The sequence below is a fragment of the Miniopterus natalensis genome, chromosome 15 (assembly GCF_054644295.1).
Source record: "Miniopterus natalensis isolate mMinNat1 chromosome 15, mMinNat1.hap1, whole genome shotgun sequence".
Taxonomy (NCBI): Eukaryota; Metazoa; Chordata; class Mammalia; order Chiroptera; family Miniopteridae; genus Miniopterus; species Miniopterus natalensis.
Genome location: NC_142095.1, coordinates 2,436,466 through 2,544,181, shown reverse-complemented (window position 1 = coordinate 2,544,181; position 107,716 = coordinate 2,436,466). Strand labels below are relative to the sequence as shown.

At 54.8% G+C, this 107,716-nt stretch overlaps 3 protein-coding genes across 4 annotated transcripts; all 3 read left to right on the top strand.

Annotated features, from left to right (window-relative positions):
* The first annotated feature begins 10,168 nt into the window (after positions 1-10,168).
* On the top strand, positions 10,169-60,134 carry RAD54L2 (RAD54 like 2). Its single transcript, XM_087824694.1, has 22 exons — positions 10,169-10,185; positions 30,260-30,449; positions 37,418-37,619; positions 38,541-38,674; positions 39,132-39,248; positions 39,541-39,761; positions 40,559-40,741; positions 40,878-41,011; positions 42,276-42,472; positions 43,482-43,824; positions 44,356-44,533; positions 45,704-45,955; positions 46,173-46,291; positions 47,446-47,564; positions 49,319-49,418; positions 50,063-50,268; positions 50,688-50,860; positions 51,380-51,576; positions 53,899-54,098; positions 55,169-55,258; positions 57,063-57,155; positions 58,703-60,134. Exons 2-22 carry the CDS (start codon positions 30,314-30,316, stop codon positions 59,689-59,691), a joined length of 4,383 nt encoding a protein of 1,460 aa, XP_087680820.1. The 5' UTR covers positions 10,169-10,185; positions 30,260-30,313; the 3' UTR covers positions 59,692-60,134.
* A 7,270-nt stretch (positions 60,135-67,404) lies between these two features.
* TEX264 (testis expressed 264, ER-phagy receptor) lies at positions 67,405-94,043 on the top strand. Of its 2 annotated transcripts, XM_016216895.2 has the most exons (5): positions 67,405-67,495; positions 69,683-69,974; positions 78,227-78,448; positions 90,016-90,184; positions 93,456-94,043. In XM_016216895.2, the coding sequence occupies exons 2-5, from the start codon at positions 69,717-69,719 to the stop codon at positions 93,746-93,748; spliced, it is 942 nt and encodes a 313-aa protein (XP_016072381.2). In that variant the 5' UTR covers positions 67,405-67,495; positions 69,683-69,716; the 3' UTR covers positions 93,749-94,043. The 2 variants fall into 2 exon arrangements, with proteins under 2 accessions (XP_016072381.2, XP_087680819.1); XM_087824693.1 differs by lacking the exon at positions 67,405-67,495 and having other exon boundaries at positions 69,642-69,974.
* A 4,345-nt stretch (positions 94,044-98,388) lies between these two features.
* Positions 98,389-105,314, top strand: GRM2 (glutamate metabotropic receptor 2). Its single transcript, XM_016216883.2, has 5 exons — positions 98,389-98,835; positions 99,947-100,784; positions 101,746-102,821; positions 104,860-105,040; positions 105,241-105,314. The coding sequence occupies exons 1-5, from the start codon at positions 98,389-98,391 to the stop codon at positions 105,312-105,314; spliced, it is 2,616 nt and encodes an 871-aa protein (XP_016072369.1).
* The last annotated feature ends 2,402 nt before the right edge of the window (positions 105,315-107,716 follow it).

Genomic DNA, 107,716 nt, shown 5'->3' with positions numbered 1-107,716 from the left:
GAGGCCCTCTCCCTGTCTTCACCCTTCCACCACCTTTTCCCTCCCATCATCTACTTCCAGGCTCACCTGAGCCAGGTACTCTCTCTAACCCATCCCCATCCTGGTGTCACCACAACCCCTGTGCCTCTTCCTGAAATTCCCTAGGGCTAGGAGGAGAGGTCAGCTGTCCCACATCTACTTCCAGTCTGCTATTGGCTGAACAGCTGCTGCAAGTGTCCAGGAGTCACAGGAGCCATCAAGGAGAAGCTTGGGATGGCCTGGCTCAGGGGACCCCAGCCTGGACAGAAAGGAAATTCCAATCATTCACTTAGTGCCCTCCCCCTGCCTGGGAGCCCCTACAGCGTCCTAGGAAAATAGAACACTAACCCCCATTGCCCAAGCAGCCACTCCCATATGACCACACCCTCCTCTACCACTCTTGTTTTGTTTTTGTGCTTTTGTTTTTTTTGCCACTCTTGTTTTACAGAGGGAGACATTGAGGCTCCACAAAGACAAGAGTTGAAGTGCACACCTGTCCAGGGACCATAGCAGCTGTAGACTCCAGAAGGCAGTTCCCTATCTCCTGCTCCCATAGGCACAATCCTAGATGGGCCTGAGGCTCAGGTGGGAAATGAAGCAGCCACTCCTGGCCCCATCGCAGCTCCCACCTACCAGGGCCCAAGTCAGAGTGAGGAGCCCCCAGAAGAGCCCCATGCAATATTTAAGGCATACTTATATTTTTTTAAATTATTATTTATGTGAAATTAAAATGGCACTGGTCGTCTTATATTTTGTCTGGCAACCCCACCTCAAAACTGCTGCTCAGCCACAGGCCCCAAGGACTCCCCCTCCTGCAGCCCCCAGGGCCTCGTTTAAATCATCTGAAAAAGAGTTAGAAGCGGATCAGAACAGCTGCCTCCCAATGGGTCTCATTAAAGATTAGACAGTCCGAACGCCCGGGGTTGCGGGCTCAATCCCCAGTAGGGGGTGTGCAGGAGGCAACCGATCAATGACTCTCTCTTATCATTGATGTTTCTCTCTCCCTCTCTCCCTTCCTCTCTCTGAAATCAATAAAAACATATCTTTTTTAAAAGATATAAAAAAAATATATTAGGCCAAGCAGTCAAGGCTTCCTTATCTAAAAGCTGATGATCTAGGAGCTATCAGGCTCAGCTCCTGCCCTCCTGCCCTTCTCTCTGTAACCCTATGCTGATGGTCAGGGACAAGAACATCGTTTTTTCTCTGTATTGGGAAGAGTTTGCAGGACACAGGTCAGCAGTGAGTCCAGCTTTGGAGGCAGATGGTTGTGCATCCTAATAGTGGCGCTTTCATTTATCAGCTGCGGGGCCTGGGCCTAACTCCTTCCTCTCTTGAGCTTCTGTTTCCCTGCCTGGAACATGGAAATAAGGACATGTCTTTTCTAGCACTATTACGGGGATTTGATGCATGTAGCGTGCTTAGCTGGAGGCCTGGTGCACAGCAGTGCCAGCTAAGGGATGGCTCTTCCCGTTTTGACCATTCTGGGCCCGTGGCTGTCCCCGCTGAAGTTCCCCGGGACTGCCTCTGCCTGGGCTGGTTTCTCCTGGCCCCAGTACTGCCTGCTGGAAGAGCTCAGGCCTCCCTCATTTAAGTAAGTGAGCTCCTTACAGCAAAATCCCAGGGCAGGTTTCAGAAGCTCTGGGAACTAGTGGAGTTACTATTCTTGGGGGTCACCTATCCACTCTCTGTCCCAGCCCAGAACTGAAAACTGAGTGGGGCAGAAGGTAGGCTAAGAGGATCTGTTCCTAGGTTTGTTCATGCCTACAAGGGCTACCGCCAATCAGGAGAGAAGGCAGTCAAGGCCACGGAGCCCCTTGTACCCAAACCAGCCATCGACCTTGCCTCCTGCAGAAGCGTCTGGAACTCTTGCCCAGAACACACTTCCTTCCCCGGGGTTCTCTGGCAGAATGGTGATGTCACAATCAAAGTAGAAGCCACAGGGAACGGCCGGTGGACCCTCACAGTGGACCTGCCCAGCGCAAAGAGGGGCTGGGCTGTAGCTCGAGGGCCAGACTGTGCCCTCCAGGTACCCCCAGCACCTGTCAGATCCCCCAGCCTGGCTGCCTGATATCATCACTGCTGACTCCTGGGGCCCTGCCAGTCCCAGAGGCTGCCCTCCAGGTAAGAGGTGGCCATGGGGATACAGATGCAGGGACAGGAAGGGGAAAGCACACCCAGCCTCTTTGGCCTCAGGTGTCTGGGATTGTAAATCATTCTGGGAAGAAACAACAGTGGAGTCGGCATTGGAGGGAGAAGTCCTTGGATTTGGAGCAATGCCTGTTTGTAGCCACAAGAACTTTTTACGGGGTTTGGGGACCTCTGGCCTGGCCCACTTTGGGGATGATTATTCTGGGTCTTTGGCTGTCTCCACTGAAGTTGTCCAGGACTGCCTGGGCCCGGGCTGGTACTCTGGGAACCAGGGACAGACCCTGATGGAGACTCAGGTCACATAAAGCTTCCTACTCAGTCAGTTCTTTTAGAAAAGCCTAGAGAAGAATGACCTTGTCCGATGGGAGGAAGCTGCTCTGACCCCCAATCCTGAGGTCAGAGACCCACCATCACCACCACCCCAAGTCACCACCTCCTGCCCCTGCCCAAACCTGGCAGCAATGGGCCTGGGCCCTCGAGAGCCAGTGGCAGATGTAGCCAGGGGTACCTAGGTAGGCCTGGGGGTCTGAGTCATTGAGGAGAGATGTGTCCTGGGCCCTTACCGTGAGGCAACTCCTTCCCCTTCATTCCCTCTGAGGTGTTGGTGTCTCTTCATGAAAAGTCACATGATGTTCCTGGGGGCTGCCCCTCTGCCCCGCTCCTACTTCACCAGGCCCAAACTTGTCACAAGATGGCCTTCTGTGAAGTCACAAAGCTGGCTGCCTCCCCACGTGACCAGGGATCAAGACAACTGGGGACTAGTGGGAATTCCTTGGAGGCTGGCTGGAGAAGTGGCCTTTGGACTCTGGAGAAGGGTGTGGGGTCTGGGGGGGGGGGGTGCTCAGGTTGTAGGACCAAGGGGGTCTGTTGGAGACCTGGGGATGGATAGTCTCCCAGGTCTTGGTCATTGCCAGGAGGTGAGAACAGCTGGGGCCTGGGGCTATGGTCTTTGTCATGGGCCTGTCCCTCAAGACTTGGGGGTGTGGGGAGGATCTCCCCCACCAGCTGCGTGTACCTAAAGGTCCCGATCGCTGCTGTTCTGGGTATTTCATGGCAGCGAGGTGAGGACCTCGGATCAGGGGCCAGATCTTCCCCTCAGTGCAATCCACCCACCAGGGACCATCCACTCGTTGACTGTCCCACCTACTTCCTTGGCAAGCACATGCTGCCAAATTCCACTGCATGGACAAGCAGCCCTGGTGGCCTGCTCGGAGGAAGGGGAATGCAGGGAGGGGTGGGTGTGCTCAGCTCCGGCTTCCTCCGGTGTGCAGGCACCTTCCCCGACAGAGGAGCCGGCTCAGGGGAGGAAAGAAGCTTCTGTCCGTAGCGTGCAGACTCAGCCGCTGTTGTGAAGGGTGGCCATTTGGGCGTGGGGCATGGGAGCCGGCCACTTGGCGGAAGCCTTGCATTAAAAACAAATGAACAGCCCTGGCCGGTGTGGCTCGGTGGTTAGAGCGTCAGCCTGTACATTGAAGGGTCTCGGGTTCGATTCCCGGTCAAGGGCACCTGGGTTGCAGGTTCAACCGCCGGCCACAGTTGGGGTGCGTGCAGGAGGCAACCAATCAATGTGTCTCTTCACATCGATGTTGTTTTTTTTCTCTCTCTCTCTCTCCTCCCCATTCCCATCCTCCTACTCTCTAAAAATTAATGGAAAAAATATCCTTGGGTAAGGATTTAAACAACAAACGAACAAAATCACTTTCAGTAAAGTCAAGGATTCCCCAGCTTTGGCTCTATGCCCGGCCCTGTACCGTGTCCCCGGCGGAGATGACAGTCCTGCCCTCAAGGGCCCAGAGTCTAGGGACAGAGCGATCATGCTCAGTGGCCTCCCTTCAAGAGAAGGCTGGCGTTCCAGGCAATGGTGGGCCAGCCTGGAAACCGGGAGCCCCACGCCCCAGGCCAGGACCCTACGTTTCTCTCAAGGGAAGAACAAACCAGGCCCAGCCGGCGTGGCTCAGCGGTTGAGCATCGACCTAGGATCCAGGAGGTCGCCGTCTGATTCCCAGTCAGGGCACGTGCCCGGGCTGCGGGCTCGATCGTGGGGCAGGCGACTGATCAATAACTCCTCATCATTGATGTTTTTCTCTCTCCTTCTCCTTGAAATCAATAAAGACATATATATATTTTTAAATCTTAAAAAAAATAAAAGCAAAAACCCCAGAATTTTGAGGGTTTTTGTTGGTGTTAACCCTCACATGGGGATATTTTTTTCCACTGATTTTTAATATATGTGCTGCCGAAGCGAGCACTCCACTGATTTTTAGAGAGAGAGGAAGGGAGGGAGGCGGAGAGGAGGGGGAGAGAGAGAAAAACATCCATGTGAGAGAGACACGTCGACTGGTTGCCTCCCGAATGCACCCAGACCGGGGCCAGGGATCGAACCTGCAACCCAGGTACGTGCCCTTGACTGGGAATCCAATCTGAGACCCTTTGGTCTGCAGGCCAACGCTCTAATAGCTGAGCCACACCACCAGGGCTGAAATACCTTTACAGTGTCTTACTTGAGATGCCTGATTGACCTGGGGGCAGAGCAGATAAATGTAAAACCTCTCCACGGCGTCTGAGGATTATATGAGCTAACAGACATCCAGGGCCTAGCCCGACCCAGGCAGTTGCTCAGTGTAAGCTGGCTTTTGTGTTTCATTCTAAAGCCACCTCTGCCGCACAGTTTCCTCGCAGCCGCCGCTGGTGGGAGGGAGAGAGAGTGACAGGCCCTCCCCACCCCTGCTCTCAGGCCTGAGGCACGAGGGGCTTTGCCAGTAGCTCAGTCACACAGCTGAACTGGCGATGCTGCAGCCAGGCCTCAAGTGACAGTAACCGACCTCCGTGGGGACTGGAGTTCTGCACTCAGTCGGGACTCCCGACAGGCACTGCGCACCTACTGTGTGCAGGTCCTGTGCTCAGCCTCCCAACAGTCCTACGAAGTAGGTAGCATGCTCCATTGTAACATGAGTGAGCTGAGGCCCCGGGAGGCTGACTCACGCGTGCGAGGCTGCTCGGCTCTAAGGACCAAGTCCAGCGCTCCTGCTCTCTCCTCCCTCACGAAAAGTGGGTAGGAGAGGGGAGCGTTCAGCCAGCACCCCCAGGGACTGCTTGGCCTGTGGCACTTACCCCCAACCCCCAGCAGCCTAATGAAGATGTCGCCTTGGAGGACATCTCCGCAGAGGGCCCCCCACCAGGCCCGTTGGGACACCTGCCCTGGGGAGGCGCAGAGCACTCAGACGATGCTCTAACCAACTGTACTAACCGCCCGGGCCCGTCCCTCCTTTCTCTGGGACTCTCAGCCCCAGTGCTCTCTGGTTGCTTCATAGTTCTCTGCGTCTTTAAAACTTGACTCCAAGTTTATATCTTTTTTTTTTTTTAATTGAACTTTATCGTTGAAAGTATTACAATTGTCCCTACGTTTATATCTTGAGATATGGAATCCAGTTGGCCCACCTGCAATAGGTTTTTCTCCCTGGGCCCATCAGCTGCTGAGGGGACTGAGACACATGGCACAAACATGCGCGCTAGGCCTCAGTCCTGAGCGGGTAGTCGGTTTTGGAAAGGGGGGTATGCGCTAGGTTGACCCCCAAAGGTGTCTCCTGCAGCTCTTCTTACCCTGTGCTCCCCTCTTGTAGGCTAGCTGCCTGTTACTGGTCTGCCTCCCCCAGTGGACACAAGCTCTTAGGGCGGGGGCCACGTTGTACAACTCTGTCTCCAGGGCTGAGACACCATGTGCCCAATAAATATTTGTGACATGAAGTGCAAAGAAAGCCCAGGGAAAGGATAGCTTTTAGGTTCATGGAGGCCTCACAGGTGACATGACACTTGGGCCAGAGATTAAAGCAGAGGGACTTGACTAACCCGGAGTAGAGATTTAGCAAGAGGGAACCTGGCCCTGTGGCCGGAATCGGTCCAACCCCTATTGAGCACCCAGCGCTTAACGACACGTTGGGTGACTGCTATGGGAGGAGGGCAAGACCTGGAAACGGGTGGAGAGTAACTGAAGGGGAGATGAGGCTCCTGGAGTGTCTGAACCCAAATATTTTCTTCTCTGGCCCTAGCCAGTGTGGCTCAGTGGTAGAGCATCAGCCCAGGCACCAAAGGGTCGAGGGCTCGATTCCCGGCCAAGGGCACATACCTGGGTTGCAGGCTCATTCCCCGAGTCCCTGGTCGTGTGTGGGAGGCAACCAATTGATTTTTTTTTTCTCTCTCTCTCTCTCCTCCTCCCTCCCTCCCTTCCACTGTCTCTAAAAATCAATGGAAAAAATATCCTCAGGTGAGCATTAACCAAAAAAATAATATATATTTTTTCTCCTCTGAACCCCTGCTGGTGGTTTGCTCACACAGGAGTGAAAGCTGTATTTTAATTGTCTGTGTGCCCCAGGAGCCTCAGGGCCTGTGTGCTTTTCATCTTTGGGTAACAAATCCCCCGGGCCATTTGCATGAGACTGGATCCCCTCGTGGAAAATGGGGGCTGTGGGCAGCCCTACTGTTGCACCCAACGCGGGCACATGGAGCTCGGCCCTGCCCCAGACTCTGAGGCACCCGGCTGGAGGGTCAGTCCCAGCTCTGATGAGCTTGAGGCAGGTGCTGGAACCAGGGTAACCGCAGCAGTGCCGCTGAGCCTGGGGGACCCCGGGCAACCTCGTGCCGAGGTGACTAATGCCCGAGGGTCTTCTCTAGAAGGAGATGGTGGAACTGACTTAAAATAGCAGAGGCGGTAGACAAGTTTTCTCTGACCCGAATGAACCCGCACGTATGTTTAGGGCTTCCAGAGAGTTTAGGGCCATTTCCCCATTTCTTTCTCACCACTATAAGCATCGTACGCCCATTTTGCAGAGGAAGAACCCTCCTCAGGGAGGCTAAGGGATTTGCCTAAGGTCACCCAGCACGTGAGAGGAGGTGGTCCCCCGTCCCCAACACACACACCATCGCTGAGGAAGGAGACCTCTCCTCTTGGAGGGACTGACAGCCCCTCCCAGACACTCGAAACTCTCCCCAGACCTCGGAGCCTGTAAGCGGAGACCATTCTTCCTCCCTTACTCAGAAAAACAGGTATTGACCTCCTACTACATGGAAGGCATCATCCCCCCTCCCTTGTTGAAACCCGCTCTCAGAAAGTCAGAACATCAAAATGAACCACTTGAACACCTCACAGCACAGTCACAATGTTATGCAAAACATTTTTATCATCCCCAAAATAAAACCATTAAGCCATTACTCCCTGTTACCTACCCCACCCCCACCTCCTTCAGCCTCTGGCAACCACCAGCCTGCTTTCTGTTTCTGTGGGTTTACCTATTCTGGACATTTCATATGAACGGAGTGTGTAAACAGCACAGTGACCCAATGTGTCTGGATTCTTCACATTGTCTTCAATATGTTGCTACATGTTGTCACATGTATCAGTACTTCATTCCTCTTCGTGGCTGTATAGTATTCCATTGCGCGGCCAGCAGCACATTTTGCAAATCCATTCATTTGCTGATGAACACTGGTGTTTCTCCACCTTTTGACTATGGTGACGAAAGCTACAATGAACATTGGTGTGCAAGTACCTGCTGAGGCCATGGTTTCGATTCTTTTGGTCATATACCCAGGGGTGAAATTGCTGGGTCACATCATAATTCTGTTTAACTTTTTGAGGAACCACCAGTTTATCACAGTGGCCGCACCATTTTCCATTCCCATCAGCAACATACGAGGGTCCCAACTTCTCCACATCCTCACTAACACTTGTCATTTTCTGTTTGTCTTTTTACATTATTATTTTATAATAGCCATCCTGATGGGTTTTGACTTGCATTTTTCTGATGATTAGTGATGTTGAGCATCTTTTTATGCGCTTTTTGGCCATTTGTAGATCTTTGGTGAATTGTCTATTCAAGTCCTTTGCCCGTTTTTGAATCAGACTGCTGAGTTTTTGTTGTTGTTGAATTGTAGGAGTTCTTTATATATTCTGGATACGAATCCCTTATCAGATGTATGATTTACAAATATTTCTTCCATCCCATGGGTTGCCATTTCACTTTGTTGATAGTGTCAATTAATGCACAAGTGTTTAATTTTCAAGAAATCCAATTTGTTTATTTCTTTTCTTTCGTTGCCTGTGCCTTTGGTGTCATATCAAAGAAGCCATTGCCAAATCCAATATCGTGACGTTTTGCCTTATGTTTTTAAGAGTTTTAGATAGTTTTGGGTTTTACATTTATGTCTTTCTACGTTTCGAGTTAATTTTGTAGATGGTGTAAGGTAAGGGTGTCCAATGTGTGGATGAGCAGAGCCTCAGTGCCCTGGAGCTGAGGGCCGGCCCCTCATATTTCCCACCCAGCCCTAACACAGGCTTGTTTAAATGGAACCTGGGCCATTAAAACTCTGGCTCTAAAGTGATCTAAGAGCGGTCACTGACTGAGCTTTCAGGAGCTACAGGGAGAGGCCGGAAATGACCCATCTCAGCCTGCCCAGCTAAACCCCGAAGTCCAGCCAGGCCTACCTCTTTCTTTGCTTTCCTATATCTGTGCCTTTCCTCACGCTGTTGAGCATTTCAAGGTCTCCGTATCCTTAAAAGCCTTTCTTTAGCAAGTCTTTTGCTGCATAAGATGAAGTCCCCTTGCTCGAGGGAGCAGCGAGCCTCCACAGGTTTTGAGCATGGCTCTCTTACCCACGAGCTTGCCATCTCTAGACCGTTACCAAAATGACTATGGAAGGGCAGAGCCCATTCCAGGGGGACAATCTAAACGGAGATCCACGCGGGTATGTGTGCGACGCAGTGACAGAACACAAGCGACTGATACAAGGGAGCCCTTCTGGAAAGTCTCTCCAGTCGAGGGAGAAAGGGAGTGAAGCGAAAGCTCCCGGAGTCTCAGAAGCCAGGGGACTAAGTGCGAACGGAAAAGCGGAGAACACCTGGCAGCCGGGATCCCTCCTGGGGCACCTTCTGCAGACCTAACCTCCCACTGATAGCTCGGGAACACACACACTTGTACCTGTATAACCTGATTTGCTCCGAAAAGTAACTAGGTATGTCTGACACGGACGGGAGTGAAGGCCCAGAAGAAGCGGGAGGTGGGGAGAAGGCAGGATTTGGGTGGTGGTGGTTGTCCACTGATTTCACGAGGAAGGCAAAACCTTATTACTAATTCGCTCTCGGAGTATTTTCATCGCACCAGCGTCCACAGGCCTGGGCTGCGGCGGGGAGGCGGGCGCAGGGAGCTCCGCTGCCCGGGGCGCACGGGGCCGTCACCACCTTGAGGCAGAAGGCCCCCCCCCCTTAATGTCCGCGATCGAGAGAGCTTTCCACGAGCAGGCTGCTTTCCCGGGGAATTCCGAGGACAGCTCCAGGGGGCAGGAAACGGGACGGGAGGTGGGAAAGCGGAGACCCGCGGGGAGCGCGTCCAGGCCCAGGTCGGGGTCCCGCCGGGCTGCGCGGGGCGCGACGGCAGGAGGAGCAACGAGTATCGGCCGTGGCCGTGGCCGTGGCCGTGGCCCAGCGCTTTTGCGCCGCGTTTCCGCGCGCCAGGCCCTTCCATCATGTCTTTCAGCCCCAAGCAGCCCTCGGGGTTACCCCGACGGGAGGCGGGACCGAGGCCCCGGGGAGCCCCGGGTGGCCTGCGCGCCTCCCCGGCGGCTGGGGGTGCGACCCCTTTCCGCCCCACCCAGCCCCGGAGCCATCCGGATCCCGGCGCCGCCCTCGCCGCCGACACGGTCGCCGGGGGCGTCGCCGGCGCTTTCAGGAAGGGACCGCGGTCTACCCGGCGCGCGGGGGGAGCGCGGCGCGCTCGGCGGAACGTTCGTGCGGGCGGCGCGTGTTCCCGCCCGGACGCCCGGATGCCGCGAGGGGAACGCTTTAGGGTGCGGACCGCGAGCCGAGGCTCAGGCGCCGCCGGAGGAGCCCGGAGCCTGAGCGCGGCGCCCGGGCCTGGCCGGCTGCTTCCCGCCGCCGCCGCCGCCCCCGCCCCCGCCCCGGCGGCGCCGCGGAACGCGAGGCGCGAGGCCCTGGCCGGCCCGGCGCGGCCCGGAGCCCCGGCGCGGGAGGTGAGTGCGTGCGGCGCCGGCCCCGCGCCCGCTCGGGCCGCCGGGACCCGCAACAATGGGGGCCCCGCGGGGCCGCGCCCGGGGCCGCCCGCCCGCCCGGGCCTCGGGGCGCGCCGCCCACCCGGGAGCGCCGGGGGCCGCGCGGGGCCTGCGCTCGGGGCCGGGCCTCGGGGCTGGTTCCGGGTTGTGCGCCGCGGAGGGCGGCGGGGCGCCCTGGAGAACGGCCGTCGTGGGGCGCAGGTGGGGGCGCGGCGGCCTGCACCCGAGGCGCCCGGCGCCGCCGTCTGTAAACTTGGCCGCCGGGGCCCGGCCGGCAGAGGCGGCCATGAGCCCGGGGAGGCCGCCGCCCGCCGTCCGGGGGCCCCGGGCCGGGCGCGGGGCGCGGGCGCGTCGCCCCCCGAGAGGAGCGTGGCCGCCGGGCCTCCCGACGGCGACCCCTCCGCCGGCGGGGCGGGGGCGACCCGGAGCTGCTGCCCCTCCCCCCCCACTCGCGAGTGGACGCGGCCGCTGTTCCGGGGGCCGGGCCGCGCGAGGGGCGTCTCGGGGCGTCGCGAGTCTGTCCCGGCCGGGCTGCGTGCGGCCCTCGGCTCGCGTCTCCCGCCGCGTCTGGACCGTGACTCGCGCTCTCTCCCCGGCGGCCGTGGGGCAGGTCCGCACCTTGGAGACCGCGGGGCGGGCGCTCCGGGGCCCCGGTCCAGCGCTGTCGGTCGGCGCGGCGGCGTCTGGGGCGCAGCCCCGGGGAGCCCGGGGACCCCCAGCATCCGGGTGGTCGGGACGGAGGAGGCCCGTGCGTGGCCGACACAGCGCGGCGGATGCGGAGATTTGTGCAGGGTTGCGGCTCCAAGCCGATGTCTTTTTTTTTTTTAATGGCCCCTGAGGATAATTTTCCCCATTGTTTTTTCACAGAGTGGAAGGTGGGGGGAGAGAGACACCAGAGTGAGAGACACCAAAGAGAGAGACACCAGAGAGAGGGAGACACCAGAGTGAGAGACACACCAGAGAGTGAGAGAGACACCAGTTGGTTGCCTCCTGCTCACTCCCGGACCAGGGCAAGCCTGCCACCCGGGTACGTGGCCTTGGCTGGAATTGAACCCGGGACACTCTGGTCTGCAGGCCGAGGCTCTAACCCCTGAGCCAAACCGGCCAGGGCAAAACCTGTATATTATTAACCAGTGCCGCCCAATTAATTTAATAAAGAGCTTGTAAAGCTCTTTATATCTCTAAATTCATGAAACCTTACTTGTTCCTGCTGCTGTGAAGTCATTACGTTGACTGCTGAACCTTGGTGACGGCCAGTGCCCAGGACACTCTTCGCTGGGAGCGTTGCGTGTCCTCAGCGAATTCAGTCTGTGAACTGGGTTTCTTCTTCATCACTGGGCGTGCGCACCAGTCCTCGGGCCTGCGGGTGTGCGCCAGAGCTCTCCGTGTGTACTGTCCGCGCAAAAGGTTGGTGTGGTGTCTGTGGATGGGATACGAAGCCCTATGTGGGAAAACACAAGATCGGAATCATTGCACCGTATCAGTTTGTTTAGAGAGAGAGGAGGTGCCGCCTGCCTGGAATCGGGTATACATTTTCAGGTGAGATGTGAGGTAGTTTTGACTATTTGTAGTTGTATTAATAGTTCTGGGGATTGTTTTCCCCTTATTCTTTAAAAAATTATGTATTTTCCTCAAATTGTATTCTTTCTCTTTGTCTCTCTTAAATTTTCTGTCTTAAGTAATTCATTCTTTCATGAACCAATATCTGTAGAGTTATGCCAGGCACTGGGTTGGGCACCTCCACAATGATGATTTTTTTTAATTTTTATTTTTAATTTCAGAGAGAGGAAGGGAGAGGGAGAGAGAGAGAAACATCAATGATGAGAGTCATTGATCGGTTGCCTCCTGCACGACCCCTGCTGGGGATCGAGCCCACAACCCGGGCATGTGCGCCGACCGGGAATTGAACCTTGATCTCCTGGATCCTAGGTCGATGCTCAACCTCTGAGCCACGCCGGCTGGGCACAATGGTGATATTTTTGACATTTTAATAGTAGTAGTTCTTAGTTCAGAAGTGGCTTTGTGGTGGTCAAGGCTTGCTGCTAGGAGTTAATGTAGTTAGTGGTAGTGATGGGGGCACTAGTCTCAGTGGTACTAGTAGTAGGAGTGTAGCGGGTGCTGTGCACGGATGAGGGGTAAGTGTCCTTGTCTGGTGAGGAAGGCAGCCCACTGTCTTCACCCATTGGTACCCTGGACAGGTGAGAGAATTTCCAAGGTACTACGGTAGGCAAGAGTCCACACTTGAAAGTCCTAGGTTATTCCTGGCAGTTATTTTTTTTTTTTCCCCTGGAAGTTTCTGTGGAAAAGCCAGGACATAACTGTGGCATGTCCGTGTTTGGGAAACAGTGGGCATTCCCATTGACAGGTGCTAGGGTATGCCAAGCAGCGTCATTCTGTGTGGCCCCTTTTTTGAATGTTTCTTTTGCTTCTGGTGCCGTCAGAGACTTCACTTTGGTCCTTTTGCCTGGAAGGCTCCAGATGTTGGAAAGTCTCCAGATGTCTTTCTAGAATTTGAGCTAGTTTGATGGAATCTAGCAGTCTGTTCGGAAACGGTTTGATGAACAGAAGGTTCACAGGTTTTGTTATAGACTTGCTCAGTTTTATTTTTTCCCGGGGGGGGGGGGGGCAAGAGGAAAGTAAGTATGGCCAGACAGAAGTGATTCAAAATAACTGGCTCTGAATCTCTTCTAGTCTTCCTTAGCCAAGTTCCCCTCTGTGCTAGGTGGTCTTGAACTCCAGTTGAAAGTAAATAATATTGCCCTGGCCAGTTTGGCTCAGTGATTAGAGCATCCGCCTGCGGACTGAAGGGTCTGGGTTTGATTCCGGCCAAGGGCACATGCTTCAGTTGCAGGCTCGATCCCCAGCCCTGGTCAGGGCGCTTGAGGGAGGCAACCTACGGATGCATCTCTCTCACATTGATGTTTCTTTCCCTCTCTCTCTCTCCCCCCCCTTCCTCCCTCCCACTCTCTCTGAAAATCAATGGAAAAAATTTTTTAAATTGCCCAGCTGGCATGGCTCAGCAGTTGAGCATCGACCTAGGATCTAGGAGATTGCGGTTTGATTCCTGGTCAGGGCACATGCTCAGGTTGTGGGTTCGATCTCCAGTATGGGGTGTGCAGGATGCAGCCAATCAATGACTCTCTCATCATTGATGTTTCTCTCTCTCCCTCTCTCTCTGAAATCAATAAAAATATATTTAAAAAAGAAATAAAAATGAAAAGTAAATAATATTCCTGTGGCCTCAGAATGCCATGAACATCTAGGTCCTGGTGTGTCTCTGTGTCGGCGTCTCATGAGGACCTTTATGACCTGGCCTCTGCAGTATCTTCTGTTCTAGTCCCTCCTCTGCCACAATTCCTCTGCCCTTACGGCTCTGTAGTGAGCTCCCGGAGGGTCCCTGCGTGCTCGGGCTCTTGCTAATTATCCTCGCCATTCTAGTGCCCGCCTGACTCTCCGGCTTGAACTGGCCAGGCATCCAGGCACTACCATCTCTTAGAAGCCTTCCTTGATTCTTTCCAGATTGGGCTGAATGCCTCTGCTTCGTATGGCCTCTGTGGTCTGCACCATCTTTTTTCATAATCACACTGTACTCTTAACTTTGGGCGTTCTTGTGTTTTCCATGCCTGGGCTGTGGCCTGCTTGAGGACAGGACCTAGTACTCTTATATCCCAGTACCTAACCATTTCTGCCGCAGAGTAGCTCAGTAAACATCTGTTGAGTGAGCGAATGAATGAATGAATGTGTATGAAGTGACGGGAAGTCATTCCTGTGGAGATGGTGGTGTGGCGAGAGTTCCCACTTCATGGCCACGGCTGATTTCTGTATTGCCAAAGACAGCGTCCCTCTGCCTCGGCATTTCTAGGTTACTAAAAGCAGTGCTTAAATTTGCTGTGAAAACGTGTTGCTCATTTCGTGCTCTCATGATTTTGAGGCCGAGGGACTATTACTAGCTCTCCCTGGGTCTTGCAAGAGTTTCCCTGGGAAGAGAACGTCACAGTTCTCCTTGGTACCAGCTAGATCTTCCATTGCGCACTTACCGATCTGAGCCCTCCGTCCTCGTGTGCGAAGAGGGACTACCTCATGTTGGGCTGTGAGGGCTCCAGCCTGGGGCTGGGGAATGGATTCAGCACTCACGTGTTGTGACTTTGGGAGACGGCTGAGTTCACTGTCACCATATTCAGGATGCTATAAGAGTATTTGCCCAAACTTTATTTAGGGATTTCAACTCATTACAAGTCCTTTGCTCAAGCGGCCTAGTGTTGTACTAATACTGAAACTGATGTTTGAATTCTTTGTTAGGAGGCTGCGTGCTCTGAGTTACTAACCTAGAAGTGATGGAACTGTGCCAATGCATTTAGTCACCCTCTCAGTTCTTCTTAGTGGTTCTTCTCAAATAACTTGAGAGAGTGTACTGTCTAAATTACTTGATTTAATTTTCATGGTTGATCAGACCACAGAGAAATTCACTGAGGCCAGGTGTGAGGACCCTTATCGAAGCTACATAGCGTAGTTACTTCATCACGCAGATGACAAACTTAACAGGCTGCAGAAAAGGAAAACGTGAAAGTGCTGTAGTTAGATTAAAGATAAACATTGATGAGATAAAAAGGGAAACTGAGACAAAGCACAGGGTACTCTAAATGTGGCAAGTGACTGTTAACTGAAGTATTTTTGCAAGCAGTTTAGCGATGTTGAGAAGGAAGTTGTGATATAGGTTAGAAGCAATAAAAACATGGACAATTTTAGTCAGCATGGGCACATTGGGGGTATTAGCACCCACTTAGAGTTTTATAGCACTGTTGATGAAAGTGATATATACGCAGAAATGAAAATGTTTGCTTTACTAGGATAAATGTACCTTGTATATGTGTGATATTGTAGTTTATGAAACACTTTTTATACATTTACTTTACTTTACCCTCCCAGCCACCCTGGGAGGCAAATATCCCCATTTCACAGATGAGAAAGCACATACGAAGAGGTGATGCGTGATGGGGCTCACTGTCAAGTGCACAAAGCCAGTGAGAAGGAAAGTTAGGACTTAATGCCAGGGTTTTTTATTCTAAGTTTAGGGCCTTTTTTTATGTCCTCATAGATATTGTTAGGGCTTCAGTTTGGGGTGACAGTCACCCCTCACTTGAGGCCTCTGGCTAATCGAGGATACATACACAGAAGATAGTGCCACACGGGGAGTAGAGCAGCTGCTCCATTAAGAGCAGCCCAGTAACTCTGGAAGACCTGGGCGGGGGAGGAACCCAGAGGGAGCCCCACCTTCCTCAGGCCACTTGGTGGTCCAGAGAACAATTCAGAATCAGGTGGAGATGTTTTTGCACTGAGGCCCAGTGACACTAGTAGGGGTCTTTCTAATGTGATGATGCATAGGAATTGGAAGAAAAATGCAGGTTTGGGGAAGAATGCTTTAGCTGTGATTCTGGCTTGAGCTCGGACTTTTTCCTCTCATTGTGCCTTCCGGTCCCACTGCTTCCCCCGCCCCATCTCTCCACCTTTCTCCTCCCTACTCTCTCACCCACCTCCCACCTTAGCTGGGATGCCTGTTTGCCATGATCCACAGTTTCAGTGCTGCCTTCCCCAGGTCTGAGGACCCTTTGCCCACCTGACTTCGTCGCTGTCTTTCTCTGCTAGTTGCCCTCCTGAGCTATCTCCCCTGGCTTCCTCTGCTGCCCCTAGACTGCCCAGTGTTCCTGGGGAGTCAGGACGAGGGGCTGTCTTGGTTGCCTGCAGTTTGCACTGCCCACTTGAGTGGCGCTGTCTCTGCCCCTCAGGGTCCCATTTCCTACAGCAGCTGCTTGCAGGGTTCCCAAGGCCTTTTCTCCCTCAGGCTCTAGACTTGTCCCTCATTCTTGACCTTTGACCTCACTTTAGGGTTTGTGTTCCCTAATTTTTCCCCCTTTCTATCATGATGCTTTCATCACTAGAATCTCTTGCTTTTAGGATATCCTTGACTTTTTTTTCTGGTTTTACTGGTAATATATGAGCACAGTAAAATTCATGCATTTTTAAATGAGGAAAAGAACCCATAATCCCGTGTCTCAGTGTTAACTACCATTAAGAATTTGGTCTGCATTTATCCACATTTTTCCCCCACTGTGTATGCTAACGTGTGAGAGAGATAAGTAATTCCTTTTTGCAGGAATGGAATCACAATGTATCTACTTTTATGTCATTTGCTCCCCCCCCCCCCCCATTTAATGCTTTTGTATTTTCCCGTGTTTAGGACCCATCTTGATCCTATCTTTTAATAGTTACACAGCATTATGTTGTATACTTGTATCAATTTTTTTAGTCCCTGGTGATAGACATTGGTTTTTATTTGAAGTTACAAGCATCCTTGAATATATGTATCTTTGTATACCTCTTTGTATACATTGTATACATATTTTTATACCTTGTGTACATACTTCTTAGAATAAAGCCCTACAAGTGGAGTTTCTGTGTGAAGGGTTATGCATGTTAAAAATGTTGCTAGATATTACCCAGTAAAGATTGTATCAACTTATATTTCTCCTCCAGCACTGAACATTATCACTATTTTTAATCTTTGCCAATTTGAAGCCTAGATTACTAACTATAATGTACATTTCCTCATTGGGAGGATGAGCATTTGTCATATGTTTACTTAATATATATTGATTGATCAATTAATTCATTAATCAGTTATCTCCTCCTAACTTCTTTCTATCCTTCTTCCCCTCACCTTTTTGTTTTTACCTACATACATGGTAGAACCATAGTGTCTTTGCTGGCTCTGGGCCTCTCATGCTACTCTAGCCCCCTCCTTCCTGTCCCTGCCTCTTTGATCTAAAATGAAAACTCCTGTGTCCGGCAACTATATGAAGACTTCCGCTTGCAGGCTTTCCCCATTCACCCTCCTCATCCTTTCCAACACATCTTTTGAGACAGTAAATTTCTGCGGCCCTTGATGATTGTTGCTGTTGTTATTATTATTATTATTATTATTTTGGTAGAATACTTATCAACCCCTCCCCACACCACCTAAACAGTTTCTCTTCTGTCAATCAAGAACTCTTTAGCCCTGCCGGGCGTGGCTCAGCGGTTGAGCATCGACCTAGGATCCAGGGGATCGGGGTTCGATTCCCGGTCAGGGCACACGCCCGAGTTGTGGGCTGGATCCCCAGTTGGGGGCGTGCAGGAGGCAGCCAATCAGTGACTGTCATCATTGATGTTTCTCTCTCTCTCTCTTTCTCTCTCTCTCTCCCTCTCCTTTCCTCTCTCTGAAATCAATAAAGATATATTTTTAAAAAACACACACACAAAAAAACTCTAAGTGTATAGGTCTTGTCAGTCATGTTAACTGTAATGACAGTGACTGCATCCACTGCCTATGGGACTCACTCACTGAGTAAAATGGCAAGTAGAAATCACCTCACCATTTAAGTCATCATTCCTGCTCTCTTTTTTTTCCTTTCGCAAAGTGTATCGTTGAATTTAAGAAAGGTAAGATGTTAGAGGAAATTCCACTGTATAATCAGAGCTCCTTTGTACTGGGAGTACATAAAGGGAGTCTTGGTGTTGGTGGGCTATTGTCAGTCTAGCTAAGAACACAGTTAAGACATTTATTAAGTGCGAAATGAATGACAGAGACCCCGAATGCACCAGAGTTTAGAGAAGGAAGCAACAGATTCTGGGGTTTGGATGCTATTAGAAGGCTTCTTGGAGGAGGCAGACCTTGAGACAAACCCTGAAGCAGAGCAGAATTAGACAAACTGAGGAGAGGAAGAGAGGACATTCTACACAAGAATCATGGCTTGGATCTGAGGAGCTTGGAAAAGGCAGGAAGTACCATGTTTTCTGGAAAGGGAGATAAGGTGATTCATTAATAAATACTGATTAAGCATCTACTGTTGACCAGCACTGGCGGGCACTAAAGATGTACAGATGAGAGAACCTGATCTCAGAGGGATGACTGGAACCCTCGAGGAATCACCCAGCCCACTGACAAAGATCCGTAAGCAACCTGGGAAATACAACAAACGATCAAGGTTCTTCCATCAGGCAATGAACAGATAAACAGAATGTAACATATCCATAGAAATATTTATTATTCAGCAATAAAAGGAACTAAAGTATTGATACACGCTACAACATGGACAATCCTTAAAAACATTATGTTAAGTGAAACAAGCCAGTCACAGAAGGCCACATATTATACGATTCTATTTATCTGAAATCCCCAGAACAGGGAAATCCATAGAAACAGAAAGATTAGTGGTTACCAAAGGGTAGGAAAGAGAATGGGGAGCGACTGCTTAGTGAGTGCAGGTTTCTTTTTGTAGCAGTGAAATGTTCTGGAAGTAGATAGTGGTGATGGTCATATAACCTTGTAAATATACTAAAACACTGACTTGAACACTTGAAATGGTGAAATGTATGGTATGTGAATTATATGTTTCATAAGGAAGGAAAAAGAGTCCATCACATTAAGGTTCTACAGGACAAAGAAAGTAATTTTGCCTGAAGAGGTTGGTGAAGGCTTCCCAGAGGAGGCACCAGACCTGCATGTTAAAGGACACGGAGCTTTCCTCTGGAAGAGAGGGATGACGTCATTCAGGGACACGGAGGGACGCATGCGGAAGCCCAGTTCTGTGGGACTAGTGGTTGTGGGGAGTAAATGGGGAGACAGGCTGCAGGAGATGGGCAGTAGACAGGCCGGATCTTGCTCCAGCCCGAGGACCTTGCTGAGGAGTCTGAACTTTGTTCTATACAGGGATTGGCAAATACATGGCACTTGACACCACTTTTCCTGTCTGCCTGGCAGACGTATCTATTATGCCACTGAGCCGTTCTCTGCTGAGCTCAGGAGTTGACTCAATATCTGTGTCCATGCAGTCCTCCCACAGTCCACGTGCCCCCAACAGGAGGAATCGCTGAAGGATCGCAAGCCGGGAAGTGGCATCATCTGAATTCCCAACTTGGACACTCTGGAGGGCGTCTGGAGGCAAGATTAGGTAAGAAGCCGCTGTAATAGTCTGAGCAAAAAACAGACCTGAAGTACAGTAGTGGCTGTGAGAAGGAAGACAAGGGGAAGCATTAAAGGCTACGGAGGCAAAACCAGTAAGACTTCAGTAGCCAGCGGAGCCCCATGAGGGCAGCCTCGTCACCAGCCTCCCCAGCACCCAACACAGCACTCGGTACATGGGAAGGGCTCCCTGAATATTAACCAAATCGGTGTTTTATCAATTTCTTGCCCTGGCTGGGTAGCTCAGTTGGTTAGAGCATCTTCTTGATATGCCAAGGTTGGGGTTTGATCCCTGGTCAGGGCACATATAAGAAGCAAGCAATTGAATGCACCAGTAAGTGGAACAGCAAACTGATGGTTCCCTCTCTCTCTCCCCCTCCTCCTCCCTTCCGCCCCTCCCTCCTCCTCTCTAAAAACCAATACATAAAAAAATTCTGACTATTATACCCTTTTGGAGTTATTCTTGGTGTACATGTCTATAGGAATACATATATAAAACTACTTGTACTGTATTTATGTGGGCAACTGAAGAGGCTTTTCAAGGGCGACTGTAACTGTCGGTCTTTCTTCACATGTGGACCTTGGGGCCCCGTGTGAGCCCAGCCGAGATGCCTGGGCCCTGTGGGAGACACCCAGTGAACTTTTGTTGGCAGTATCAGCACTTGCCCCGGTTGGTCCCTGGATGTGGACATGGATGGGGGGGGCAGCCACAGCCTGAAAAACACGATGCTGCTAAGGATGGGGGGAGGCCAGGCCGGACGGGCTCACTGACGGCTTGACTTCACAGCGCCGGCGAGTACCTGCGTCAGCGTGCAGTGCTGATGTTTCCATCATGAAGTCATATTTATTGCAAAACAAAGGAATAGAGAAGAAAATTATATCAGAACAATTCCATTTCGAGGGCATATTGGCAAATTTTTGTCCCTTGAAGATTCACTCCTCTCAGTGTTTCGTAAGAGAGGAGCCCTGTGAGGCGCTTAAGCGGTACCTGCCTCCTGAGAAATCAGATGGAAACAGCAGCATCGACAAAAAAGCGTGTTGAAGAAACTGTTACTTTTTCACATTCAGTGTGTTTAAATTTTGTCTCCACTGATATTCTTCCTTCCCCAGGTTATGTCTCCAGCTGCCTAATCTCTCATAAGGAGTCTTGAATCTTAATGTGTGGGTAGAACATTTGGTTCTTATTGCTCCCATGGGCCTTATCTCTGGCTTAGCAGAGAGAATATCTATGTCCCAGATATTTTTCATTTAGTAACTTCAGTGCCTTACACCCGGTTGACTTTCACCTCACCTGACTGCTTCAGATCCTAACCGATACATTCCGGAGCCCGACTTGGTTCCTTCTGGACTATGGGAGGGCCTTTCGGTGTGGGTGGTTCTGGCTGCCTCTGGGTTCTTCCCTTCTCTACTGTTCTATCCAGTCATTGTTTGTAGGCTTGGTTTATCCAGTTTTGTCTGGAAGGAATGCCTGTTTTCTGGGCTTGAGGCCAACTTTTTACTTAACTTTTGGGTAAAACTGTACAGCATCCCAGCTGCTGTCTCCAGAGATGAGCTCCCCAAAACCAGTTTTATTTGTTCAGAAACCAGATAGTGCATAATACAGTGAAAGATACTACACACATACTGGAAATAAAAACAGGCTCTCCCTAAACAGATCATCAGTCGTCTACGTGAGAACCAACATACTGGTGTGCACCAGGCCATCGCGGCTCCCGGGCTTCCAGATGGGCTGGAGCTGCGGTAAGGCTGCTGTGCTTTCGTGAGAGACCTTGTAAAATAAGCTTCACATCTGCGTGGGATTCTTTGTGTTGTGCTACGTTATCAAGTGCTTGTTACATTGCGAGTCACATGTTGTGTGAACCCTTGCAGCACCTGAGGTGTAGGTGTCATTCCCCAGGTGAGGGGGAGTTAAGTAATTTGCCCCAGTGAGGTGCTGGCGTTAACCTGGGTCCCTGACACCGAGAGCTCCCGGCCGTGAGGCACAGTGGCCATCTGAGCAGCGCTGGCAGTAAGCTGGGCCACCTGTGGCCTCTGGTCTCGAGCCTGGGCTGCTGTCTGAGGAGGAGGGCCAGCGGCACCCAGGCCCGGCAGGGAGGCTGGAAGAGGAGCCTCACGTGTCTGTTACCCTTTCACCCAGGCTGGGGAAGGACTTCACCAGCCCAGTGTTTCACCGTCCAGCAGTTCTCAGACCTGCCTCCCTCCGGCTTGTCAACTGGCTGCTGTGTCCTGTTTCCTCTCGTTCCATCTGCCTTGTTTCTTACAGCAAATTTTTCTTCCAGACCATGTTTTCAACAGCGTGCTCAGTGCTGAGCTCTGTCTCTTCATAGTACAGTTTACATAAGTGACTTGCCCATGTTACACTGAAAAATGAACTGGGGTTTGTTTTCATTTTGAAACCTGTGCTCTTAACCGGCAGTCGGGTGCAGAGTGATCTTTATAAAGATGGATCTGCCCGTTCATCCTGATCTTCCTCACAGGATAGAACCCAGTCTCCCAAGCGGGTACGTAGGGTGCTCCGTGGTCTTGGCCCCGTTTCTGCTCCGGACGCATTTACTACTCTGCCCTGTCCTCCTGCTTTATGCCCCAGGAGTGCAGCCTTGGGTTGCCTCGCACTCTGCTCTTCCTTGCCTGAGTCACTGTTCACAGAGCTCCCTGTCATTGGGCTCGTCCTGCCTCTCCCCCGTCTTCTCCCGTCCACACCTCTAGTCCCCTGTCGCCGGGCCCCCTGCCAGTTACCCCTGTTCAGCTCTCTCAAAAACTCGCTTTGGGCTGCGCTCCTCGTAACACTTGACCTGGCCTGACCCGTGGTTGCTCTTTGTCTTTGCGTCCCCAGTAGGCAGTAGTTGTTCAATACGTTTTTTTGAGCTGAACAGAATATTTGGAGGTGTGACTCTAGGTGGAGACATTCCAGAGACCACCGAGGCTTCCATGTGATGAGCCGTTTTTTCAGTAACTTGGAGTAGGTAAGAATCAGTTTCTGACATGAGGGGTGTAACTTGTTATTAAAAACAGAGCCGGGTGTTTTTGTGGTTTTGGCACCTGAGCGTGTCAGAGCTCTCTATGGAGAATCGTCGTTTCCCTCCTTTTCAAAATTGGACCTCCACTGCTCTTCGGTATTCTTTGTTGGCCAGCACCCTAGGAGGCTGTGTCTTTAAGGAATGGCTTTGGTTTCAGGTGATGTAAGAGCTTCCCAAGCATTGGTTCTCAGTCATCAGTCCTCTTCGGGAGAAGCCTCATCCGAGATCTCAGAGCCTGTTTACGTCAGGGCACACAGAGTGCGCATTTTAGTGAAGGAACCTCTTGGTTTGTTACAAGTCTTGTCCTCCACGTGTGTCTCCCCCTCACTCTTCCCGCGTGTGTGCATCAAAAATCACTAGCATGTGGTGATACCATAGCGTTTACTGTGCCGAGCAGGAGGGAGGGTCAGGCCCTCGCCCTGTTCTGTCACTCACTCCCCTGCTATCCTGGGGGCGTTTTTATTTCGGCGGCAGTGCTGTAGCAGTGCCCACTCGAGAAGAGCCACAAGATGTTTAATGACCTCTTGCTGACTGAAAGCCCAGGAGATTGGAACTTCACTCACCTTGCTGAGCAGCAGGCCTGGCGTCGCTGTCCTTGAGACATGCAGGGTCACGAGGTGCTCGCTTTTATTCTTCACGCTCAGCCAACTAGACGGTGCTGGGCGGTGGCTGCCAGTAGTGGTAAGCTGGCATAGTGCGTGTGACCAGGCAGAAGTTTGGGGTTTAATTCCAGGTTGCACCTCAGCCTGGTTAGAGGAACTGTCAGCCCTGGACTGCACCCTTCACTGCACTCGGGTGAGTGAGGATCCTTGAGCACCAGACAACTGTCAGACTCTTCTTCCCAGACACTTTTTTCTTTAAAATATGTCTTCAGGCCCCTACTTCATCTCAGCCTTTGCCTGTTGTGCCCTTTGCCGTGACGGTGTCTCGTGGCCACCAGGCCCCTGCGTGGATTACTGTGTTCTCTGTACCTCCCACGTGGTGTCGTGAGGTTTGGCCTTCCTCCCTGGGATAGCGCCTTTACCTCTCTGTGCCTCACACAGGCCATGCTCCAGTCTTTGACAGATGCCCTTCTGCCCAGGGGTTAACAGCCATCATTTTCTGTTCACAGAAGTAAGGTTTTCCTGCAGGTCCTCTTCCTACTGGCAGAATCCATAGCCTGAGTTTTGCCCAGGCCCCTTATGCTTTTCCCCAGAGAAGCGATAGGGGGTGTTAGTTTGAAAGAAGCAGCCCTTTTCTACGTCGCTGTATTGGCTCTAGGTCAGGTGCTCACTTCCTCTCCCACTTATCTTTGCTAATATTCTGTCACTGTTTTCTTCAGTATTTATGTCCAGTGGTAGATGACAGACTTATAGGGCAAATTTACTTAAGTAACTGTGGGTTCAGTGGCATGAGTCTTAAGCTACTTATTTCTACAGTATGTATGCTGACGTGTGTGAGAGCCTGAGAACTAGGCACAGGTTGAATAATCTTGGCCATAAAGCAACGGTGAAGCGTGTGATCTAGGATGGATTACATAAGTCTCCTTAGAAGACTGTCCAGAACTGGGCCACACCAACACATAGAAGGGAGGGCAAGCTGGTGAGTCTAATTTCTACCTGCCTGTGGGGTGCCGTTCGTTTATGACATTGATCGGACCTGGAGCCTTCCACAGGGAGCCCAGGCGAGACTTGCCTCGGAGATGGTTCCAGTTCCTGGGCCTAGGGTAAGAGTGAGAGAGGCCTGCCCCCTAGCAAGAGGACATCCTGCCCCACGCAGGGATGCTTGGGGGTTTAATTAGCCTTTTTAACCCTAAGTTATTGAGTTGTTGTTTTTAAATTTTCTTTATTATTGATTTTTTTAGGGGGAGGAGACCAAATATGTTTTTGATTGTACCAATAGGCACCTTAAGGAGTCTGCACCTGACCAGCATTACCGTGCATTTTAGAGCTCTGAGAAGTGGAGCCAGAGTTTATGTCCTTAAGGAGCTAAGTGCACAGAGTGCTCAAGTCACTGGCAGGGCCAAAGTGAGAAACTCCAGTAACCATATAAGTACAGTTACATTAGTGTATCATATTTACCCCATAAAATATCCTGACAGTATAACAGTGCAATCACAGAAATAGCAGAAATAGTGGTCATCCAGTTTAGGGAAGACCACATACACAGCCATGTAGGTGTAGCTGTTTTACAAGAAATGACTGAAATCTAAAGTGATCCGCATCAACTCAAAATGAGTGGTTACTAGTTGTATTATAAAAGGCTTCATGTGGGGCCCCTGCTAAAGGCTTACTTTTAAAACCTTTGATTTGTGGAAGTGCTATTTGCATAGAGCTTTTCAGGATTGAGTCTTGCGAGTAGGCTGACTAGATAGAGGTCTTTACCAACGTTCACGCCCACTGCAGGGCTATGAAGGGCAAGCCATCCCCTCTGTGCACAGCTTGCGTCTGTCTGGGTTTGAAAGCACCCACACTGAGCTCAGTGGCTCTGACCATAAGAATGCTTAGGAGAGGGAGGAGCCTCAGAGGGCTTGGGCTTTGGGAGGGGGGTGGGGGTGGGGGTGGGGGTGGGGGGACACTGGAGGGATGGGACCAGAGCACGACTGGGCTTTTCTCCAAGCCTTTCAGTCTTACCATCTAGTGGATGAACTGCAGCTTTTAGGTGGATCTGGACTCAGATCTGGCTTAGGCTCCGGGAAGCCTAGGAAGGCGGGCCAGCCATGCCCCTGCCATGTGAGCCCTTATCTCTGTAAACCCTGTTTTATGAAGGTGGAGCTGTGTAGAGAGGGATGCAGGGCTCGCATGCCTAATGGTAACGCATCATCTACCCAGAACACCCTCACTCAGATTACACCCCTCCCGTGTTTTAATGTGCAAGTGGGTGGTTTGTGTGTGCGTGTGTGCACGTGTGTGTGTGCGCGCAGTGAGAGAATTTTTCAGAGCTAGATTTCCCCAGGGAGCAGTGGCCATGCCACTGACTTCTCAGCACTTGTCCCCTTACCCTCTCCTGCCCCCACCCCCTTTCCCTCTGGTCATCACCACGCTGTTGTCTGCTGTTGTCTGCGTCTCTGAGTTGTTGTTTTCTTTTGTTTTTACTTGGTCCCTTCCCCTTTTCACCCAGCCTTCCAGCCTCCCTCCCCTCTGATAGCTCTCAGTCTGCTCTCTGTATCTATTACTCTCTTTCTATTTTGTTTGTTTATTTTGTTCATTTTTTTCACTTAGCATAATACCCTCCAGCTTCCGCCATGCTGTTGCAAAGGGTGACATCCCCCCCCTTTTTTTTTTTTTTACGGCCGAGTAGTAGTGCATGGTGTGAATGTCCCACAGCTTTTTTACCCACTGACCCACTGATGGGCACTTGGGCTGCTTCCAAATCTTGGCTATTGTAAATAATGCTGCAATGAACATAGGGGTGCATAGATTCTTTCCAGTTAGTGTTTTGGGGTTCTTCGGATAAATTCCCAGAAGTGGAATCGCTGGCTCACAAGGTGTTCCATTGACCTATATGCCTATTCTTATGCCAGTACCATGCTGTTTCAATTACTATGTCCTGGTAGTGTAGTTTGATATCAGGTAGTATGATTCCACCAACTGTGTTCTTCTTTCTTAAGATTGCTGTGGCTATTTGGGTTCTTTTGTGGTTCCCTATAAATTTTTGGAATATTCTAGTTCTGTGAAATATGCCATTGGTATCTTTATAGGAATTGCATTGAATCCATAGGTTGCTTTGGGTGGTACGGATATTTTAATGATGTTAATCTTCCTATCCATGAACATGGTATATGCTTCCACTTGTTTGTATCTTCTCCAGTTTCTTTCCTCATTTTTTGAATCAGGCTGCCTCCCTGTGTTCTGAAAGGCTGTGCCACGTGGAAGTGTCTGCGTGTGGGGCTGGGACCCCTCAGAGGCAGAATGTAATGAATTGTGCTGTGTCCCCAAAATCACCTTTCCCCTGCCATTTCCCCTTTGTTGCCTTTTTGAGGAGATCAGTAACAGCAAAACCTGCTTCTTAAGTAGTTGGTGTGGTTCTAAAGAGCTGAGAATTCATTGTGTCATCTCTGTAAAGAAATTTAGTGACTCATGGAAGGGAAGGAGAGAGAAAAGCCAGATTTGGTGGGACTTAAGAAATCTATCACTTTCCAGTTTCTTCTCAGTTTTGGGTATCCAATGGCCTGGGTGCTATTTTGAAGGTTCCTCTTGTGAGTAGGAGGCTGGACCAATGTCACTCCTATTCTTTTTTTCTTTTTTTCAAAATATATTTTTATTGATCTCAGAGAGAGGAAGGGAGAGAGAGAGAAACATCAATGATGAATCATTTATCAGTTGCCTCCTGCACACCCCCTGTTGGGGATTGAGCCCGCAACCCGGGCATGTGCCCTGACTGGGAATCGAACCCTGATCTCCTGGATAATAGGTCAATGCTCAACCACTGAGCCACGCTGGCCGGGATCTCCTATTCTCATAGCACATGTGGTGGTTACATGTTTAATTTATGTTTGCTTCTAGCAGGAGCTTGGGGTTGAGGTTTTGAAGATGTTTGTTAATGGGGTTTACAGGAGGCATTTCCTTGTTACTACTCATCTCTACATGCTCGACATTCTTCCACCACCACATAGTCTCTTCTCTAAGATGACAGGCATTGAGATTACCTGAACGTACTTGCTAGTTAAAAACTGTTCTCTAAGAGCCACTCCATAATCAGCCAAGCAAAAGACGTATCTCAAAGCAGTCTACGATGAACAGGGCCAATACTGATTACAGACACTGGCTTCCAAACACAGTGTACTTACTGATGAATTGTCATCATACTATTGTTCAGAAATAAGTTTCGCTTCCAAAGAGGCTGAAATACTCCTTCTTTTCTAAGACTGAACTAAGGACATAAGAGTCATTCCTTCAGGGATTTGGAATCTGCTTTGTCACTTGGCAAATGGTAGCTCAGCAGTTGTGTTGATTTGTACTTGTGGGTCACCTGTTTTCCCTGGACCTCAGTGCCCTTTGTAGGTGTTTCTGGAAGTGTGTTATTAACCCTAAAATTTAGATTTTGTTACTAAATCATTTCACAGCTAGTCTTTGCTTTAGTTGTTGTGAGAGTACATGGCTAAGCACATGGCCCGTCGGGAGGGACAGTCATAATTCCTGTGGTTTAAACTGAGCAGCATTAAACTTGAGTTCTAGTTTTCTAAGACTCTGAGAGACCTAGCTTGCTTCATTTTGTTTCTCTCTGTTCAGGAGGGTGAATAAGTTCTGCTTCTAGTTGTGTGTGCGCCTTAATAAGAGGTACCAGTTCCAAAATAGGGTTTTCAGTTTTTATTTTGGGAGATTGGAGGAATTTCAGGGTGACCTGATTGTTGATGTGGTTGTCTGCAGCAGGTTGTCTTGTAAAAGATTATTTCTCTTGTTTTCCTCCCCCACATCTTACTAAAAATTGGAAGTATATGGATAAATGGAAAGAACTGGCCGGTGAATCTTTATGTTAACATTTTGCTATATTTGCTCTATCACAGAGTAACCCATTTAGCGTTGTCCTTACCTTTTCCCCCCAAGAAGAGTGACCTTTACAGCTAATAGGAAGTGGAGAGAGAAGCAGACAGACCGACACGCATGGTGCCTGCACATACTAGACAAGTAAGAGCAGGTTGACAAATGAGCGAGTGGATGTGAATGAATGAGTTATCTGAATAGGACACGCTTCTAGCTGCAGGATACAAAGAAACAATTCCCAGCTGAATCTGTGCCCTTAGGGGTTTACTGTTGGCCAGGAGGTAAGAAACCAAAGAAGACTAACCTAACCACTCTGCCCAGTAGCCTATACCAAGCCTTCAGCAAAGGTCGGCATGGTCAGTGTGGCTAACGGGACTCAGAAGAGGGACTGTGGTCCCAGAAGTGCGGGGCAGCTGGCGGAGGCTTTTTGGAAGAAATGGAGCTGGAACTGGGCCAAGAGGTAGAACAGAGCCTGAGAGCTGAGATGGGCGCAGGGGCCTCCTGAGCGGGCGCAGCCCGAGGCTCCCACATGCTTCGGAGGAGTGGCAGTGTGGGGAATAGCCAGCCGCCCACCGGAAGCTTCATTCACGTGATTGGAGGGCGGTGGGACGTCTTCTTCCTGCTCTGGGGCAGGACCCTGGCCTGTTCTAGGCAGGGCCCATCCCTGTGTCCTGAGCACTCAGTTACTCCCACTCCAGGGCTCTGCCCCGCTGCCCACTCTGCTTGGGGCACGCTCCCTCCAGACGGCTGTGTGGCTCCCTCTTCCTTCTGGCCTCTGTTGAGAGGTGATTTCCCTGCTTCCCATGCCCCCCCCCATGTAAAATACAGCTCCTTCCAGCACTCACCATCCTCCAGTACTCCCGGCATGCTTTGCTGTGCTTGGTACTATGTCCCCAAAGCCTGGGTGGTGCCTGTGATTATATGGCCGTGTGTGTGTGTGTGTGTGTAGGTAAATGGAGATACAGAGGGTCGGTGCCCGTGATTATATGGCCGTGTGTGTGTGTGTGTGTGTAGGTAAATGGAGATACAGAGGGTCGGTGCCCGTGATTATATGGCCGTGTGTGTGTGTGTAGGTAAATGGAGATGCAGAGGGTCGGTGCCCGTGATTATATGGCCGTGTGTGTGTGTGTGTGTAGGTAAATGGAGATACAGAGGGTCGGTGCCCGTGATTATATGGCCGTGTGTGTGTGTGTGTGTGTGTGTGTGTGTGTAGGTAAATGGAGATACAGAGGGTTGGTGCCCGTGATTATATGGCCGTGTGTGTGTGTGTAGGTAAATGGAGATGCAGAGGGTCGGTGCCCGTGATTATATGGCCGTGTGTGTGTGTGTGTGTAGGTAAATGGAGATACAGAGGGTCGGTGCCCGTGATTATATGGCCGTGTGTGTGTGTGTGTGTGTGTGTGTGTGTAGGTAAATGGAGATACAGAGGGTCGGTGCCCGTGATTATATGGCCGTGTGTGTGTGTGTAGGTAAATGGAGATGCAGAGGGTCGGAGCCCGTGATTATATGGCCGTGTGTGTGTGTGTAGGTAAATGGAGATACAGAGGGTCGGTGCCCGTGATTATATGGCCGTGTGTGTGTGTGTGTGTGTGTGTGTGTGTGTGTAGGTAAATGGAGATACAGAGGGTTGGTGCCCGTGATTATATGGCCGTGTGTGTGTGTGTAGGTAAATGGAGATACAGAGGGTCGGTGCCCGTGATTATATGGCCGTGTGTGTGTGTGTAGGTAAATGGAGATGCAGAGGGTCGGTGCCCGTGATTATATGGCCGTGTGTGTGTGTGTAGGTAAATGGAGATGCAGAGGGTCAGTGCCCGTGATTATATGGCCGTGTGTGTGTGTGTGTGTGTGTGTGTGTGTGTGTAGGTAAATGGAGATGCAGAGGGTCAGTGCCCGTGATTATATGGCCGTGTGTGTGTGTGTGTGTGTGTGTGTGTGTGTAGGTAAATGGAGATGCAGAGGGTTGGTGCCCGTGATTATATGGCCGTGTGTGTGTGTGTGTGTGTGTGTGTGTGTGTAGGTAAATGGAGATACAGAGGGTTGGTGCCCGTGATTATATGGCCGTGTGTGTGTGTGTGTGTGTGTGTGTGTGTGTGTGTGTGTGTGTGTAGGTAAATGGAGATGCAGAGGGTCAGTGCCCGTGATTATATGGCCGTGTGTGTGTGTGTGTGTGTGTGTGTAGGTAAATGGAGATGCAGAGGGTCGGTGCCCGTGATTATATGGCCGTGTGTGTGTGTGTGTATAGGTAAATGGAGATGCAGAGGGTCGGTACCTGTGATTATATGGCCGTGTGTGTGTGTGTATAGGTAAATGGAGATACAGAGGGTCGGTGCTCAGGGAATGGTTTATGCCTGAAGGAATGAACAAATGGGAATTCTGAGATGGGCAGTCACCAAACATAGCCCAGGGCCGGTGCACATGTGGGCAAAGTTGAAATGCGAGTGTGGTTAGCTCACCCTGCTTAGAAAAGCTCCGGGGAATTCATCCATGGCACTTTGCCTTTGAAAGATTCATGCTCCTGAGTGAAGCCCTGATGGCTCTGATGCCTCTTTTCCTCCCAGGACCCCTGCAGTGGACCATGAGCCGGTAATGCCCGCTGAGGACCCCGGGGAGCCATGTCGGACGAGTCCGCCTCAGGGAGCGATCCAGACCTGGACCCGGACGTGGAGCTGGAGGATGCGGAAGAGGAGGAGGAGGAGGAGGCGGCCGCGGAGGAGCACAGCGGGGGCGCGGGGGAGGACCTGCTGGACGGTGAGCGGGCGCATCTTTCTTCTAGTGAACCTGCTGCCTGAGCGTGCTGTTTCCAGTCGGGTCCTTAGGTCGTCCATCATGAGAAGACACTGGAAACAGCAGCAACGAGCTCACATGCTCCATCCCAGGAAACGGGTTGTTCCACATAAGCCTCACTTTAGTGCTGGCAGGACCCTTGGCGTCTGTCTAGCTCATCTTTGACAGACGTGCAGACTCAGGCCCAAAGATCCGAGAGTGGAGCATACTTGCCCAAGTCATGGAGGAGTTGGTGGCAGAGTCCCTGTGACTACACTCTGTGGTCCATGGTCATCAACCCATGAGGTGGGCACAGATGGGCATGGGGGTAACAGTGAGGGGTCTGAGAGTTTCCTGACATTACGCTCACAGTTCTGCTTGTGTGGACGTGAGAGGATCACCTGGACCACTGGGTGAGGAGAGCTGGGCTCTTTCTCAGCCCCTGGTTCTCGACTCTCCTACAGCAAGTTTGCTTTCTGCTTTTTCTCTGACCCCATTCTACTTGTCCTCTTTGCAGAAGATATGTTCTAGGCAGAGGGCCAGGGCAAAGGCCCTGGGGTGGAAACAGATCACTTGTTTAAGAATCAGAAAGGTAGAAGTGTGACGGCTGGAGCATGGAGAGCAAGGGGCAGAGCATTCTGGGGTGAGGCAGGCGGGGGCCTGAGTGTGGGTGGTTTGAGATGTACCTGGAACCTGGGGTTTATTTGCTTGGGTTCTAACAGGTGCTGTTTCAGACTCTGACTATGAGTACAAGACTGACTTCAGAACAGCCTGAGTCATAGTTTAGGGTGACCTCTTGTTAGGAATTAAGTGGTGCCCATTTTGATACCAGTTTCTGCCCTTCCTGTCTGTGTGCCAAGCTTAGAGACACACAGGTCGGGAATCTGCTGGGAACAGAAAGGTTGTGTTGTAAATCTGCTTCAGAAAAGCCTATCGTGTGTTGGCTCAGTTATTCAGAGTGGCTTTGTAGGAACTTTAACACTCCTTCCCAGTAATCCATGGAATGGGCGCTTCTGGCTGTGGTTTAATTGGCATTTCCCTGATTACGTAAGATGTTCAGCCCTTTTGCATACGCTTTCATGACCATTTGCACTTTTGTGATGTGCCTCAACACTTTTTTCTTTTACCTTTTTTCTTTTTCCCCACCCATTTCTTATTGATTTATAGTAATTCTTTGTGCCTGAATATGAGTCTTTTGTTGCACATACACACGTATGCCTTTCCCTTCTATATTGATTTTCCGCCCTCTTAATTGTGGTGGGGTTTTTTTGCAGTTTTATGCTCTTTCCCTCTTCCACTCACCACTTGGGAACCACCATGCTACTTTCTGTCTCTCTGACGTCATCTGTTTGAAGTATCTCGTATAAGTGGAGTCATATAGTACTTGCTGTTTGTGACTGGCTTATTTTACTTGGCCTAACGTCCTCAAGATTCATCCGTGCTGTAGCCTGTGACTAACATTCCACTGTATGTGTAGATCATGTTTTCCTAATTCTTTCGTCTGTGGGTGGACACTGGGTTGCTTCCGTGTTGTAGCTGTTGTGAATAACCCACGAACATGGGTGTTTAAATATTTCTACGAGACCCTGCTTTCAGTTTTTTCGAGTATACCCCCAGTTTGTCTTTTTTTCTTTTATTGTTTGCATCTTTAGTGTCATATCCAAGAAATCGTTGCCAAATTCAGTGCCATGAAGCTTTTCCCCTATGTTGTCTTGTGAGAGTTTTATAGTTTTAGGTTTCATATTTAGGTATTTGATCCATTTTGAGTTAACTTTTGTATGTGGTATGAGGTAAGGGCCCGTGTTCATTCTTCTGCATGTGGATGTCCAGTTTTCTCAGCACCATTTGCTGAAAATGCTGGTCTTGTCCTATTGAATGGTGTTGGTACTGTTGTTGAAAATCAATTGACCATATATGCGAGAGTTTATTTCTGGGCTTTTAATTCTTTCCCCTTGCTCTTTATATCTGTCTTTATGCCAGTGCCATACAGTTTTGATTACTGTAGCTTTATGGTAAGTTTTGAAATCAGGAAGTGTGAGTCCTCCAACTTTGTTCTTTTTCAAAATTGTTTTTGCCTGTTTTTATAAATAAAGCTTTACTGGAACACAGCTATGCTTGTTAGCTTATTTGTTTATGGCTACTTTTGAGCTACAGTGACAAAGTTGTTATGGGCCCCAAAGCCTAAGGTGTTCACTCTCTGGCCCTTCATGGAAGAGGTTTTCCCATCACTGAACATTAAAACTCTTTGTCATTTCTCCAGCTGTAGTAGACTGTACCACAAGTAAGGAAATCAAAAGGAAAAATAATTTGTACAAAGATATTTATGTCTCTATAGATGCAAATGAAAAATAGAACAGCCCCAGTGCCCAGCAGCAGGGGAAGAACAAAGCGCTCTCTAAAAAACAAACAAAAAACACATGCATTTTTTTATTCTGGAAAAAACACAGAGCACTGGGAAATGAACCCTGTGACCCAGTACTCTGTTCAGTAGTTGCTGATACAGGGCTAGTCTTGTTTCATCTGTTCCCCCAGCCTTGGATTATTTGGAAGTAGATCCTTAGTGTAACATTTTACCTGTAAAAGCTTTAGAGAATATTTACTCTGTTTTCTAACGTATAAGGCCTTAAATAAATAAAAAAACAGACATAATATGCTCTCACACCTAAATTTTTAAATCAATAATTTCTTATAAAATATCCAGATAATTCCTGATTATCTTTTAAAAATTATTTGTACTGTTTATTTATTAAAATCCCTACAAGGTCCACATTGACTTGATTTATCTTTAAATCTCTTTAATATTTAAGTTTTCCTCTACCTTTGTTTCATTTTCTTTTTTCCTTGCAACTTATTTGTAGAAGAAAAGGATTCGCTTGTTCTGTGGGTTTGCATATTTCTAGGTTTTGCTGATTGCAGCCCTGTGACCTCGTTTGCCAAGTTCAACACTGTCCTTAGTCCCCTGTACATTTGCAAACTGGGAGTGAGATACCAAGGTGTGTTCAGATTCAGGCTCAGTTTTTTGGCACATGTGTCATAGGTTGTGGTGCATACTTGTATCGTGCCAGGAGGCACATGGTTAAGATGTGGAATCTGCTGATCTTTTTAACCCTCACCTGAGGATATGTTTTCATTGATTTTAGAGAGAGAGGAAGGTAGGGAGAGAGAAACATCGATCCATTGCTTCCCACATGTGCCCTGACCAGGGCTCAAACCCACAACATTTTGGGATGACACTCCAACCAACTGAGAAACCTGACATTTTATAACAAGCATCACGAAGCAGCCGTGAAGCACTTGTAAGACACCGACTTGGGTGACGACAAACTTTAAGTATCAGCACATCTATAAACTGAAGTCGAACAAGCCAGCAGTAGTTGTTGGACCCATAGGCTGAGATTTCATTCACAGAATGCTGGGTGGTTAGGAGCTGGTTTAGACCTGTATCTTTACAGAGAAAAGGGGAAACCCATGGCTGAGCTAAATGTGCATGAGAATTTTATATGCTGTATCTAATCATTTTAAAGTCGCTGCTGCATTTGGTTACATCCCACCCCAAGCCAGACAGGAATTCACAGCCAGGCCTCACAGGTTGTGGTGTAGATGGTGACTTTTCTGTTACACTGAAAGGCTGTCACGTTCTGTCCCTCCTTCCTCCAGGAACAGTCCACTCTGCAAGGCAAACACTGGAAGGAAGAAACACAACAGTTGGCAACAAGCTCCCCCTGCCCAGCAGATTGAGTTCAGACCCCTTGGCCTAGCACTCAGGGCCTGCCCTCTACCTTGGGCTCTGTCTTACGTGCCTGCGCTCCCACTACCTGGCCTCCGGTGGTGACTTGTGAAATAGAAACAAAACAAAAAGCCTTAAGGCCAGCAGAACATCAAAGGTCATTGTCAAAACCAGTTTAGAGGACCCAGCAAAATACCCGAGTTGAAGTGTGAGTTGTGCCAACCCGGCCCCAAGTGGAATTGGTGTGTAGGCCAAGGGGCAGAGTTGGTGAAAGTGGCTGTTTAGCAATAGATGTCCCCTCCTAGGGAGTCTGCTGTTCAGACACCTGCTCCTCGGGGAGGAGGAATTTGATGGCCTCGCTTTGTGGGGGAGACCCAGGGCCGCGGGCTTGAGGGGGGTGACAGTAGATGACAGTCCATGGGAGCGTTTGCTCTCTGGGGGGCGGGGCTGGGGGAATGATGGCTCTCTCCGCCTGTGGTGCTCAGGCGCAGGTGGGAGAGGGCTGTGTGAGTAGGTAGTGAATTTGGGGGGCAGTTAGCCCGACTTGCAGCTGCACCCGGAGCCTCTCTTTCTGTCCTCCTATCTGGCAGGACACACGGGCAGTGGCACCTGCTTCCTAGCGGGTGGAACGTGCCCCTGAGCCAGGCTTGCGGTGCCTTCCCAGTGCTCGTTGTCACCCCGGACTCCGCCGTCTCTGGGGTGCCTTTTATAAGAGGCCTGCTGCAGACCCGGTGGTCATGGAGAGGGCACTGGGATGTTTTAACCTGTTGCTCATGTCAGTGGTATAGCGGTGTCCCAGCATGAGCAGCCCTTGTCCAGTGCCTCCCTTGGCCATTTCCCCTTTGCTCTTCAAAAGCAAAGCTTGTCTACCTGAAATCGTCAGTGGTCTCTCAGGGTGGAGACCAAAGCAGATGCTTCCAGGCCTGCTGCAGAGCAGCGAATCCCCCGGGTGGTCACATGTTAGTGTGTGTGCATGCGTGCACATGGTCCACACCCCACACCCCTCCACTCTGTACTCGCAGCAGCCATGTTAGCATCCCCTCCCCACCCAAACACCAGGCAGTGGCTTAGGTGCTAGGGAGAAGAGGCCTTGGAGATAGTCTTGGAGGTTGGCTTCTGTGCCAACGTCCCGAGGGATCTTGCATCTACACCTCAGTCAGCCTGGGAAGAGGGGATCCTGGGAAGAGATGGGGAAGCAGGTCTTGGGTTGGAAGGCCCCTGCTGCTCTGATTACTCATTTTCAGTCAGCCCACATTGAACTGCATGCATTTTCCTAGTCGTTCCACCTCATATAAAGTCTGTTCCTTTAGCTTATGCTCCTGCATCTGCTCAGAATGTTCTTTCTCTCCTCCTCTACTGGCTGGTACCTACCTACTCTGTTAGACCAAACCCAGGCCTCATCTTTCCCAAGGAAGCATCCTCACGCCCAGCCCTCAGCAAGCCTGGGTGGTTAGGTGTCCCTTCCCCAAGCATTGCTGTTCAGCACTCACCTCACTGTGCATGTGTTTCCCGTGTGGACCATCCTGTTGTGCCTTGGCACAGGGCCTGGTGCGCAGCAAATACTCAAATGTGTGTGAGGCTGAACTCTAAGTGGTGCAGAGAGGCCACAGTGGCCATTTGGTGGCAGGCTTATGTGATGAGGCTTAGAACTAAGACGTGATCTGCCGTCTCGTGGGGCGTTCGTGTGCTTGTAATAACACAAAGTGCAGTTTGCATGTGTCACTCTTTTTTAAAATAATTTGTTTTATTATTTAAAAAATTATTGTAAAACTTTTATAGTTGACGTTCGATACTCGTTTCTGGTGTATGCGTAGCGGTTAGACATTTATTTACTTATGAAGTGATTCCTCCAATGAGCTCAGTACCATCTGATACCACACATAGTTATTACAATATTATTGACTATTCCCCTAAGCGGTACTTTACATCCCCATGACTGTTTTCTAACTGCCAATTTGTATTTCATCCCAAAACCTTTTCCACCCAGCCTCCCAAGCTCCCTCCCATCTGGCAACCATCAGTTTGCTCTCTGTATCTGTGAGTTTGTTTCTGTTTTGTTTGTTCATTTATTTTGTTTTTCAGATTCCAGATATAAGTAAAATCGTATGTATTTGTCTTTCTCTGACTTATTTCACGTAGCATAGTATCCTCTGTGTCCACCCATGTTGTTGGGAATGGTCACTTTTTTATAGCTGAGTAATATTCCACTGTATGTATCACCACTTCTTTATCCAGTCACCTGTCAGTGGACACTTAGGCTGCTTCCGTATCTTGGCTGTTGTAAATAATGCTGCAGTGAGCATAGGGGTGCAGATATCTTTTTGAATTAGTGTTTTGTATTTGTTTGGAAGTGTTCCTAGAAGTGGGATTGCTGGGTCACAAGGTTGTTTCATTTTTAATTTTTTGAGGAAACTCCATACTGTTTTCCACAGTGGCTGCACCAGCCTGCGTTCCCACCAACAGTGCACGGGGGTTTCCTTTTCTCCACACCCTCGCCAGCACTTGTTTATTGATTTATTGATGAGAGCCATTCTGATAGGTGTGAGGTGATCTCTCATTGTGGTTTCAATTTGCATCTCTGATGATTAGTGACGTTGAGCATCTTTTCTTATGTCTGTTGGCTATCTGCATGGCCTCTGGAAAAAAGTCTGTTCAGGTCCTCTGCCCATTTTTTAATTGGATTGTCTAGAAAACAAACTTCTTGGAGGAAAGGAGTCTTATGAATATTACTTGAATCATCTAAGACAGTGCTTGCCATGTGTAAGCCCTCATCAGGTAGGTGGTAAATTGAATGAGTGAACACGTTAAGGCACAGAGAAGAGGAGTGTTCTCCCTGTTGGCAGCTGAGACGTGCTTAGAGTCACACAGGTGAATTGAGCTGTATTTGGAATGGAGCCATCCCTTTCTGAGCAGCCTCAGGCCACCAAGCTTCCTTATTCAGATCACAGTGCAAAGTCATAGCAAGAGTGATAGCTGTCTTTTCTTGAGCCGCCCGTGGGCCAGGCATGTGCCGTTTAGTCCTCACAGTAGCTCTGGTGTGTGGGCATCGCTCCCCTCACTTCAGAGACAAACCCTCTGAGGTTCAGAGGGATGTAAGGAACTGCCCTAGGGCATCAGCTAGTAAGTTACTGAGCTGAAGTTTGAGCCCAGGTGTGTCTGGCATCAGAACCCATTTTCCGCCCAGTAAAAGTTGATCCCTGGCCCCTCACTACCCTTGTCTTTTCAGACCCATCCCTGGAGGACATGTGTGGCCCTGAGTGTGCCCCGCCGGGGGAGGATGGGCAGCGGCCACCGCGGTGCACTTCAACTACCTCATCTCAGTCTGAGCCTTCGGAGCAGCTCAGGCGCCACCCCGGCAAGAACCTAGCCTCTGAGGACCCCAAAAAGAAGAGAGCTCAGAAGCCCTCCCACATGCGGAGGAACATAAGGTGAGCCCTGCTCCCGGTCGGAGGAGGAGAGGGAGGTCTTACCTTTGCTCGAAGGCTGTCAGCAGCCGAAGGACTGTTGAGCTGGAGATTCCTTCCAGGGAAGAGCCTGAGCCGTGTGCCCAGGTGAACAGTGAGGGTGCCGCCCAGGACCCCCGGGCTGGGCCAGCAGGGGAGCAGGCAGCCGGATGGCACTTAGCACTGCCGGGGCACGTCCCGCCCTCTGGAGGCCCCGAGCATGCCCGTGCTCTGGGTGGACCCTGTTTTTTCCTTATTTTTCCCTTACGTCTCAAAACAAGAGGAGATAAAGGAAGTTGAGTTCTTATCTTCTTAGAACGCAGCTGTAGTTGGGAGGGGCCTGTCTGGTCCCAAGCAGGGCTCCTTCCTTGAGCTAAGAAATCAGGGGGTGTGACCTTCCTTAACTACCCAAATTCCAACAGCCCTTCCGTCTGCCGAAGAGATAAATGCTACCTTTTTCTTCTGCCCTCAACTTTTTTTGTTTTTAACATAATGACAATTGAAAAATATTACTCTAAGCTTGGGAAATAGGATATAGAATCATCATAATCCCACTTTCCATATAGCAACTATTTTTACTGGCGTTTCACTTTTATGAATCACACATTACGCTAATTTACTCCTGTTACATGCAGAGATGGGCTGTCAGGGGCCTCTGTCAGGAAGTTAAATAATATGGAAAATATGTAAGGCCAGAGCCACCTGAGCCTCAAAGTCCCTTTTGTTTGTTTGTTTGGTGTGGTTTGTTTTTTTACCTTGCTCATTGCCTGGGCTGGGTGGGACCACGGTGGCTTCCCCTCCTGCCTCTCTGCTCTGAGCTCAGCAGTGCTGACCTCTCCCTGCAGCTGGATACCGCACTGCTCACATCTCAAGCAAACCCAAGTGCTCTCTCATTTTAATGTTTAGAAAGCTGCTCCGGGAGGATCAGTTGGAGCCAGTCACCAAAGCAGCCCAACAGGAAGAGTTGGAAAGAAGGAAACGCCTGGAGCAGCAGCGGAAGGATTACGCAGCTCCCGTTCCCCCCTTGGAGTTTCTTCCCGGTGAGCAGTGGAGGCTGCAGGAAAGGCCCTGGGGGGCCCACAGGGTCAGGAACAGACCTGGAGTAAGGCCCTGGCCTCTCAGGAATCCCGGGCCTCGGGAATCCTTCTGAGTCGCTCAACTTCCTGGCGACACCAGAGCAGAAGAATCTCATTTAAAAAGCTCAGATGGATGAAAGTGTGCCCCCCAAATTGATCTCATTTAGATTTCCCCCCTTAACTTTGGATCCTAACATGCCCAAGGGTTGGGACCCTTTCTAGCAGTCAGATGGATATTAGGAAGTAAGAACCAGGGAGAAAGGGGAATTTGGAAAGAGGGCTGAGGTTCGTGAGATGCCTCTGCTGCTCTCCTCGGGGTAGTGCTGGTGAGAGCAGCAAAGGAGGGAGGGTGGATTATTTGAAAAATATGCCTGTGCACGTGTGGACTGATGCCCCTTCCCTCTCTCCTTTCTTTTCCTAGAGGAACTTGTCTTAAGAGCAAATGATGGTCCCCAACTGCCACCTCGGGTCTTGGCCCAGGAGATCATCTGTCTGGACAGCAGCAGTGGCAGCGAGGATGAGAAAAGCAGCCGAGATGGTAAGATCAAGTCGGAGTGCCCGCTTTACCCCGGCCTGGTGCCCACCTGGGAGGTTGTCTGTGCATAGAAAGGAGCGCAGTCCTCCCTCGTTCGCCTTGAGGTCCAACTGGGACAGATTTCCATGTGTCCTTTTGGTAAATGCAAGGTTTCCCATCTTGACTGGAAGCTGGGAGAGAGATTGTCATAGGTGATGCCAAGTCCACCTTTGTCCCCATGCTCCTTCACTGCAACAGGGCAGTGAGTCACCTCTGCTCCTCGGTTTGTCTTGTCTTGTCCTATTGGCCTTTGCAGAGGTGATTGAGCTGAGCTCGGGCGAGGAGGACACCCTGCACATTGTGGACAGCAGCGAGTCCGCCAGTGAGGACGAAGAGGAGAAGGGCGGCACCCACGTGAACGACGCCCTCAACCAGCGCGATGCTCTGGGGCGAGTCCTTGTCAACCTGAATCACCCTCCCGAAGAGGAGAATGTGTTCCTGGCCCCGCAGTTGGCTCGGGCAGTGAAACCCCATCAGGTACAACAAACCTCGACTGTCTTCACTTCCTTCCAGTGTCCTTGCTGTGGACATCGCCTGCTGGTGCCTGTTGGCATCACAGCCTGTGAGGTACTCGTTTGGTGCCATGAGCAGCTATCTGAAGGGCCTGGGCCTCCTTCCTGGCAACTGATGCTTCAGAAATTCTGGTGAATGGGAAAGGACAGGCCTCAGGTTTGCCCAGACATGTAGAACATGCTAGGTCTCCTGGCTTACTAATCTCTAGCCTCTGTCTTTGGGATCCACAAGGCTGGTTGAGATGCTCTCTGGAGGGCAATGCTGTGATTGGGAAGCTGTGGCTCCAGAAGAGATGTGAGAGTCAGAAGTCTGAGGGGCTTTCTGATGGGAGGGAGCAGAGTAGTTTGTGTTGACCCAGAGCCTGGAACCAGGACTGGGGAGCGAAAGTTCATAGAGACAGAGTTTGACCCAACATGAGAACTCACAGAAAGATGGCTCCTCATGGAGCGACTGCCTTGATGTAGAGGTAGGTGAGCAGCTAAGGGAGGCCAGCAAGGCTGAGTGAAAGACCCTGGCAGGGGTTTGGTGTTGCGATTCTTGCCCGGGATGGGCAGCGGTGCCAGGGGAATGTTTTCTGTTTTCTCCCACAAGTCCATCACCAGCCAATCAACTGGTCAGGGTACTGGGAGACATCTGTGGCCGTCCCCACCAGCTGTCATGTCTGGTGTGACATCTGCTCACTCACTTCTAATTCCACAGTGAGGACACTAGAGCCCTGGTCTTGCCGGCCCTCTGACCCTTGTCCATGTGTCCCTTGTCAGATTGGTGGGATCCGGTTCCTCTATGATAACCTGGTGGAGTCCCTGGAGAGGTTTAAGACCAGCAGCGGCTTTGGCTGTATTCTGGCCCACAGCATGGGCCTGGGGAAAACGCTGCAGGTGATCTCCTTCGTCGATGTCCTCTTCCGCCACACGCCAGCCAAGACGGTCCTTGCCATTGTGCCGGTGAGAGTTGGGGAAGGCGCCCCTAGTCGCCCCTCTGGAGAGCTTTGGGTTAACACTGTCCTGGGCACTGAAAAGCCGGTGAGCTCAGCCCTGAGCCTGCTCCTTAAAGCTCCCTCTCGGCCTCGCTTTCCGACAGGTTAATACTCTGCAGAATTGGCTGGCTGAGTTCAACATGTGGCTCCCAGCCCCCGAGGCCCTGCCGGCCGACAGCAAGCCTGAGGAGGTCCAGCCTCGGTTCTTCAAGGTTCACATCCTGAACGACGAGCACAAGTAGGTGGCGCCCTCTCCGCCCCCCAGACTGGTCCCAGGGTCTGCACGGCGGCCGTCTGCTTGCGGTGCGCCCTGTCCTCCCAGGTTCCTCCAGGTTTCGATGTGTCCCTCCCTCCTCTTGCTGCTCATTTTCTCTCTGCCTCGCAGCTCAGTAAAGGTGGAGTCACGTCGCCGGGGAAACCTCTGGTTCCTGCTCGAGGACGCAGGGTTGCGTTTCCCAGGTGCACAGGAATACAGTCAGCGCGATAAAGCGAGACTGTCCGTCTTCTGACTGTTTTCCTTTCACTTTTCTCTTTTCCTAGCAGCTCATCGGTCTCTTCTTTTAAGCACCAGTCTACAGTTGACCTTTTTTTAAAATTCTCACCCAAGGATATGTTGATTGATTGATTGATTGATTGATTTTTTTTTTTTACAAAGAGAGAAACATCGATCAGTTGCCTCCCATCCATGCCCTGACCGGAGATCGAACCCATAACCTTTTGGTGTACGGGACGGTGCTCCAACCAGCTGAGCCGCCTGGCCAGGGCTGTAGTTGACCTTTAATGGTACAACTTCCAAGCTTTGAAAGGGTCATACGGTTTTTGTTTTATATTTCAAGAGGATTATTTATATTTCCATTCCGTATATTCAACCTGTTTTCCAAAAATCTGAAGGTATTTCTTGGCCCACGCCTGCCATCTGTGCCACCCTTGCCTCTCGGTGGCGTGGATATTGAGAAGATAGACTTTCTCTTCTGCCGAGGCTGCCTCCTGTGAGGTGTGGTCACATCAAAGTGAGGAGACTGCGTGGCCCACAGGTGGTTGCTCACCTGCCCTTTCTTAGGTTTCAGGCCTGCGAGTCCACATGTGGTCAGTGAAGTGCTGCCAGGGCTCAGTTGCTCAGGGGTGGAGGGGCTGTGCCGAGTCTTCTGCTCTCACCTGCTCTTAGTACTTCTGTTTATCACGGGAGTGACTTGAAATTCCACCTCAAGTCCGTAGTCATGCGTGTAGTGTACCTGCAAAGGAGGCTGTCCCTTTAGCTTGCCTTGTGCCGTTGAGTTTCTGGTTTTTGCTATTTCACCATCATCAGTGACCAGTCCATCCTCAGTGCAATGGATGCTGCACTGGGACTGTGGGAAGGCCCTCAGGCAGCTGGCTGGCCCTGTGACGCTGCCTCTGGTGTTTGGCAGTAGGGTCCTGAATGTACCTCAGCACAGCTTTGCTTGTAAGGAATCCTTCCCGGGGAGCAGTGGGAGCAGTAACACTTTCTCTCTGTTCACTTACAGGACCATGGCAGCTCGCGCTAAAGTGATGGCCGACTGGGTGTCGGAGGGTGGGGTGCTGCTGATGGGGTATGAAATGTACAGACTCCTCACCCTGAAGAAATCCTTTGCCACAGGTAGACCGAAGAAAACCAAGAAACGTTCTCACCCGGTCATCATTGATCTGGATGAGGAAGATCGCCAGCAGGAGTTTCGGAGAGGTGGGCAGCCTCTCCTGGGGCCCTCCTAGGGTATTTCAGGGAAAGGAAATAGTGTCGGCAACAGCACCTCGTCAGATGCGAAGCATTATGGATGTGGGTTGTGTTGTCTTAAACCAGAAATCCTGGCCCCAAGATAGGTGGGGTGACCTGCCCTCGAGGCAGTGGGCGTGAGGTCAGGCCAGGCTGCAGACAGGTCAGGAGGCCCCTGCCCTCTGGCCCTGTTTCTCTCACGGGGCAGGTGGGAGAGGATCTGCTGCATGTCCACCCCCAGAGATGTACTGAGATGGCACTTACGTCACAGATACGCAGAGTAATAATAATACTGTTTGTGAATTTACAGAACAGTGTGTCCCCGCTTTCTCGTGAATGCTGCTCCTCTCGTAGCCCTGCTCCCTCCTCTAAGGGGCCTTTTCCCATCTGGGGAAGGAAGTTTCCTTAGGGTGCAAGTTTCCTCATTGTGTAGGTCTCTTCATCCCGAGGTTATGTTTGTTGTAGGTTTGCTACTGTTACAGAGGAAGGATGAACTTGTCTTTTAGCAGTGGCTGGGGAGTGAGTCCAGGAAGGCTTGCCCTTTAGCTAGTTCCCAGCAGCCACCCTTGGAAGGCACCGAGGTGCTGACAGTGGTGAGAGCCAAGCTAAGCGTCTGGACTGTCCCTATCAGTTTCACCCAGACGCGTTTTTAATCCTCGGCGGGTGCTCTAAAATCATGCTCTCTGCTGACCAGCTGGTCTAAGCCTGAAGAATACAGTCGGCTTTACTTTTAGCCTAAAGTAGGAAAATAAATAAAAGGAAGGGAAGAGGGAAGAGATTTACTGGGAGAGCCAACAGGCCAGGCTCACGGCACCCCCAGCGTAGGAGCCCAGACGGCTGGCTCCCCTACCGACGGGAGCTGACTCGCTTTCCTGCTTCCTTCATTTCTCCTGTCTCCTCCAGGGCACACCCCTCCTCCTCTTGTTGACTAGGAGCAGGCCCTCTCACCCTCTGACTCCGGATCCTCTTCCCTCCCCAGAGTTTGAGAAAGCCTTGTGCCGCCCTGGCCCGGATGTGGTGATCTGTGACGAGGGACACCGCATCAAGAACTGCCAGGCCAGCACCTCGCAGGCCCTGAAGAACATTCGCTCTCGCCGCCGCGTGGTGCTGACGGGCTACCCGCTGCAGAACAACCTCATCGAGTACTGGTGCATGGTGGACTTTGTGCGCCCGGACTTCCTGGGCACCCGGCAGGAGTTCAGCAACATGTTCGAGCGCCCCATCCTGAACGGGCAGTGCGTGGACAGCACGCCCCAGGACGTGCGCCTCATGCGGTACCGGAGCCACGTGCTGCACAGCCTGCTGGAGGGCTTCGTGCAGAGGTGAGCCACCCGCCTTCCTGGGGGGGGTCCAACCTCCCTTCACTCAGTAGCATTTCCTGAACAGCTAGCCGAGGGTGGGTACCCACTGTTTCAGTCCTCTGGAGGTTTGGCCTAGATGTGCTTCTCCCTAAAGTTGACCCTTGGTTACCATGGATGCCGGCTTTACCCGCTGAGAAGCAGAGAGCTGGCATCTGCGGACTTGGGTGAGAGAGGGACGGGTGGCTCCGGGTGGGCCCAGGCCGCGCCGGCCTCTTGGTGCGCATAGCTGTGCTGTTCTCCAGCAGGCCATTTTTGCTGGTTAGTGGGCCTGTGCGGAGAGAGCCAAGGGGAGTGGCCCGCGTCGGGTGAGGACCTGGGCGGTCACTGCCTCTTTAGTTCCCACCCTTGAGGTGGGTCTCTCCTTGACGGCTGCTGAGCCCTCATCGCGGGACTGTGGGAGCCTTAGGAGGCCGTGTGGCCGGAAAGCGGGGCTCTCCCTGTCTCAACGCCCCCGGCCATGCCACCCTGTCACCCTGGTCTCTGCATCCGCAGGAGAGGCCACACCGTGCTGAAGATTCACCTCCCTGCCAAGGAGGAAAACGTGATCCTGGTGCGGCTCTCGCAGGTCCAGCGAGCCCTGTACACGCAGTTCATGGACCGCTTCCGGGACTGTGGCAGCAGTGGCTGGCTGGGGCTGAACCCCCTCAAGGCTTTCTGTGTGTGCTGCAAGGTGTGTGCAAGGAGCCTCGGGGACACTGAGACACAGAGGATGCACGTGGCCCTAGAGGAGTTACTCCTGCTGGGATCCTGGACAAGGAGAAGGGAGCAGGGGGCACCTCTGCCCTGGAGGGCTGGGGGTGCTCGGGCGAGTGGTGCTGGCTTCCAGCACAGTGCCTGGGAGGCTGCGAGCACTGTAATTCAAATGGCACTCCCTGTGGTTGCAACTCAGCTGCACCGCTTGTTACACCAAACTTGAGAACCCGCTTCCCTCCTCACTCATTTTTTCACTTGGAAGAGCAAGTGATGGTGGAACATTGTGGGGCATCGTTTTGACTGCTCGCATGATAGGGGCTCAATAACTCTATAGCTGAGACAGGTTATTAGGGTGCCTTCCACTGGGTTCTGTATTTCATCAGATTGAGATCTTCATCCTGAGATGCTTCAGGTGGTTTGGGGACAGCAAGGCCCAGGTGTCTTTGGCACTAAGCCTCCTGAGCAAGCTGAGGAGCACTCACGTGCCTTTAATCTGGTCCCGGGCTCCCTGTTGTCTCAGGGGACCCGTTTCTTTGGCAGCTCTCAGGCATTATTTCTGATTGACCACTGCTTTAATCAGTGAGCTGAAGGGCATGCCTGGGGTTAGATGGAGTTTCAAATATTTCTTTTGTAGCCGCAGTCCTAGAGACCAGCGTAGGTGTGGTCTGGAGGAGGCTGCAGTGACAGTCCCCCCAGTCCTACGCGTTCCCTTCTGCTCCCTGGGAATTCTCAACTCCTGCTAGGAGTAGCCCCTCACATGACTTATGGTTGGTCACCTAGAAGTCAGATACATTTGTCCAGAGGGAGCCATTGGTCTTGTTTCACACAGTAGTTCACTGTGGCCACACTGAAACAGGAAATTCTCACTGAACTAGAAGAAGAGTCCAAGGCTTGTGGCTTTTTGCTTATGTACCAAACACCAGCCTGCCCCTGGTGTGAACGCTCCTGTTCACATGTCATGCGAACTGAGTTGGTTAGTGGGAACCAGTGTGCAGGCTCTTTGGCTACGAGGGGCTGGGAGACACTGATTTTTGGTGTTGATGGTATGTGCTGTGGGAGGCGGGTCTGAGCAAGGACGTGTTTCCAGACCCCCGGGGCACCCTTGCATTGTTCTCTGCCCTGCATCCCTTTTCTCTGATGACCTCAGATCTGGAATCACCCTGACGTGCTGTATGAAGCCCTTCAGAAGGAGAACCTGGCCAATGAGCAGGACCTGGACGTGGAAGAGCTTGGCTCGGCAGGGACTAGTACCCGCTGCCCATCCCAGGGAGCCAAAGGCAAGGGAGAGGACAGCGCCTTGGCCGCCTCAGTGGGAGAGGCCACCAACACCAAGTTCCTGCAAGGGGTCGGCTTCAGCCCTTTCCAGGAGCGAGGCAACAACATTGTCACCTATGAATGGGTGAGTCAGGCAGATCCTTCTGCAGCCACAGACCATGGCTGAGAAGGAGTGGTGGTGTAAAGCCCACATGAGGAGGGTGCAGAGTGTACTACACCACTGAGGTCTGTGCCGGGAACTATGAAGGCGGCCTGTGAGCTGCTGTCTTAGAGGGAGAGAGTTTTATTTCTAGGAATCTGGCCATGGACCTGCTCCAAGCTGCCTCATTTCTGTCTTTCAGGCCAAGGACCTTTTAACTAATTACCAGACTGGAGTCCTGGAGAACTCTCCCAAGATGGTCCTGCTTTTCCACCTGGTCGAGGAAAGTGTGAAGCTTGGGGACAAGATCCTCGTGTTCAGGTAGAAGAGAAATTTCTAAATGACACTGTCTCTCTGGTAACAGTGACACCGGCCCTACAGAGGGAGATGCTTGGGGTCACGCCAGCCCATTTTCTCTCTCCAAGCCTCTGCTTCTTGGGATGACCTTGCATTTTGTCTTTTTCTTGGAGCTGTTTTGTCCAGTGCTCTTTTCTGCAGAGAACAATTTGAAACCGTAGGTTAACATTGCAGATCATAGTCTAAACCTTCCAGTTGTGGCCCAGGCCAGATGTGGCCTGTGGCCTGTTACTGTACAACCTGAGAGCTTGTTTTTACATTTTGAAAGGGTTTAAATAAAAGAAAATATGCAGCAGAAACTGTATGTGGTCTGCAAAGCCTAAAAATATTCACTGTCAGGCCCTTTACAGAAAACATTTGTGGGCTGTTGGTTTAATGTGCTTCTTTCCCTCTTGGCCTTTTCTTTTTTTCTTTTTAAAATAATAATAAGCTTTGTATATTATATAAGGACAAATAAACAGTGCGATTTGGTCCCGAGTCCCATTCTCAGTCTTGCCAGAGCGTTGAGTCCCATCCAGGTCTAACTCAGGGAATCAGACAGTCGATTGATTACTCCTCCTTTGTTCTGACCAGATTGTGCTCCAATGAGAGCCAAGTGGCAGCGGCCTGGTTTGGAAGCCTCAATGAGGGTTTCCACGTGGGACACATGTGCAAGGACCACAATGGTTCTAACTTGGGGAGAGCCTGCTGGCTTTATGGGTCACCTCTGAGGAGACTGGCTCTGCAAACTCGGAAGCAGCGAGTGCTTCTGTCTCCCTAGTGAGACCCATGATATTGCCTGTGGCCTGTAGTTGGCACTAGTGTAGATCCATGCAGGGTGGGTTTCAATGCTGATGTTATTGGTTACTAGGCACTGAGCAAAACTGCAGAATTTCCCAGTTGAAAAAGTCATGGGTAGAGGGTGTTTTAGCGGGATGGAGATGGTAACTGTATGGATGACTCTGCTCCCACTGTGAGCTAGAGAGGATACCCTTCTTGGTTCTTTGTGAGGTTACTTCTTATAGGGAGTAGGTTGTGGGAGCTCCCACCCTCAGAAGGCTGCACACAGTTGTGGGCCTGGTGGGGAACAAATTCCCTTGGGTCCAGGCACCTTCTGAACCAGATCTTGTCCCTTCCAGCCAGAGCCTGTCCACCTTGGCTCTCATCGAGGAGTTCCTGGGGAAACGCGACGTGCCCTGTCTACCTGGTGCTGAAGGGCAAGGAGCACAGAAGTGGGTGCGAAACGTCAGCTACTTCCGTGAGTTCACTGCTGCTTTGCTCCTGGAGCCCTGGCAAGGTCTGCTTAAGGGTTTCCTTTCCTTCTCGTTTCCTCTCCTGCTTCATTCTTCATCAAATATACAGGAATAACTGAGATTAGCCAAGGAACAGAGAGAGATTGAGGGTAAACTGTTGTGTGTGAGGCACTGTCCTAGGGGCTGAGGAGCTTAGGCGAGACTTTGGGGGTGTGGTTACAGAGAAGTAGAAGGCATAGGCCTAGTCTTCATCTGAGACATGACAACTTACGGACAAATACAGAGTGGCACTGACCGAGTGCCCTCACTGGGGCTCTAAGAAAGACAGAATCATCCTGGTAAAAGTGGTTGGAAAAGGCTTCCTGGAGGAGGCAGAACTTGCACTAGACTTGCAAAAATGGGGAGGATTTGAAAGATACAGGACTAGTGTGGCCCAGAAGTCATTCTAGGGGGAAAGAGTAGAGTGAACACAAGCCTAGACCATGCATTCTCTGTGGGCAGTTAGTAAGTATCCCTAGAGGGGAGAAAGTTGGTTCTTGACGGGGTGAGAAAACTTTTTGAAGTATAAAGCATAAATGCTTATAGAAAGTAAACATAATATACCTGTGGTGTTAGAATTACATGGGGGACATGGCTATTGGAAAGAGGGTGGTAATGAAAAAAGGCTGAGAAATACTGACCTCAGGCCCTTGCTGACGAGATCCTGACATTTGGGCCAGATGGTTCTGTATAGCCTGGGGCAGGCAGGTGCACTGTGGGATGTTTAGCAGCATCCCCGGTGTCTGTTCACTGGGTGGCAGCAGCGTCAGCTCAGTTATGAAAACCACGTGTCTCCGGGCGTTTCCGAGTGTCTCCTGTGGGGCGGAGGGTGGAGAGATCCCCTTGTTGAGAGGCCTGGAGGCTCAAGGGTGGTGAGGAGACCCCAGCACAGGGTCTGACCTGGAGCCCTGTGCTGACTCTGGGCTTGCCCAGCAAGTCCGTGGTGATCTGTGCTTGGAACTCGTGAGAACTCAGGTTGGAAGGGGGACTGGGGTGCTGAGAGAGCCTCCCAATTCCCTCCGGTTAAACTCATGCTTCCTGTAACTGGAGCAATTCAGTTCTCCACCTGGTATCTCATACCCTTAGCTTTGCCCTCTTCTCTGCTTTACCCCAGGTGACAAAAGTAGCCTTTCTCCCTTGCTCATGCCTCATAACCGAAGGTTACCTTTTCTCCTTTTGAGCTCCTCCCCTGTTTTCATTAGTATGTCCCACCCCACTGCTCCATATCCGTTCCTCTCGTGTGTCTACAGAGCAACTTCTCAGCCTTAGGAGCTTGTGAACAATGCAGATCCCTTGTGGAGGAGCATCACCCTCATCAGAACACAAACCCCTTGGTCGTCTGTACTCGAGAGCATTCACAGGATGGAGGCAGAGGGTCACCTGAGCCATGTCTGCCAAGCACACCCATATTTAGGGTGACTCTTGTGCACTTTAAAGTCTAGGAACCTTGGCATTAGAACTGACCAAAGATACTAAAGGGAGAAACACTGTAGTCCTTGCTGCACATGAGAATAATCGCCTAGGGGTATTTTTAAGTTATAGAAACCTGAGTCTCGTGATAGACCTGAATTCTGGGGTGGGGTGGGGGGGGGGGGGGGTGGGGTGTGTGTGTGTGTGTGTGTGTGTGTGTGTGTGTGTGTGTTGTTTTTAAAACACATTTGCCAGGATTTTGCTGTGTACTCTGCCCTCATCTGTCCATCTCTGTGGTTTTCCTTCCTAGGGCTAGACGGTAGCACCCCTGCCTTTGAGAGAGAGCGGCTCATTAATCAGTTCAATGATCCCAGCAACCTCACCACCTGGCTGTTCCTTCTCTCCACAAGGTGAGTGGCTCCTGAGAGGTGGGCAGAAGGCTGGTCCTGGGCAGTTGTACCTCCACATAGGCAGGCACCCTGAAGGCTCGTCCAGTTTCCTTCAGAAGATGTCTGCTCGGGTTTGTGACTTGTTCTTGAAGTGAGAGAGGGGACACCAAAGGAAGCTGTGTTAGAAGGGCGATCGTGACATTGTCATTAAGTTCTCGGAGACCTTCATTAACAACGGTCGTGGTTAGCTTTTCTCCCGGAGTGTCCAAGGCTTAGGCGATGTGATGTGTGTGAAGGTGCCTTACAAAGGAGGAAGTGCAGTAGAACTGTGAAGGCGGGTGGCCGTTTGCCTCGTGCCGAGCAGCCTGAAGCTGTGCTGCCCTTAGACTAAGCACACGTTTCCCTCACCAAGTGACAGCACACCCCTCACGGCAGGGTGGGGAGCGGGCCTGCTTCCTGCTGGCGGGCACTGCCGTGCAGGCATTCAGGGCATACTTCTCAGTGCTCGAGGACATACACTGTTCATCAGCAGGACCGCAGAGTCCGCTGGTGTGTTGTGCTGAGGACAGAGGAGGGTGTCACGGTAGGAGTCACAGACGGTAAAACGAATTTGAAAACGATCTTTAAAACTAAAGGCTCTGTGGTTGTTGGTTTGTGTTTTAAAGGGCTGGGTGTTTGGGCGTGAATCTGATCGGGGCCAACCGAGTGGTGGTGTTCGACGCTTCCTGGAACCCTTGCCATGATGCGCAGGCGGTGTGTCGGGTGTACCGCTATGGCCAGAAAAAGCCCTGCCACATCTACCGCCTTGTGGCCGATTTCACCCTCGAAAAGAAGATCTATGACCGGCAGATTTCCAAGCAGGGCATGTCAGGTGGGCCGCCTTCCAGGCTCAGAAGGGACACATTGGTAGAGGCTGCCGTCCTTACTGTGTCAAGGGGGATGGGACGGGACAGGACGATGTGGACACAGGCGGGCTTTTCATCACAGAAAGGCAGCCGCTCCTCCCATCGCGTCCTGATTCAAGCAGTTGTTCACGAGGGCATTGACCTCAGCTTGGTGAAGGTGGGTTTAGTGCTAAGAGCTGAGCCAGAAGATTTCTCTTACGATGTTTCCGTTTCCCCTGGGCCTCCAACCTGCCTCTGACTGTCAGCTATGGAATGGCCTCGGGTGGCTTAGGCGTTAGTGGCCATTGTGGTGCCCACAGCCTCTCCTCTCTGCCAGTCTTTGTGGCTGTGCCTTTGCGTTCTTCTTTCCGAGTAATGACTAGCTGTCTCCACATCTCCCGCCTAGATCGGGTGGTGGACGATCTCAACCCAATGCTGAACTTCACCCGGAAGGAGGTGGAGAACCTGCTGCACTTTGTGGAGAAGGAGCCGGCTCCCCAAGCGTCTTTGAACGTGAAGGGGGTTAAGGAGCCTGTCTTGCAACTTGCCTGCCTGAAGTACCCTCACCTCATCACCAAGGTGCGCACACTGCTCCCCTGAGACTGTCCAGCAGGGGAGGCTCGTCTGGCGAGCTTGTCTTTTTCATCCAAACTCTTGTTTCACGCAGGCAACTTGAACTCCTGGTTCTTTTCCTCGCCCCATGCAGTCCCCACCCCTAGTCTGGTCCTACTAGTGCTGGGCTCAGCCATGTGGGATAATTTGGCCAGTGTGTTTTCCTAGCAGAAGGAGAGATGGAAAGTTCTAAAAATGTAGTCTGTTAATTTTCTGAACTCCCCCTGCTTTTGATATGGAAGACAGACTTAGGCTGTCTGAAGCTGGTGCAGTGTTATAATTGTGAATTGTACTCTTGACAGGAAGACAGGAAGCCTGCCCGTATGTGTGTGTGTGAGTGTGAGAGAGAGGGAGAGAGTGTGAGCAGGCTCTTTGCTAGTGCTGGAGACGGCTAGCCCTTCTTTGGTGTCAGAGTAAGGCTCATTGTGAATTCTTCACATCGGCACAAAGACTGGTAATTAAATCAACATCCTCCTGTGCCCCCAGGAGCCTTTTGAGCATGAGTCACTGCTCCTTAACCGAAGGGATCACAAGCTGACCAAGGCAGAGAAAAAAGCAGCAAAGAAAAGCTATGAGGAAGACAAACGCACGTCGGTCCCCTACACCCGCCCGTCGTATGCACAGTATTACCCCGCCAGCGACCAGAGCCTAACCAGCATCCCCGCCTTTAGCCAGAGAAACTGGTGAGTCACATTGAGGGGAGGAGGAGGGTCTTCTGGGGGCCAGGCCCACGCCTTCCCCCTGGTGTGTTATTCAAACAAAAGGACAGATGTCAGTTGCTCTCTGGCTGCTGAGAACTGATGGGTTCTGCTCTTGGTGAGGTGTCCAAGCAGTTCAGCAGCCCTGGTGTGTTAAGTGGCTCTCTCTGGAAGAATGAGCTGCTGGCCTTATGAATCAGGAGAATCCTTTTGGATTCCTGGGAAGTGCAGCTTTTCAAAACACAGAAGCCCAGCCCTCCCACACAGCCCCATCCTCTCCACAGCCCCTTTGTCCTAGGCCTTGCTTAACGCTGAAATTCAAGCGTCTCCGGGCCTTGGAATGCAATCGGTGTGCTCTGCTGCTCCTAATGGGGCTTCATTCTGTGGTGTGCCACCGTCCTGAGCAAAAAATCTTTTCCTTAAGCACAGCTTCCAGAGCCATTCAGAATATGAACAGGATGGGAGCCAACTGTTACGTGGAGAGGGAGGCTCTTTGTAAGAATTACAGAACAGTTATCTATGTTTAATTCATTCATTCATTCATTTTTTCAGTCCTCACTGAGGATATTTTTTCCATTGCTTTCCAGAGAGAGTGGAAGGAAGGAGAGAGAGAGAAACATCAATGTGAGAGAGACATCAATTGGTTGTCTCCTGCTTTAAAAAATTTTTTAAGACAAAATGCCTCATAGCCCTCACCAGATTGGCTGCTTAATTGGAGATTTGCATTTTTAAACTGTTTGATTATCTTGAATTAAAGATAATTATTTTATTCGAGTGTTTAGATTTAAAACTTTTCTTACGAAGACTGCATGTAAAAAAAAATTGCCAAATGAGATTGTAAAGGCACTGAAACTATGTGGTATTTTATATGGGACTCTAATTTTTGGTAAGTTTGTACAGGGTACTCTCAAGGAGAAAGTCACTCTCAGAGCCTCAGACTTTATTTTCCCCAATACTGCTGCCTGTGACACCCTCCTCTCCCTTCCTCCACTTCTTTTTTTACTTCTCTGGGCTTTGCCATGTAGCAGTAGGAATGGACTGAGCCTGAACCCGGTGGGAGAAGAGCTGTGTGGAGGGGAAGATATGACAAGTGGGCTGGGCAGGGAGGAGGTGTCAGCTCCTGTTCCAGCCCAGCTCTGGCCCCGTGGGAGGCACCAGCTTCTCCCGGCCTTTGACAAGCCACACATACCAGGATCCCGCTGATTCCTTACCCTGCCCTCCCACCCAGATTCCTTACCACAGCCCAGCAGAGTAGGGGGCTTGGGCTACATTCCTGTTACCCTGCTGACTTGATCCTGGGGAGAGTCCCATTGCCCTCCAGTCAGGGCCCTAGCTCCTGCAAAGCCACCTGGGCAGGCATTGAGGACACGGGCCCCTCACCTGCTGAGCTCCCACCTGGGAATGCGGGAGACCACAGGGCCCTGGGCGCTGCCCAAAGTGTTCTTCAGTCAGACGGGGAAGAACATACCCATCCAAGGAGGTCTGTTTCCTGGGACTGAAGACCAAAGATGCAGATTTCAGAAGCTTATAGACAGGAACTTAAAGATCTTAAATCAGGAGTGGCTTTCTCATGGTACTGACATGCAGACAGAGGAGTGAAGTGTGAGGGTGCATCCCTGGCCCTGGGGTAACACCGTGGCATGTTGATGGTAGGACACACCCAGCCAGTGCTCAGGTTGGCCGTGGGCATGTACCGGTTAGAGGCCTGGCTGCTGCTGCTTTTGTGGCGGTCGCGGCTAGAGGGGTACTCTAAGGACTGGCCCCAGGTGGAGCCCAGCGAAAAGTAATGTGGAGAAGAGAGGGGTGTCTGCATTACTTATTGATACTTGAAGTTTCAGAAAGTAAAGATGGTTAAGGTTGGACAGGTGGGTGGCCTCTCAAGTTCACCTGAACGTGGTGTCACGTGGCCTTGCTCCTTGGCGAGTGGGAAAGTTCCAGCCATTCGTCTTCCACTTAGCACGCACTGTGTTCTGAAGAACTTCTCCCTTGTTGCATCTGTGCCTCTCCCCAACTTTCCTCCAAGGACTGGTTCCTACTGTGCATAGACAGACCCCCCAAATCCCCATAAAGGCATCATCCCACTGACACCTGACTCCTTAGGCTCTGAGAGGCGTCACCCTCGCTGCCTCTGTCTCCGTCCTGCGCCTTGTCTTTGAACTGACCGTGCCCTGTCGGTTCCTCTGGTCCTTCTCAGCAGCACCTGAGGCTGTAGGATGGGGATGTCTGAAGGGCTCTGGAGGCTTTGCAGATAAAGGGAAGGGGGCTGTTCTGCCGACCTCTCTGAGGGCGCTTGTCTTTCTCTCTCAGGCAGCCGACGCTGAAGAGCGATGAGAAGCCTGTGGCCAGTGTCCGTCCTGTACAGTCCACTCCCATCCCCATGATGCCCCGGCACGTCCCACTGGGAGGCAGCGTAGGCTGTGCCTCCAGCACAAACCCAGCTGTGAACTTCCCGATCAACTACCTGCAGCGTGCGGGTGTCCTTGTGCAGAAGGTGGTCACCACAACAGGTTGGGAACGCCTGGGTTCTCCAGGGTGCTCTCCCTTTCCAGATTGCTTTGTTCATGCAGGAATTTTAGTACTTATTAAACACTGTGTCCTGGGCCTTACTACATTTGGCAGTGTAGGTAAAAATAGACAACAGCAGTCCTTGATCTGGAGGATTGTGCACTCTGACGAAATGTCTTCACAGTAATAACACGGGACTGGATGTTCCTGAATGTGGTGGGTGGGATGGACTGTGAACCCTGCGGAGATTCTGGAAATGCCACTGGGACACAGGGTTGGCCTTCTGAGAGACATGGGAATGTGTGGAGTCCTGCCTGACTGTAGGGTCCACTGAGTACAAAGGACAGCTGTCCACCTCCCCACTTAATCAGAATGTCACTTTTTTCTTTGTGGGTTTAAAGTGGCCTGAGCACGGTGGACCCGTGGTGGGGAGGAGGGTGCCCACCTGTCCTGATCAGTCTTGAGATGCAGGGCACTTGGGAAGGAGAGCACTTCATGATGCTGCTTTTCTCTTGTTACCTGGAAATATCCGTGATAGGTAAATTTCAATGAGAATACCTTAATTGATTTTTTGAGTAGGAAAATAATATACATCCACTGTAAAAAACTGAAATGAGTGAAAACAGAAAGAGCCTCCTTTCTTTCTCCTTGACTGAGCCTTAGCTGCTGCATTCTCTGGTCATGTGTAGGGAACGCCAGCTCGGGAGAGGACGGGGCTACCTGGCCTCTGCGATGTGGGGCAGATACGTGCAGGTAGCTCGGGGGAGAAAATACACGGAAAAAGCCATGTGAACCAAAACTTTCTAACCAGAAACTCTATGAAATTTGACTTAAGTGAGGGGAGGTTGACCAGAAAGATGATCAGATTTCTAGAAAGCCCCTTATCATCACAGTGTTCTTTGCTTACACAGTTGTCAGGACTGCCTGCTTCACCACCCTTGGTTCTGGCTTCTGCTCCACTGAGCGGCTTTAGAGAGACCGCTGAGGAGTGGGGTGGGCGTAGACTTTGGTTTCCTTCCCTGCTTTAGTCAGGCCCCGTGTAATCTAAATCTGAGGTCTGTGTCTTCACTAGATATTGTTATTCCTGGACTCAACAGCTCCACAGATGTACAGGCGAGAATTAATGCTGGCGAGAGCATCCACATCATCCGTGGGACAAAAGGTGAGCCCGCCGCCCATCCCTCCTGGGCTGGGAAGCAGAATCAGGACCTGTGGCTCGTGCTCGGGGGATAGGAACCATCCTGTAAAAATGTCACTTGTGGGGGAAGCCTGAAAAATGACATTGCCATGACCTTAGTAGAGTGGGGGTGGGCCCAAAGGAAATCTATCAGCTGAAAAGAAGGGATCTAGAGTCCTGGCATTCCTGTATCTGACATTGTTTTTATGGGCGATTTGGGTGGGTTTGTACAGACACCGTGTTTTGTGTTGGTCTCAGCCTATCGATAGTGATGCTGTTGGCTGGGAATGCCTGACTCACCTGGTCCCATACTACTTGTGGGAACCCCATAGACACTTCCCCAGAGCTAGTGTGTGGCTGAACCAGCCCTGTGGTGGTTATGATGGTAATACACAACAGCCATCAGGGAACTTCGTAAGGACAAGGTTTATTACACAGGCCCTGGAGGGTACGTGCTATGACCTAGGGCTTCACGAGGGGGGGCAGGGGGAGCTTGGACCTGGGTCTCTGCCTTTATTAGGGTCCAAGAGTGGGGTGCCTAGGGTTTGTGGGTTCACTTTTTATCGGTGAATTTAAAACAGAAGAGTGGGATTTAGAGCACAGGAGGGAAAAGCAGGGTCACTCAAGAGTTATTCACCTAGGTTACCCTGGGCTTTCTGTTTCTAAGGGGGGGTCTCATGGGTGGGAGCCACCTGCTTCCTTACCTAGTCCAGCTAGTAGCTCTACCCTACAACTAGCATTTCATTTATTTGAGATGGATGTCTTCAAAAGGCTTAGCGTCTGCCACTTACACTACATGCAGGGAGATCAAACTCAGAGGGAAAGATCTGTGGGGTGGGTTAAAAGCCAGCCTGTGTTGTCATCTTGCTTGCAGTGGGGTGGGAGGTCTCCGCCTGGGAGATGTATTGGGTGGATGAGTGAGTATACATGGTTTGCATGACAGAATTTTCAAGTGTGGTCATTGGAAAAGTCCACTGCCTCTGGCCTCCTGACAAAGGGAGGTGAGACTGCTGGGATGAGAAATCTGGGCTGGACATTGTCGGGACAGTATCGAAGCCTGTCTTTCCCTTCAGCCTTCACTCTGTGAGGCTTCCTGGCCTCTGTTGGGTCAAAGTACCTTTAGACTCAGGGAAAAGATGCCATGAAATACAAGACACACAGAAGATTGTACCTGTGCCCTTTCTGGGCTCTTCCTGGCCTAGAGCAGGGGTTGGTAAAGGGCCGCTGGTCCACCGGCCAGATCTAGCCTGCTTCCTGTTACTGGACCTGTGAGCTAAGAATGGGTTTTACATTTTCAGTTGGTTGGGGGAAAAATTAATAATATTCTGTGATGTGAAAATTATATGAAATTCACATTTTAGCGTCTATAAATAAAGATTTTTATGTCATAGCCACACCCAGCTGTTATCATGCTATGGGGAGAGGGTATTGAGGTATGAGGCCTCTTCCTTCCAGCCCAGGAGGGGGCCGTGGGCCAGGGTACCTGGTTCTCCTTCATAGCACTTCATTTCCTCCATTGATCTGACTTTTCCTGGTGTTTTCTGCTATAACTGTCTGCCTCCCCCTTAAAGGACCAGTGTCTGGAACAGTGCCTGTGCGTGGTGGTGATGCAGTGAGCATTTGTGGAGGAAATGGATTAGTGGGCCTGCAGCTCCATCACCACACTCCTCATTTCAGGTCTTGAGAGAGGGTGTGAGACCTTCTTGTACAGCTGTTCCAGCCCACAGTGCCTAGGCCTGGAGTTCCCAGGGCTGGCAGTAGAGCTAACAGTCTCCCTTGTGTTTCTTAGGGACGTACATCCGCACCAGCGACGGCCGGATCTTTGCTGTCCGAGCGACGGGCAAACCCAAGGCCCCTGAAGATGGTCGGATGGTTGCCTCAGGTACAGTGGCATCTGTCTTCCATTGACCTACTGGGCATTTTTGTTTGTTTGTTTTGGTTTAGCTTCACTTGTGATTAATTTATTTTTGAGTCGATAACGTGTGCATGGTTCACTGTTCAAAATGTACAAAAGGGGTAAAGTGAGGAGTGAGTTTCCTCCACCGCCCACTTCTCATCTATCGTTTCCAGAGCTATTCTGCACACCACTCAGTGCAGGGGGGTGTGTCTGGATAAAAAAGCGAGTGTAGCTTCTCTTTGTGTTTTTAAAGCGGATGCCCACTTACTATAACACACTAATAGTCCTTTTTCACTCGCTAGGGTAGCCCAGCGTGGTGCCATATCTTTGCTTTAGATGTGCCTCCCAAGGGTTTGCACAGGACGCCATTAGGCGGGTATAGCACCGCGTGTTCCCAGGTCCCTTGTCCTGGGATGTTCAGATTGCTGTACCCCGCCACTGCGGACCGGCTCAGTCACCTGGGGCATCTGCAGAATACGTTCTCAGGGTGGGACTGATTGCCAGGTCAGAGCGTGCATGTGGCACATGGACAAGTGAGCTGCTCTTGCCGGGCTCCCCTCTGTGGGAGAGGTTCTCATTTTTCCTCCCTCTGTGGGGTATGAGAGCGAGGTGCTTATTTTCCCCGCCTTTGTTATGGAGACGTTCATCTGCACTGGCAAGTGACAGAGCAGCACCACGAGCACCATGCAGCCTGCGCCTACATCCATGACTGTTCACTTCCTCATACACTTGCTTCTGTCTCTCTCCCTTCTATTATCAGAACTATTTGTAAATGGAAGACATCGTGTCATTTTTATCCCTAAATATTTCACATGCAGATCCTGAGATAAAGGACATTCTCCTCCCTAACTGAACACCATTTCACACTGAGAAAGTGACATCCAGCGTGGCCACCATCCAGGCCATGGTCATCCTCCCAGTTTCCCAGTCTTCATGGCCATGGATCTTGTTTGGTTTTTAAACCAGGAGGATGGCTTTTTATTTTTTAATGTCTTTATTGGTTTCAGAAAGAGGAAGGGAAGGGAGAGGGAGAGAGAAACATCAATGGTGAGAGGCATGGATCGGCTGCCTCCTGCACCCCCTCCCACCCCCACTGGGGATCGAGCCTGAAACCCTGTCCTGACCGGAACCAAACTGCCATCTCCTGGATCCTAGGTGAATGCTCAACCTCTAAGCCATGCCGACCAGGCAAGATGATGGCCTTTTAAACTTCATTTCCCTTTTTCCTTTCAATCCTGGTTACTGGAAGAGTCTGACTAGTTATGAATGACGACTTAGCGTTTCATGTCCATCACCTCAGGCCTCACTATGGTGGAGTTTCACAGGTTGAGGAACAGAGAGACCTGTTTCCTAGATCAAAGGATTTCTTCCTTTGTGACTGGGAAAGATTTATAGGGCAATGTTTATACATCAAACTATTTGAATTTTGGGGACCACAGGATGGGATTTTCTTTTTTTCATGGAACTTTTTCCTATATCTTCCTTCTCTCCCTGGCCATTCTGGTTCTCAGTTACCTACATTTTGTCCCCAGGTTCCCAGGGGCCTTCTCTCGAGTCCACAAGCAACGGCAGACACAGTGCCTCATCACCCAAAGCACCCGACCCTGAGGGGCTGGCCAGGCCCGTCTCTCCAGACAGCCCCGAGATCATCAGCGAGCTGCAGCAGTATGCGGACGTGGCTGCTGCCCGGGAGTCCCGCCAGAGCTCCCCCAGCTCCAACGCCGCCCTTCCTGGCCCCCCTGCCCAGCTTGTGGACAGCAGTGCTGTGCCTGGGACAGCTCTCGGGACTGAGCCTCAACTTGGGGGTCATTGCCTCAATAGGTCCCTCTTGGTGACTGGCCAGCCCTGTGGTGACAGGCACCCAGTGTTGGACTTAAGGGGCCACAAGAGGAAGTCAGTGACACCGCCTGCTGCCCAGGAGTCAGCCCGCCGGAGGTCCAGGAAGGGCCATCTGCCAGCCCCCATGCAGCCCTATGAACACGGGTATCCAGTGTCGGGCGGGTTTGCCATGCCACCCGTCTCCTTAAACCATAACCTCACCACCCCCTTCACCTCCCAGGCTGGGGAGAACTCCCTGTTTATGGGCAGTTCCCCCTCCTACTACCAGCTGTCCAATTTGCTGGCAGATGCCCGCCTGGTGTTTCCAGTGACTACTGACCCTCTGGTGCCAGCAGGCCCAGTCAGTTCCTCCTCCACGGCTACCTCAGGCACTGCCAGCACCCCCTCCTTCCTGCTCAGTCCCTCTGTCCCAGGGGTGCTGCCCAGCTACGCGCTCCCGTTCCCTCAGCCCCTCCTCTCTGAGCCCAGGATGTTCGCGCCTTTTCCTTCCCCCGTCTTGCCCACCAACCTTTCCCGGGGCGTGTCCGTCTACCCAGGCTACATGTCCTCTCACGCAGGCTACCCGGCTGGCGGCCTGCTCCCGCCCCAGGTGCCTGCCTTTGACCCCCAGGAGGCTGCTGAGGTGGGGGCCAGCTCTGGCGAGGATGGCGATGACGACGTGATAGAGGTCCCCGGGCAGTAGCGGCCGCCTCCCGCCTGCAGGTCGCCCACCACAGGCAGCTCCCGGGCCTCCTGAGCAGGGCGCCTGGAGGAGGGAGAGGGCAGAGGACCACGAGGGTGGAGGCCCCGCAGGGCAGCAGGAGCGGGAAATCAGGGACCCAAACCAGGAATGGAGGCCGCCCGCCCGCCTGCTCAGCTGTCGCTTGCCTGCCTGCCCCCGAGTGTAGAGGCTCACGTCCCGTTTCTGTCTTTGGGAACATTCTCTCCCAAGAGACCTGCCTTACCGGGTGACTTAGCTTGGCCTGGAGCGGGGAGGGCGGGAAGGAGGGCGGGTTAGGAAGGAGCGTGGGTGGGGAGAGCCGACAGAGTCTGTGTGGAGTGGTCTTTTTAGGGGTGGGGAGGAAGCAGACAGGTGCGTGTGCCTGTGCGTGTGCTATGTATGTGCGTACGTGTATGTAACAGCAGGGGGGAGGGGGGGAGGGGGAGGGGGAACGGCTAAGGGGGGAACTAAAATGAATTTATCTTTTTAAAAATGGAAATCAGTGTGGTGGTTCATGGCAGCGCACGGTTAGTATGAGCATCCGGTGAGCCTGGGAGAGCCATGGAAACCACAGGTTTCCTTCTGGTGGGTGAAGAGAGGCCCAGGTAACCGAGTTCCTGGCTTTCAGAGCCACGTTGGTTGTAGAATTTGGGGGGAATTATGAGAGAAAATGGGCATTACCCATCTCTGCCTCCTTCCCAGCGGCTCCTTGGAGGAGCCCTCTCCAGGGTGAGGGACTGGCTTTGCCGAGGCTGGGAGGCACCGCCCTGTGCTCTGCAGGAGCGATCATGGTGTTGAACGGAGACACATTCTTCATGGGATGGAGCTGAGCCCCCACCGCCTCTCGGGTGGTCTGTCCTGTCCTTCCCTGCTAGAGAGCTCCATGTTAATTTATTTCTTACGGGCAATTATTTATTATTTGGACTTCTCATGTGTCTTTTTTTTTTTTTTTTTTTTTTGGTGGTGGTGGGAGGGGGAGTTGGGGTAGGGAAGAGGGTAGGAGATAGAAAGGGCAGTTTTAAGATGCCCCAGGCCCCATAGCTGCTGGTGAATAAACCCCCATAGGTGGTGAGCAGACCACGGAGAGAGCTGGGCTCGACCAAGGTTTACACTAAACAGCTATGTTTTCAGGAAGTGGCCTTTTGGAAAGATCAGGGACTCCTGTGGCTAGAGGATTAGTGGGGGTGATACTCATTCCACAGAGGTTGAAACTTGGGATCATGGAGTTTGCTATTGGAAAGTGAGTGACCCCAAATTTGGAGCCGCATCCTGCCTTGGTGACCTAGAGGCAGGCTCTCTGCTGTGTATCGGTGGCTGCCGCAGTGAGGGGACAGACTTGATTTCCTACTGGGAAGTGTGTTGGCTTCCCCAGCCTCTCTGATGATCAGTGTGGGCCTGGTGTCTGCTGCCTCCATCCTCTCTGAAGGAGCGTGGAGGAGCCCTTCCTCTGTAAGAGCCTTAAGCCTGGCTTGTGTCTTAAAAGGACGCATTAATCATTCTGGGTCTACCCTTTTTTGTTAATGCCAGGGGAGGGGACATCTAGCCTTTAAGCATAAACACTGGCTGACTTTCTCTTGGCTTTTCTCCTGGCTGCTGAGACTTCTCCAGGCATTTCTGTATGATGAACATACCTTGTCTGCCTGTAGAGCTTCACCACCTACCGTGGGTCCGCCTCACCGGGCAGCTGCTGCCCCGCCGCCTCCCAGCCCGGAGGCAGCTTAGTCAGGTCACCCCCAGTAGCAGCTGCTCCTGCAGCTCTTCCCACCAGCTCCTTTTCCCTGTTGGAGGGCCTTACACACTCTGGGGTATTGTCCCTGGAGAAGAGACGAGGAGATGGCTGATGGGGAGTGTGCCTGTGTGCGTGTTTGTGCACTGTTCAGTTACACCAAAAGTGGGGCTTCAGGCACTTTCTTTCTCTGTTTTCATAAGCATCCTGTCAGACTCGCAACTCTCCTACTCATAGAAGCCTTAGATCTACAACTTAGCTATGCAAATTATTTTAATAATTTAAAAATAGCAGTTCCAACCAGCGCACCAAGTTTGGATGGTGAATGGACAGAGTTGGAGTGGGCCTTCAGGTTGAGGCTGGTGCAGTAGGAGCTAGCTAGCCCAGGTTTCCAGCTTGCAGAGCACGCTCACAACCTGGGCTACAGCTGATGCCTCTAAGGCCCTGGAGCACTGGGATCCCAGAGGGGGTGTGTGTGTGGGTGTGTGTGTGTGTGTGGGTGTGTGTACGCGTGTGCACGCGCGTCTGGGAAGGGGTAATTTTGTGTGCACCTCTAGAAACTCACAGCAGCAGGTTCTGAGAATCCAGAAACTATCCCAGCAAGGAACTGAAAGCAGCCCCTGGAGGGATGGGTATTCTGAGAGGCAGCACATGCCTGCTCTCCACCCAGGGCTTCCAGGGTCTGGGTCTGTAGTTTTGGGAGGCTAGACCTGGCTAGAGAAGGCTTTGATATGTGCAGCTTGTACTGTTCAGGCATTTGGGGGTGGGATCATGGGAAACTGGAGTACTGCCAGTTCCGTGTGTTGTTTTTATGAACGTGGTAGCACCTCTGACCTTCCTGCAGTCTCCGTGCGTGCCGGTGTGTGCACCACGCAGGAGCATGTGTGTGAGGGAAGCAGGGACCGTCTCAGCCTGAGCACCAGGTCCTGCAGCTGCTTTGATCAGACACACTTGGTGGTGGCTTCCGCCGTGAGGGAAGGATGGTGACAGGCGGGAGGGCAGATCAGGCCTGGGCGTTTTCCCTCCCTCTCGTCTTCCACAGGAAGCTTTCAAAGGCCTCCCAAGCCCCATCCAGCTGGTTTCGCCTGAATTCTCAGCGAGGGAATATAGCACAACTTGATTCAGGATCACCTTGTGTAGTGATGTTCCATTTCCTTTCCTTAGTATCTTTGTGGAGAAGAATTGAACAGAGACAAAGTAGCCACTTAAGTGAACCGTGTTGGATCAGATCTCTCTCCAGATTGAATGTTTGCAAAGCCCTCACCCTCTCGAGTTGTGCGTAAGCATCTTTCTCGTCATCTGCTGGTTTCGGGATAACTCCGGTCCTTGGAACTCTCTTCCCTAGGAATTAGTGTATGAAATTTATATACTTGTGATTCACAAATACGAAATTTCCCACCCCAGCGCCTGAAGCAAAGGTAGGGTACATTTTGCTGATAGGTTGAAACACTCAACCAAACTTGAGGCATCTGGGAGGGACTGTCCCTCCCCACGTTGTTAGCAGGGCACGGCCCCTGCCCGTCCATTCAGGCCTGGCGCTGCTCTGGAACCGAGCCCCTTCCCATGTGGAAGATCTCCTGGGGGCGTTACATTCCTTGTTCCTAGTGTTCCGGCCATGACCCCCTTCCTCCTCCCAGTTCCTCCGAAGACCAGTCTTTCTTCTGAACCGTGGCCTCCTGTACAGCCAGCTAATGGCTCTTCTCCCACCAAAACCCCTGAGAGAGGAGCTGCTTTCCCCAGTGGAAAGACTTTCTGGCCCCCTGCTGTCTGTTCCAAGGAACCCGCACCTCGAGGCCTGTCTGGGAATTCTTTGCTGCGTCACCCTCACCCTCGTCCCCTTGTACTGCGCCTCTCTTCTGCCCTGAGTACTCCACTGTCGCCCCTTAATGTCTGTCTGTGCCACTAGCTTGGCCCTGGGCCTTTTATGAGTACCCACGTCTTAGATGAGCTTCCTGAGCAGGCGGCGTCCAACTTCTCTGCTCTTCAGGGACCTGAGTCTGCCTGTGTGACCTAGTACTCAGTGCATCTGCATCGGGAGGGGTAGCCAGGCAGGCTGCAGGGTCTGTGGGGCAGAGGCTGGGAGAGATTGGGGTACTTCCTGTTACCACTACTGGGGTGATCTTCAGAAGAGGGGCGACCTCATACTGTGACCTGACCCAGGACCCTCCCCTGGGAGAGAGCTCAGCCCAGGTGTGTGTGTGTGAGTGTGAGTGAGAGTGTGAGCATGCACACACGCCTGCTCGTGTGCACGTGAGTGTAAACTGACTTGTCTGGTTGTGTTACTCAGGGTGGGCTGGGGACTCACCGGAAGAATCCCCTTAGCCTGCTCAAGACTGGTTTTTTCCTGTGCCCTCTCCAGAGGGGTCAGGGGAAGGAGGTCCAGGTGGGTTGAGGGGGTCGCAGTGGATAACCACTAAGTCCACATCGCTGCCAGGAGGAGTGGGGGGAGATGAGGTGGCCCCAGGGACCTGGCACCCGGCTTTGGTTTTCCGTCTTCTTTCCTCAGGACGCCCCCTGAGGCCTGGACTGCACCTGGCTTTGAGGAGCACCTGTGGCTGGTGCTCTAGCTGCGGGTGTGGTCATGGGCTTCCCTCCTCGGTAGGGCAGGTGCTCCTGCCCCAGAGACTGGGCAACTGGCTGTTTCTATGACGTATTTATTTTTACTTGTGTTTCATGTCACTTTTTTAAAAAAAGCAAACAGAACAATTGTAAGTCAGTATAACTGCCTATCAGTTTTCTTTATTTCTCTTTTTGTAAAATAAAATTTAAACTCAAGAAGGCAATGTTGTTTGATCAAGGAATTGTCTGAACAGCTGTTTGGCTGGTGGTGGTGAAAGGGCTATAACTTAGCAGAGGGCTGGCACTTGTGGGGTGGGGTAGGGAGGAGGTGGGAACAGAGGCCCGCTGCAGGCAGGTGCTTTGTCACAGTGGGTTCGCTCGCCTCTTTCTGCCTTTGCTCACCTGAAGACTGCACATCCAGGCCCTAGGAAACAGTGAGGCCGACTCAGGGTGACGAGGCTAGCTGACCCTCGGTCACAGCACGCCCTGCAGGGGCTGCCCTAACTAGGCTGTGAGTGGCTAGGGATTGGGTGCATCATGGGTGCCTTCAGAGGGTGGGAGATGGCTGGTGGCAAGGTTTGCAGAGCGTCTTACACACGCCGCATGTGCGTTCTCTCTCTGTTTGTCGTGAGTTAGAGGATCTGACCGCTGCCTCCCAGAGAACTTACCAGGGCTTTGGAATGTGAGGAGCTGGGGGAAGGAGGGGAGTGTCCACTCTGGTTCCTTTAAGGGTAGGAGCCCTGGGGAAACTTTTTCTGGAAATTTGCTAAGGGATAAAGAGCCACTGTGGGGATTCCTTGGACACAGGAAAGCGGGGGACAAAGGCCCAATCTGGGCTCGTGAGGGAGCATATGTGTTATTGGGAGACAGGACTGGGAGTGCAGCAGGGGTGGGTGATGGCTCCGCGAGCCGCCTGCTCAGCCGCTACTGCGGTGGAGACAGGTGCCCTGGCTGCTGCCTCATGGGGCCAGTGGAGGCCTGGCAGGGATCCTGCCAAGGGCGGGCTGGCTCTGGTGGGAGCCGCCTGAGATGAGCCCCCTGATGCTTGCAGTCCCTTCACAGGCAGACTCCTTTCAAGCCACTAAGGCACAGCCTGAACTCTGGCGTGAGGCCCTGGAGTTCGCCAACCAGGCTTAAAGGAAGCGAGCAGAGCACACGGTGAGCGCAGGGCACTGCAGGCCAGGGTTTCCCGGAGCAGCTCTGAGCTGAGCGGCGGGACCGCCGAGGAACCCTGCAGGCAGAGGCCGCCTCCGCCGGCGCAGCGGCCCTTGCTCATCTCGCAGGAAACGCTGCCAGGTGTGCAGCCCACTTGCCTAGGGCACCCCAAGGGTCTGATCACGTGCCAGGCGTTCACAAGCGAAACAGAACTGCCCTGACCCTGCCAGCCCAGGCCGGACGGAGCGCCCGGACGGGGCCAGCTGCCCAGGGGGCTGGGCCGGGCTTGGGCCTGCGGGCGAGGAAGGCGCACTGCGGGGCCGAGGGAAGGGAAGCAGGGTCGGAGTGCCTCCGTGCGCCCGGCCTGCCCTTTGCTGGCCGCGGTAAGACGCCTGCCCTGCCAAGCAAGAGTCCTGGGGTCAGGAGCTCCACGGCGACGGGCCTGCCGGGCGGGGCCTCTCGGGAGCGCAGGGTTTCTCCTTGGGGCCCTGGAAGGGCGCTTTGTTGTTCGCAGGCCCTCGGACACGGGGACGGGAAGCCGGGCCGCCTACAAGGGGCTCGCCCTTGGCGGGGGGTACCCGGTGCGCGCTCTGCTAGAGGGCAGCGCGGCGCCCGGCCACGGCCCGGCCCGGGGAGGAGCCGGCGGAGGGGCGTGTCCCCGGCGAGCCAGGGGCGGGGCCTCGGGGGCGTGTCTCTAGCGAGCCAGGGGCGGGGCCTCGGGGGCGTGTCCCCGGCGAGCCAGGGGCGGGGCCTCGGGGGCGTGTCTCTAGCGAGCCAGGGGCGGGGCCTCGGGCGTGTCTCTAGCGAGCCAGGGGCGGGGCCTCGGGCGTGTCTCTAGCGAGCCAGGGGGCGGGGCCCCGGGCGTGTCCCCCGCGAGCCAGGGGCGGGGCCTCGGCTCGGTCCCCGGTCCCCGCCGCCCCAGCGCCGTCCGGGCCGGGCGTGGTCCTCGACACGCTGGCCGGTGACGGGTCCCCCTGCGCCCGGCTGGCGGGCGGAGTGCGGCGGGGCTGGAGGCGGGAAGCTGAAATGGGTGCTGCCGGGGGTGGGACCCACGCTTCTCCCTTCAGCCCAGGGCGGCCTCTGCGGGCTCCGCTGGACGGCGGCAGCCAGGGGCCCCGCCGCGCTCGGGTGCCCGGCCCGCCGCGAGGCCTCCGAGAGCGCGCGCGGCAGCCCCGCGGGCCGCAGAAATGCCCGAGCCGCTGCGGGCGCTCCTCCCGGCGCCGGCTCCCCGCACCCCGGCCTGGCTGCCTCCCGCGGGCCGCCCGCGAGTTCGCGGGAGGCGGGAAGGTGCCCGGCGGGCCCCGCCCCCTGACGGGTCCCGAGGACCGACGCACGCCCGTTGCCTTGGAGACGGGGCGGGGCAGGCCTCCGCCCCCCGGGCCCCTCGCGCACGCGCCCGCGGCCACGGCCACGTCCCGCCGCGAGAGGGGGCGGGGCGAGCTTGCGAGGCTGGCGCGCGCAGCCTCCGCGAGCGAACCCGGAGCCGCCTGCGCGCCTCGGCGTCCGCGGCGGGTGGCCGCTGAGGTGAGGGCCGGGCCGGGCCGGAGGAGAAGCTTCCCGCCCGGGCAGCCCCGCGCGCGCCGAGGGCCTGGGACCCACCTCGGTCCGCCGGGGCGCGGCCTCAGGGGCCCCCACGTCCCCTCCGGGACCCCCGCGGCCCAGGCCGCTCCTCGCGTCTCCACTCTCCCGCCACTTCCCCCTGCCGGGTCCGAGGCCCCGACCGCGACCTTAGGCCGGGCCTCGGCCGCGCGGGTGCGGGTGCGGGTGCGGGGCGCGTCCCGGGGCCGTGGGGCCGGAGGGGGTGGGGAGCCGAGGCGGGAGCCGCGCTCTGACTCCGCCCCCGTCCCCCGAGGCCGCTCCCCGCCGCCCGGCTGCAAACTTGAGCGTCCCGCGCGCCGCTGAGGTGCCCGGGCCGCTGGAGGTCGTGGCGGGAGAACGGACGGGGCTGGCGTGGCTGGGGGCCGAGGCGGGAGGCAGGAGGCGGCGGCCCTCGGAGCCCGTACCCCGCCCCCCGCGGAGCCCCCGACGGGCCCTCCCGCCGCGCGTGAGCGGCCCCGGGAAGCCGGCACCGGACGGCCGCCCGCGGGTATCCGGAGCCGTCCTGGCCCCGGCGGACTGGACCCTGTGAGGCCGAGCCCGGCCCTGGCTTCCCGGAGGGGCCCGGGGGCGGCGAGGGCGCGGCCTGGTGGCGAGGCTTCCTTGGGGGGAACTTCCCCGGGAAGGGGCGCGGTCAGGGCCGGGCCGGGCTCAGCGGCCGTCGCCTTTCTGCCCCCAGCGCGGGCCGCTCGGAGCCGGGCGCCGCCGCCTGGATGCCGTGAGTCGCTAGGAGCGAGCCCGGCCCTTTCGGTGAGCCCCCCTCTCCTCCCCCTGAGTGTGGGGACTCCCCTCGCCCGGCTCTGGGCCCTCGGTGCGTTCCCTCCCTTTTCTGAGACTTTTCAGACAGGAAGAGAAAGGTGGGAGCTAAGTTTCTCAGAGGGGACGGGGAGTGTGCAGCCCCGAGCGCAGGTCGGACACAGGCAGGGCTGGTCACTCCCCAGGCAGCGGCCGGAGCCTGGCCCTCGGAGCTGCCGGCTGAGAGCCTGGGCTTCGGAGATGCCCGGCGTGGGTGACCTGCTGGAAACCCTGCCCCGGGGGAGGAGAGAGAGGGGGGAGTGGGAGAGGGGCAGTGAGACCGCCGGGTGCCCCCCGGGTGCCCTCTGCCTGCCCGTGGTCCAGGTCTGCTAAGAACCTGTGTGCCCCTGGCAGGCCTCTTATCCTCCGTCCCCACCTCGTCCCCACCTCGTGCTGAGGATTGATGGAGTAGCTGTGTTCTGACCTGTAGACTGCGCCTGGCCTGTAGTTAAGGACTTAGCTATAGTCCGCCGTCCTCAAGGAAAAGAGGAGCAGAAGTAACCGGAGGCCAGCTGGGTGGGATGGGCGCGCGTCCAGAGGGTGGCAGGGCCCTCGCAGCAGGAGCTGGATGGGTGCAGAGACCCGCGCGGGACCCCTGGGTGTCAGGACACCAGAGGTTTCGAAGTTTACTTTGCCTCTCCGTGAGGCCAGCACAGTGTGCTCATGGGCTCCAAGGACAATATTTCAGCCCAAAAAAAAAAATTGACACAGAACCCACAGGGAACAAAGGATTCCATAGAGCTAAGCTTTCCATAGGGCTGCAGGGTTTACTTTCAGCTCCCAAAATTTTTAAATATTTGGGGTCACATGCTTCCCTTCCTCTTTAAACAGTCTTTTCTGTGCTGTGACCCCCCCTCCCCTTACTCAGCTCGAGTCCTCTGTAGGAGGGTGAGACCTTTGCCCCGCGCCGCGTGGAGGGCTGGGCCGTCTGCCTCGAAGGGCTCGCTCACCAGCCTCTTCGCTGTGTCCCTGGGCCTGTTCCTGGATAGTTTCTTTGCTGCTTGTTTTTGTTTATTTTTCCCCCTCCCCTGAAATGAGTGTCTTTATTCCTTGTACCGTACAAATAGGAAGAATGGGGAAAGGCCCGTGGGGGGAGAACTGTCAGATAAATGATACGCACACAAAAAGGAAAAAAGACACACACCCCCTGCACGCCACCCCAGGATGCCTTTCTGAGAACTACCTAGTACCGGAGGTGGGGCGAGGAGATCGAAACCATACAGATTAAATTCTGAACACCTGGAGATGTTGCGGTGAGAAGGGACAGGGCAGCAGTGGACCCCGGGTGTGGTTCCTCTCCCCCGCAGGCCATCACCCTTCCCCCAGGGGATGAACCACCCTGGCCAGGGATGAGTAACTGTTACGTCTCCGTTGTCTGTCTCCACTTCTAGCAGCCTTTCCGTCCTTCCTAACCTATGGGCTGAAAAAGTAGGATGAAGTTTGTTAGCACTGGTGTCTCAAGTCTGGGAAGCGTAGCTCTGAATTTCGTTCCTGTTTTGATTATGGTCTCCTCCGGTTCTGGATGGGCGAGCTTGCTGGGTAGCAAGATTCTGGGGGCCAGATGTGCTTAGCAAAGGAGAGTTTCCTATGCGAGTCTCTCTCTGTGGCACATTTCCAGTGCTGGGGTTTTGTTCCTCATGGTTTCCCTGTTTGTTAATAAGTGTTTGGACCCTGGCACTTGCTTGTCCTCCCCCTGGCAGTGGTCCATGGGTCTTGGGGAGGCTGGGCAGGTAGTATAGCTTAGCTGTGGGAAGGAAGAGGCCATGTGGGGGAAGGGCAGGTTGGCTGATATCTGGTCCATCTCTGGGGCGGCTGGTCAGGGCTGGAAGCATGTCCCTAGCTGACTCACTCTTGTGCCTTCTATGACTCAGTTTCCCCAGGTGTGACCAAGGCTGCCAGCTGACAGGCAGAGCAGCCCTGAGAGCCTCAGTGGTTGTGGTTAAGAAATAAGGAGGCTTGTGGCTTCAGTCATCCTTTGTAGCTCCCTTCTAGGTCACTCCATGTGTAAACACCTCTGGCCACACCTCCTCCTGGGTCAGAGCACCCAAGGCAGGGCTGGGGTTGGGCCAGAGCAGGCTGGCTGACAGGTGGGCACATTGGTCAGAGCAGGCTACCAGCCTCCCCTCTCTTCTGTCTCTCCAGCTGCCTTGGGGTGCGGCGTGGGGGGCCCAGAGCCATGTCGGACCTGCTACTACTGGGGCTCATTGGGGGCCTGACTCTGCTGCTGCTGCTGACACTGCTGGCCTTCGCCAGGTACTCAGGGCTGCTGGCTGGGGTGACAGTGAGCGCCGGCTCGCCCCCCATCCGCAACGTCACTGTGGCCTACAAGTTCCACGTGGGGCCCTACGGCGAGACGGGGCGTCTTTTCACTGAGAGCTGCAGCGTCTGCCCCAGGCTCCGCTCCATCGCTGTCTACTATGACAACCCACACATGGTAAGGAGACTTATGTGCCCTGGCAGGGTTTGTTGGAGGAGGGGCGTTTTGTTTTTCAGGAAGTGGTGGGAAAATCTCTTGAGTTGGCCCTGCAAACCACCTCCTCTCTGAGCTCAAAACTCCCTCCAGATCTAGCCTGGACTTCTGCCCCCTTCTCGGAGTGTGTGCTGATTTTCTGTTTGCCCAAGTCCTGTTCCCCTGGCTCATGGCTACCCGTGGACCTCCGAGTACAGGGGACCATACACCACTAGGAGTCCCTAGCCTCTGCCCCGGCTTTGGTCCCCTGCCTCCTCTTCTTGTCCCTCCTCCTTTCATCCCTATTTGAGGCCAGTGCTCTAAGGCCAGGCCTTTCAGATCCTGCCTTTGTTTGGGGTCATATCATGTTGTTTCTGTGTCTTCACTTTTTCAGTTCTCCTGCTGTGGCAGCAGGTTTTCCAGGACTGAGAGGGTAGGCCCTGGGCATGGGACTTGGAATCCCACCCCTCCCGCCATTCTGGTGACCCCTGGCACAGTTATAAGGTATTACTTTGGATGTCAAGCTGCCTGGTTTGGAGAGGGCCTCGGGGGGTAAGTGAGCCACCCAGAATGTCAGAGATGCTGGGGTCAGAGACTAACCCAGCATCATTGGCACCCTGTGGGCGTCTGGCTACACTTACAGCCTGTAGTGAGTCAGGGCTCACCAATGTGGTCTCCTGCAATGCCATGGGCGGTGCTCACAGCTGCATAGGCTGGCAGCTCTGTAGAGAGTTCTTCAGCCTCCAGCTCTGAGCTTTGGCAAACCAGGCATTTGGAATCCCCAGCTCCGGTTTCCTTGCCTGGAAACCTCACGCGGGCAAGGCCTACAGCTGACCCATTGTCTCCTGACCAGGCCTCACTGGGGCACTCAGTCAAAACAAGGGTGTGCTGACTCCCTCTCTGCCTGGTTCTGCTCAACACCCGCACTCGAGATTAACAGATGTGGCCCCACCCTCAGGAAGCTTTATGTGGTTGGCAAGTCAGCCTTACATATGAATCTCCACCAAGGCACTGTGCTCGATGCCCACAGAACTTTGAGCTGTGGGTTTGGAGGAGGGTGCCTCAAGTCTGCCAGGGAGGCTCCGAGAGGCCGTAAATTTCAGCTGGGCCTTCTGCCATGAGTAGAATTTTGTTCTGCTCAGAAGGGCCTCCTGGCTAAGGGAACTGCAAAAGCCAGGGCCTGCAGACATAGGATGACAGGGGAAGTGTGGCCAGGGGCCATTCTGTGGGTGGAGAGAGAGGTAGAAGCGTTCCTTGCGCTGGGCAGTGGGAGGTACAGCAGGTTGGGAGGAAAGGTGTGGCATAGTTTGCCACCTGCGATTTAGGAAGCTACCTGAATGGCAGGTGGAGGAGGGAAGGATATGAGGTAGAGAGGCCATTGAGGATATTGGGCTGGGCTCTAGTAAGAGGTGACATAACCTGGTTGAGGGATGAATAGACATTGAGGTTTTGAGGTCACATGGCTGGGTGATAGCATTAAATGGAAGCCAAAAGCACTGGGACCCAAGTGGAATGGGGAAGGCCAGTGGAAAGCTCCTAGACAAGATGCCCTACCCCCACCCCTGCAGGGTCTCTTGGGTAAGTGCTTGCCCCTCCTTCCACACCTGGCCCAGTTGGAGCCTCGATGAGGCCTCAGTGGGAGGGCGGAGCGTCCTTGCAGCTTCCTCCCTCTTCACAGGCTTGTCTACCTGTTCTCAAAGCCACACATTGCCTCAGGTTGAGCAGCTAATTCCAGAATGGGTAATGGCTAAGACAGCAGATTACCTTGGGGTCAGTGCTGGCGGCTGGCGCAGGGAAAGTGAGATAGAAGAACTCTGGCATGTGGCACTCTCCATATAGCCTCTTGACCCAGTACTGCCTCTGGGCAGCCCACCACCATACAGCTCTCCTAGAGGTGTGGTAGACCCTATGGGCCACCAAGGTTAGCATGGTACAGCCTGACTTGGGTGCCAGTTTGGGGACCATGGCCTGAGACTATGGCCTTGGAGTACAGCCTTGATGCCAACATTTCGGGATTCTGGTTCTGTTTCTTCACTGGCCTGCTGTGTGATCTGAATGTTACATAACTTCTCTGAGCCCCCATTTCCTCATCTGCAGAGTAGTGTTAAAATATCTGCTTCATAGGTAGGCCGGCAAGGGTTAAATTAAGTGACACAGGTGAGGAATTCACCCCAGCACCTGGCCCTCAACAAATATTTAACAGCAACAACAAAAAAGGGTGGAAAAGACCCTCATGCTAATTATGTGTGCTGAAGGCTTAGGCTGAGTACTGGCCTGACTATGGACCTTTGTCCGGCACAGAGCTTGAACATATAGGTCAAAGTGGCCCCTCTGATCCTGTCATTCCCAGTCCTGGGTCACCCTAGAAGACACCTGTGTCCCCATTCAGAGTTGGGTCACATCCTGGCACCTAGATGTGTCAGGGATGCTTAATCCCCATCTACTCTGGGAACTGGGCAGTGTGTTCTCTGCCTGAAAGAGATCCTAAAAGGTTCAGGGAACCCCGGACCTCCAGGAGTTCATGGCTCCCCATAAAGACCTGAGGCCTCTGTGTCCACATTGCTAATACTGTAGAGGAGGAGACCGCAGATCAGACAGCAGGAGTTGAGGTACTTACCTCACATGGTTCACTCGTACTTTTTTGTTTCTATCCAACAAATATTTGTGCCACTCTGCTGGACACTGTGGGGACAAAAGGACCTAGCTCTCAGACCCTCTCAGTGTGGGGATGTCAGGGGAGCCTGGTAAAGAGGCCCCATCTGGTCCTGAAGAAGCCTAAGAGTCCAAGCTTTCTGCTCCCTGGGCTGCCTCCCCCAGCAGTGGCCAGCATGGGGCCCTGCATATTGTTCACTGAAGGGATAGGCTGTGGCTGAGCTGTTTGAGTGTCCCATTCCCACTTTTTCTCCCTAACCCTCCCCAGCTCAGCAGAATCTGAGCCAGAACCTGCTTCTCTGTGACTGTGGGGAGGAAGTGAGACTATTTCAGGCTCTGCCAGTAGGGCAGTGAGTGACCAGCTGAGAGGCGGCCACCTGCTGTAGGTGCTGCCCACCCCCTGAGGTATGGACTGACAGCTCCCTAGCCATGCGCCTTCCGGGCCTCAGCCCCTAGCCTCAGCTCCCCCGGCTGAGGCTGGGTCCTAAGAAAGGCCTGGTGAGGTCTCACCTGGTCTGGCTGTGCGCCCAGGAAGTAGCACAGGAAAGGGCACCATCAGGGCAAGATCATGGCAGTTGTTGTGGACATGTTCATATCAGATGCTGCTTGAGTATATATATCCTAGAGGTAGGTAGGTAGGTAGATTGATAGACTGATTAATGTGTGTATTTCAGTCAGCCCTGTATCGTGAAGTTCTGGATGGGAGGAGGCTTCAAGGTCTGAGCCAGTAGTTCTCATGAAGGATTCTGTTCTCCATCCCTGAGGGCCTGGGAGGAGGTGGGGGGAGGAAAGAGGGAGCATGTGGCAAGAAGTGGACAGACCCTGGCAGTGTCTCATAGGTGTCCATCTCCTTTCCAGGGTCCAGCATTCATGGAGTGTGGCCATTTCCTCTCCTAAGTACTGAGGGAGGGGGTGAGTCTCAGAGTCACTGATCTGTCATCCATCCCTCCTGCCAGAGCACATGTGCATGTGTGCACACAGACTCATACTCACTCTCTAATCTAGTTCTGTCCTGTCCTGTCCTTGAATAGCTAGAAAAGGGTCCACTGGGAGCCTTGGGTGTAGCGGAGGGGGGAGGAGTGGGGAGGACCCTGAGCACCTCACTTGATCCTGGCCAGCTCTCACCTATGACTGGGTTGCTGTCATCATGCTCATGGGTCTGTCCTGCCTGCCATCCTGACCCTCCAACCCACCTCCTGCCCCACCCTCTATTGCTATTGCCTCCACTGTTGTTTTTGGGGCTTAAGCAATCTGCCTGCCTGCCCTTGTGGGAGCCTGGCTGAGGCAAGTGGGGCAACCAGTTCAGTACCTGGCCAAGCCCAGGAGGGGGTGCTTGCCCCAGGCATGGAGTGGGTGGGGGACTGGTGGTGCTTGGGTTCTGCCTTTAGTAGCTGGACTGCCACTGAAGCTGCTTTTTTCCTAGTCCACTGAGAGTGAGCCTGGGGTCACCAAGTCTGTAGGGGCTAAGGCTGGTAAGAGTCATGACTTAGGCCTATCAGAACTTCTGTAAGGGGGGGGAGGGGATGGACCCTCTGCCCTCCCCAGAGGCACTGAAGTCACATGGAGCCTGGGAAGGGGTGAGGGAGTAGGATATTGCAGGTTTGACCCCTCAATAAGGGTAATGGGAATGTGGGCTGGGCTGGTATTTCCCAGGGATCCCCTACCCCAGTTCCTCTGTGATGATTTTCTTCAGACGGAGTCCAGGCCTTTGCTCCACAGCTGGTTAACAGTGTGGGGCAGCCCTGGGATGGTGAGCCCCTCCCTGCCCAGCAGAGCTGCCTTCAGAGGCAGAAGTAAGGTATGGGAGGAGAAGACTTTGGCCCTGTCCTCTTGGGTTTGAATCAAGGCTTCACTGCTTACCAGCTTGTGACTTTGAGCAAGCCACTTGGTCTCTGAGTAGCCCTACCTCAGGGTCTTTGTGTTTTAGGGGGACTAAATGATAGGGATACAGCCCAGTACCCAGCCCCTAATAGGTGCTTAGCACTCTTGGAGTCTGCTCGTGCCTCTGAGGGCCTTGTGCCACTGGAACTTGGTATTTTCAGGAACCCTGCCTCTGGCCTTGCCCCCTGCAGGTCGCCTGGGCATGTGAAGAGGCATAGCGAAGGGAGAAGCCATTCCTAGCCTGGGCCTGTTTCTCAAGCTCCCGAGTGGTGGGTTGGTTGGTTGGCACAGGTCTGGAGCTGGTCTCCCTGAGTTTGAACCCTCACTCCATCCCTGCCTTGCTATGTGCCCTTTGCTGAATAGCTTTGCTCTCTGGGTCTCAGAAACAGAGTTGATAACAGTATCTACTACCTAGTGCTGTTTACATAATGAGCTGGTGCATGGAAAGCAGCAACTGGGGCGGGTGGCGAGCCCCTTGTCAGGCCTATACCAGCTGGTGGTAGGATTATGTTTGGGGGTGAAAAAATGCCCTGAAAAACTTTTGAGATGGGAGTTCCCAGAAAGCACCTGGATCCCACTTTGGAGATGGGCATCCTGCTAACTCTCCTCCCCTCAGCCTGAAGTGTGGGTTTTATCTTCTGGCAGGGGTATCTGCATTGCCCATGTCCTGACTAGTGCCCACCCCACTGTGCCTTTGGACACTAGCTACCCAGGGAGGTTGCATCTGCTGGGCTTGGTGTATTGGCCTATAGGACCCAGGAGGGTCAGTGAGTCCACTGTTCACCCTCCAGCCATGGGCAGGTGCAGCTGCCCTGTTCCCCTGGGGGCACCGTGCAAGTGAAGACCACTGCCCCTACTCTTCTTACCTTGGGCAGCTCTGGGCTGGGTAGACTAGCCAGGGAGGAGTCAGGGCAGCCCTCCGGGCCTGGGAATGGCACACAGTGCAGCTATTTCAGTCAGGTTGTGCAGGTTGTGGCCCTGGGGCTGGCCATTTCTGCTGAACCCAGGGCCTGCATTTGGTCTGAGCCAGTGGACACCATTTTCCCTTTCTGGTTCCTGGAAGATAATCGCTCTTGTTCGGTGGCCAGATGCAGTGAGATCTTGGCCAGGCAGGGAACGTCTCTCACTCTGGCCTCTCAACGTGGTCAGCAGGGTACTGTAAGGCCTCTCCAGAAGGGGCAGTGGGGCCAGTTGGACCTCCCTCTCCCCCCATCTCACATACTAGGACTCAGGAGGTTTTACAGCCCGAAGGAAATGCTCTCCTGGTATTTTACTTTGAGGGCAGATTCTGAATGGGCCTGCCTTCACCCAAAGTGGTGGAGGAAGAGCAGATTTGCTCATGGTGCAGGGTTTGTGCGTGCATGTGTGCATACACATATACTGTCACTGAGCACACCCAAAGAACTTTCTGTGTGTACTGGATTGTGGGCCTTTCTGCCTGGTGGCCTGGAGTGGTGGGGAGAGAGGGAGAGACCACCCGTTACAACAGCACAAGACCTGCTCCTTCACAGGCATTTGGGATCAGAGGAGAGCTGCTGGGTGGGGAGCAATAGAAGGCTTTGAAGAGAAGAGCTGAGCTGAGTCTTAAAGGATGGGCAGGAGTTTCTCAGGGGACTCTGGAGTAGGATGAGGAAGGACATTCCAGGCAGAGGAAGTAGCTTATGCAGAGGCAGGAAGCATGGGAAGGCATGGCATGTTTGGGGAGTTGCAGATAGTACTATGTGGGCCTGTGAGGGGGTGTGGTGGGAGAGGAGGCTGGCAAGGCAGGCTGGGCCAGAGACTGGGTTTTTCCCTTCCTCTGCAGTTCAGACACTCAGTGGGCACCTGCTCTCGTGGGTTGTGGCCCCTGCTGGACCTGGGGATGCAGAAAAGGAGTGCCACAGGTGGTTGTGGGGACAGTTCTGGGCAGTATTGTGTGGGCCACTGAAGATGACCTTGCATGCTGGGCTCAGGAGTTTCATCCTAGAGGTGAATTGGGAGCCATGAGGGTTCTAAGCAGGATTATCACAGGTGTTCTGGTGCATTTTGGGGACTGAGGAGGATGTTGAGCTGAAGTGATTCCAAGAAAGACCCTAGGATCCAGACTCAGGCAGGCCAGGGGTTGAGAGAAAAGATGAAGTTACCTTCCATCCAGATTTCCACGTGGCTTATATTGGAGCTTTCTTTTGTACAGCCTAGGTTGCTAGGGTCAGGAATAGGAAGATAGCTTTGCAGCTGACACTGACCCTGCTATGATCTGCCTTTCTGGCTTCCTCAAGTCTTTGAGTGTGAGTGGGGCAGTGGCACCATCTAGAGACAAGAGTTGGAACTGCAGTGATCTCCAGCGCCCCTGCCTGGGTGGGTAGGCGGGATGAGTGGCAGGCAGAGAGAACTGACTGCCGCAAGGCAGACTTGCTGTGGGCAAGAATTTACAGCAAAATGTTGGTGTGGGAGGTGGGGTGCCACTGAGCCACCCTAAGGCTCCCCAAGAGGGTGTTTGAGCCTAAGGATGGGCAGGGAGGAGCTACATGTTCAGAGGTTTGGGTGGATGGGCATTCTAGGCCAAAGGTCACTTATATGGCCTGTGTCGTAGCTACTAATAACCTACAACAATTATGGAGGATTTGCTGAGTGCTGGACCGTGGTAGGGCCTCATGCAAAATATTTAATATGGCAGTTCTGTAAGTAGATATCAAGGAACTGGGGCTCCAAGAAACCAAGGGACTTGTCCAGAATCACACGACTCAGGACTCACACCCAGGCCTGCCTCTTTCCAGAAGTTATGGTTCTGACCACTGTACCATGTTGCCTGCCACTAAAGCTCTGAGCCAGGCTTAATAACATAAGATTCAAGGGGTAACAAGGGACCAGAGCCACAGAGAGTTGGGGTGACTCCCAGGGACTGTGAGAGCCTGGAGGTGAGAGCCTGGAGTCAGTACCCAAGTGCCAGGCAGAGTTAGACACCAAGGACAGGTTGGGTTGGCCAGAGTAGGAAGGCAGATCGGGGCTGAGAAACCCCAGGGGACTGTTGACAGGGCTTGAAAAAGGCCAGAGGTGAGAACAAGTGAAAATGACTATACAGTGCTGAGAAGGTGGGCTGGGGAGAGGAGCAAGTGGAGGTAGAGGGAGTTTAGAGGTCAGTGGGCCCTGTGTCCGGGGACCCAGGAAACCCCAGGACTGAGAGCATGAGGAGGTCTGTGGTGAGTCTCTTTGATTCAGGAACATATATACCTCTGAGGGCTCAGCCTGAGGGCTGGTACTGACTCGGGTGGCAGGAGGTGAGACACACTGGGGCCCCTCGATGCCAGGAGGAGTTCTGGGCCTTGTAAGCCTGGGGCTAGGCCTAGGAAGTGTCAGGGACTCACATAGGCACCTTACCTGGCTGAGGTTTGTGGGAGATGGGATGGAGGGAAGCAGGGTGGAGTGCAGGTCCTAGGGGCCCAGAGAGATTTGGTGGGGAACCAGCAGTCTCTGGCTTAGCTAGGAAGGGGCAGGGGCTGGAATAGGACCCGGCGTGCTTGTTGGAGGAATGGATGAAGAGGTGGAGGAGTCCTGCAGCAGGATGCCTGCAGGAAAGCAGTTCTCTCCATCCTGGTATCTGGGGCTGTGCAGCCTCTTGGAGCTGGTGGTTCTGCCAGGCCCGAGCTGGCACAGAACCCAGGGGGCAAGCGGTCTGAGGGCCTCCTTCCTTTGCCCAACGCAACACCTTTGCTCTCCCTCCCCAGGTGCCACCCGAGAAGTGCCGCTGTGCAGTGGGCAGCATTCTGAGTGAAGGCGAGGAGTCACCCTCCTCTGAGCTCATCCAGCTCTACCAGAAATTTGGCTTCAAGGTGTTCTCCTTCCCGGTACCCAGCCACGTGGTGACAGCCACCTTCCCCTACACCACTGCCCTGTCCATCTGGTTGGCTACCCGGCGGGTCCATCCTGCCCTGGATGCCTACATCAAGGTGAGACACAGGCCTGGGCGGGGGTGTCAGGGGCGGGAGTGCAGCCAGTACTTTGGGTGCAAGCCAGGAAGGACTTGGCAGGCTGGGAGGGAAAGGTGGTGTTGGGAGGGCAGCATCCTGGGCCCTCATGAAACAGGTGCTTGTGAAGCTAGGAAGATCGGCAGAGGCTGCTGGCATCTCTTCTAGATGCCAAGATCTTATGGGCACCAGAGTGTCCAGTAGGAGCATAGGGAGCTCGTTCAGGAACCTAGCCTGTTCAGTTCAGATCTGACTGGGGCCAGAGACATCCTTAGTGCTCAGCCCCTACTCCAGACTCAGATGGATGGACAGGCCCACCTGACCCCATCGTGCTGGAGGCCTGCGGAACAAGGGGCCTGAGGCTCCCAGTGGGTGGCAGGCCCCAGGTGTCCGTGTGTTCGCCCTGGTCCTGCCTCCACATGGGTTCATGTACCTGTCCTGGGCCCAGGACTGGGGCAGCAATGGCAGGCCTCCTTTCCTTTGGTTCCCAATCTGGTTGGCAATGCTGGCAGACCCGTCTGCTTGGAGGAAGCAAGAGCCCAGCCACCGGGAGGTCTGAAGAGGTTTTTTTTTTAACTTTCCCTGTTGCACATCCCTTTACTCTAAAACATTTTGTGAACTTGGGTGCTAGGTCAGTGACCCCAATTTGGGCTTAGAAGCAATTGTTTAGTCACCTATCCAGCTTGTCTATGTGTTGGGTCCTGTGCTGGACACAATGTGAGATGTTGGTGTGTGAAATACGCCTTTACAGTGAGGTGTGGAGATAGGAAGGAACAGTGAGAAAAGGCATGGGACCAGCTTGGACCGAGTAGTCGGGGGCAGCCTCTCAGAGGAGTAACCTCTTGGGCAGAATCCTGGAGGAGCCCTTAGAGAAGGGGGTAAGCAGGTTCTGAGCAGAGAGAGGAAGAGCCAAGAGAGGGGGTTTGATCTAGAGGCAGGGGGAAGTCACTGCAGTGTTTCAGCAGGAAGGTGACGTGTCCCAGTCCTGGGCAGGGAGGGACCGATCAGACTGATCACAGCTCATGGGGTTGGTGTGAATCCTAGTGTGACTGGGCTGGGACTGGGGCTGTAGAGATGCAGACAAGGGCAGAGATTTACTGTTTTAGGGGGAAGAGCTGAGGGACTGTGGGTGGATTGGATGCTGGGGAGGGGAGGGGAGGGGATGGGTGGGAAGAGTTGCAGCAGGCCTTGGCCCCTGTGGGCTGGGCGGACGAGCAGGCATGCAGTAGTGCTTTTCACTGAGGCATGGGGAGCTGAGGGGTGCCTGGTTTGGGGCAGCCAGCGTTGTGGGCTGTGTCAGGTGGTGCAGAGTCTGGAGTTCAGAGAGGGTTGGGCTGGTGGATCTGTTTGGGGACGTGAACCTATCAACAGCATTGGCCCTAGGGACGCTCTGGGCAGCGAAGACTGTACTGAAGACATCGCCAGTGTGGTTGGGGTAGGGAATGGAAGAAAGTCGGCAGGAGTGTGAGCTTGGTGGGCTTGTGGGAACGTGGTGCTTTGTCTCCAGAGCAGCCTGGGCAAAGGGATGGGGCCTCGTGGTGGAAACGGGAGCTCTGGCAGGCCAGGCTACAGGGGCGTGAGAGTCTGGTGTCAGGGCTGTGTATGAATCACTGGGGCCTGGGTCACCAGCATGGCCTTGGTGGTTAAGGACAGGAAAAGAAGAAACGAGAGCTGTTGTTGCAGCAGGACAGGACACAAGGAAGACAGAGGTGGCTTCCTTTGTGAGCTGGGGGGTGGCAGCCAGAGGGTGCTGGTGGGGGTGGGCTGGAGGCTAAGGGGCAGGGTGAGGCAGGAGGTCCTAGCTAGCGATGAGAGCAGAACAGGAGACATCAGTGCCCAAGGCTGCTCAGCATGTCTTCTGGGGTGGGGGGCTCACCCAGTTCACCCAGGGGGAGGGCTGGTGTATGGTGTCTTCAGTTCTGTCTGTCATCCTCCACCTCGAGGGCCAGCCTAGAGGAGCACCCCTGGGAAGAGGCTTTCTGGGTTCCAGACCTCAGAACAGGATGCATGGCATGTGGCATGGTGGCGAGCAACTCAGCCACCAAAGCCTTTTCCTGGCTTCAGGGTTTTATTTTTAGACACCTTTGTCCAAATTTCCCGGCCCCTGACAGCTTCACAAGTTGCCTGGTTTTGACGTCACCTCTTTGATGAAAACCCTTCTTCCTCCCTCCTCTGCTGCCACCCCCTCCTCCCCCCATGGGAGCCTGTCAGCTGTGCTCTGGGCTTGATTCTCCTGAGGCAGGGCTGGAGCAAGGGGAGTACCATCCTCTTTCCTGCCTGGGATGGGGAAGCCAGGGGTAGAGGGGAGAGCAGGGGGCTTCTCCAGGGATGTCTGTGAGGCATGCTGGGCCTGGCCACCAGCTGGGAGAGAGAGACGCCAGGCTGTCCACAGTGGAGGTATTGCTCAAGGTGCTCTATTGGGTTCTGGAGGCAGAGGTCACCTCTGCCCTTGTCTAGCCAGACCTGGTGTTTTAGGGAACGAAGTCAGGTGACAGATGAGGAAGGGGCTGGCTCTGTTTTTGGCCTCAGCCTGTAGTGGACAGAGGGTGTCCTGTGCCTCTCTCAGCCCAGGAGACAGAGAGAAGAGAACATAAGGCTCCCTCCCACACCTGCCTTCATCCCCACTGCCTGGGAGCAGGGAAAGGAGGCTGCTAATGAGACTGTGGCTGTTCTGACTCTCCCAGCCCTGACAGCTGGCTGCTTTTCTCTCTCTCTCTCTCTCTCTCTCTCTCTCTCTCTCTCTCTCTCTCTCTCTCTCTCTCTCTCTCACACACACACACACACACACACACACACACACACACACACACACACAAGTGGGGGAGGGGAAGAGAAGGAAGGAAGGAGAACGTGCACCCTTCTCTTTCTTTACCTCTCTGAATTCTCTCTGGATCTGAGGCTGGGCTGGTAGGTGCTTCACATGGATGACAGCAGCTTGCTGTTTCATGGGGAGGGGCAGTGGGGAATGGTCTCAGAGCTCCAGCAGTTGCAGTTGGGCCTGAGCCTAGGGCAGGATTGGTCTCATGGGACAGTGAGGTTCTTGGGGGGTCACTGTGAGGAACCCAAAGAGAATCATTTTTCAGGTCTCTGGGGATTCTGGAAGGATGGCTGGATCCCAGTTCTGTGGTCTGTGTGTTGCCCTTGGGTCTCTGGCCAACCTTACCCAGCCTGGCAGCCCAGGCTATAGGGGCTGGAACTCAGCCTTTCTTCACGGAAACCACTGTGGGGCCCAGGCTGAGCACTGTGGGCAGCGTGTGACTGTCAGTCTGTGGAAGATGCCCTGGCTTTGTCAGGCTGATCCCCCAGAGTCCAAGGAGGTGGCCTCCAGGGCAGGAGAACACTCCATGACCCCAGGAAGAGGGATCTCCTGGTGGCTGTAGGAGGGAAGTGAGCTTCCTTGAAATCGCAAGGCCACAGAGGATATGAGGCCCAGGTAATCAGCCCAGAGCAATAGAAGAAGCCCCCAGATTCACCGCAGGGTGAAGGTTGGGGCACATTGAGCAGATAGGACTGAGTGAGAGGCCCAGGGATCCCTTGTGTGGGATTGTGTGTGAGAGGTCCCTGAGCTCTGTACCTGGCTCACATCTGTCTCTAGCAGTTGGCAGGGGAGGTCACTGAAAGTGTGAGACTGGCAGCCAAGCCCCCTGTGCCTGACCTCCTGTCAGCAGGATTCACAACTTTTCCGTAAACCCCCTTCCCCAGGGTCTCTGCTTCCTGGGAGTTTTCAGATAGAGGGTCCTTGTGAGGTTTGGGCATCTTCTCCTGAGTTTAGGGAGGCACAGGGCATTGTCTGCGTGGAGGCTGGTTGGCTGGGAAGTGCCTTGGATGTCAGACGTTGGTACTTTCTCCATAGAATTGGAGAGGATCTGGGAGAGGATAGTAAGCCAGCAGACAGATCTCATTTGCATATTAGGTATTCAGTTGAGCAGAATGCCACTTACCCCACACCTCCATCATGCTACAAACTTTGCTAAGCACTTTATGTGCCTCACCTTAGTCTAACATGGCGTCCAGCAAGACACTCAGTAAACGTTTACGTGAATAACAACAGGCCAGCTGGGTTGATGGGTTGTCCTGCCATGGATGAAAGTGGCAGGGACTCAGACCATAGTTCTTGGACTGCTGTGAGCAGCAGCATCGGGACTGTGCTAGGGTGCCCCCATGGCTGGAAGCCAGTGATGATGGGGCTTGAACTTGGACCGTTATCTGCTTCGACTGGAGTAGCTCTGCCTCTGGGTTTTACAGACCAGATGACCTTGTGAGCTTTTGTTTGGAGAAGTAAGTGACTGCACTGAGGGGCCAATAGGACTTCCCTTATTAAAATTAAAGCTTGAGACCCTTCCACATTAGCTCAGCAAAGGTCATAGACATGGAGAGAGAGATGACCCCAAATTTTACTCCCATTGGGTCTTCCTCATCTGGATTCCCACTGCCAGGGCCATGCTGCTCCACACTGGTATTCTGGCCCTGAGGTCTGGGAGGCTGCTGTTGGAGCTAGGAGCAAAGGGCAAGAAGAGCCAGGCTACCCATCTGGCCAGCAGGCACTCGTGAAGGGAGACTTGGCAGCTGTCACAGGCACAGAAAGCAGCTGCTGCAGGTGCCTTTTTGGGCCTTGTGTCCTCACCCTGAGTGAGGTGGAGACAGCTCTATTCCCAGATTCCCTCACTGGGGCTCCAGGGCCAGCTCACCTGCCAGTGCTGCCACCTGCTAATAAGCCTTCCCCAGCTCAGAGAGAAGGGCACTCTCAGCGCCAGGACCTGGAGCTGAGTGACAAGCCCCCAGACTCTTTCTCCCCCAGAACCCCCAGCCACAGGGCTTAGCCTTGCCTACGGGGAGTGGAGTTGGGAGGGGCGGGGTGGCTTCAGTGGGAAAGGCAAAGCAGCCTTGGGGTGGGGGGGGCATTTGGGCTGAGCCTTGAAGGATAGGTAGTGTTCTCCAGGTGGGAAGGCAGGTTGGGCAGAGGCACTGACTTGGGCATGGATGTGAATATATTGTGGCTTGAGTACACGAAAGGAGCAACAGTTTGGGCCCAAGAGATGAGGCTGGGTCCTGTAGGTTCTAGGAAGCCACTGGTGGTGTCTGAGCAGATGAGTGACATGTCCAGGCTGGGCTTTGGAGCAGGACTTGAGCACGGGAAGGTGGGGAGAAGGAGCCAGAGGCCACAGCCAAACTCTGAACAAAGGTAACAGAAGTTAGCTGAGAGTAGCAGCGACTCTCTACTCCCAGACACCCCCAAGTTAAGAAGAGACCCCCTCTCCATGCCCCTGGATGTTGAGATGTGGGGGGACCTACAGGAGGCCAGGCCTCTCCCCTTTGTCAGCTTAGGCCCTAGAACCTGCTCCTCAGCTTCTCTGGCTTCACCCCTCCCCACTCCCTACCCCAGGACTGAAAGCACAAAGCCAGCCTTTGCTGGGGCGGGCGTGGGAGCTACCACTCTCAAAATACCAGCTCGGATATGTTAGCTTGGCAGCCCTGCAGGACCCTGGGGGCTGAGGCTTGTCTGGGTAGTGCTGTGGGGCTGGGCAGTTACCAGCCCAGAAGGAGCCTTCTTCCCAGGCAGAAGGGCTTCATAGGGAAAATTCTGTTGCTCTTCAGAAAGCTCGGGATTCCAGGAAGGAGGGAGGGGAGAGATTCCAAGGAGGGGGCTTGCCCTCCAGAGCAGAACAACTCTGCCCTTCAGCAGAGCCCGCAGATAAGGAGGGGCCCGCTGTCTAGTTAGGCATGGGAGGCTCTGGAGAGAGGGGCCTCCCTGAGGGGCCAGCGATCAGAGGTGCCAGCCTGAGATGAGACATCAGGGCCTCCTCCTCTCCCACCTCCGGTCCTCCCCTTCTCCTCTCCATCCCACTCACCCACCTGTCCTTGCTCTCTGGCACTTTCTGGTTTCTCTGGCTCCCAGGTGCTTGGCTTCACAGCTCCATCTGTACCAAGCAGCCTTCCTGCTGCTGGGTAATCAGTCAGCAACATTTCGTCGGCCTGTCCAGGGGGGGCCCCAGGTCCTTGACTGCACAGACCTACAAAGAGCAGCTGGTCCTGGAGAGGGGCCTGTGGAGCCTGCCATAGCATCAGCGTTGTCTGGGAGGCGTGGCTCCCCTCTCCCGTTTGGAAGAGAGAGTGGTGGGATCCCAGCTGTGCCCCCCAGCTCCCAATGGGGCTTGTACCCCCATGTTCCTCAGCCCTCTGGTCCTGCTCCACACAGGCCCAGGAAAGCCATCTGGGCCCTGGGGATGGCTGCAGGGTTGGGGCTTCCTGGTCCACCCAGGCACTGGGGTGCTTAAGGGCTGGTGTTCCCTGTGCCTGCTTAGAGGGAATCACCCTCCTCTGCTCCTCAGCACCCCAGCCCACCCTGGTTTCAATCACCCAAGGCCCCCCTTTGGGCCACCCGGGAAGCCAGGGCCTGGGTGCGCAGGGATATGAGCAGAGGTGTAAATTACATGGCAAGCCACAGGCTCTGAGGTGAAAATGAAATGTCTTCAGGCAGTGGCAGCAGCAAGCACAGCGGACTGGGGTGCCAGGCACCGCGAACGCCTCCCGCCCCACTCCCTCACACCTCCCCTTTCTCAGGCTTCCCAGGCTTTTGCCCAGGCCCTGCTCCTCTGACTTTCAGGGGGACTCCTAGGCTAGCCAGGGGCTAGACCCGTCCCCAAGAGGGCCTTCATTCTTCCGTTATGTTTTCTAACTGTCTGACTAGTGCTCAGAAAAATGTGCTGTGCTGTTGGTAATTGTGTGACCTTAATGTTTGTGGCAGTTTCTCCATTGATTTTGGGGGTTTGGAGTATACCTTTAAGTAGTGGTGTTTTATTCATCTTTTTTAGTTCCTCACTTCTTTTGAGAGCCTCTGTTTCAATCTTTGTATCATATAGTTGGGGGATTGAGATCCAGAAAGAAGCCACCCATCTGTACTAGTAGCTATACCTAGGCTCTGGCCTCCTGCCTAGGGCTCTCGCCACTTCCTGTCCTCTCTCTGTCCTCCCTGGCAGCCCCATCTCACTCCTTGTCTTCTTTGCCTGTCATTTTCAGAGCTTCGGGCCCTCCTTCTACAAGGGGGGGGGGGGGTTCTCCCTGCTGTCACATCCAGCCCCACGGACAGGCTTAGGTTCTGGGCTAGAGGCTGCTGGGAGGTCCAGTGGGAATGAGAGGGAGCCAGGGAGAGGGAAGCTGACAGAAGTTCCTGGGCAGAGTAATAACAATGTGCCACGTTCCAACAGCAGCCCTGCTGCGCCTCCCCCATCACTTTGCATCACTTTGCACTTGTGATGCAGACCAGCTGCCTAAGGGCCTCCAGGGCCGGAGCCCCCACTCTGGGGCCTGCTGTGTGCAGGGCGGGTGCGCATTGGTGTCTGTGTAATTAAAAATGAGCATGCCTCACTTCACCCAGCACAGACATGCCACCACCTCTGGTGGGGTGCAACAGCTGTTTGCTGGCTGTGTGGTTGCCCAGCTGTCCAGCCCAGTGTGGAGGGTTGGGTAGGACTGGGCATCTCAGGCTGAATAGGGAGGGCCAGGGTCCCTCACTGCACTGAGGCAGGAGGTAAGGGGCTGCAACTGGCTGGAGACTGAAGGAGCAGACCTCATCCCTTCCGGGGTCTAGGACTCATGTAAGAGATGCGTGACCCAGTCCTTAGCCTGCACCCATTGCTTCGTCCTTTTGGGAATTTGAGGTCACTTAGCTCAGAGCAGACTTAGCCTCTAGGCAGCCTGGGAGCGGCATCTACCCTTAGTATCCACCTGGGCCTGATCTCTTCTGCCCCCACACCTAGCTGAAGTAGAACATCAGATGAGGGTAGTTCTCCCCTCCTGTCCCCCCTCCCCTAATTCGGTAAGAACTACCAGGGGAGGCACTGTGGGTCCTATGGGAAACCTTGGCTCAGCAGCCAGATTAGCCCCTTTGCAGGAGCCCAGAGCTGCGTGGGCTGAATGCTTGCCCTCCACCCAGCAGATGAGCACTTGAGGTGAGGTGTGTGGTGTGTCCCCAAGGTAGCTGGGACAGTGGCACTGTGGCAGCCTTGTGTGCACTGCTCTTCCCTTGTCTGCCAGGAATCCTGGGAAGTGAGCTGGTGTGAGTACAGCGTGGTAGGGGGGAAGTGCTGGTGACTGAGGTCTCCTGGAAATTCCGCATTAGGGGTAGTGTGCCTTGTCCCTCCTTCTTTCTGCTTGTAGGAGGTCCAGGTGGGAGGGAAACCTTGGAGGTGTGTCTCAGGGTTAGTTTCTAGCAGCTCCAGGTGGCACCTTGGCCTGATTAGCTGCTTTCTGTCAGATGGGGAGGATTGTGGATGTCTGCATCTCTCCCACCTTGGCGAGGGGCCTTGTGGTCCCTTTGAGTCCGTGCGTGGGTGTGAGTTGCCCTAGGTCTGGCCTCATCAGATGGCCAGTGGCTTCAGTGGCCAGAGCAATTTCCCCTGTCCCAGTGATGCTTCCTCAAGCTCCTGGCTGTCTGGGCTGTGGGAAGGGGTATGCCCAGGGCTGGGAGGACTTCAGGCCCCTTTCCCCAGCAGCACCAGCCCAGTGTGGCACTGACCTGGTGTCCTTGGCTCTTGGCAGTCTGCTCTCTGAGGGCTCCCTGGGGCTAGCTGAGGGAGAGGCAGCTGCCCTTGCCTTCCTTCACTGCTTTTCCAATATTTACCAGCTCATCGACATGCTGCCTGGGCCACAGCTCCTGCTGCGCAGTGAGGACCTGAGAGTTGGCCCCTCTCCCCTCAGAGGCTGCACCTGGCTGGGAGGAAATGGCCTTGTCCCCTCTGCCTGATCACTTAGGGACAGGTCATATGGCTAGTCCTGGCCCTCACCTTCCATCCCTAGCCCCCACTGGACTCATTATTGCTCAGTGGGCAGACCATCGAGAGGGGTCTCCCAGAGGGGCTGCAGGGACATCTCTAAGCCCGTCCCTTGCCTATGGACCTGGAGTGGAAGTTTGTGCCTTTGCCTTTTTCATGTCCCTGAGCCTGAATTTTGACAGGACCCAGCATGTGTTAAAATGATTTGGGGCTGAGCCGTCAATGAGATTTTAATTAGCTCTGTGTCTCCCTCCAGTAGGGAGAGCCGGGGTCTCCAGGTGGTGGGAGTAGGATTGGGCTGGGCTTGGGTATGAGGCTGCCCCTCCAGGGGCCAGGGGCAGGCTTGGGCAGCTGGTGCTTCCTGTATGGGATGCTATGAGGAGGGAGGGCTGGGCAGAGAGGGAGGGGCTGTGTAGTCAGGCCACAGTTTTCTCTCCCTCCCATCTCCCTGTTCCTCTGTTCTCCCGATGGCTTTGAGATGAAGGCGACTGCAAGGATGGAGGATGCAGTTTCCATGGCAACAGGGCTGTCCACAGCCAGGCAACTTCAGAGCCCGGCTCTCCGGAGGAGGCAGATGCGCAGAGCAGCCACAGAGCTGCCTCCCGCCTGCCAATGAGGGGGCTGGCAGAGCAGGTGGCAAAGGTGGCTGCCTGGTGCTGCCCACCCTAGTGCCCAGCTTAGAAAGGAGGGTGGAAAGAGCACTCCTCCTCTTATCACCCTCGTTACTCCCAGAAGGGAAGATAGGTGGGCTTGAGTGTTGGCAAGGGTTGGGCTGGAGCTCCATTGTCCTTAGAGTTTCTAGGTGAGCACAGGCTCTGGTTCCTGGGAGCATCCCCAAAAGCCAGCTGTCTACAGCCCTTGAGAGATGGGCCACCAGGTAACTGATGGCCACTAGGCATTTCTTTGTGGGCCCTTTGCCCAGAGCACGGGAATGCTGGTGAAGGCCATGTCCTGATTGGATTCGGGGGCCCTTTTCCTTTTGCTTCTCTCTGGCTACCAGGAAAGGACCTGGACCTTCTTTAAGGAGCCACTCTGGCCTTGGTGACATGGCCCATTTCACTGAGAGGGGCTTAGGTTTGGCAGATGCCCACCTCCAAGTGTTGGTATCAGAAGAGTCCCAAAGCCCGGTTGCTCCCACTGCCTGATGGACCAGGGACTGAGTGTTTGGGCTGTGGGGAAATGGAGGCAACCATCCTTGTGCTGAGAGATGGGAGGAGCTTGGGGCATGGACTCATGAGATGGCCCAGAGAGCACCCAGGTTGGCAGAAAAGATTGGCTCAAACTATTAAAAATGATGACTTTCCTTCACTGACCCTGGAGGTTTCAGGGCTAGGTTGTCCCACTCTGCCTCTGAGCACAGGGAGACTTAGGAAACAAGCCTTGCCTGAGTCCCCCATGGAGTCAGAGGCTGAGCTGCAGCAAAACCTTGGGCCAGGCCATCCACCTCCACATTGCCTCCTAGATGCGCCCTGCCTCCAGCTGGCTGTGGAGGGCTGACTAGAAAAATCTTTCAGGCTTCCGCTTCTGGGAGGCTTGTTTTTTACCCCTCTTCACTTGCTTTAATTGGAGGGGGCTCCTCAACCTCGGCTCGGCCTGCAGGCAGACAAGTGGAGTCCTGGAGTGGCTTCTGCTTGCCCGCCACTGAGTCTCTCATTACTGCTAAGTGGAAGGTTCATTTCAGAGCTCGTGGTGAGAGCTGGCGGTGCCATAAATAGCCATGTTGTGAAGGTTGGCGGGTGAGCAGTGGCAGGGCAGGGGCCTTGCGGTCATCATGGTCATCATCGTGGTGGTGGTTGCGATCGGTTCAGTTGCAGGGGCAGGGCAGGCTCAGGAGCAGGATGCGCTTCACCCTGCTCTGCTTATTCCCACCTGCCTCAGGGCACCTCTGGCAGGAGTGGGCCCCTCCACCCACACACGGTCCAGGCAGAGGGCAGTGGAGTGCCTGTCTCAGAACTTGGGGGCCTGTAAGCTGGTACTTTAACCCATTGGGGAGTTAGGGTCATGTCCATTGTTCAATATATTTGTCCTGCCTGCCCCTCCAGCCTAGAGTCTGGCTCCTCCCCTCGGCTGAAACTCTGCGCCCAGGTGCAAGAAGGGCTGGGAACCAACCACATCTGATACTTTCAGAGGTTGGCATAGACCTGAACTTGCAGGAGAATGGGAGTGGAAGGAGGGGGTTAGCCGTCCAGGAGCCCCTGTTCAGGATTTGTCAGTAACATGTCTGCAAGGGCAGGGGCTGGAGGCCTCGGGGTCAGGGCACTGGCCTCTCCTGGTCTCTGTGGGTCAGTATTATCCAAGATGGAGAGGAGGTCAGGGCCAGGGGGCCTGGAATGAAAAGTCTGGCAAGTCAGACCTTGGCTTGGCTTGGCTTGGCTTGGCTTGGCTTGGCTTGGCTTGGGCGCCTAGGGCCATAGTTCATGGGGTCCCTGTCCTAGGGTGGTCCGAGGTGTTAAGCTTCATGGCTGTGTGAGGCCAGTGCTTTCTGGAACAGCCTTTGGTCCCAGATGTGCACATAGGATTAAAAGTGACAGGCTCTTGGGTTCTCTTAGGACTTGTTTTAGAGTGTTGCCCCAAGAACTCCTGGGTCCTCAGACCACTACCCCCCTGGAGTGGGGGGGCCCTGCCCTTAGGGTAGTCTGTGTGTGCCTCCCTCAGCAGGGTTTAGAACTTGAGGGAGATTGGGGCAAGAGGCAGAGCCAGCCCCTTGGGAGAGAATAGACAATAGCCACGCAGGGGCCCATGTAGGGCTCATTCCACGTTTTGCCCCTCTCTGACAAGGAGCGGAAGCTGTGTGCCCACCCTCGGCTGGAGATCTACCAGCAAGACCAGATCTATTTCATGTGCCCTCTGGCGCGGCAGGGAGACTTCTATGTGCCTGAGGTGAAGGAGACAGAGCGGAAAGGCCGGGGGCCTGCGGAGGCCAGTGATGCCCAAATGGATGGCACAGGTACAGGGGCAGGGGACGGGTGGGTCTGCCTGGAGCCCTCTCTCTGGCATGCAGGGCGTGGTTGAGGAGCCTCCTTTCTGGCTGGGCTGCCCTGCAGGTGTCCAGGCTAAGCATGGCCGAGGTGGAAGAAGACCTCCCCACCCAGGACCCACAGGCAGAGTTGGCTGTTCCCAGACATGTGGGGCAACGTAGGTGTGGATTCATACATGTTACCCCTGGCAACACAGATGCAAAGATTCTGCCTGGATTCCCTTCAGATGCCACAGGAGTACCCTTGGAAACAGATCACAGACAGCTGGATGCTCATGGGAGGGGGCTGAGGCTGCTCAGGAAAGGCGTCCCTTGGGTGGGGCTCATCAGGAAATAAGATTGGCACTGGATCTGGAAGGTAAGAAGAGGAACCAAGTGTTCTGTCCCCCAGTATGGGGCCCTGCCCAGAGCCCACCGCCTTCTCCCTGCCAAAGAGCAGCCAGAAAGCGTGCAGGGGGCCAGCAGATCAGTGCCCGGCCCTCCCACCAGAGCCAGCCTTCACACCCCAGGTCCAGGGCAGAGGATGCTTGCCTGCTCTCAGCTCACCCCCTGCCATGACCTCTTATGACCGTGAGCTGTCCCCAAGGGTGAGGAGACCTGCTGGTAACATCCCAGGTGGTCCCAGGGGTCTGACCCTTGGCCATGATTATGGAACCTCATGTGAGTCTGGAGGTCGTCACCTGTGGGAGTGGAACAGGCTGGAAGGAGAGTGGCTGTCCCTCCACTTTCTCTTTAGGAGACTCCCTTTGTCCATTCTTCAACAGTCAAGGTCACCCTAGAGAGGCATGTGTTGTCGGGGGTGGGGGGTATGAGAGGCAGTCTCCACTCCCTAGGGGCTGTGTCCAACACAGTTAGCTTCATCTGCCACTTAATTACCTCTGCGGGGCACCGCTCCCACCCTCCTGTAGTGCCTGGCAGACACTCTTCAGTGCCCTTACTGTGGACACAGGATGTGGCCCAAGGTCAGCAGGCCCAGGCAGTCTCCAGGGCAGGAAGGGGGAGCACCTTGACCTTCCTTCAAACCCCCTCTGCTGCCTCTCCCCCTCTTTCGGCCACCCACCCAGCCTCCCTCCCAAACACCACCTGCCAGGGGCATGAAGGACTGCTTGGCACCCTCTACAGCTGGCTACAGCCAGGCTCCCACGCCCCTAGCTCCTGGGCCTGTCCTCCCACCAGTTGCCTGCTCACTTTCTGGCATGGGGGCTGAGGGGCTACCCACTTCTGACAGGGTCTGCCCTGACACTGGGGCGGACTCTGGGTGTCTGCCTGCCAGGTGCATGCCACTTGCAGGTGGGTGCCTGGCCGCCCAAGGCTTGGCCTGTCCCCTCCTGCCTCCCTGCTGGAGTCCCTCTTAGGCTCAGAGGTGAAAGGGGGTGATTAGCTGCCTTGTGCCTGTTATTACATTGATGTATTATTTAGCTCCAGAGAGGCGATGAATATTTGATTTTGCACTGGCTGTGGGCAGTGGAGGAGGTGGGGACTGGGGTGAAGGTGGCAGCTTCATTCCCTGCCCCAGCAGCCCTGGGGATTTAGGTGGGGTGTTGATTCCCTGCCTTATACTCCTTTGCAAGAAATGTCCACAAGTCCCAGGGGCTGTCTTCATCACGGCATACTGGGCTCTGGCCTGAGGGGCACCCGTGGGCTCCTTCCTCTGATCACTCCTAGAATGGGAGCCAGGAGAGAGGTTTCTATACCCAGGTCCCAAGAGAGCCAGTGGGTGGGAAGAACATGAGAATTTAATGGGACCAGTGAGAACCTGTCCCTCTCTTTTGCTCCTTTCAGGCCTGCAGCCCCTAGAGCACTGGTCATTATTTAAGGAGCAAATGATCTGGAATCCTGACCCAGGGTCAGAGGGAAGCACTCCTAAATCTGCACATGGCCCCAACTCACTCTTGAATGGCACCCTGGGAACTATGACTGGGGCCCCAGTAAGAAGAGGGCCCTGGGCCAGCAGCCTGGTCCTTCTAGGGCTCACCTCTGCCAGTAGGGCCCAGAGGGCATCATCTCAGGGCCAGAGGGACTAGGGGGGCAGACCCCAAATTCCCCCACCCCCACCCTGGACTCCAGCTGAGGCTTAATGAAAGTTCCAGGCCAAGTCCAAATGTCAGGCATTCCCCAGCTGCACCAGGCTCGGCACTCCATCACTATGGAGACAGGATCTGGGAAAGCTGGCCCACCCCTCACCTTCTGTGATATTAGACAGCTGCCCCTCTCTCTCACCCAGGAGAGGAGGCCAATCAGCTTCCTCTCAATCTGGAGTCCTGCACACAGTGGGCCTGAGCTCCTTGCCCTCTTTGTCACCTCCAACTGCAGTCAGTGCCTCTGATCTGGGGAGATGAATTGAAGGTTTGCTCCTAAACAGGGCAGATGAAGGGCTGCTTGCCTAGAGCACATGTGGGTGTGGGAGGAGCAGGCTGGGGGGATCTGGACCCACAGCCCCGCTAGGCACTGTCTCAGGCTCCCCGGTTGCCAACAGAGTACTCTTACGGCCCCTCCTGCTTTGTGGCTAAGGAACCACCAGTGGTTGGGGGTAGGTAAGGGCTCCTCTGGGGTGACCCAGGCATAGGGGACAAACGCCCTTAAAGTGCTTCCTCTCAGCGCCCTCCTTTTGTGCAGCTGGTAAAGGATTTCTCAGGACTCTCCACTCATTCCTGCCCCAGCCACCTCCTCAAATCTTGTTCAACTCAGCCAGAGGCAGGGGCCAGCTGACTTCCTGCATACGGTTGCTCCTTGGGGAGCCCTCCATGGGGGGAGGGGGAGAGGAGGGCTGGCCTCCGGGTCTATTTTCCTGTCCTCACTCCTTATGGGCAACATTCAGCAGTTGGCCAGGGACAAACCTCTCTCCAGTCCTGAAATGGGGTGGAGGAGGGGCACCACTTGGGTCTCTCTGTTCTACCCTCAGCTTCTCACCTCAGGGCTTAGTGGTCCTTAATGGGCTGTTGGGGGGTGGGGGAGGCTTTGTGGGAATGCGGGGAGCTGAGGCTAATTTGGAGCTGGGAGAGGAGTGCACAGCAGGCTGCCCTCCCCCACTTCCTCCTCCTCCCTCCCTCTGCCCTGTCAGTGCAGCTGGTCAGGGCAGAGGGCAGAGGGCAGAGGGCGGCTGGAACGAGCCTCCGGAGCCAGGGTGGCTTTATTATTCATGAGCGCGCTGTATGCTGAGTTGCTCTGGTTGTAGAGCTCTGTCCTCTCCCTGGAGGAGGGCAGGGTCCTCGCTAACCTGCACTCCCTCTTCCTGGCCCAGGAGCTGACACGCTGAGTGACACAAGTTCTGTGAGCCTGGAGGTGGGCCCTGGCAGTCGAGAGACTTCAGCTGCCACACTGTCCCCTGGGGCGAGCAGCCGCGGCTGGGACGACAGTGACACCCGCAGTGAGCACAGCTACAGCGAGTCGGGTGCCAGCGGCTCATCCTTTGAGGAGCTGGACTTGGAGGGTGAAGGACCCCTGGGGGAGCCAAGGCTGAGTCCTGAGGCTGAGCCTCTGGGGGCTCCCAAGTGGCCCCGGGAGCTCAGTACCCCTGAGAAGGGTGAGGAGTGACCCGTGCCCACGTCCTCCCGTGGTGCAGTTGCTAAGGAACTGATCAGACTCTTCAGCCCTCCTCCTCCACCTTCCAGGCCCAGGCTAGGGCCAGGGGGTCTCAGGGGACCTAACTTCGACCACCAACCTCTAGCTAAGCCCTCTCCTCACTGCCCTCTTGGCTCCCAGGGCCAAAGGAGCAGAGACTGTTCTCTGCACCCAGCCCTGGGGCTGCTGCCTCTGTTGCATCTTTTTTCAGAGTCACATTGGAGCTTCCAGGAACCAGAATAAAGCAAAAGATTTTATTTCACCTGAATTTGGGCTGCGTATTTATGTTTGTTCTACTGTGAGGAGCTCTGTGCAGATAGACTGGGAGTGGACAGAAGCACCTCAGCCCAAGAAGAGGAAGGAAGGGGGCCAGGTACCCTGGGGTGAGGGGCAGAAAGGGGTCTTGGAGGCCCTCTACTCCCTGCTCTGTGGCTCCAATTGGTAGCTGCCCCTCCACTGCAGCAGCCCCAGAGGCTCCCAGCCTGCCTTTGTCTGCCTGCAGGGAATGCATTTGTGTCTGTGGCTCCAGCGTGCCTGTGTTCATGCTGTATCTGCCCAGGAGGTGAGGATGTCCCATGGATGGGTCTGCTGGCAGTAGTCCTGGGTGAGGCTGAGCCCTATTGGGCATCAGGATGTGATTGTGGCTGGGTGTGGCTGTATGTGTGGATGGCTGTGTGGCTGTGTGCATGTGTTGCTGTGCTTTGTGTGTGTGTTTGTGGGTGTGTTACGGGGTGAGAGGCCGGCTGGCTAGGAGCATCACTGTAGGGCTTTTTCCATACACTCTGTGTGTGTGGTAGTGTGTTCATGTGTAAAGTCACCTTTTTCTGTATGTGTGCATGTAAAGCTATAGGCCTATGCATGAATACAGCTCTGTGGTGTGTCCACATAGGGCAGAGGGCAGCTGGAACAAGCCTTGGGGGTGGCTTTATTGTTTATGAGCGTGCCCTCTGGCCGCATGTTTGTGACTGTGTGTCCATGTGTACAGCTGTGTGTGCACATTTAAAGCTGTGTATCACGGCTGTGTCTGCATGCACGGCTGAGTGTCTGTGTTTACATGTACTGCTGTGTATGACTGTGTCCACATGGCCAGCTCTGCATGTAAGACTGGGTGTGTAGCTGCATGTCCACGGGCTGGAGTGGGACTGTGCAGCCCACTTACTGCGGGCATGTAATGTGCCTCCGGGGCTGGCTCCATGTATAAAGTCCCGCGTCTTTTGTGAGGCTGCCTTGGTGAGTAGGCTGGGGCTGCTGTGTGGCTCCTCTACCTCAGCACCTGTCAACCCCTGTGCTTAGGGGCCTGGCCCGTCACTCACCTACCCTGGGGAGCAGTCACCAAGCCAGCCAGAGACGGTGAGAGCAGTCGGAGCTGGGAGACAGCTTGTCTCTCTTCAGCCAGTCTGACAGCTCTGAACCCTCATCTGGCTGCCACATCACCTCTCCCATTAGTTGTTTGGGTTTGACGTGTTTGTGTGTTTCACAGCTGGGCTCTTTCTAGAGCAGAGTGGCATCAGGTCTCTGTGTCCAGGGAAAAGCCTGTCCTTCCTTGCTGACACCCCCCCCCAACTGCTACACACACACACACACACACACACACACACACTCACACAGGTGTGTGTGCTGGAGGGCCTGGGCTTGGCATGTGCTCAGCATGTGTCTGAGCTAACCTTGCCTCTATTGACACCTGTGGAAGAAAGGACAGCGCCCGGGGGACATGTGCAGGGATGCCATGCTCCTTAGCACTTGTTAGTGTGTGTGTACCTGCTGGGGGCAGGTCGCACAGGGCCCTCCCCATATCGTTCAGCACAGGCTGGCACTGCAGCTTGCCCGCCACCCTACCCAGGGCCGGCCTCCCCATTCTGCTGCAGGAGGGGAGTCCAGAGCATCTTGGAGCTGCCCTCCCTCTGCTCGGGCTCCAGCTCCCATTCCCTCCTACGCAGCAGCCATGGCAGGAGCCTCTTCCCCAGTCCCCTCCCTTTCAGATGCCCCTGCCAGCCCCAGCATGTCGCTCAGAGGTGACCCTGGTCCCTGGCCCTGCAGCACTCCCACCCCCTTTGCACACGAAGGTAGGGATTGGTGTGTGGGGGAGGGTCCAGGCTGGGTGGCTGGGTGTGTGTGGGAAGGTGGCAGCTTTAAAGGTCATCTGCAGGAAGGAAGAGGAGCCCCATCCTCTGACCCGCCCCCCATCTCTTCCTCCTGGTGACTCAGGCCCCAGCTCTCGAATGGGGCTGAAGACATGCCCACACCCCGGGCCTGGCGTGTGGGCCAAGCTGCAGTCCATGAGTCCGGGGTATGGACAGGAGACACAGGCTTTTCTAAGCCCTCCACCCATCTCCCACGCGTCCCCTTACCTATCCCCCAATGGCACCCTGTGACCCTAGGGCCACAGATAGATGGGAACCCATAGCACTGTGCCCACCTCCCGGGGCTCAGCGACCTTCCCAGCCCTGTGCCCGGTGCCCGCTGCTCTCTCAGACGCAGTGTGACCGCGGGGTGGGGGGGCCCTCGAGATCCCGCTCCGGCGCATAGCGGGAGCGCAGGGGTTCAGCACCACGAGGCGGACAGCTCCAGGCCGCTGGCCGGCCAACCGGGCAGGAGGCGCTGGTTAGGAGCCTGGAGCCGAGCGAGGCGGAGGCGCGGCTGGGAGCGGGAGGGAGGGAGCGGGAGGGACGGAGGAGTGGCCGGGGGCGGGGGGCCGGGCCGGGGGCGGGGCAGCGGCGATTGAAAGCGGCGGGCGAGCGGCGGGCGGAGAGCGCAGAGCAGCCGAGCAGGCAGCGAGCGAGCGGGAGCTGGAGCCCCGCGCCCCCGGCTCATACGCGCCAGGTAGGGTAAGCCCACGGTGCCGCCGCAGCCTTGTCGTTCCTGCCCCCACGTCCCGGAGTCCCGCGGGCCCTCGAGTTCTGGGGCGCCCTGGCTGGGACGGGCAGGGGCACCCAGACAGCGCTCGCCCGGAGCTCCGGAAAGCGGGAAGACAGACCCAGGCGTCCCGCATTTCTTCCCCACAAAACGCACGCCGCGCACGGTGCTCCTTCGTTCCTCCTGCCCCTCTGTCCGTTGGTCCATCTTTCTGTCTGTGCCTCTGTCTTTGTCTCAGTCTCTGGGGCTGGATTGCTCCCTGCCTGGGTTTTGTGGCCCAGGCCCCTGAGGTTGCCCACTTCCAGGGTCTGTCTCCTCCGGGGGTTCCGTCCCCATACGTCAGAGCTTTGGTCCCTGCCACCCCTGTGGGAGGCTCGTGCTCTTGCCGGGTTTGGGCCACAGCCCCTGTCTGGGTCCCTGTCCCCATCTGTGTTGGTCTTCACGCTTGCCTCTCTCTCCTGTTGGCATGGTTGAGCTGCTGCTTTCGGCGGGTACCCACGGGATCCCAGTCCCCTACCCTTGCACCAGCAGGAGATGAACTTGGGGAGCTGAGGGGCAAAGAGAAGCTTCTGTAGCCAGGACATGGGGGTCCGTGAACTAGCGGCTGCCCTTCTTCAGGCTCAGTTCCCCTCTCCTAGCTGCCCGAGCCTCCGTGATCATGAGAGCCTGTGGGGCCCTAGGTGTCTGGGAGAGCAGCAGGGAACCTGATGGGGTGCAGAGCAGGGGGAGGAGAGGCTCTCTGAGGGCCTGACCAGGGTGAAAAGGGCCCTGACCCTGAGGATGGGGAGGTTGGAGATGGTGACTTTTCTGCTCGGTTCTGAGCTGGAGAGAAAAGGAAGACAGAGTCTCAAACAGCATTCTGCGTAGAGCTAAGGTGTTCGGAAGTCTCACCTTTGGCACTGTTTTGAGATTCTGACCAGATGAACTGTCCCCACCCCGGACACACACATATACTCACGTCTACATTCCCTGTTGACTTAGGACCTGTGGCCACCTCGGCATCCCTCCCTGGGGCCACCTTGCTGCCTAACTGCCCGCACCTAGAGTTTCAATTGCTTCCTCAGTCAGGGGGACTCTGGAAATGGCTTTTTAAAAGACAGAGGCCAGGACCCTTGGGTGCTCACCAGGGCTCTAGTCTCCCTAGGAGTTGGAGACTACCCTGTAGAGACTCTTCCTTCCCTCTTCCTTGGTGGGTTCTTGGCCAACAGTGGCCCCTGTCAGGAAACCCAAAGCTCAGGATGGGCACTGGACCTTAAGTTTGTAAGTCTGACCCCGTCTCTGCTGCCAAGTTGTTGACCTTGGGGTCCTGGGAGGCTTGTGCAGGGTCTTGGACTCTTTGATTCACACTGAGATTGGTGTTGGCTGGAGTCTCCTGTTTGCTCGGTGTCTCCCGCCCTCGCTGCTAAGTTTGGGATGGGCACAGGGCCCACTCCCAGACCTCGATCAGGGCAGGGCTGAGAGGCCAAGGGGTGTCCCAGGAGGTCCTCAGCTTAGTTAGTGACATCGCCTCTCCCTGGCTCCTGAGTGCCTGCCTGGGAAAGGGGTTTGGGGGAGGGAGAGTCGGAAGGAGTGGCCGCTCTCAGATTCCACTTCTCCCTGTCTGTCTGTCTGTGGGTCTCTGCGGGAGCTGGGCCCCTTCTCATCTCTCTTCCTGTCTGTCCTTTCCTGCTCTTTGTCTCCCCCTCTCTTTGCCTCAGCTGCTTCTACCCTCGACCCCTGGAGGCTCAGGTCTGCTGGACCCACCCACCCCCTTTGTGGCCATGGGATCGCCACTTAGGCTCCTGGCCCTGCTGCTGTGGGGCACTGTGGCTGAGGGCCCCGCCAAGAAGGTGCTGACCCTGGAGGGGGATCTGGTGCTGGGCGGGCTGTTCCCGGTGCACCAGAAGGGCGGTCCCTCGGAGGAGTGCGGTCCCGTCAACGAGCACCGCGGCATCCAGCGCCTGGAGGCCATGCTCTTCGCGCTGGACCGCATCAACCGAGACCCGCGCCTGCTGCCGGGCGTGCGCCTGGGTGCGCACATACTGGACAGCTGCTCCAAGGACACCTACGCCCTGGAGCAGGCGCTGGACTTCGTGCGTGCCTCGCTCAGCCGGGGCGCTGACGGCTCACGCCACATCTGCCCCGACGGTTCCTATGCCACCCAGGACGATGCCCCTACTGCCATCACTGGAGTCATTGGCGGCTCCTACAGTGACGTCTCCATCCAGGTACTGGGGGGCTGCTCAAATTGGGGCTGGAGAGAGAGGCCAGAGGTGGGGGCCCAGGTTCCTGCCCAGTTCTGTGCCTTAGTTTGCTCCTTATAAAACGAGATGCTTGCCGCTCTTAGGGTTGTGGTGGGAATTTAATGAGGTAAAACATGCACAGAACATATCGGGGGCCTGGTGAGTAATAAAGGCATAATCAATATTGGCTATTATTATTAACCCATTTCATAGGTGAGGAAACTGAGGCTTGGAGAGAGGCTGTAGGGTTCTCAGCCAAGGGCCTCCGGGTATGGAAAGGGGTGGAAGATAGAAGCCAGAAGCAGCCCAGGAGAGAGAAACAGGGAGGGAGAGAAGCAGAATGCATCCATGGAGGTGGGGGGACGGTCGCCTAGGGTCTCCAGGGTAGTTGCAAGTATAGACCTAGCTTCCCCCTTCAGGACCTGAGCCTCACCTGCTCTCATCTGCCACCATCCCACCAGGTCCTTGGCTGGACCGCACTCTTGGGGGCAGATCCAAGCTGCCCGGAGGTGGGAGGGGGTGCCAGGCAGTCAGTGGTAAGCAGGAAGCCTTGTTTATTTCAGGCTCAGGCATCCAGTGGAGACCAACCCCTTGGGCTCTAGGGGCCATGGGGGCCCTTAGATCTGGGTCTTCCTTCCTGGGGGAGCCTCTTCTTTCTCCCTCATCCCATCAGGATTGACTCTGGGGAAAGGTTAACTGCCCCAAACAGGTAGAGGGCCTGAGAGCCCTGAGCATCCCAGACGCCATCTGGCGCCTCCCTCTTCCTTCTGCGGCCAAGGGCCAATCTCTCTCCACCCACCGCTTGGGCTTTCCCTCAGCTCTCATTTTTGCTCCTGCCCTGTGTCTGAGCGGGGACAGCAGAGGGGTTCAGGTGTGGCTCAGGACCCTGGTGCCTCGGCCCTGGGTCTCTCTGTTCTGGCCCTTGGGAAGGGGTAGAAAGCTCTCTGTCCCTGAGGGGAAGCCACATCAAGACAGGATCTAGGTCTTTGGGAAGAGGTAAACCTCATGGCTGGTCACGTGATACTTGATCCCAAGGTCAGGTAGGTTTGGGGACACCTGTGTCTCTGATTGTTGCTCTCTCTGCCCCTCCCCCCAGGTGGCCAACCTCCTGCGGCTGTTCCAGATCCCACAAATCAGCTATGCGTCCACCAGCGCCAAGCTGAGCGACAAGTCCCGGTACGACTACTTCGCCCGCACGGTGCCCCCCGACTTCTTCCAAGCCAAGGCCATGGCCGAGATTCTCCGCTTCTTCAACTGGACGTACGTGTCCACTGTGGCATCGGAGGGCGACTACGGTGAGACGGGCATTGAGGCCTTTGAGCTGGAGGCCCGTGCCCGCAACATCTGCGTGGCTACCTCGGAGAAGGTGGGCCGCGCCATGAGCCGAGCCGCTTTCGAGGGCGTGGTGCGCTCGCTGCTGCAGAAGCCCAGCGCCCGCGTGGCCGTGCTGTTCGCGCGCTCGGAGGATGCCCGTGAGCTGCTCGCTGCCGCCAGGCGCCTCAACGCCAGCTTCACCTGGGTGGCCAGCGATGGCTGGGGGGCCCTGGAGAGCGTGGTGGCCGGCAGTGAGGGGGCGGCCGAGGGCGCCATCACCATCGAGCTGGCCTCCTACCCCATCAGCGACTTCGCCGCCTACTTCCGCGCCCTGGACCCCTGGAACAATAGCCGCAACCCCTGGTTCCGCGAGTTCTGGGAGCAGAGGTTCCGCTGCAGCTTCCGGCAGCGGGACTGCGCGGCCCACTCGCTGCGGGCCGTGCCCTTTGAGCAGGAGTCCAAGATCATGTTCGTGGTCAACGCAGTGTACGCCATGGCCCACGCCCTGCACGACATGCACCGCGCCCTCTGCCCCAACACCACGCGCCTCTGCGAGGCCATGCGGCCCGTCAATGGGCGCCGCCTCTACAAGGACTTCGTGCTCAACGTCAAGTTCGATGGTAATGGTGCCACATGGCCGGTGTCCACTGGGCGGCTGGCGTCCAAGGGTGGGAGGGGATGCAGGGCTGATGAAGTTTGGAGCCCAAGGTCAAGACGAGTAGTCATGCCAACAAGGTTGGCCTTCAGAGTTACGGGGGAATCGGGATCTGTGTGGACGGATGTTGGAGCAAGGCTGCGGCTGGGCTTGGTGGGGTTGATGTTGGGCTTGAGGTGGGTTGTCAGGACTTTGAGGCTGGATGGGGGACCGGCATGTGACTCCAGGCTACACCACTCCCCATGGGGCCTTGAGCACATCAGCTGCTAGCTTGAACCCTGATTTCTCACTGGGACCCATGATGATGATAGGGGTGTTGCTCCCTGAGTGTGGCTGGGAGACTTGAGGTTCACAGGGGTGAGGAGTAGAAGGGATTTGTGAGTTTCCTGCTGAGCATTTTCGGGTGACAGTGGTTACAGATGATGCTGAGGTTGGGATTCAGCTCCTTCTGGGACCAGTGTTAGGACTGGCGGGGCTGGAGCTGGGGTCGTCTATCACTGATAAGATTTAGCGGAACCAGGAGGGGACCTGTGGCCAAGTTTGGCTTTTGGGGTTCCCATGTGAAGTTAGGGGAGAGGAGTGTGGTGTGTTGTGATGAAGTTGGGGCCTGGGCTGGAAGGATTGGAGATTAGGTCCAGGGATGGGTTTGGGGGAGTTATGGTTGGAGGTCAGCGTGGGCTTCAGGTTCGTGGTGATGCCTGGGCTTTAAGGTTGGGGTCCCACTTGGGGCTTAGGGTTGGGGGTTGTTGCAGCCTCTCATTCGGCAGAACGGCTGGGGGTGAGGTCGGCTTTAGTGTGGGGTGCGGATCGGAAGGACAAGGACCGGCCCCAGCTGTGGGATCGGGGCTCCGTGTCAGGACGAGGGTTGGGGCCACATCAGGATGACCCGCCAACCCAACCCCCTCCTCCTTCCCTCCCCTGCCCAGCCCCCTTCCGCCCGGCTGACACCCACAGCGAGGTCCGCTTCGACCGCTTCGGCGACGGTATCGGCCGCTACAACATCTTCACCTACCTGCGGGCCGGCAGCGGGCGCTACCGCTACCAGAAGGTGGGCTACTGGGCAGAAGGCCTGACGCTGGACACCAGCCTCATCCCGTGGGCCGCGCCCTCGGCCGGGCCCCTGCCCGCCTCTCGCTGCAGCGAGCCCTGCCTGCAGCACGAGGTGAAGAGCGTGCAGCCCGGCGAGGTCTGCTGCTGGCTCTGCATCCCCTGCCAGCCCTACGAGTACCGGCTGGACGAGTTCACCTGCGCCGACTGCGGCCTGGGCTACTGGCCCAACGCCAGCCTCACGGGCTGCTTCGAGCTGCCCCAGGAGTACATCCGCTGGGGCGACGCCTGGGCCGTGGGGCCCGTCACCATCGCCTGCCTGGGCGCCCTGGCCACGCTCTTCGTGCTGGGCGTGTTCGTGCGGCACAACTCCACGCCGGTGGTCAAGGCCTCGGGCCGGGAGCTCTGCTACATCCTGCTGGGCGGCGTCTTCCTCTGCTACTGCATGACCTTCGTCTTCATCGCCAAGCCCTCCACGGCCGTGTGCACCCTGCGGCGCCTGGGCCTGGGCACCGCCTTCTCCGTCTGCTACTCGGCCCTGCTCACCAAGACCAACCGGATCGCGCGCATCTTCGGCGGGGCCCGCGAGGGAGCCCAGCGGCCCCGCTTCATCAGCCCCGCCTCGCAGGTGGCCATCTGCCTGGCGCTCATCTCGGGCCAGCTGCTCATCGTGACCGCCTGGCTGGTGGTGGAGGCACCGGGCACGGGCAAGGAGACGGCCCCCGAGCGGCGGGAGGTGGTGACGTTGCGCTGCAACCACCGGGACGCGAGCATGCTGGGCTCGCTGGCCTACAACGTGCTGCTGATCGCGCTCTGCACGCTCTACGCATTTAAGACCCGCAAGTGCCCGGAGAACTTCAACGAGGCCAAGTTCATCGGCTTCACCATGTACACCACCTGCATCATCTGGCTGGCCTTCCTGCCCATCTTCTATGTCACCTCCAGCGACTACCGGGTGAGCTCGGGGGTGGGACACCAGCCTGTCTGCTTCCTGGTGTCTGGTTTAATCTTCCGATAACTCGGAGGCTCCAGCAGGTTACAGGCTCACCCGGGGCGGGGCACACAGTGTGTGGTGGCCCAGCGGGGACTGGACCCTGAGGAAGGCGGGAAGGCCAGGAGGCGGAGGAATTAGAGGGAGCTGAGGACAGACTTGGGGACTTGGATGCCATCCCCTGGTCTGGGGGGTGGGGGTGCAAATGTGTCTGATGAACAGAGGCTCTGCCCTGCTGTGCTGAGGGCTGGCCTTGGGGGGAGACCTTGGCTCTGTTTGGGGAGCCAGGGGATTGACTGGAGCTGGTGGGTGACCAGGGGATTGACTAGAGGGCCAGCTCAGGAAATGCTGCTGACTGGTTTAGGTTGACAAAGGCCCCCGTGAGAACGCAGAAGAGGGTGTGTGTGTGTGGGGGGGGGGGAGAATCAGGAAATGCTTCTTTCATTTTTTTATTGATTTTTAGAGAGAGGAAGGGGGAGAGAGAAACATCGATGTAAGAGAGAAACATCAATCAATTGCCTCCCATATGCCTCCCATATGCGCCCTGACTGGAGATCGAACCCACAACCTGGGCATGTGCCCTGACCTGGAATTGAACCCAGCACCCTTTGGTGTACGGGACGACACTCCAACCAACTGAGCTACCCGGCCAGGGCAGGAAAAGCCTCTTAGAAGAGGAGTCCTTGAACTGGGCTCTGAGGACAGGCAGATTTGAAGAGGTTGGGGTAGAGATGATGGGGGAGGCGACTGGAGCAGAGGGTGGGCACTGCCCCCTGCATCGAGGAGGGAGGCACAAATGCTGGACAGGGAGGCAGAGGCGGAGGTGGAGAGCTGGAGTGAGGATGGCACGGTTAGGGAGCCACGCGGCTCCAGAGGGTGCCACCCCGGACGCCCCTTGGAGCCGTGCCGTGTGGCGTGGTGCCCCCAGAGCTGTGCAACTCTGGGCTGAGAGATGAAACCAGGGGTGGCAAGGAAGGTGAGGCAAAGAGGGGACAGAGATCAGGATACAGCCGGTGAACACTGGACCCCCGTTGGTGGCTTCCAAGCAAAGCTCTAACTGGCACCCAGTGTCCCAGTGGGTCTCCTCAGCTTCAGGGAGCCGCTTCAGGTGGGGGGTCAGGGAAGCCCTGTCTGCAGAGGCGACAGATGAGCTGGGCTCTGAGTGGTAAAAGGATCGTCTTGGAGCCTCCCCTCAACTGGAGTAAACTCTGTGGCTCTCCCCATTTTACAGCCGACAAGACACGGAGGCTCAGGGAGGTTCAATCCTTTCCCTGAGGGCACTCAGCTGGGGCGTGTAGGGCAGGGCCTGAACTGACAACCTTAACAATTAAAGGAGCAGGAAAACCGAGACAAGAGCCCCTGCCAAGGCCCTTCCCCCAGGGCAGAGGTATGGCGGGCAGCTGGGGCCAGGGTCTGCTGGGCTTGGCTGCTCCTGCACCCGCACCCGCACCCCACCCGCACCCGCATCTGCCTGGGCGGTGGCGGCCGGGGCTGGGGAGGGAGTCGCTCTCACTCGCCTGCATTTGCATAGGATTCGCATTAGCATGGACTCACCTGGGACACAGGCAGAGTACTCACACGTGCACAAACACACACATGCGTGTAGACACACACCCCTGTGTTCCTGCACTCACACATCAGCCTACCTGGCACCCACCCACATCTCCCCACTGCCCCTGCCCCTGCACCTGGGCCCACACACCTGCACACGCTCACCCCCCCACAGACACACGCCCAACAGATACACATGCACCCAAACACATGCGCTCCGTGCCTGCGTCCCTCCACACACGTGCACACACACTCCCCCTGTATGATCACCCCGCAGCCGACACTTTGGCCCCCTGGGAGGACGGTCCACCGGGGCGGGTGCTGAGACTGTGCCCAACCTCCCTAGGACTCCTCTGGGGCTTGGCGAAGGGCCGGAGGCCCAGGGCTGGGTGCTGACCACTCCCCCGCGCCCAGGCCTTAGGGACAGGCTGACCCCGACCTCCCGCCACAGGTGCAGACCACCACCATGTGCGTGTCCGTCAGCCTCAGCGGCTCCGTGGTGCTCGGCTGTCTCTTCGCGCCCAAGCTGCACATAATTCTCTTCCAGCCGCAGAAGAACGTGGTCAGCCACCGGGCGCCCACCAGCCGCTTCGGCAGCACCGCGGCCAGGGCCGGCTCCCGCCTCGGCCAAGGTCAGCGTCCGCCCTGACCCTCTCCTCCGCCTGAGCCCCTCCCCACCTGCTCCTCAGCAGGGGCCACTCCCGGGGCTGCTGAGAGTCCTCAGCTGGGGACAGGAGAGGGTGCGGGGTGGGGCCCTCCCTCTGCCCCCTGCTGCCCACCCCCTAAGGAGGGCCTGGGGAGTCAGCCCCAATCTCCAGCTTCCTCTCCCTAGAGTCTGGCTCCCAGTTTGTCCCCACCGTTTGCAATGGCCGAGAGGTGGTGGACTCAACGACATCATCACTTTGAGGACCCCACATCCCTGCTCAGCACTCCCCGGGACCCGGTGCAGACGCATGGCCAGAGCCAGGAGGAAGTTGGCTGGAGCACTGCAATAATGCCAACCCCACGCCCGCCCCCAAGCCTCCTACCCACCTACTCACTCCAGCCCTTCGGAGTCCGAAGGCGGGTCCTTGGCCGGGAGCCTCTGCAGCCTCGCAGCTGCCCCTCCTTCCAGGCCCAGGACTCAGACAGAGCCAGCCAGCGTCCGCTGGACCTTGGAACAGGGCGGCCGAGGGCTGCAGGCCCCAACCCCAGTCAGCAAAGGTGCTTCCAGCCCTGCCCCTCCCTCCTCCTAGGGCCTTTTAAATTTTTTATATAAGTTATTCTGGGATGGGGAGGGGGTTTAGGATGGGGGCTGTCCCTCCCCCGGCACAGTAGTTTGTCCTGTGGTTTATTTTGTATTATCTGTAAATAAAGTGTCTTTATTTTAAAATAGCGCTCCCTGCCCTTCACCCAGGGAGGCCCCTCCCACCAGCCACAGCCTCCCAACCTTCGGGTTGCCAGCATTTGTTGACTCTGGTCTGTGCCTGCTCTGTGCCTGATGCTAGGACCTGGTGGCCACCAGACCCAGCCCATCCATACCCGGTGGCGAGACAGAAAGTAAATAAGCCACCCTCTCCTGGGGTGAAGGCAGCAGGTTTACACGGAGCTGGCCTGGCGCTGCAGTGGAGGACCTGGATGGCGTGGGGGATGGGGCAGGAGGGGCAGCTGGCTGTACCCCGAGAACTGTGGGCTTTGACCTGGAGGAGCCAGCGGTTGGTCAGCGCAGAGCCAGGCTGAGCGCTTGGCGAGAGGAAGCAAAGGGGAAGCGTGGGGCGGAACGTGCCGGTCACACGGTCAGCACAAAGTCTAACGAGCTTGCGAGGAGGGGGGAGGTGAGCGGGAGGCAGAGGCTGGGCAGTAGAAAGGCGGCAGCAGAGGGCCCTTCTCCGGTCCCTGGGGGAGCTGACCCTGCGGCGGTGGTGGCGGGTCCTGGAGCCCAGGGCACCGGGCATCCCCCGCCTGTGCAGTCAGGGGCTCGCCAGCAGAGGGCGCAGAGGCACAGTCTCCGCCGCAGGCTCAGCCCCGGCACCGCTGCCCTCCTGGGGCCTGGGGACAGTGGGCGCAGAACCCGAACAGGAGCAGAAGAGCCTGGCAGCTCCGGGGAGCCCTCAGGCTGGGGCATCTCAGAGGGACAGGGTCCTGCGTGGGGAGATGGGCAGGCCAGGGACATTCCCATTTGTCATTTTTAAGCGAACTCATTTGCGTAATGGGCCGGTGAGACTGTGGAAATTTAGGTTAACAATTTAAAAGTTGAAAACAAAACTGAAGAAAGGAAATGGCAGGAATGGCTCTTCCTCGCCAGCCAACACTGGGGTGCAGGGACTAATTTTGGCAGCCTTATTGGGGTGTCTGTGTTCCAGATCCCTGGCCCCAAATGATGCAGGCCTGGGTGCAGCCCCCAGCAGCCGGGCACCAGGGCATTGCCCCCCTGGGGCCTGCTGTGTGGTCCCTGTCCCAACCCCTGGGCAGGCCAAGGTGGGGCTCTCATTCCTTTGCACCTGGAAAACCACCCTCCTTCACATGGCTCAGGGGCATTTTCCTTAAAATGTAATAATAATTTGTAAAAGGTCGTTAACGTGGTTCACAGCTAATAAGGCACAAAAGGTATTCGGTGAAGATCTCCTTCCATTGCCACCACCATGGGGGGGGGGAGACCTGGACCCTGTGGGGAGCTTTCTCTCCAGAGCTCTGGGTCCACTCCTCCCACCCCAGCCGCTCTCACCTCCTTTCCTGGCAGGAGGGGGGGGCGGAGGGGGTCACAGGAAATTGAGAGGAAAGGAGCCACTGAGGGTCACAAAGCCCTCTGGAAATGTCCCCACCCCACCCTCCTGCAGAAACAGGAAAGGAGCCCACCCTCCTGCCTGGGCCAGTGGGGCTTCCTCAGTCTGGGGGCCGGTGGATCTGGGGAGAGCAGGGGAAGGTGGGGGGTTAGGGGAAGTGAGCGCTGGGAGGGCGAAAAGAGGGGAAGAGGGAATGAGAAAGAAAGTGCAGGTGGGAGCTGTCAACCCCGGGGCTCTCGTCACAATGCCCAGTTTGGGTTCTTTCTTTTTTTTACCCCCACACGAGGATATTTTTTCCATTGCTTTTCTGAGAGAGTGGAAGGGGGAGAGAGAGGGAGAGAGAAACACGGGTGCGAGAGAGACACGTCCGCTGGCTGCCTCCCACACACGCCCCAGCCGGGGCCCGGGATCGAGCCTGCAACCCAGGTGCGTGCCCTTGGCCAGAATCGAACCCGAGACCCTTCAGGCCCCCAGCCGACGCTCTAACCACTGAGCCAAACCGGCCAGGGCTCTTTTTCTTTTTCTTTTTTCTTTTTTTTTAGGAAA

What these genes read in the sequence shown, in the direction of transcription:
- RAD54L2 (XM_087824694.1), top strand. Translation starts at nt 30,314, where the DNA reads ATGTCGGACGAGTCCGCCTCAGGGAGCGATCCAGACCTGGACCCGGAC. An exon ending in GGGCAGTGAAACCCCATCAG is followed by an intron (nt 39,762 to 40,558) that starts GTACAACAAACC and finishes GTCCCTTGTCAG; the next exon opens with ATTGGTGGGATCCGGTTCCT. An exon ending in TTCCAAGCAGGGCATGTCAG is followed by an intron (nt 50,269 to 50,687) that starts GTGGGCCGCCTT and finishes TCTCCCGCCTAG; the next exon opens with ATCGGGTGGTGGACGATCTC.
- TEX264 (XM_016216895.2), top strand. Translation starts at nt 69,717, where the DNA reads ATGTCGGACCTGCTACTACTGGGGCTCATTGGGGGCCTGACTCTGCTG. An exon ending in ACTATGACAACCCACACATG is followed by an intron (nt 69,975 to 78,226) that starts GTAAGGAGACTT and finishes CTCCCTCCCCAG; the next exon opens with GTGCCACCCGAGAAGTGCCG. An exon ending in TGCCCAAATGGATGGCACAG is followed by an intron (nt 90,185 to 93,455) that starts GTACAGGGGCAG and finishes TTCCTGGCCCAG; the next exon opens with GAGCTGACACGCTGAGTGAC.
- GRM2 (XM_016216883.2), top strand. Translation starts at nt 98,389, where the DNA reads ATGGGATCGCCACTTAGGCTCCTGGCCCTGCTGCTGTGGGGCACTGTG. An exon ending in TCACCTCCAGCGACTACCGG is followed by an intron (nt 102,822 to 104,859) that starts GTGAGCTCGGGG and finishes CTCCCGCCACAG; the next exon opens with GTGCAGACCACCACCATGTG. An exon ending in CGGCTCCCGCCTCGGCCAAG is followed by an intron (nt 105,041 to 105,240) that starts GTCAGCGTCCGC and finishes TCCTCTCCCTAG; the next exon opens with AGTCTGGCTCCCAGTTTGTC.